The sequence below is a fragment of the Paralichthys olivaceus genome, chromosome 2 (genome assembly GCF_024713975.1).
Source record: "Paralichthys olivaceus isolate ysfri-2021 chromosome 2, ASM2471397v2, whole genome shotgun sequence".
In the NCBI taxonomy this organism is placed as follows: Eukaryota; Metazoa; Chordata; class Actinopteri; order Pleuronectiformes; family Paralichthyidae; genus Paralichthys; species Paralichthys olivaceus.
The window spans coordinates 24,903,256-25,043,809 of record NC_091094.1 but is presented as its reverse complement, the minus strand read 5'-3'; the positions used below and the strand labels follow the sequence as shown (position 1 = coordinate 25,043,809).

General features: G+C 41.4%; 11 protein-coding genes, 1 long non-coding RNA gene and 1 other non-coding gene across 17 annotated transcripts; 11 read left to right on the top strand and 2 right to left on the bottom strand.

Annotated features, from left to right (window-relative positions):
• The first annotated feature begins 3,196 nt into the window (after positions 1-3,196).
• Positions 3,197-3,268, top strand: trnae-cuc (transfer RNA glutamic acid (anticodon CUC)). Its single transcript has one exon. It is a non-coding gene; the product is annotated as a tRNA-Glu (tRNA).
• Positions 3,269-13,906: 10,638 nt separating this feature from the next.
• Positions 13,907-16,610, top strand: svbp (small vasohibin binding protein). 3 transcript variants are annotated; one of them, XM_020086373.2, is made up of 3 exons: positions 13,907-13,987; positions 14,859-14,992; positions 15,082-16,610. In XM_020086373.2, exons 2-3 carry the CDS (start codon positions 14,879-14,881, stop codon positions 15,166-15,168), a joined length of 201 nt encoding a protein of 66 aa, XP_019941932.1. In that variant the 5' UTR covers positions 13,907-13,987; positions 14,859-14,878; the 3' UTR covers positions 15,169-16,610. The 3 variants fall into 3 exon arrangements, with proteins under 3 accessions (XP_019941932.1, XP_069369282.1, XP_019941934.1); XM_069513181.1 differs by having other exon boundaries at positions 13,918-13,983; XM_020086375.2 differs by having other exon boundaries at positions 13,976-14,225.
• Positions 16,611-19,014: 2,404 nt separating this feature from the next.
• On the top strand, positions 19,015-19,771 carry LOC138405363 (uncharacterized). The gene is made up of 3 exons (XR_011239070.1): positions 19,015-19,154; positions 19,249-19,356; positions 19,475-19,771. It is a non-coding gene; the product is annotated as an uncharacterized lncRNA (long non-coding RNA).
• Positions 19,772-23,873: 4,102 nt separating this feature from the next.
• Positions 23,874-26,960, top strand: LOC138405357 (ubiquitin carboxyl-terminal hydrolase 37-like). Its single transcript, XM_069513149.1, has 10 exons — positions 23,874-24,564; positions 24,655-24,786; positions 24,914-25,034; positions 25,153-25,304; positions 25,465-25,564; positions 25,684-25,760; positions 26,097-26,220; positions 26,338-26,392; positions 26,512-26,663; positions 26,821-26,960. Exons 2-10 carry the CDS (start codon positions 24,683-24,685, stop codon positions 26,836-26,838), a joined length of 903 nt encoding a protein of 300 aa, XP_069369250.1. The 5' UTR covers positions 23,874-24,564; positions 24,655-24,682; the 3' UTR covers positions 26,839-26,960.
• A 2,924-nt stretch (positions 26,961-29,884) lies between these two features.
• Positions 29,885-35,727, top strand: LOC138406059 (uncharacterized). Its single transcript, XM_069517642.1, has 15 exons — positions 29,885-30,342; positions 30,437-30,544; positions 30,663-31,584; positions 31,666-31,814; positions 31,869-31,986; positions 32,068-33,331; positions 33,422-33,553; positions 33,681-33,801; positions 33,920-34,071; positions 34,232-34,331; positions 34,451-34,527; positions 34,864-34,987; positions 35,105-35,159; positions 35,279-35,430; positions 35,588-35,727. Exons 1-15 carry the CDS (start codon positions 30,202-30,204, stop codon positions 35,603-35,605), a joined length of 3,633 nt encoding a protein of 1,210 aa, XP_069373743.1. The 5' UTR covers positions 29,885-30,201; the 3' UTR covers positions 35,606-35,727.
• A 2,924-nt stretch (positions 35,728-38,651) lies between these two features.
• LOC138406057 (uncharacterized) lies at positions 38,652-45,114 on the top strand. The gene is made up of 13 exons (XM_069517629.1): positions 38,652-39,109; positions 39,204-39,311; positions 39,430-40,348; positions 40,430-42,095; positions 42,186-42,317; positions 42,445-42,565; positions 42,684-42,835; positions 42,996-43,095; positions 43,215-43,291; positions 43,628-43,751; positions 43,869-43,923; positions 44,043-44,194; positions 44,352-45,114. The coding sequence occupies exons 1-13, from the start codon at positions 38,969-38,971 to the stop codon at positions 44,367-44,369; spliced, it is 3,765 nt and encodes a 1,254-aa protein (XP_069373730.1). The 5' UTR covers positions 38,652-38,968; the 3' UTR covers positions 44,370-45,114.
• A 2,301-nt stretch (positions 45,115-47,415) lies between these two features.
• On the top strand, positions 47,416-54,266 carry LOC138406056 (uncharacterized). The gene is made up of 14 exons (XM_069517623.1): positions 47,416-47,873; positions 47,968-48,075; positions 48,194-49,316; positions 49,398-49,718; positions 49,800-51,870; positions 51,961-52,092; positions 52,220-52,340; positions 52,459-52,610; positions 52,771-52,870; positions 52,990-53,066; positions 53,403-53,526; positions 53,644-53,698; positions 53,818-53,969; positions 54,127-54,266. Exons 1-14 carry the CDS (start codon positions 47,733-47,735, stop codon positions 54,142-54,144), a joined length of 4,695 nt encoding a protein of 1,564 aa, XP_069373724.1. The 5' UTR covers positions 47,416-47,732; the 3' UTR covers positions 54,145-54,266.
• Positions 54,267-57,512: 3,246 nt separating this feature from the next.
• LOC138406055 (uncharacterized) lies at positions 57,513-64,137 on the top strand. Its single transcript, XM_069517619.1, has 13 exons — positions 57,513-57,646; positions 57,741-57,848; positions 57,967-59,089; positions 59,171-61,646; positions 61,737-61,868; positions 61,996-62,116; positions 62,235-62,386; positions 62,547-62,646; positions 62,766-62,842; positions 63,161-63,284; positions 63,402-63,456; positions 63,576-63,727; positions 63,885-64,137. The coding sequence occupies exons 1-13, from the start codon at positions 57,602-57,604 to the stop codon at positions 63,900-63,902; spliced, it is 4,683 nt and encodes a 1,560-aa protein (XP_069373720.1). The 5' UTR covers positions 57,513-57,601; the 3' UTR covers positions 63,903-64,137.
• A 2,736-nt stretch (positions 64,138-66,873) lies between these two features.
• On the top strand, positions 66,874-71,606 carry LOC138406054 (uncharacterized). The gene is made up of 12 exons (XM_069517614.1): positions 66,874-67,329; positions 67,424-67,531; positions 67,650-69,115; positions 69,206-69,337; positions 69,465-69,585; positions 69,704-69,855; positions 70,016-70,115; positions 70,235-70,311; positions 70,630-70,753; positions 70,871-70,925; positions 71,045-71,196; positions 71,354-71,606. Exons 1-12 carry the CDS (start codon positions 67,189-67,191, stop codon positions 71,369-71,371), a joined length of 2,646 nt encoding a protein of 881 aa, XP_069373715.1. The 5' UTR covers positions 66,874-67,188; the 3' UTR covers positions 71,372-71,606.
• A 3,033-nt stretch (positions 71,607-74,639) lies between these two features.
• Positions 74,640-79,072, top strand: LOC138405356 (uncharacterized). Its single transcript, XM_069513135.1, has 12 exons — positions 74,640-74,798; positions 74,893-75,000; positions 75,119-76,581; positions 76,672-76,803; positions 76,931-77,051; positions 77,170-77,321; positions 77,482-77,581; positions 77,701-77,777; positions 78,096-78,219; positions 78,337-78,391; positions 78,511-78,662; positions 78,820-79,072. Exons 1-12 carry the CDS (start codon positions 74,658-74,660, stop codon positions 78,835-78,837), a joined length of 2,643 nt encoding a protein of 880 aa, XP_069369236.1. The 5' UTR covers positions 74,640-74,657; the 3' UTR covers positions 78,838-79,072.
• Positions 79,073-81,808: 2,736 nt separating this feature from the next.
• LOC138405355 (uncharacterized) lies at positions 81,809-86,541 on the top strand. The gene is made up of 12 exons (XM_069513122.1): positions 81,809-82,264; positions 82,359-82,466; positions 82,585-84,050; positions 84,141-84,272; positions 84,400-84,520; positions 84,639-84,790; positions 84,951-85,050; positions 85,170-85,246; positions 85,565-85,688; positions 85,806-85,860; positions 85,980-86,131; positions 86,289-86,541. Exons 1-12 carry the CDS (start codon positions 82,124-82,126, stop codon positions 86,304-86,306), a joined length of 2,646 nt encoding a protein of 881 aa, XP_069369223.1. The 5' UTR covers positions 81,809-82,123; the 3' UTR covers positions 86,307-86,541.
• A 2,873-nt stretch (positions 86,542-89,414) lies between these two features.
• fbxo2 (F-box protein 2) lies at positions 89,415-93,998 on the bottom strand. 2 transcript variants are annotated; one of them, XM_069513144.1, is made up of 7 exons: positions 93,846-93,993; positions 93,235-93,276; positions 92,898-92,963; positions 92,502-92,628; positions 91,383-91,475; positions 91,159-91,297; positions 89,415-90,844 (listed from the first exon to the last, which is right to left on the bottom strand). In XM_069513144.1, exons 3-7 carry the CDS (start codon positions 92,932-92,934, stop codon positions 90,710-90,712), a joined length of 531 nt encoding a protein of 176 aa, XP_069369245.1. In that variant the 5' UTR covers positions 92,935-92,963; positions 93,235-93,276; positions 93,846-93,993; the 3' UTR covers positions 89,415-90,709. The 2 variants fall into 2 exon arrangements, with proteins under 2 accessions (XP_069369245.1, XP_019941967.1); XM_020086408.2 differs by lacking the exon at positions 93,235-93,276 and having other exon boundaries at positions 93,846-93,998.
• A 1,490-nt stretch (positions 93,999-95,488) lies between these two features.
• LOC109628853 (integrin alpha-5-like) lies at positions 95,489-139,917 on the bottom strand. 2 transcript variants are annotated; one of them, XM_069513112.1, is made up of 30 exons: positions 134,187-139,917; positions 127,629-127,753; positions 125,523-125,623; positions 124,328-124,451; positions 123,350-123,411; positions 123,140-123,185; positions 122,819-122,944; positions 122,050-122,094; positions 121,756-121,799; positions 121,503-121,559; positions 119,307-119,359; positions 118,082-118,290; positions 117,561-117,752; positions 117,427-117,472; positions 117,233-117,340; positions 115,454-115,509; positions 114,931-115,088; positions 112,560-112,697; positions 107,925-107,992; positions 102,870-103,020; positions 102,434-102,526; positions 102,121-102,200; positions 101,867-101,947; positions 101,650-101,755; positions 100,683-100,874; positions 100,496-100,603; positions 97,560-97,673; positions 96,871-96,972; positions 96,640-96,762; positions 95,489-96,246 (listed from the first exon to the last, which is right to left on the bottom strand). In XM_069513112.1, the coding sequence occupies exons 1-30, from the start codon at positions 134,390-134,392 to the stop codon at positions 96,163-96,165; spliced, it is 3,198 nt and encodes a 1,065-aa protein (XP_069369213.1). In that variant the 5' UTR covers positions 134,393-139,917; the 3' UTR covers positions 95,489-96,162. The 2 variants fall into 2 exon arrangements, with proteins under 2 accessions (XP_069369213.1, XP_019941833.2); XM_020086274.2 differs by having other exon boundaries at positions 100,716-100,874.
• Positions 139,918-140,554: the final 637 nt, after the last annotated feature.

Genomic DNA, 140,554 nt, shown 5'->3' with positions numbered 1-140,554 from the left:
AACATTTTAACCACAGGACTGCCGTGTGTCTGGACCCTGTTGGGAAACACTGTGTGTGTGTGTGTGTGTGAGTGTGTGTGTGTGTGTGTGTGTGTGTGTGTGTTACAGTAGTCTATGTACAGTAGTTTTAATGATTGCTGGAGGGCTCAGCCAGATCTGTATGTGTGTATTTACATGTATATCTGCATGTGCACGCGTCTGTGTATAACTTTGCCAGCCCCTAAGAATGAATGTATTGTTAATCACATTCTTGGTGTGTGTGGGGAAACCTAAACCTAACAGCGTTGTATGCTTGCTGCTCTCCGCAGCCTGTCCACAGGCCGTCCCAGACAGAAAATTGGGAGGGTTGGGGTCCAAATTACACTCGGTGAGAGAAGAGAACGCAGCGTTTGTTTCCTGCACTGTGTGTTCACTGTGTGTACAGTGGCGGGCGTGTGTGTTGTGGAGTGTGATGGCTGTGTGGCAGATGTTTTTTTCTGGGTCGGCCAGCTGTTGGCGAGAGCAAACTCGCTGTGACGGGCTCTTTAAGGGATATTATCAATTCTATCTAAACTAAACGGTGTCAGGGTTCAGAAGAATATAAAAACAAGAAAAACAAGCGATGCATGTGTCTGTGTGCTTTTACCCCAGGGGGACATGTGTGGGGTTAAATATAACAAACCCATGCAATGTGATGCTCAGTCTCAGTTACTGGCAAAGGACAATGACATTTGCATTGATAATTTTGGTGTTTAACTGAAAATTGAATCCAATGCTGTGTGGCGAAGGTGAGGATGAGAGATGCCACACTATGACAGATCCAACAAAGAGTTTTCAATTTGACTTACAGAAAGGTGAACAGGTACAGTGTCATGAAGGCAGTGGTTTCCAAAAACACAAAAGCAAAGGCGACCTCAAAAAACAAAACTTGATTAATAACACACTGGGAAAAGGCTGGAGCACAGGCAGAAACTGACAAGAAGAACTGGTACTGAACAAAGGGGGAGCACAGAGACTAAATACACAAAGTAAACTAGACATGGGTGAAACATGGGAGGCGAATGCAAACAAAGACAGGAAGTGAGGTGCTCTGAAATGCAATCATGCAATGCTCTCAGTGAAATGCATGGGCAATGGGCAATTTGTGTACTAGAGTTTGCCAATTGTCCAAATATTGATTGTTTGCTAGATTACACAAATGCTACTGGAACTTTTACCACAAAACTTCAGAGAGCCCATTAAATTCTGGTGCGGATCTTGATCATGGGGCAGATCCAGGATTTTATTTCACTTACCTAAACATTGCGTTTTTAAACATTTTCCTTGTTTTTGCGATTAATTTGGTCCTGAAGAAAAAATACATGCACATTTAGGGAAACTGACTGTGTGGCCTGGACGGAGGCGCTCTACTGATGGCACTAGCTTTTGTATTAATCGAAAAAAACACCCTGCGTCTACAGCTTAAGACTTAGGCAGATCTTTGAGACAACAGCAACACCATCAGCAGTTACTATACAACACAAATTAAAGTAAGTGCAGCCGTTTCAAATTTAACGCATACTACCACCAGGTCACTCCTGTCTTTTATTGCAGTCTAGCGTGCAGATATATGCAGCCTAAGAAGGATATTAAACGTACTGAACACATACAAAGCATCAGAGAAAAACTATACTGTAGTATAGCCTACTACGTCATAAACTGCAATCATGTCTTTAGCTTGACTACTGAATAGCAAGGAACGTTACATTTTCACAAAGACACACTGTACCTTTGCTGTTGCCACAGACGAACATAGTTATGAGTATTTGCATGTTATGACTATTTCATCCAGATAAAAGCAGCTCTAGACGTATATAAACTAGGCGATTATAATTTTTTGGGCAGACGACGATCACTTTAAGGTCTCTGCACTAGTGCACCCCCACTGTTCTGGAACCAGGCCTGACAGTACACAGTTTGGAATTTGAGAGAAGTTAAACTCTCAACTACTTCACATCTCTCCATACCTGGCTGACTGCTGTGGGTAATAAGTGTGCTTGTGCAATTGTCAGTTTATTAAAAATAGTTGTTGGACCCAAGCTCCTCAACTGCAGTGTTGGAGAGGTGTGAGCTGGGGCTGCTGGCCAATAGGGGGGGATAGGTGATAGTGCCGGAGTTTCCTGTGTCCTGAGTTTATGAGACTGCATTTAAACATCAGGAAAAATGACTCGTCAGCATTTTGTGCTCAGTACAAGACGAGACGTGACATGAACAGCAGGACTGTTAAAGTGACCGGAACGACACAGATTCATTTATTTACCCATTAAACAGGTAACCTTAGCCAGCATCACAACAATTGCCCCCATGAGAGATTTGTCCAGAGCCGCCACTGGGTGTGAGAGGAGGCAGTTGAAGAAGACGAGCAGACAAACATTGAGCTGCACATCTCTGTATCATAGATGGCTCGCAGACAGTAAAAGACCTAATCTTATTTTTGTTTACACATACAAAATGTTCACAGTGTGCTTTTGCTTTGCTGGGTTATAACTTCTGTGTTATTAGTTTAATTATCATTATTCTAATGCATTGAGAGAGCAGTGTGTGAAATGTTATTTTCGAGGAGAAGTACAGTTCCCAATTAGTATCATGCGAATGAAAATGCAATACCATAAATACCTCCACCAAGGAAGTTAGTTTTTCAAGTGTCATTTTGTTTGTTGGTTGGTTAGTTTGTTTGTAGGTGTGACCTCTGTGATCTATGAACCCTTTTAGCTTTGTTACATAAGCAAGCGTCATGAAATTCTGGAATATATTCTGCAGTTTTGAACCATTTAATGGAATTGGATCAGAACTATTAAATCAAGCTTTCCACTCACAGTGCATGGGTCTTGATGACCATGGTACTCTAATGTAAACATTGTGTTATATTCTTCTGTACTGTGCTGATCTTCATCTGCAGCAATATGTGCATTAATGGCTGTATCGTTCTTTTGTCCTAATTTTAGCAAAAAGTATAATGTTTGAGTAACACTCAGATGGAGGAGAAATGTCTGGCATTAGTTGAAACCTCAGAAAGCTCATAATAACAGAATGCTCTTCCATTCATAGTTCCAGAGGAACACCAAGAATGTTTCTGTGCACTGCCACCACCGCTAGAAGTAGTTGGTGGTAATTCAACTCCTGTTCCCTTCAGAGGCCAGACATTTCAGACCAGGTGCCTTATGAGTCAGAACAGTTGTCCCTGGTGGTCTAGTGGCTAGGATTCGGCGCTCTCACCGCCGCGGCCCGGGTTCGATTCCCGGTCAGGGAACATTATGGAACTTGTGTGTCAATTAAGATGCAGAGAAGTGATTTTCATGAAATTAAACATGCTGAAAAAGAGAGAGGCAGATAGGAATTTAATGCATCTGAAACCTGAACAAGAACAAGTGTGTAAATCACCTGCACAACATATCAACAATCTCCTCTAAAGTATACAGAGATCATTTGCTGAAATGTTTGTTGTGCGAAATGCAAACTCAAATGTTTCAAAGATGAACAGAAAGTAGAGTGAGTGAGGGACTCAACTGTAACAGAATAAAACAAAGAATGAATACATTGATTATTGAAAGTCTCTTTGGTGGTTGACTCAGCATGTTTCAAACAAATAACTGTAAACCAAAGGTACAACCTCATCCCTGCAGTATACAAACAATTAAAAATCAGTAAAGTAAATATTATGATGACAGTAAAGTTATACTTTTGTGGCATATTTGTTCCTGGTGTACCATTTCAATCCACCACGTCTTCAGCCTGGTTTGACGTGTGTATAATCGAAGGGGTGTGTGTGTCCACGCTCTGCAAATGTAAACACAGTGGTGTGTTTGGCTGATCGCTGGCGTTTAGAGATTCTACTAAGTGGCACCTGGCCACTGCCAAAACAAACAAACCTCTGTGTGTGTTTGTGTGTGCGTGCGCATGTGCATGTGAGATGCATGTGTATCTGCATGCACACATGTGGGCGAGCGTGTTGCTGCTAAGTGCCACTGTGAGACGGCCAAAACAAACAGGGTTAATGAGAAGCAGCAGCTCTTGGGACAGAGAGAGAGAGAGAGAGAGAGAGAGAGAGAGATGGAGGAGACCCAGCCAGGCCAAACACACTGACCCCGCTGTCTCTCTCACATGGACTTAAAGGACACACTGTTCCCCTCGGTCCTCCTCCTATAGCCATCACCCTCATCAGCCTCACCCCTCTCTCTCCTCCAAGCTCCTTCCTGCCCCTGACTCTCGCCCTCCCTCTGACCGCTGAGGTGTGAGGGTGAAGGGGGTGAGGGGCGGAGGGAGTGCATGTGGGGCAGGGGGGTGTACGAGGTGAGTGAATGCAATTAGAAGTACATTTGCTGTGTGGGAAACACAGGGCAGTTATGCTGCAGTCTTTCTCTGCACTGGCTCAGCAGCTGTTAGAGAAAAGAAAGAACATGAGAACATGCCTCAATGAGTCAGAAGCTGAAAAGTACTGACTTACCCACAAAGCCACACTATCTCATTTTAATACACATATGTCACATTTAAGGATTGATAAGTTACAAAGAACAAAATCAACGTCTATTATTTATCCCTGATTTATGGTGGAGACCTTGTGAAGTTGTCGGAACTCACTGGTTTCCACAGATGTTTATTAAATGAGCCAGGGAATTTATAAATGTATACATAAATTATTATTGTAAACTGTACACGAGCCATGCACTCAAGGAAAAGTTCTTGCTGTCTTCTGTATTTAACGTTGTACAGTCAGGGTTTTCTGGAGCAGGAACTGACTGACTTTTCTGGAGTGTTTTATGACGGGTGTCAGAGTGAATCTGTCAGTGTCACATTGTCAGCTTATGTTGTGAAGTGCAGTTGGAAAATGCTCCACAGAGAACATTTTTTGTGTTCTCACAGATGTGAGGTCTGTCCGTAGACAGTTTTCAGACATGACCTGTGGAGGATCTCCAGAGAGTTGGGTCTGGACTTTCTCCGCAGTGCACATGCACAACGCTTCACTGCTCAGACGTGTTCACAACAGCTACAATTAATTGGCAGGATTTAGGATTTGTACAGCGCCAAATCATATTACACATTATCTCAAGGCACTTTACATAGAAGGTCAAGACCTTAACAATTATAGAGAAACCCACAATGAGCAGCCCTTTAGCGACTGTGGAGAGAAAAAACTCCCTCAATGACTGTAAGAAACCTCTAGAACCAATGTGGGCGGCCATCTGCCTCGACCGGTTGGTGTGAGCAGAAATGTATGGGGAGGAGAGGAGAGAAAAGAGGGAAGAGAAGAGAGAGAGATAGATAGGGAGGAGAAGGGGGGAGACCAGGAACAGTTGTGCACCATCAGGTTTCAGCTCTGACTAGTTGTTATAATGAAAACAATAAGAGTGATAATTATGGATATCATGATGTTATTAATGATAAAAACTTTTTTTTTTTTTTCATTTTTGTGTTTGTTGATGTTATTGATCAACACCCCCCCCCCCCCCACTTGTTTGCAATAAATTTCTTTAAAGCAGAGGTGCAGTGTCTGGTTTTGTTGAATTGCTACCTGAAACTGAAATGAATGAAATAATACCAGCATAGGAATGCTATCCCTCTGCTGGGGGATTGAGGGCGTGGACGTGTGGACAAACAGACACACGAGTGAAATTGAAACTCAACTGAAATCAGGTAAATGAATGGGTCTTGCACACCCACAATCAGCCCACATTGTCTGCAGTCTGAAAGTGGCACCAATAGTCTAATAGGCTGTTTTTTTGTCTTGTAGTGGCACCAATGCAGCAAAACAGAAACAGTCAAAATGCACACATTATAAAATAAAAAGTCAAATATCAAATTCAGTGCAAAGGGATCTAGTTTTTAGAGGCTTTAGATTGAAAGGACTGCATTTAAATAGTCACACACTAAAACTACAAGTCACATTCATACTGTTACGGCTGCCTCGGGATAGGTATTGCTGTGTGTTTATGTTAAGTAGGCTCTGCGGTCCCCGGTGCAGGATTGGCTCCCATGGGTGGGAGCGTGTCGTGCCTTCACTCAGCAGCACCTGCTGTCATCTCTTCCCCCTCCTCCTGATTGGTGGATTCCCAGGCTGCCCTACCAATCACTGGAGAGCATCTGCCCTATATAACCTCCAACTGGATCTTCAATCAAGGCTGATTAGCAGCGCCATAGAGCATTTGTGAAATGTCAATTTTGAATAGTTCTGTTAGTGTTGGATTTGGATGCTAGAAATTGTTGGAGTGCACCACTTAGAGTGTTTTGTATTGCCTCAAAGTGAGTTTCGGGGTGCTGGTTATTTTGTGTTTTGTTAACAGATTTTAAGTGGATTAGCTTGCATCTGTTGTTTTTCAAGTAACAAAAAATGAATGTAAGAACTCTGTAAATGAATGACTTTAATTTAAACTGCCAATTCCAACCGGGTATATGTACCTCCCTTTCCCTCTATGACCTGGGTTTGTTTTCTGAGTGAAGTTCGCACATCAACAAATATCATCAACAACCTTTAAGTCATCTTTATCAGAGACATTCTTAAAAACATCACAATTAAAGTAAAAAGACAAACTGCAGTTGTTCGTATGCTTCATGTTAATCGTGAAAAGAGAGGGGGGGGAGTCAATCTTTTAAAACTTAAAAAGGCTTTATGTTACTTCTATAAATAGCACAAGTACTTTCAATATTTAGATAGCATGTAAACTTATATAGTTTTTCTTGCAATGATAATGAGGGGGACAACTCTCTGTTACTCCAAGGATGGAGGGGAAATCCACCACGAAATCCACCCCTGACTGGAGTTTTGACCTGAACTATTGTTAGGATTGGCTCACATAAGAGTTTCCCTGGATACAGGTGCACACCTGGTATTAACATGAGGTTTTTGTGATCTGATCACAAGTGGACAGCTCTAAGTGACCGCCTACTCAACTGATGTCCTCTGTGTAAGTGGAAATATGAACGTACTGGTGCTGGAGGCATCATTTAAATTGTAGTAATATGCTCTGCCATGAACTGTGTGTTGTTTTTATTTTTTCTTCTTCTCCTTGCTGTGTCCCGCCATGCATTGCATCTTTGCAATCGGAAATGATTGTGTTTTCTTGCATAAAGGTCAATCAATCTGAGATCTGATCACGAGACGCATGTGGGGCCGCATTTTAATGCCAGGTGTGAACGCACACACTCAAATGTGGCCAGGGACACATTTGTGGTCACATGCAGGTTCATGTGGTGTTGGAATAAACCGCCAGGGATGATGCACGTGAACATAATATCGTCGAAACAACTTTACCCAAAACTGCTCTGCACATCACAGTCCATTCAATATGTTTCGGGATGTTTTTCTCTCAGGAGAGAGCAGCCACATTAACATGCTCTTTCTTTGCCCCATCACCCAATGAAAGTGTGTCTTAAGCCCTTTCCTCACACCTCCTCACCACACGTCTCAGCCGATACTGCTGAGGTCCCAGTGACCACAGCTGTATGAATATGAATTTGAAGCAGAGTGGTGTTAAGAAGGCATAAAATCATTCCCGGCATCAAAATAGGAACATACTGGTAGGGTTCAAAGTGGGTTTGTGTGTGTGTGGGTGTGTGTGTATGCGCTACATTACCCACACTGACCCTTGCTTGTCAGGTCACATCCTGTCCATATCTTTTTTCTTTTTTTTTGCTAGTTGCTGTTTGCTTTGGCGGCTGTGGGTCTATTGGGGTTCAGGTGTGAAGAGAGCAACAGAGTGTGTACGCATTTTTGTGCCTGTGTGTGTGTGTGTGTGTGCGTTTATGAAGGTCTTTGTGTGTGCGTGTACAGTAAGCGTATGTTTGTGGATGCGTGTGTGTCCAGTTATTTTAGGCACAGTCACCATGGTCGTTTATTTTTAGTCCTGAAAGACTTTGTGTGTGTGTGAATATGCACATGACTATGGGGATTTGTACACATCATGCTTGCGTGTGTGTGCGTGCTGTGTATGTATGCATGTGTGTTTTTTGGCAGCGGACAAGCGAGCAGGATTAGGAGGTTGTGGTAAGTTTGTGTGTTCAGGGCCGCTGGTGTGAAAGAGCAGTCAGAGCTGAGCTTCCCCTGGAGAGAGGCAGTTTAATTTAGAAGAACAAGGCTCCTAACACACACTTGTGCCGCTGCCGTCTCCTTGGCTCGTCTCTCCACACCTCATCCATCCCCTCTCCAGCGCTCTCTGCCACTCTATAAAACTTTATCCATCTCTCCATCTTGTCTTCCCTTACTTCTTAACCTTTTCATCTCTTTTCCTCCTCACTCTTTTGCTCTGCCTGAGTCCGACTTGACACCGGATGCGTCAAGTCAAATCCTCTCATGTAGGAGTGTGTTTGCTGTGCGTGGTGCATCTTATGATCATTTTTATTTTTATTTTGAATTGATGTTTTTGTGTATCTAAATGTCAGGAAAGTTCAAAAGTCCTCAGTAAAGTGAACTCCTCACCCCTCAGAAATCACTGACGCCCCTGACATCACTATGACCCACATTTCTATGCACAATCTGATGGCTAGAACAATCAATTTTTCCAATTTGACATGACACACAATTTGTTTGATTATATCCAACCCCTGTTTAAGCAGTAAGACCAGGTTTACCACTCGACCTTGCCCTGTTCGTCTATGGTGCCTCCTCTGCTGCTGTGTACAGGTGAGCCCACAGATTTGTTTTGAGGCAGTGACATAATATAATGTCGACAAACAGACGCTTCTCAGATGCTCTGGTCTCGTGATTGCTTCCGCTCAGGATGGCTTTGCTTACTAGCATCCTCCATTTCTGTAGCAAAACAATGTAAGATCACTGGCTCTTTACTGATGGGTCAAGAGGGCGTACGACAGGTCAAGCTGACATTGAACACCCTCTGCTGGATCAGGAGACAAACTGATGTGCCTATTGGTCTGTATATTTGAAATTGGAACAGGTGATTAGGGTGAACATGACTAACAATGTGATGCATATCAGATTGTGATGGCTGTATGATGATTCATAGGTACTATGTAAATAGAGAATGGTCCAAGAAAGCAGTGGCATGTTATCCATCGCCAGAAAATACAGTAAAAAAATAAACATGCAGTGGAAATAGTGCAGAAAACCACAAAAAGATGGAGGAGAAATAGTTTTTCCTAAAGTTGAAATTGAAGCTAGTGGATTTCTGCCTTCTTTCATGTTGTATTGGTTGCTTTATAGACATGATTCGTAGTAGCAGTCACATTGTAAAAATGTTGATCCTACATTTCTGACAAAATGTTGCCACAGCCCGTCTTTGGTCACTCATGTTTCAAGTTGACTGTCCAACGATCTAGGAGCACAGTTCTGTATTGAAGACCAAAGATTTAATCATGTTTCTCTCACAACTGTTAATTCATTAGCAAGGACCACACCATCACCTCCATGAGATGCAATAAAGGGAATGAGAGGTTAAAGGATTCCTGACGACGGACGATTTCAAAATGCCAGAGGCAATATGATTTTGAGATGTAAATTCACCACTTCTAAGCAGAAGGCAGAAAATGGTGTTATCTTGTAGCCTGACTGTGCAACTGCTTCCATCTCCCTCAGACTCACTCTGGGTCAGAGTCAGCAGCTGCTTGTAACCATCACAGATATCTTCAACATAGAGGAGTTCTCACTCTGCTGCTACTTCAGGGGACATGAAATGACCTCAACTTGAAGAATCTCAGTCGACTGAGGCATCTCCAACTGATCATTTGAATCTTTGATTTTCTCAGCGGGTTTACAACCCGTGTGATTATCTCACCTGTGGATCTCAGCAGCTACTTGTTTTAGTATTGTATCACACACAACAGATAAAAATGATGCAAGTCCCTCAGTGTCTTAAAACTGTTTTTCAGGTTGTAAATTGAGTCAATATTATCTCATCTTTATTTTAATTTACAATCATGCAACTGTTTTTTTTCTCGTTTCATTTGTATGAAGCAACTGGTGTCTTTTAAGAAAACCATTGTCTTGATATGATCGATAGCCCTCCACACAAACATTCAGTTTCCTGACTCAGTTATACTTGTGTGTGGTTGTCTTTGCTCTTCATACTGGTTTTAAGTGTATGGTGGCTCTGTGCACCAAACACAGCTCAGTAACTTTAGAAACAAGATGTGATGGCTGTTGTGGGCTTGTTGGCATCTGTCCTGTCTTACCACATCCACACAGTCCCAGTGAGTTTTTGAGTGTTTAACTTGTAACATCTCTCATGAGAACGTTTTGTTTGCAACTTTAACTACAATATCGTTTAGTCTTGAATTACTGAAGGAATCTTCTGGGGATTTGAATGGATATCTGACACTAAGACTAGAAAACCTGCAGGCCTTTACAGACCTAAGCTTGATGCAAAGGTATTAGTGTGTAAATTATCTATATGACACATATTACATTACATACATATTACATTAAGTGACAATCTCTGAAATAGCCAACATGCAATGCATGAAAAAATAAATCCTTCAAACCTCTATATGAACCACACACATGAACTGTAATAAAACAAATACAGTTTCATTTAATGAAAAAAACATTGACTATAAAATCTTCATTGCAGATGAACCAGGTAAGATGAACACACTCTATGTCATGTCATTCTAACTTCAATCTGTGCCATAGATTGTTTATAAAACACTCTGCACAAAAAATCCAGGACAAACAATTAAAAGACTCACTAATGACAAGGGATAATTCTGATGGAGCATTAACACAGGCCAGGCAAACAGGCAGGTTTGCATCGGGCACTACACTTTAGTTATCTGACAATAAATTCACCATTTCTCCACCCCTCCACTGTAATGTCTCTGAACCAACTCTCACACAAGCTAACTGCTCTATCATGTATGCAGCCAGTGTTAAAGCTGCTCCTGAGCTCATCTAACATCATCTTTATAATATTAACAACATCTCAGCAGGTTCATTATGGTGCCGGGTAGTCGTGCTCCACCTTCTTCCTGTGATTTGCTGCTAACTTTGGTTCTGTCATTACTGCGGCTGTTTGTGCTTTGCTCTTCCCAGAAATCACTTGTCAATCAGACAGTGTGGTCAGTGCTGTGACGTCTTTCACCCTGGATTTTCTGTGGGTGGCACACATCTCTGACAGCTGACGACTCACTAACTGCCCAGTTAGTCAACTGTTTCATTCAAATAAACCAAAACTGCATGACACACATCACGTCCTTTCATTTTTGGTTGTTTTTTTCCTCGCAACTCTCCCAGCTCTGGAGGTTCATGACAGATTATTTAAAATATTTCATCAGCTACAACTGAGTCAGAACATCTTGTGTGTTACATTAACTGCTGACAGGAATCTGCATTAAATTCTTTAATTCCTGGAAATACAACTTTTAGAAGCAGTGCATTCAACCAAACACACAGATATGTGAGTTCAGCAACACATCGAACCTCTGCTGGAGATTTTCAGACTTTTCATGTGTGTTTTTCCTTTATGCTGCTATGTGCATATGGAGCAGCAGGTCTGGCTGTTGTCTGCAGCGTTCAGCTGAAGTTGTTCTTGGCAGGATATTATTCCAGGGGAGAGCGCTCTCCTGTAGTTGGAGGATAAATCCAGGTAAACCGTTGGTATGCCACGCGATAAATCTCTGTGGCCTAGCTGCTGCCAGAGGGCACACATGCACACATTCAGAGCTCAGGTTCACAACAACACGGGAGACTACCAGTGCTGTCAGGTACCCTGGTCCAAGAGGACGATTTCCTCACCTCGTGTGTGAGAGTGTTCAGTTATTCTGTCCCCTCGTAATGATTGTTTTTGTTTCAAAGGTGATAAATGTGTCCTGGACCACCTTTCAACCTGTGTCAGGCTCACTCCTCACCCAACTGATTTATGCATTGCAGAGTAGCCCTGAGGGGGAAGTGTGTGCAGTGTGTGTATATACATGGTGTGAGTATTCACTATCAGCTATCCACTCTAAATCAAGAGTGAAAATACAGGCAAGCTATTTGATTGTCTCAATATTATTATCATATTATTTTTTTATTTAATCAGGAGTCAGGGGCTCAGACCACAGATTTCAACAGGATTATTTGATTAGAGGCTCTGCTGCCAATCGTCTCTTCTTTTCATATGCACCTTACAATATTAGCTTCTTGTTAAAAGATGTCCTATGTGAAAAATATTTGTGCTAATCAAAATACTTTAACATGTAGCTGATGTGTAACTGGACTTTTGGACAGGGGGCGACATCTTGTGGTCAGACCTAGAGATGCAGTGTAAAAACAGGGATAACGTAATGGTGATGCTTGCAGGTAAATCTACTCCCGTCTTCTTCCACTGCATAAACTCAGCTCAGCCTCAGCTCTGACGGAGATCACTGAATTATCCTTCCTCAGAGACTTCCAAAAGACATTTTTCACACTGGTGGACAAGCAATTTTTTTTTTAAGTTTTGTCCCATGTTGAGTATTAGCTCTTGTGACCTCACAATAGATAAATGGGTGAATCAATAAGCCAGAATGGTACTAGTCCCCTTAAATTCAATAATTTAAATTACAAATTAAAAAAAAACTCATATAGTGAAAATGTAAAAAGTGGATGATCTTTTCCACAATTTGTTCGATCGGCCCCTTGCTCCAAATCTACAAACTGTCATGGGTTCTCTGCTGACCCATCCTTCCACTAAGTTTTGTAGAAAAATGGTTGATTGTTGGAGTTTAATCTTTTTTACAAACAAACAAATGGACAGGGGTAAAAATAAATAAACCTCGTTGGTGGAGGTAAACTTTACAATTTTTTTACCCGGTGGTATTGTTCATCCTAAAAATTAGAACAGTTTTGTTGCTTTTTAGTGTTTGTAAGTTGTAGAGTCTTGATATGTAATTCAAATTCATGTAGAAATCCTGTGAATTTAGGGTTACTGTTTGTCACTTTTTATTCATGGATGTGAAATCTACTGTACAGAATCATCAGGTTTATATATCGTCAAATATGACCCTAATATTAGATTTACACAATGTATGATACTTCAATCGAGTCCAACGATTTAGAAATGGATGCAATAGTAAAATAAGTGTGTGAAAGAGTCTGGTTAGTTGTAAAATGTACAAAACTGTGCAGCTAAATTGTCATAAAAGGCAGAAGACAAGAAAAGGTAAATATAAAGCAAAGAACACCTGATCACCTGGCAGTATATGCAGTGGAGATGTTGGCAATAACAATGGCAAATACAGTGGACAGAGCTAAACAAGTTAAAAAAAGGTTATAGTATGTTCAGATTCACTATCAGCATTGTTATCACTACGATCAATGTCATCCCACTGCAGAGCAGATGTTCTTTATGAAATATATGAAACACTATATATATAGTGGTACTTGTGCGGCCTGTGGTACTGTGGTCTGTATACATATATATATATATATATATATATATATCATTCACAAACTGAAGTCTGATTTATGTGGATCCAAGCTCACTGGGAAGGGTGATAAAAGGGCAGACTCACTCGCTTAGCAAGCATTAAAACATTCAGTAAGGCCAAAGCCAAAACAATATTTAGAAGTAGCATCATGACTGACTGGCAAAAACAATGGGATTGAGAGAGAAAAGGACGACATCTGTATCAAATAAAAGTGGGAGGAATGAAAACAATAGGGACAAACACGGGAGAACAAACAGTTATATCAAGGCTAAGAATAGGACACAAGACTAAACAAAACAATGCATCTAATAGGGAAGCAGCAGTCAGGACAGTGTGAACGTGGTTTGTTTAGGGGAGGAAACTGTCCGATATATAACACAGAGAGGGGGAAACTGAAGAATGTGTTGAGTATTGGAGGAGGGAAACATAAAGTATTGTGTGAGTTTTGAAAAGAAACTGCTATGGTTGTTGTTTTTCATTCATATATTTCCGCAGACCAAACACTGTAATCCACACTCCTGCATAGTAGGGGGCGGTAATGCGCCTTTGACGTTAGCTGCCACCCGCCAGTGAAGAAGAAGAAGAAGAAGAAGAAGAAGAAGAAAAAGAAGAAGAAGAAGAAGAAGAAGAGTGAGTGAGTTTTTAAAAGAAACTGCTGTTTGTTGTTGTTTTGTATTCATGTATTTCCTCAGACCAAGAAGAAGAAACGGAACCGAAACATTTGTTCAGTCGTCTCTTCTACTCGGACTTGTTTACTGGTGGCACACTGGGAACAGCTGTTGTGATTCGGCTTAGCTAGTAGCTCGCTACAGTCAACTTACTGACCATATTAAACGTGAATTTAGTTTTTGCACAGCTTTTATATTTCCCAGGTACGTGCTCCATTATCTCAACTAATATCTTAACGTTACTGGGCAGCAAGTCAAACGTGAGCTAGCATCAACATTAGCAAGTCATTTAGACAGACTTGATTTGCTGACGTTTAACTTACCAGGGTTAATGTCAGACTTTCAACAGTGAGGAAAATAGAAACAAATGTTTTTAGCTTCGTAAAGGAGCTATGTCTTTAACATAGAAAATGTCGATTACACGTGTTATTGTTGCTTATTAACATTTTGCGTCCTTGCCGTTACTCTCGGTCTGTTTCTCAGTGAGATAATGACGTTAGCTGAAATGTATGCAGCCTCACCGTCAATTAGATGAACATGACTTTGCTAAATGCGTTCACATTAAGACTGAAGACTAATGAACTGTCTCATATTCTTTACATCTCAAATGAGCATCACATCACTATTTAAAGAGGTTATAGCCATGTTCAGATATTGTTCATATGTGTCTGCACTAAGTTGTTATACTCTGATCAAGGGGGCTTTGCTGATGACTTGTATGTTGCATTTATATAGGAACTCAGTGTAATTGTTGGTGGTTTGTATTATAATTGAGAACACAGTCAGTTGATATTTTTGACATGGTCTCACAGACTATCTTCTCTTGAACCCTCTTAGGTTGATCGAGGCCTGTTGCCATGGAGCCCACCTGCCGTAAGGACAAGCCAAAGCTGAACTCTACCCCGACAAGAGGCGATAGAGGCAGACAGAAGTCTGCACAGCAAGAGCTCAAACAGAGACAGAGAGCAGAGGTGACAAACTTCATCACTACTCATTTATTTTCAAACCTGATCTGATGTCCAAAGTAAACATCTAATGTTGCCTCCGTCTTTATTTTCAGATCTATGCTTTGAACAAGGTGATGACAGAGTTGGAGCAGCAGCAGTTCGAGGCCTTCTGTAAACAGATGCAGTCACAGGGAGAATAGAGTCCTGCCTGCTCTGTCTTCCACCTGGACAAAGTCACCTGGCACAGTCCAAATACACAACATACAGCTATTACATACACACTTCAGTCAGAAATGTCTGCAGTGTTCAAGTGGGCGGTGGCACCGAATGCAGAGGCCGGACGCCATGTATTGATTCCTCAATGGAGATCACATATTTCTGTTTACAGCATATCCACTCAGGCATCAGCCCTCACCACCAAGGGCTCTCTAGACATCTTAATCAGTGTGGCACTACTTTTCATTCTGAGATATTTATATATACTGTTTTTTTGGGGGGGGGTTTTTGTGTCCATTGCATGTTAAAAACATCAACACACTCACTCTTAGTGAATCCTCCAGATAATATCCTGCTGTGTTCTCACTTGGGCTCTTGTGGACATAATCATTATTAAAGTTTTTTTCTAGGGAGCTGGCAAGAAAAACTCTGTAGAAAGTCTCATTCGGACATTTGCGTTCTCACATACAGCCCCTGTGTCCTTAATGAGAGCAGGAAGTTTCATATTTCCTACAGACACATCAACTGGCTGACATTTTCTTTCCTTAATTATCAACCTTTTTAACATTGAGGCAATGTAACTCAGGCAACTGAGTTTTTGTAAAAAATGTTCACTAGTGTCCACATTCACATTTACAAGTTATAAAGGTCATATGCTCATATGAACTTGACATGGAATCACTCAAGGTATTACAGTGTTGATACAGAAGAATGGACCAGTTAAAAGTTCATTCTTTGTAGACAGAACTAAGATCTATTTTAGTATTTTGACTGATTGGATAATGTTTCATGATCATGCTCAACATGACCACCCAACTCAAGTCCTTGTTGAGTTTGGTCCCTATGGTTATATCTGTAGATTGGGTCAGAAACCTAACATCTTTTTTGAAGTTATTACCAGAAGCGTTGGAACATTTCTGTCTGTTACCTTTGTCTCAGAGGCAGCAACCTGTAATAACATTGCCCACAGCATTACAGCTAGATTGTTCTTATCTGTTGCTCTTGCTCTTTTGACGTAAACGATGCAGTGCTAGACTTTTTAACATGGCCATGATAAGGAAAAATTTTACACTAAACTAAAAAAACTGTTAACCACAGCTAGTGTTGAAATGCTGTATTTCATAGCCACTGGTTGTCAGTATGACTAGCTGAACTAAAGCTAATTTAGTGATTCATGTAGCTTTAAACTGAACAGTGCCCTTAATATGTTGAGTAAATGGTGCTTGCATTGAACATTAACTTGTCAGTAATGTGCAATGCCAACTGGCCTATATATGTATTGTCACAAGTTTTCAATCCAACCTTTATTTATGGCTGATGTCAGTTAAGTATTTATATTATGTAACGTATGTCAGCCACTTGAGAATATGAGTTGTACAGTTTTAATGAATTGAATGAAAATAAAAATGAGTTTTTTTTAATGTTCCATGTGTTTCACATGCATGAGCATGGGGCCAACTCTGTTGTAATTCTGTTACCTTGAGCTTTGAGGGATTTGAAAAGAAAAGCCCCGGTCCTGATCATACAAACCAACCAACCTTATACATTTAATTCAAAGTTTAAAACTGCTTCAGTTATCGCTGAGAAAGACAGACGCCACCTGTTACTACACACCCACTACTGTAGTGGTCTAATCATCGTATGTCTATATCATTTCTAACGTCCACTGATTGAGTTTGCAGGTGGCAGGTTTCGGATAAACTTGTTGATCAGACAACATCTGCAGATACACTCACTGAACCCTTTATTCCTTTATTAGGAACACATACTATATATCCAGTGATCAGCAGAGAGCTGCGTCCCATGGAAAATCTGCAACAACCAATTAAAGAGCAGCCTCAGGTCCTGCGCATGCCAAAACTTTACTTACACTCACTCAGTTGGCCAGCGCCCCGCACCGTGAAGTATATGTATTTATGTATTTAGACAGAAATTAACCAAAACAATTAGATTTTGCTGTGAATTGAGTTAGTGAAATCTGTCCAAATCCAATCTCCCAGCATCATCTACCATACACCTACAGTCTGACTCCTCTGCTGGAGTGAAATTTCCTTTTATTCACTTGATTAGTTCTTTATATACAACTAGGGTTAGGGTTAAATGCTGCATTTCATAGCCACTGGTTGTAAGTATGACTAGCTGAACTAAAGCTAATTCATGTGATTCATGTAGCTTTAAACTGAACAGTTCAAAATGTCGAGTAAATGGTTCATGCATTAAACATTAACATGTCACTGATGTGCAGTGCCAACTGGCCTGTATAGGAATTTTTTTATTGGGTTTTATTTATCACAAGTTTGCAATCCACCCTTTATTTATGGCTGATGTCAGTTAAGTATTTACATATATTATGTAACACAGTATGTCAGCCACTTGAGAATAAGAGTTGTACAGTTTTAATGAATTGATTGAAAATAAAAGTGATTTTCTTTAAAATAGGTATTTTTTATTTGATAGATACATGGAACACATATGTGGAATCCAGCTCACAAACTCTTGTCACATAAAAATATCATCATATATCGCAGCTTTTTAGTCTTCATAACAACTCAAAGTTAGACTTCTCGTATCGTCCACTGTGATATTTCCCATTTGTGTCTGACAATGTGCAGCAGTACTCTGGAAGTCAGCACGAACCAAATCTGAATAAAAACTAAAACAGCACTCAGTAGAACGCAGACCTCCACCAAGACCCGTTTGTCTCCTTAATTTAATCAAGCTGCACCAAATTGCACATGCTCACTGATATCGGTTCCCTTAATGTGCCTGATTTTTCCATCAAAATCCTTGAATTGTTGCCTGGAAAATCAATGAAAATGTCCCCCCCCAAAAAACCCCTGATATGCAACATTAAAGAAAGTGATAAACCCTTCATGGATCTGCACTTGAACCATATCATATGCTTCAAGCAACTCTGATGGTAAACTGCAGCTCTGTTTACAGCAGCTCACAATATAGTATTCTTTCTCGTCAACTATTTTAATGATAACATCACCAACAAACTCTTTAAACGAACAAACAAAAACCCTTCAAACTGAAGTCAAATACCCATTACTAGGCCACTGACTCATGGGCTCTCGTACACATGGCCTCCAGGCCCAAGCTTAGATCTCTCTTGAGGAGCATCTACCCACTGGCTTTATAGTGGAAGCCCCTCCTACAAGACAAACCATAGAGACAAATATCAATGAACAAATCTCTATCAGATATGACATTGAAAAATATAAATATACCCATCAGCATTTCACCCGACCTAGCCTGTCACAGAAATATCACACTATTATATAAGATGGGCATTTAAAAGAGCATTTCTGTGATATCATTTAAAACACTCCTCTGGACTAGCTTTTATGTGGTACACTCCAGATTCCCCTCTCTATAAATGGAGTTGGAATTTCCCACTTCCTGTTTGCCAGTGGGACCAGGACCCTGCAGGAAGGTGAGGGAGGGTGGATATAACATCACAAACACATGTACCCAAAACATTAAATAACAATAAATGTTTGTGAAATTAAACTGTGTGTCGTTGAGATTATTTTGACTATTGGTTGTGGACTCTGTGAATCAGTACAGTTTAGAAAGATTAAATGGTTTGTGAGTGCTAGCTTAACATGCTTCCATGCTGCCTGATGATACAGCTATGCTAATGCTACTGATGTGCTGCCACTCATGATGTATGTTAGGGATTTGCCACCTTATATATTAAAGGACATGGGTAAAACCCCATGACAGGTGTGTTTGATATGATGTAGCATTAAAGGAAAATGCTTTGTATGATTCAAAGGAAATATTGGTGCAGTAGCCAACATTCATTTCCCCACGCTGACTAATGTTGGAGATAGAAGTGTTTGTTCACACAGAGAATATTACAGAAGTTTATACATTGATTAATCGGTTGATCTACACCTACTACTTAACAATAAGGATGGGCAATTTCCTTTCAATTTTTAGGTGGTTCCATCATAACAAGGTATGATCAGAGCTGAATATAAACAAATTAACAATGTGTTGCAGTTATTTGTGTCTCTTTCAGCTGTATCAGCTTATGTTGTTGTTTCAAACAGAAAACTAAACAGACTCCACAGAGTGAGGCTGTTGTCCAGGAGGCCTCAGGTGAAGGAAAGAAGAAGAAGAGCTCTTGGTGGCGTAGGCTGTGTTGCTTTCGTTTCAAGGTTTGTCCCAAAGAGCTGAGTGATGTTGGTTTTACCAGCTGACCAAGTTTTTACAGTAACGTGGAGTCTGTACGTGATAGCGACATTTAACTGTGTTCACTTTCTTACTTATTCCTAGAAGAAAAAGGTTAAGACTTCGACTGAGTATGAAGGAGTCAAGAATGACCTTCCCTCTATGACAGCGCATAGCAGCGAGTCCGATACGAGCGACAGCAGCAGCATCTTCTCCAACAGTAAGGAGGAGAAGGCTCTTTCTGCTGAGGCCTGTCACTCTATTCAAAGGGTGTCAATCTCAACCTCTGGTGGGTATACAGAGGGGAAGTCCAACATATACCCTTCGACTGAGGATGAAGGAGTCAAGAATAACCTTCCCTCTTTAACAGTGCGTAGCAGCGAGTCCGATACAAGCGTCAGCAGCAGCATCTACTCCAGCAGTAAGGAGGAGAAAGCTCTTTCTGCTGAGGCCTGTCACTCTACACAAAGGGTGTCAATCTCAACCTCTGGTGGGTATACAGAGGGGAAGTCAAACATATACCCTTCGACTGAGGATGAAGGAGTAAAGAATAACCTTCCCTCTATAACAGCGCATAGCAGTGAGTCCGATGCAAGCGACAGCAGCAGCATCTACTCCAGCAGTAAGGAGGAGAAAGCTCTTTCTGCTGAGGCCTGTCACTCTATTCAAAGGGTGTCAATCCCAACCTCTGCTGGGTATATAGAGGGGAAGTCCAACATATACCCTTCGACTGAGGATGAAGGAGTCAAGAATGACCTTCCCTCTATAACAGTGCCTGGCAGCAAGTCTGATACAAGCGACAGCAGCAGCATCTTCTCCAGCAGTCAGGAGGAGAAAGCTCTTTCTGCTGAGGCCTGTCACTCTATACAAAGGGTGTCAATCCCAACCTCTGCTGGGTATACAGAGGGGAAGTCCAACATATACCCTTCGACTGAGGATGAAGGAGTCAAGACTATCCTTGCCTCTATAACAGCGCATAGCAGCGAGTCCGATACAAGCGACAGCAGCGGCAGCATCTACTCCAGCAGTAAGGAGGAGAAAGCTCTTTCTGCTGAGGCCTGTCACTCTATACAAAGGGTGTCAATCTCAACCTCTGCTGGGTATATACAGGGGAAGTCAAACATATACCCTTCGACTGAGGATGAAGGAGTCAAGAATGACCTTCCCTCTATAACAGTGCCTGGCAGTGAGTCTGATTTGGGCTACAGCAGCAGCATCTACTCCAGCAGTGAGGAGGAGAAACCTCTTTCTGCTGAGGCCTGTCATTCTATACAAAGGGTGTCAATCTCAACCTCTGGTGGGTATACAGAGGGGAAGTCAAACATATACCCTTCGACTGAGGATGAAGGAGTAAAGAATAACCTTCCCTCTATAACAGCGCATAGCAGTGAGTCCGATACAAGCGACAGCAGCAGCATCTACTCCAGCAGTAAGGAGGAGAAAGCTCTTTCTGCTGAGGCCTGTCACTCTATTCAAAGGGTGTCAATCTCAACCTCTGCTGGGTATATAAAGGGGAAGTCAAACATATACCCTTCGACTGAGGATGAAGGAGTCAAGAATGACCTTCCCTCTATAACAGTGCCTGGCAGTGAGTCTGATTTGGGCTACAGCAGCAGCATCTACTCCAGCAGTGAGGAGGAGAAACCTCTTTCTGCTGAGGCCTGTCACTCTATTCAAAGGGTGTCAATCCCAACCTCTGCTGGGTATATAGAGGGGAAGTCCAACATATACCCTTCGACTGAGGATGAAGGAGTCAAGAATGACCTTCCCTCTATAACAGTGCCTGGCAGCAAGTCTGATACAAGCGACAGCAGCAGCATCTTCTCCAGCAGTCAGGAGGAGAAAGCTCTTTCTGCTGAGGCCTGTCACTCTATACAAAGGGTGTCAATCCCAACCTCTGCTGGGTATACAGAGGGGAAGTCCAACATATACCCTTCGACTGAGGATGAAGGAGTCAAGACTATCCTTGCCTCTATAACAGCGCATAGCAGCGAGTCCGATACAAGCGACAGCAGCGGCAGCATCTACTCCAGCAGTAAGGAGGAGAAACCTCTTTCTGCTGAGGCCTGTCACTCTATTCAAAGGGTGTCAATCTCAACCTCTGGTGGGTATACAGAGGGGAAGTCAAACATATACCCTTCGACTGAGGATGAAGGAGTAAAGAATAACCTTCCCTCTATAACAGCGCATAGCAGTGAGTCCGATACAAGCGACAGCAGCAGCATCTACTCCAGCAGTAAGGAGGAGAAAGCTCTTTCTGCTGAGGCCTGTCACTCTATTCAAAGGGTGTCAATCTCAACCTCTGCTGGGTATATAAAGGGGAAGTCAAACATATACCCTTCGACTGAGGATGAAGGAGTCAAGAATGACCTTCCCTCTATAACAGTGCCTGGCAGTGAGTCTGATTTGGGCTACAGCAGCAGCATCTACTCCAGCAGTGAGGAGGAGAAACCTCTTTCTGCTGAGGCCTGTCATTCTATACAAAGGGTGTCAATCTCAACCTCTGGTGGGTATACAGAGGGGAAGTCCAACATATACCCTTCGACTGAGGATGAAGGAGTAAAGAATAACCTTCCCTCTATAACAGCGCATAGCAGTGAGTCCGATACAAGTGACAGCAGCAGCATCTACTCCAGCAGTAAGGAGGAGAAACCTCTTTCTGCTGAGGCCTGTCACTCTACACAAAGGGTGTCAATCTCAACCTCTGGTGGGTATACAGAGGGGAAGTCAAACATATACCCTTCGACTGAGGATGAAGGAGTAAAGAATAACCTTCCCTCTATAACAGCGCATAGCAGTGAGTCCGATGCAAGCGACAGCAGCAGCATCTACTCCAGCAGTAAGGAGGAGAAAGCTCTTTCTGCTGAGGCCTGTCACTCTATTCAAAGGGTGTCAATCCCAACCTCTGCTGGGTATATAGAGGGGAAGTCCAACATATACCCTTCGACTGAGGATGAAGGAGTCAAGAATGACCTTCCCTCTATAACAGTGCCTGGCTGCAAGTCTGATACAAGCGACAGCAGCAGCATCTTCTCCAGCAGTCAGGAGGAGAAAGCTCTTTCTGCTGAGGCCTGTCACTCTATTCAAAGGGTGTCAATCTCAACCTCTGCTGGGTATATAAAGGGGAAGTCCAACATATACCCTTCGACTGAGGATGAAGGAGTCAAGAATGACCTTCCCTCTATAACAGTGCCTGGCAGCGAGTCTGATTTGGGCTACAGCAGCAGCATCTTCTCCAGCAGTGAGGAGGAGAAAGCTCTTTCTGCTGAGGCCTTTCATTCTATACAAAGGGTGTCAATCTCAACCTCTGGTGGGTATACAGAGGGGAAGTCCAACATATACCCTTCGACTGAGGATGAAGGAGTAAAGAATAACCTTCCCTCTATAACAGCGCATAGCAGTGAGTCCGATACAAGCGACAGCAGCAGCATCTACTCCAGCAGTAAGGAGGAGAAAGCTCTTTCTGCTGAGGCCTGTCACTCTATTCAAAGGGTGTCAATCCCAACCTCTGCTGGGTATATAGAGGGGAAGTCCAACATATACCCTTCGACTGAGGATGAAGGAGTCAAGAATGACCTTCCCTCTATAACAGTGCCTGGCAGCAAGTCTGATACAAGCGACAGCAGCAGCATCTTCTCCAGCAGTCAGGAGGAGAAAGCTCTTTCTGCTGAGGCCTGTCACTCTATACAAAGGGTGTCAATCCCAACCTCTGCTGGGTATACAGAGGGGAAGTCCAACATATACCCTTCGACTGAGGATGAAGGAGTCAAGACTATCCTTGCCTCTATAACAGCGCATAGCAGCGAGTCCGATACAAGCGACAGCAGCGGCAGCATCTACTCCAGCAGTAAGGAGGAGAAAGCTCTTTCTGCTGAGGCCTGTCACTCTATTCAAAGGGTGTCAATCTCAACCTCTGCTGGGTATATACAGGGGAAGTCAAACATATACCCTTCGACTGAGGATGAAGGAGTAAAGAATGACCTTCCCTCTATAACAGTGCCTGGCAGCGAGTCTGATTTGGGCTACAGCAGCAGCATCTACTCCAGCAGTGAGGAGGAGAAACCTCTTTCTGCTGAGGCCTGTCACTCTATTCAAAGGGTGTCAATCTCAACCTCTGGTGGGTATACAGAGGGGAAGTCAAACATATACCCTTCGACTGAGGATGAAGGAGTAAAGAATAACCTTCCCTCTATAACAGCGCATAGCAGTGAGTCCGATACAAGCGACAGCAGCAGCATCTTCTCCAGCAGTGAGGAGGAGAAAGCTCTTTCTGCTGAGGCCTGTCACTCTATTCAAAGGGTGTCAATCTCAACCTCTGGTGGGTATATAGAGGGGAAGTCCAACATATACCCTTCGACTGAGGATGAAGGATTAAAGAATAACCTTCCCTCTATAACAGCGCATAGCAGTGAGTCCGATGCAAGCGACAGCAGCAGCATCTACTCCAGCAGTAAGGAGGAGAAAGCTCTTTCTGCTGAGGCCTGTCACTCTATACAAAGGGTGTCAATCTCAACCTCTGCTGGGTATATAGAGGGGAAGTCCAACATATACCCTTCGACTGAGGATGAAGGAGTCAAGAATGACCTTCCCTCTATAACAGTGCCTGGCAGCAAGTCTGATACAAGCGACAGCAGCAGCATCTTCTCCAGCAGTAGGGAGGAGAAAGCTCTTTCTGCTGAGGCCTGTCACTCTATACAAAGGGTGTCAATCTCAACCTCTGGTGGGTATACAGAGGGGAAGTCAAACATATACCCTTCGACTGAGGATGAAGGATTCAAGAATAACCTTCCCTCTATAACAGTGCCTGGCAGCAAGTCTGATACAAGCAACAGCAGCAGCATCTACTCCAGCAGTAAGGAGGAGAACGCTCTTTCTGCTGAGGCCTGTCACTCTATACAAAGGGTGTCAATCCCAACCTCTGCTGGGCATACGGAGGGAAAGTCAAACATATACCCTTCGACTGAGGATGGAGTCAAGAGTAACCTTCCCTCTATAACAGTGCATAGCAGCGAGTCCGATACGAGCGACAGCAGCAGCATCTTCTCCAGCAGTAAGGAGAACACTCTTACTGCTGAGGCCTGTCCCTCAATACAAAAGGTGTCAATCCCAACCTCTGGTTGGTATACAGAGGGGAAGTCTACAATATACCAAGACAACAAGGAAACCCTCTGCAAAAAGGACATTTCCTGCCTCGGGTAAGCAACCGCAAAGAGACTTTAATTACACATATGGTGAAGACAATGAGATCCAGTCTGACATTCATCCTCTATCTTGCTGTGTTTAAGGTTCCCCAACCTGAGGCAGACGTGCTATATGAACTCCTCTCTGCAAGTCCTCATGAACCTCTTTGACTTTGTTCAAGATGTCCACAACCAGGAGAAGGTGTGGACTTCGTACCCCTACTCCAAACTCATGAGGTACTGCACCATACACACACACACACACACTCACATACATATGTAATTCTTTGGCTTGTCCAAAGATATAAGTTGACGTGAACTGAAACAACTGAAAATCATTTCTCTTCTTTTCTACTGTTTCCAGACAGTTCATGGAGCTCAAACTCTGCCACCGCAACAAAAACGCAAAGAAGAGAAGGGTCCTGGCGTCCTTTAAAGACACTGTCGCTGAAGAGTATTCAGAGTTTAAGGATAATTATCAAAAAGTTAGTACACATACTGTATTAGTTACAATACATAGCATAGAAACACTCTATTTTTCTCTATTTTAGATTAGCTTTTTCAATGTAAACTTTATTGAACTTTATTTTTTGCATGTCGCAGGATGCCAGTGAGTTCCTCAGCTGTGTGCTTAACATGATGAGATCTCAGTCAATCGACCTCCAGGCAATAGCAGACAGCAAGGGTATGAGTTACACCTGCCCAGTGGATGCTCACGTCGCCTTCGAAATGTTGAGCACCAGGACCTGCACAAAGTACGTAAACAGTCACAGTTTTATTCCCAGGCTGTAGAGAATCCCCATGTTTACGTCCAGTGGGGTCATAAAGTCTGAGACCATTTTTTGAATGTCCATTTGTGGTGTTCAGAATGTGTTGTCACTTTGTTTTCATTTGAATTGTCCCTTTGTTCTGCAGATGTCATATTCAGTGCATGACGAGCAGTGACCACCTCCAGCTCTCCCTGAATCTGGTCCCTGGAGGCACCGTGAGTGACTGTTTGCAGCAGTACCTTAAAGTGAGTCAAATATTTATCCCACCATATTTATTGACAGTAATATTTTGAACAAATAGGTCATTTGTCTCATCATGAGATCTTCACTAAATCCTGCTTCCCCCTCTTGTTCTCTGTTGCAGGGGGGACAGTTTGAGTGTAGTTGTGATTGTGGTGGTACGGAGTCGACAGAGTGCTCCTCGTTCTTGACTCTACCAAAGTGAGTAACATCACATCCATCAAAAATTGATTGATTAATTGGATGCAGCCGTGTTTGAGGAGGTAGAACGGTTCGTCCTCTCACCACTTCGATCGGTCGGCAGTTTGATCCCAATTTTTTTCTATTTTGCATAAAGAAGAAGGCAAGATACTGAATCACAATTCTGTGCTCTTGCTACATTCACATTGCTTCACTTTAGTTTGAAAATGCATCAATTCTGTGACGCCTGGCGTCCACACTCCTAGAGTTTTGGAGCCGCTAAAACCTGACCACAGCTGAGTCAGTTTGTGATCTAACCCTCTTCCCTCTGTCTCTTCCTCCTTCCTATGTCAACAGTGTGTTGATCATCCATCTGATGAGAGCCACCTTCACCCGTGAGTTGGGAGAGAATAGGCTTGAAAGACCTCTGGTTCTGTCGCGGGAGCTGGAGCTCGATGGTCAGTCCAGCTGCACTAAACAGGTGAAAAATCATGTTCATTGCACGAAATGGCACAGCTCATTTGTTCTCCTTTGACACAGACATGCAGAACCTGCAGTCAAATGTGTGTAGCTAACTGTAACTGTTGCTCTTTTCTAGACTCGCTACTCTCTGGTGAGCATCATCAGCCATTTCGGCTCCACGGTCAACGATGGTAAGTGTTTGCTGGTATCTGGCAACCACTCACGTTGAAAACGAGTTGAGCCTCATGATTTCAGATTTCACAACCTCTTCAGATGTACCGATAATAACAAGTGTGTACTCTCCTTTCAGGCCATTACATCTGTGAGAGCACTCACAGAGACTTATGTGACGTGACTGACTGTTGGCTAACGTACAACGACCAAAACGTCACAAAAACAACAGGAACATCTGTCTGCGAAATGCGGCAGGAAGACGCATACATGCTGTTTTATGAGAAGAAGGTGAGACAACAGCTCCGCGCATTTTGAAACAAAGTTTATTTCATGTGTTTTCTTATACACAAAGAGAAACACACACAAGCTTGTGTTTTAAGCAAATTGCCTCTAGAGTAAATAACCAACAACACAGTTTATTGGTTTGTATTTTCAATGTTTGCAGTCAGAGAAGTGGAGTTGAGCTTCAACGTGACTGAGAGACTCCACCATACTCAACAGCTCCAACAGCAGCACAGGAGAGTGCAGACTTGGAAGCATGCAGCTCCTAAAATGAGAAACAGCTCCTAAAATGAGAAACAGCACCTCTGGCTCCATTCACACCAGGGTTATTATAGTTGATGAAAACTAAGACTGTAACTCGCAATGAAAAAGTAATTGAGTTAACTGAAATAAAGACTACAATTACAAAAAAAAATGAATAAAAACTACAATGAACAATGCAAAACTAACTAAAACTAAACTGAATTGCAGATAAATTTAGCTTCATTTTTGTTGTCGTTTCGTTTTGTCCTTCGACTACTGCCTCTCCTGCAGGTGATGGTTAAAGAATGAAATGAAAGGACTTGTTAAACCATATTTGGTGTCACACATTGTTTCATCACTTTTCAGCGTCTACAAGTCAAGGCTTTCTCTTAATACCTGGAAAAACTAAGACTAAAACTAAATAAAAACTAAACTGAAACTAGTCGATTCCTCAAAATAAAAACTAAACTAAAACTACAAAATTACTTGTTGAACTAACTCAAACTAAACTGAAATAAAAAAGCAAACTGAAACACTAAATAAAAATAAAAACTAATGAAAATTTCAAAACTATAATAACTTTGATTCACACCTGTATATTTGTTGTTATATTTGCAATATATTTGTATAGTATATTTGTTTGTCACGACACAGATTGAACATGCTATGTGCTTTCTAGTTAATGTGTGTGTGTGGAGCAGAGTGAGTTGGACTTGTTTGTCAAGCTTCGAGTCAATAAGACTCAAAGTTTAAAAGTTGTAAATTGGTTACAGCGCCACCATCTGACTAATTGGTGTAATATATTATAGGAACATAACACACATCATTTCCAGTTTTTTTTACACAGGTTTGTGTTCGTCATCATTCCAAACCATCCTTTCAATTCAATACGTATATGACTTTTCCATGTGTTTCACATGCATGAGCATGGGGCCAACTCTGTTGTAATTCTGTTACCTTGAGCTTTGAGGGATTTGAAAAGAAAAGCCCCGGTCCTGATCATACAAACCAACCAACCTTATACATTTAATTCAAAGTTTAAAACTGCTTCAGTTATCGCTGAGAAAGACAGACGCCACCTGTTACTACACACCCACTACTGTAGTGGTCTAATCATCGTATGTCTATATCATTTCAAACGTCCACTGATTGAGTTTGCAGGTGGCAGGTTTCGGATAAACTTGTTGATCAGACAACATCTGCAGATACACTCACTGAACCCTTTATTCCTTTATTAGGAACACATACTATATATCCAGTGATCAGCAGAGAGCTGCGTCCCATGGAAAATCTGCAACAACCAATTAAAGAGCAGCCTCAGGTCCTGCGCATGCCAAAACTTTACTTACACTCACTCAGTTGGCCAGCGCCCCGCACCGTGAAGTATATGTATTTAGACAGAAATTAACCAAAACAATTAGATTTTGCTGTGAATTGAGTTAGTGAAATCTGTCCAAATCCAATCTCCCAGCATCATCTACCATACACCTACAGTCTGACTCCTCTGCTGGAGTGAAATTTCCTTTTATTCACTTGATTAGTTCTTTATATACAACTAGGGTTAGGGTTAAATGCTGCATTTCATAGCCACTGGTTGTAAGTATGACTAGCTGAACTAAAGCTAATTCATGTGATTCATGTAGCTTTAAACTGAACAGTTTAAAATGTCGAGTAAATGGTGCTTGCATTAAACATTAACATGTCACTGATGTGCAGTGCCAACTGGCCTGTATAGGAATTTTTTTATTGGGTTTTATTTATCACAAGTTTGCAATCCACCCTTTATTTATGGCTGATGTCAGTTAAGTATTTACATATATTATGTAACACAGTATGTCAGCCACTTGAGAATAAGAGTTGTACAGTTTTAATGAATTGATTGAAAATAAAAGTGATTTTCTTTAAAATAGGTATTTTTTATTTGATAGATACATGGAACACATATGTGGAATCCGGCTCACAAACTCTTGTCACATAAAAATATCATCATATATCGCAGCTTTTTAGTCTTCATAACAACTCAAAGTTAGACTTCTCGTATCGTCCACTGTGATATTTCCCATTTGTGTCTGACAATGTGCAGCAGTACTCTGGAAGTCAGCATGAACCAAATCTGAATAAAAACTAAAACAGCACTCAGTAGAACGCAGACCTCCACCAAGACCCGTTTGTCTCCTTAATTTAATCAAGCTGCACCAAATTGCACATGCTCACTGATATCGGTTCCCTTAATGTGCCGGATTTTTCCGTCAAAATCCTTGAATTGTTGCCTGGAAAATCAATGAAAATGTCCCCCCCCAAAAAACCCCTGATATGCAACGTTAAAGAAAGTGATAAACCCTTCATGGATCTGCACTTGAACCATATCATATGCTTCAAGCAACTCTGATGGTAAACTGCAGCTCTGTTTACAGCAGCTCACAATATAGTATTCTTTCTCGTCAACTATTTTAATGATAACATCACCAACAAACTCTTTAAACAAACAAACAAAAACCCTTCAAACTGAAGTCAAATACCCATTACTAGGCCACTGACTCATGGGCTCTCGTACACATGGCCTCCAGGCCCAAGCTTAGATCTCTCTTGAGGGGCATCTACCCACTGGCTTTATAGTGGAAGCCCCTCCTACAAGACAAACCATAGAGACAAATATCAATGAACAAATCTCTATCAGATATGACATTGAAAAATATAAATATACCCATCAGCATTTCACCCGACCTAGCCTGTCACAGAAATATCACACTATTATATAAGATGGGCATTTAAAAGAGCATTTCTGTGATATCATTTAAAACACTCCTCTGGACTAGCTTTTATGTGGTACACTCCAGATTCCCCTCTCTATAAATGGAGTTGGAATTTCCCACTTCCTGTTTGCCAGTGGGACCAGGACCCTGCAGGAAGGTGAGGGAGGGTGGATATAACATCACAAACACATGTACCCAAAACATTAAATAACAATAAATGTTTGTGAAATTAAACTGTGTGTCGTTGAGATTATTTTTGACTATTGGTTGTGGACTCTGTGAATCAGTACAGTTTAGAAAGATTAAATGGTTTGTGAGTGCTAGCTTAACATGCTTCCATGCTGCCTGATGATACAGCTATGCTAATGCTACTGATGTGCTGCCACTCATGATGTATGTTAGGGATTTGCCACCTTATATATTAAAGGACATGGGTAAAACCCCATGACAGGTGTGTTTGATATGATGTAGCATTAAAGGAAAATGCTTTGAATGATTCAAAGGAAATATTGGTGCAGTAGCCAACATTCATTTCCCCACGCTGACTAATGTTGGAGATAGAAGTGTTTGTTCACACAGAGAATATTACAGAAGTTTATACATTGATTAATCGGTTGATCTACACCTACTACTTAACAATAAGGATGGGCAATTTCCTTTCAATTTTTAGGTGGTTCCATCATAACAAGGTATGATCAGAGCTGAATATAAACAAATTAACAATGTGTTGCAGTTATTTGTGTCTCTTTCAGCTGTATCAGCTTATGTTGTTGTTTCAAACAGAAAACTAAACAGACTCCACAGAGTGAGGCTGTTGTCCAGGAGGCCTCAGGTGAAGGAAAGAAGAAGAAGAGCTCTTGGTGGCGTAGGCTGTGTTGCTTTCGTTTCAAGGTTTGTCCCAAAGAGCTGAGTGATGTTGGTTTTACCAGCTGACCAAGTTTTTACAGTAACGTGGAGTCTGTACGTGATAGCGGCATTTAACTGTGTTCACTTTCTTACTTATTCCTAGAAGAAAAAGGTTAAGACTTCGACTGAGTATGAAGGAGTCAAGAATGACCTTCCCTCTATGACAGCGCATAGCAGCGAGTCCGATACGAGCGACAGCAGAAGCATCTTCTCCAACAGTAAGGAGGAGAAGGCTCTTTCTGCTGAGGCCTGTCACTCTATTCAAAGGGTGTCAATCTCAACCTCTGGTGGGTATACAGAGGGGAAGTCCAACATATACCCTTCGACTGAGGATGAAGGAGTCAAGAATAACCTTCCCTCTTTAACAGTGCGTAGCAGCGAGTCCGATACAAGCGACAGCAGCAGCATCTACTCCAGCAGTAAGGAGGAGAAAGCTCTTTCTGCTGAGGCCTGTCACTCTACACAAAGGGTGTCAATCTCAACCTCTGGTGGGTATACAGAGGGGAAGTCAAACATATACCCTTCGACTGAGGATGAAGGAGTAAAGAATAACCTTCCCTCTATAACAGCGCATAGCAGTGAGTCCGATGCAAGCGACAGCAGCGGCAGCATCTACTCCAGCAGTAAGGAGGAGAAAGCTCTTTCTGCTGAGGCCTGTCACTCTATTCAAAGGGTGTCAATCTCAACCTCTGCTGGGTATATAAAGGGGAAGTCAAACATATACCCTTCGACTGAGGATGAAGGAGTCAAGAATGACCTTCCCTCTATAACAGTGCCTGGCAGCGAGTCTGATTTGGGCTACAGCAGCAGCATCTACTCCAGCAGTGAGGAGGAGAAACCTCTTTCTGCTGAGGCCTGTCATTCTATACAAAGGGTGTCAATCTCAACCTCTGGTGGGTATACAGAGGGGAAGTCCAACATATACCCTTCGACTGAGGATGAAGGAGTAAAGAATAACCTTCCCTCTATAACAGCGCATAGCAGTGAGTCCGATACAAGCGACAGCAGCAGCATCTACTCCAGCAGTAAGGAGGAGAAAGCTCTTTCTGCTGAGGCCTGTCACTCTATTCAAAGGGTGTCAATCCCAACCTCTGCTGGGTATATAGAGGGGAAGTCCAACATATACCCTTCGACTGAGGATGAAGGAGTCAAGAATGACCTTCCCTCTATAACAGTGCCTGGCAGCAAGTCTGATTTGGGCTACAGCAGCAGCATCTTCTCCAGCAGTCAGGAGGAGAAAGCTCTTTCTGCTGAGGCCTGTCACTCTATTCAAAGGGTGTCAATCTCAACCTCTGCTGGGTATATACAGGGGAAGTCAAACATATACCCTTCAACTGAGGATGAAGGAGTAAAGAATGACCTTCCCTCTATAACAGTGCCTGGCAGCGAGTCTGATTTGGGCTACAGCAGCAGCATCTACTCCAGCAGTGAGGAGGAGAAAGCTCTTTCTGCTGAGGCCTGTCACTCTATTCAAAGGGTGTCAATCCCAACCTCTGCTGGGTATATAGAGGGGAAGTCCAACATATACCCTTCGACTGAGGATGAAGGAGTCAAGAATGACCTTCCCTCTATAACAGTGCCTGGCAGCAAGTCTGATTTGGGCTACAGCAGCAGCATCTTCTCCAGCAGTCAGGAGGAGAAAGCTCTTTCTGCTGAGGCCTGTCACTCTATTCAAAGGGTGTCAATCTCAACCTCTGCTGGGCATATAGAGGGGAAGTCAAACATATACCCTTCGACTGAGGATGGAGTCAAGAGTAACCTTCCCTCTATAACAGTGCCTGGCAGCGAGTCTGATTTGGGCTACAGCAGCAGCATCTACTCCAGCAGTGAGGAGGAGAAAGCTCTTTCTGCTGAGGCCTGTCACTCTATACAAAGGGTGTCAATCTCAACCTCTGGTGGGTATATAGAGGGGAAGTCCAACATATACCCTTTGACTGAGGATGAAGGATTAAAGAATAACCTTCCCTCTATAACAGCGCATAGCAGTGAGTCCGATGCAAGCGACAGCAGCAGCATCTACTCCAGCAGTAAGGAGGAGAAAGCTCTTTCTGCTGAGGCCTGTCACTCTATACAAAGGGTGTCAATCTCAACCTCTGCTGGGTATATAGAGGGGAAGTCCAACATATACCCTTCGACTGAGGATGAAGGAGTCAAGAATGACCTTCCCTCTATAACAGTGCCTGGCAGCAAGTCTGATACAAGCGACAGCAGCAGCATCTTCTCCAGCAGTAGGGAGGAGAAAGCTCTTTCTGCTGAGGCCTGTCACTCTATACAAAGGGTGTCAATCTCAACCTCTGGTGGGTATACAGAGGGGAAGTCAAACATATACCCTTCGACTGAGGATGAAGGATTCAAGAATAACCTTCCCTCTATAACAGTGCCTGGCAGCAAGTCTGATACAAGCAACAGCAGCAGCATCTACTCCAGCAGTAAGGAGGAGAACGCTCTTTCTGCTGAGGCCTGTCACTCTATACAAAGGGTGTCAATCCCAACCTCTGCTGGGCATACGGAGGGAAAGTCAAACATATACCCTTCGACTGAGGATGGAGTCAAGAGTAACCTTCCCTCTATAACAGTGCATAGCAGCGAGTCCGATACGAGCGACAGCAGCAGCATCTTCTCCAGCAGTAAGGAGAACACTCTTACTGCTGAGGCCTGTCCCTCAATACAAAAGGTGTCAATCCCAACCTCTGGTTGGTATACAGAGGGGAAGTCTACAATATACCAAGACAACAAGGAAACCCTCTGCAAAAAGGACATTTCCTGCCTCGGGTAAGCAACCGCAAAGAGACTTTAATTACACATATGGTGAAGACAATGAGATCCAGTCTGACATTCATCCTCTATCTTGCTGTGTTTAAGGTTCCCCAACCTGAGGCAGACGTGCTATATGAACTCCTCTCTGCAAGTCCTCATGAACCTCTTTGACTTTGTTCAAGATGTCCACAACCAGGAGAAGGTGTGGACTTCGTACCCCTACTCCAAACTCATGAGGTACTGCACCATACACACACACACACACACTCACATACATATGTAATTCTTTGGCTTGTCCAAAGATATAAGTTGACGTGAACTGAAACAACTGAAAATCATTTCTCTTCTTTTCTACTGTTTCCAGACAGTTCATGGAGCTCAAACTCTGCCACCGCAACAAAAACGCAAAGAAGAGAAGGGTCCTGGCGTCCTTTAAAGACACTGTCGCTGAAGAGTATTCAGAGTTTAAGGATAATTATCAAAAAGTTAGTACACATACTGTATTAGTTACAATACATAGCATAGAAACACTCTATTTTTCTCTATTTTAGATTAGCTTTTTCAATGTAAACTTTATTGAACTTTATTTTTTGCATGTCGCAGGATGCCAGTGAGTTCCTCAGCTGTGTGCTTAACATGATGAGATCTCAGTCAATCGACCTCCAGGCAATAGCAGACAGCAAGGGTATGAGTTACACCTGCCCAGTGGATGCTCACGTCGCCTTCGAAATGTTGAGCACCAGGACCTGCACAAAGTACGTAAACAGTCACAGTTTTATTCCCAGGCTGTAGAGAATCCCCATGTTTACGTCCAGTGGGGTCATAAAGTCTGAGACCAATTTTTGAATGTCCATTTGTGGTGTTCAGAATGTGTTGTCACTTTGTTTTCATTTGAATTGTCCCTTTGTTCTGCAGATGTCATATTCAGTGCATGACGAGCAGTGACCACCTCCAGCTCTCCCTGAATCTGGTCCCTGGAGGCACCGTGAGTGACTGTTTGCAGCAGTACCTTAAAGTGAGTCAAATATTTATCCCACCATATTTATTGACAGTAATATTTTGAACAAATAGGTCATTTGTCTCATCATGAGATCTTCACTAAATCCTGCTTCCCCCTCTTGTTCTCTGTTGCAGGGGGGACAGTTTGAGTGTAGTTGTGATTGTGGTGGTACGGAGTCGACAGAGTGCTCCTCGTTCTTGACTCTACCCAAGTGAGTAACATCACATCCATCAAAAATTGATTGATTAATTGGATGCAGCCGTGTTTGAGGAGGTAGAACGGTTCGTCCTCTCACCACTTCGATCGGTCGGCAGTTTGATCCCAATTTTTTTCTATTTTGCATAAAGAAGAAGGCAAGATACTGAATCACAATTCTGTGCTCTTGCTACATTCACATTGCTTCACTTTAGTTTGAAAATGCATCAATTCTGTGACGCCTGGCGTCCACACTCCTAGAGTTTTGGAGCCGCTAAAACCTGACCACAGCTGAGTCAGTTTGTGATCTAACCCTCTTCCCTCTGTCTCTTCCTCCTTCCTATGTCAACAGTGTGTTGATCATCCATCTGATGAGAGCCACCTTCACCCGTGAGTTGGGAGAGAATAGGCTTGAAAGACCTCTGGTTCTGTCGCGGGAGCTGGAGCTCGATGGTCAGTCCAGCTGCACTAAACAGGTGAAAAATCATGTTCATTACACGAAATGGCACAGCTCATTTGTTCTCCTTTGACACAGACATGCAGAACCTGCAGTCAAATGTGTGTAGCTAACTGTAACTGTTGCTCTTTTCTAGACTCACTACTCTCTGGTGAGCATCATCAGCCATTTCGGCTCCACGGTCAACGATGGTAAGTGTTTGCTGGTATCTGGCAACCACTCACGTTGAAAACGAGTTGAGCCTCATGATTTCAGATTTCACAACCTCTTCAGATGTACCGATAATAACAAGTGTGTACTCTCCTTTCAGGCCATTACATCTGTGAGAGCACTCACAGAGACTTATGTGACGTGACTGACTGTTGGCTAACGTACAACGACCAAAACGTCACAAAAACAACAGGAACATCTGTCTGCGAAATGCGGCAGGAAGACGCATACATGCTGTTTTATGAGAAGAAGGTGAGACAACAGCTCCGTGCATTTTGAAACAAAGTTTATTTCATGTGTTTTCTTATACACAAAGAGAAACACACACAAGCTTGTGTTTTAAGCAAATTGCCTCTAGAGTAAATAACCAACAACACAGTTTATTGGTTTGTATTTTCAATGTTTGCAGTCAGAGAAGTGGAGTTGAGCTTCAACGTGACTGAGAGACTCCACCATACTCAACAGCTCCAACAGCAGCACAGGAGAGTGCAGACTTGGAAGCATGCAGCTCCTAAAATGAGAAACAGCTCCTAAAATGAGAAACAGCACCTCTGGCTCCATTCACACCAGGGTTATTATAGTTGATGAAAACTAAGACTGTAACTCGCAATGAAAAAGTAATTGAGTTAACTGAAATAAAGACTACAATTACAAAAAAAAATGAATAAAAACTACAATGAACAATGCAAAACTAACTAAAACTAAACTGAATTGCAGATAAATGTAGCTTCATTTTTGTTGTCGTTTCGTTTTGTCCTTCGACTACTGCCTCTCCTGCAGGTGATGGTTAAAGAATGAAATGAAAGGACTTGTTAAACCATATTTGGTGTCACACATTGTTTCATCACTTTTCAGCGTCTACAAGTCAAGGCTTTCTCTTAATACCTGGAAAAACTAAGACTAAAACTAAATAAAAACTAAACTGAAACTAGTCGATTCCTCAAAATAAAAACTAAACTAAAACTACAAAATTACTTGTTGAACTAACTCAAACTAAACTGAAATAAAAAAGCAAACTGAAACACTAAATAAAAATAAAAACTAATGAAAATTTCAAAACTATAATAACTTTGATTCACACCTGTATATTTGTTGTTATATTTGCAATATATTTGTATAGTTTATTTGTTTGTCACGACACAGATTAAACATGCTATGTGCTTTCTAGTTAATGTGTGTGTGTGGAGCAGAGTGAGTTGGACTTGTTTGTCAAGCTTCGAGTCAATAAGACTCAAAGTTTAAAAGTTGTAAATTGGTTACAGCGCCACCATCTGACTAATTGGTGTAATATATTATAGGAACATAACACACATCATTTCCAGTTTTTTTTACACAGGTTTGTGTTCGTCATCATTCCAAACCATCCTTTCAATTCAATACGTATATGACTTTTCCATGTGTTTCACATGCATGAGCATGGGGCCAACTCTGTTGTAATTCTGTTACCTTGAGCTTTGAGGGATTTGAAAAGAAAAGCCCCGGTCCTGATCATACAAACCAACCAACCTTATACATTTAATTCAAAGTTTAAAACTGCTTCAGTTATCGCTGAGAAAGACAGACGCCACCTGTTACTACACACCCACTACTGTAGTGGTCTAATCATCGTATGTCTATATCATTTCAAACGTCCACTGATTGAGTTTGCAGGTGGCAGGTTTCGGATAAACTTGTTGATCAGACAACATCTGCAGATACACTCACTGAACCCTTTATTCCTTTATTAGGAACACATACTATATATCCAGTGATCAGCAGAGAGCTGCGTCCCATGGAAAATCTGCAACAACCAATTAAAGAGCAGCCTCAGGTCCTGCGCATGCCAAAACTTTACTTACACTCACTCAGTTGGCCAGCGCCCCGCACCGTGAAGTATATGTATTTAGACAGAAATTAACCAAAACAATTAGATTTTGCTGTGAATTGAGTTAGTGAAATCTGTCCAAATCCAATCTCCCAGCATCATCTACCATACACCTACAGTCTGACTCCTCTGCTGGAGTGAAATTTCCTTTTATTCACTTGATTAGTTCTTTATATACAACTAGGGTTAGGGTTAAATGCTGCATTTCATAGCCACTGGTTGTAAGTATGACTAGCTGAACTAAAGCTAATTCATGTGATTCATGTAGCTTTAAACTGAACAGTTTAAAATGTCGAGTAAATGGTGCTTGCATTAAACATTAACATGTCACTGATGTGCAGTGCCAACTGGCCTGTATAGGAATTTTTTTATTGGGTTTTATTTATCACAAGTTTGCAATCCACCCTTTATTTATGGCTGATGTCAGTTAAGTATTTACGTATATTATGTAACACAGTATGTCAGCCACTTGAGAATAAGAGTTGTACAGTTTTAATGAATTGATTGAAAATAAAAGTGATTTTCTTTAAAATAGGTATTTTTTATTTGATAGATACATGGAACACATATGTGGAATCCGGCTCACAAACTCTTGTCACATAAAAATATCATCATATATGGCAGCTTTTTAGTCTTCATAACAACTCAAAGTTAGACTTCTCGTATCGTCCACTGTGATATTTCCCATTTGTGTCTGACAATGTGCAGCAGTACTCTGGAAGTCAGCATGAACCAAATCTGAATAAAAACTAAAACAGCACTCAGTAGAACGCAGACCTCCACCAAGACCCGTTTGTCTCCTTAATTTAATCAAGCTGCACCAAATTGCACATGCTCACTGATATCGGTTCCCTTAATGTGCCGGATTTTTCCGTCAAAATCCTTGAATTGTTGCCTGGAAAATCAATGAAAATGTCCCCCCCCAAAAAACCCCTGATATGCAACGTTAAAGAAAGTGATAAACCCTTCATGGATCTGCACTTGAACCATATCATATGCTTCAAGCAACTCTGATGGTAAACTGCAGCTCTGTTTACAGCAGCTCACAATATAGTATTCTTTCTCGTCAACTATTTTAATGATAACATCACCAACAAACTCTTTAAACAAACAAACAAAAACCCTTCAAACTGAAGTCAAATACCCATTACTAGGCCACTGACTCGTGGGCTCTCGTACACATGGCCTCCAGGCCCAAGCTTAGATCTCTCTTGAGGGGCATCTACCCACTGGCTTTATAGTGGAAGCCCCTCCTACAAGACAAACCATAGAGACAAATATCAATGAACAAATCTCTATCAGATATGACATTGAAAAATATAAATATACCCATCAGCATTTCACCCGACCTAGCCTGTCACAGAAATATCACACTATTATATAAGATGGGCATTTAAAAGAGCATTTCTGTGATATCATTTAAAACACTCCTCTGGACTAGCTTTTATGTGGTACACTCCAGATTCCCCTCTCTATAAATGGAGTTGGAATTTCCCACTTCCTGTTTGCCAGTGGGACCAGGACCCTGCAGGAAGGTGAGGGAGGGTGGATATAACATCACAAACACATGTACCCAAAACATTAAATAACAATAAATGTTTGTGAAATTAAACTGTGTGTCGTTGAGATTATTTTTGACTATTGGTTGTGGACTCTGTGAATCAGTACAGTTTAGAAAGATTAAATGGTTTGTGAGTGCTAGCTTAACATGCTTCCATGCTGCCTGATGATACAGCTATGCTAATGCTACTGATGTGCTGCCACTCATGATGTATGTTAGGGATTTGCCACCTTATATATTAAAGGACATGGGTAAAACCCCATGACAGGTGTGTTTGATATGATGTAGCATTAAAGGAAAATGCTTTGAATGATTCAAAGGAAATATTGGTGCAGTAGCCAACATTCATTTCCCCACGCTGACTAATGTTGGAGATAGAAGTGTTTGTTCACACAGAGAATATTACAGAAGTTTATACATTGATTAATCGGTTGATCTACACCTACTACTTAACAATAAGGATGGGCAATTTCCTTTCAATTTTTAGGTGGTTCCATCATAACAAGGTATGATCAGAGCTGAATATAAACAAATTAACAATGTGTTGCAGTTATTTGTGTCTCTTTCAGCTGTATCAGCTTATGTTGTTGTTTCAAACAGAAAACTAAACAGACTCCACAGAGTGAGGCTGTTGTCCAGGAGGCCTCAGGTGAAGGAAAGAAGAAGAAGAGCTCTTGGTGGCGTAGGCTGTGTTGCTTTCGTTTCAAGGTTTGTCCCAAAGAGCTGAGTGATGTTGGTTTTACCAGCTGACCAAGTTTTTACAGTAACGTGGAGTCTGTACGTGATAGCGGCATTTAACTGTGTTCACTTTCTTACTTATTCCTAGAAGAAAAAGGTTAAGACTTCGACTGAGTATGAAGGAGTCAAGAATGACCTTCCCTCTATGACAGCGCATAGCAGCGAGTCCGATACGAGCGACAGCAGAAGCATCTTCTCCAACAGTAAGGAGGAGAAGGCTCTTTCTGCTGAGGCCTGTCACTCTATTCAAAGGGTGTCAATCTCAACCTCTGGTGGGTATACAGAGGGGAAGTCCAACATATACCCTTCGACTGAGGATGAAGGAGTCAAGAATAACCTTCCCTCTTTAACAGTGCGTAGCAGCGAGTCCGATACAAGCGACAGCAGCAGCATCTACTCCAGCAGTAAGGAGGAGAAAGCTCTTTCTGCTGAGGCCTGTCACTCTACACAAAGGGTGTCAATCTCAACCTCTGGTGGGTATACAGAGGGGAAGTCAAACATATACCCTTCGACTGAGGATGAAGGAGTAAAGAATAACCTTCCCTCTATAACAGCGCATAGCAGTGAGTCCGATGCAAGCGACAGCAGCAGCATCTACTCCAGCAGTAAGGAGGAGAAAGCTCTTTCTGCTGAGGCCTGTCACTCTATTCAAAGGGTGTCAATCTCAACCTCTGCTGGGTATATAAAGGGGAAGTCAAACATATACCCTTCGACTGAGGATGAAGGAGTCAAGAATGACCTTCCCTCTATAACAGTGCCTGGCAGCGAGTCTGATTTGGGCTACAGCAGCAGCATCTACTCCAGCAGTGAGGAGGAGAAACCTCTTTCTGCTGAGGCCTGTCATTCTATACAAAGGGTGTCAATCTCAACCTCTGGTGGGTATGCAGAGGGGAAGTCCAACATATACCCTTCGACTGAGGATGAAGGAGTAAAGAATAACCTTCCCTCTATAACAGCGCATAGCAGTGAGTCCGATACAAGCGACAGCAGCAGCATCTACTCCAGCAGTAAGGAGGAGAAAGCTCTTTCTGCTGAGGCCTGTCACTCTATTCAAAGGGTGTCAATCCCAACCTCTGCTGGGTATATAGAGGGGAAGTCCAACATATACCCTTCGACTGAGGATGAAGGAGTCAAGAATGACCTTCCCTCTATAACAGTGCCTGGCAGCAAGTCTGATTTGGGCTACAGCAGCAGCATCTTCTCCAGCAGTCAGGAGGAGAAAGCTCTTTCTGCTGAGGCCTGTCACTCTATTCAAAGGGTGTCAATCTCAACCTCTGCTGGGTATATACAGGGGAAGTCAAACATATACCCTTCAACTGAGGATGAAGGAGTAAAGAATGACCTTCCCTCTATAACAGTGCCTGGCAGCGAGTCTGATTTGGGCTACAGCAGCAGCATCTACTCCAGCAGTGAGGAGGAGAAAGCTCTTTCTGCTGAGGCCTGTCACTCTATTCAAAGGGTGTCAATCCCAACCTCTGCTGGGTATATAGAGGGGAAGTCCAACATATACCCTTCGACTGAGGATGAAGGAGTAAAGAATAACCTTCCCTCTATAACAGCGCATAGCAGTGAGTCCGATACAAGCGACAGCAGCAGCATCTTCTCCAGCAGTAAGGAGGAGAAAGCTCTTTCTGCTGAGGCCTGTCACTCTATTCAAAGGGTGTCAATCTCAACCTCTGCTGGGCATATAGAGGGGAAGTCAAACATATACCCTTCGACTGAGGATGGAGTCAAGAGTAACCTTCCCTCTATAACAGTGCCTGGCAGCGAGTCTGATTTGGGCTACAGCAGCAGCATCTACTCCAGCAGTGAGGAGGAGAAAGCTCTTTCTGCTGAGGCCTGTCACTCTATACAAAGGGTGTCAATCTCAACCTCTGGTGGGTATATAGAGGGGAAGTCCAACATATACCCTTTGACTGAGGATGAAGGATTAAAGAATAACCTTCCCTCTATAACAGCGCATAGCAGTGAGTCCGATGCAAGCGACAGCAGCAGCATCTACTCCAGCAGTAAGGAGGAGAAAGCTCTTTCTGCTGAGGCCTGTCACTCTATACAAAGGGTGTCAATCTCAACCTCTGCTGGGTATATAGAGGGGAAGTCCAACATATACCCTTCGACTGAGGATGAAGGAGTCAAGAATGACCTTCCCTCTATAACAGTGCCTGGCAGCAAGTCTGATACAAGCGACAGCAGCAGCATCTTCTCCAGCAGTAGGGAGGAGAAAGCTCTTTCTGCTGAGGCCTGTCACTCTATACAAAGGGTGTCAATCTCAACCTCTGGTGGGTATGCAGAGGGGAAGTCAAACATATACCCTTCGACTGAGGATGAAGGATTCAAGAATAACCTTCCCTCTATAACAGTGCCTGGCAGCAAGTCTGATACAAGCAACAGCAGCAGCATCTACTCCAGCAGTAAGGAGGAGAACGCTCTTTCTGCTGAGGCCTGTCACTCTATACAAAGGGTGTCAATCCCAACCTCTGCTGGGCATACGGAGGGAAAGTCAAACATATACCCTTCGACTGAGGATGGAGTCAAGAGTAACCTTCCCTCTATAACAGTGCATAGCAGCGAGTCCGATACGAGCGACAGCAGCAGCATCTTCTCCAGCAGTAAGGAGAACACTCTTACTGCTGAGGCCTGTCCCTCAATACAAAAGGTGTCAATCCCAACCTCTGGTTGGTATACAGAGGGGAAGTCTACAATATACCAAGACAACAAGGAAACCCTCTGCAAAAAGGACATTTCCTGCCTCGGGTAAGCAACCGCAAAGAGACTTTAATTACACATATGGTGAAGACAATGAGATCCAGTCTGACATTCATCCTCTATCTTGCTGTGTTTAAGGTTCCCCAACCTGAGGCAGACGTGCTATATGAACTCCTCTCTGCAAGTCCTCATGAACCTCTTTGACTTTGTTCAAGATGTCCACAACCAGGAGAAGGTGTGGACTTCGTACCCCTACTCCAAACTCATGAGGTACTGCACCATACACACACACACACACACTCACATACATATGTAATTCTTTGGCTTGTCCAAAGATATAAGTTGACGTGAACTGAAACAACTGAAAATCATTTCTCTTCTTTTCTACTGTTTCCAGACAGTTCATGGAGCTCAAACTCTGCCACCGCAACAAAAACGCAAAGAAGAGAAGGGTCCTGGCGTCCTTTAAAGACACTGTCGCTGAAGAGTATTCAGAGTTTAAGGATAATTATCAAAAAGTTAGTACACATACTGTATTAGTTACAATACATAGCATAGAAACACTCTATTTTTCTCTATTTTAGATTAGCTTTTTCAATGTAAACTTTATTGAACTTTATTTTTTGCATGTCGCAGGATGCCAGTGAGTTCCTCAGCTGTGTGCTTAACATGATGAGATCTCAGTCAATCGACCTCCAGGCAATAGCAGACAGCAAGGGTATGAGTTACACCTGCCCAGTGGATGCTCACGTCGCCTTCGAAATGTTGAGCACCAGGACCTGCACAAAGTACGTAAACAGTCACAGTTTTATTCCCAGGCTGTAGAGAATCCCCATGTTTACGTCCAGTGGGGTCATAAAGTCTGAGACCATTTTTTGAATGTCCACTTGTGGTGTTCAGAATGTGTTGTCACTTTGTTTTCATTTGAATTGTCCCTTTGTTCTGCAGATGTCATATTCAGTGCATGACGAGCAGTGACCACCTCCAGCTCTCCCTGAATCTGGTCCCTGGAGGCACCGTGAGTGACTGTTTGCAGCAGTACCTTAAAGTGAGTCAAATATTTATCCCACCATATTTATTGACAGTAATATTTTGAACAAATAGGTCATTTGTCTCATCATGAGATCTTCACTAAATCCTGCTTCCCCCTCTTGTTCTCTGTTGCAGGGGGGACAGTTTGAGTGTAGTTGTGATTGTGGTGGTACGGAGTCGACAGAGTGCTCCTCGTTCTTGACTCTACCAAAGTGAGTAACATCACATCCATCAAAAATTGATTGATTAATTGGATGCAGCCGTGTTTGAGGAGGTAGAACGGTTCGTCCTCTCACCACTTCGATCGGTCGGCAGTTTGATCCCAATTTTTTTCTATTTTGCATAAAGAAGAAGGCAAGATACTGAATCACAATTCTGTGCTCTTGCTACATTCACATTGCTTCACTTTAGTTTGAAAATGCATCAATTCTGTGACGCCTGGCGTCCACACTCCTAGAGTTTTGGAGCCGCTAAAACCTGACCACAGCTGAGTCAGTTTGTGATCTAACCCTCTTCCCTCTGTCTCTTCCTCCTTCCTATGTCAACAGTGTGTTGATCATCCATCTGATGAGAGCCACCTTCACCCGTGAGTTGGGAGAGAATAGGCTTGAAAGACCTCTGGTTCTGTCGCGGGAGCTGGAGCTCGATGGTCAGTCCAGCTGCACTAAACAGGTGAAAAATCATGTTCATTGCACGAAATGGCACAGCTCATTTGTTCTCCTTTGACACAGACATGCAGAACCTGCAGTCAAATGTGTGTAGCTAACTGTAACTGTTGCTCTTTTCTAGACTCACTACTCTCTGGTGAGCATCATCAGCCATTTCGGCTCCACGGTCAACGATGGTAAGTGTTTGCTGGTATCTGGCAACCACTCACGTTGAAAACGAGTTGAGCCTCATGATTTCAGATTTCACAACCTCTTCAGATGTACCGATAATAACAAGTGTGTACTCTCCTTTCAGGCCATTACATCTGTGAGAGCACTCACAGAGACTTATGTGACGTGACTGACTGTTGGCTAACGTACAACGACCAAAACGTCACAAAAACAACAGGAACATCTGTCTGCGAAATGCGGCAGGAAGACGCATACATGCTGTTTTATGAGAAGAAGGTGAGACAACAGCTCCGTGCATTTTGAAACAAAGTTTATTTCATGTGTTTTCTTATACACAAAGAGAAACACACACAAGCTTGTGTTTTAAGCAAATTGCCTCTAGAGTAAATAACCAACAACACAGTTTATTGGTTTGTATTTTCAATGTTTGCAGTCAGAGAAGTGGAGTTGAGCTTCAACGTGACTGAGAGACTCCACCATACTCAACAGCTCCAACAGCAGCACAGGAGAGTGCAGACTTGGAAGCATGCAGCTCCTAAAATGAGAAACAGCTCCTAAAATGAGAAACAGCACCTCTGGCTCCATTCACACCAGGGTTATTATAGTTGATGAAAACTAAGACTGTAACTCGCAATGAAAAAGTAATTGAGTTAACTGAAATAAAGACTACAATTACAAAAAAAAATGAATAACAACTACAATGAACAATGCAAAACTAACTAAAACTAAACTGAATTGCAGATAAATGTAGCTTCATTTTTGTTGTCGTTTCGTTTTGTCCTTCGACTACTGCCTCTCCTGCAGGTGATGGTTAAAGAATGAAATGAAAGGACTTGTTAAACCATATTTGGTGTCACACATTGTTTCATCACTTTTCAGCGTCTACAAGTCAAGGCTTTCTCTTAATACCTGGAAAAACTAAGACTAAAACTAAATAAAAACTAAACTGAAACTAGTCGATTCCTCAAAATAAAAACTAAACTAAAACTACAAAATTACTTGTTGAACTAACTCAAACTAAACTGAAATAAAAAAGCAAACTGAAACACTAAATAAAAATAAAAACTAATGAAAATTTCAAAACTATAATAACTTTGATTCACACCTGTATATTTGTTGTTATATTTGCAATATATTTGTATAGTTTATTTGTTTGTCACGACACAGATTAAACATGCTATGTGCTTTCTAGTTAATGTGTGTGTGTGGAGCAGAGTGAGTTGGACTTGTTTGTCAAGCTTCGAGTCAATAAGACTCAAAGTTTAAAAGTTGTAAATTGGTTACAGCGCCACCATCTGACTAATTGGTGTAATATATTATAGGAACATAACACACATCATTTCCAGTTTTTTTTACACAGGTTTGTGTTCGTCATCATTCCAAACCATCCTTTCAATTCAATACGTATATGACTTTTCCATGTGTTTCACATGCATGAGCATGGGGCCAACTCTGTTGTAATTCTGTTACCTTGAGCTTTGAGGGATTTGAAAAGAAAAGCCCCGGTCCTGATCATACAAACCAACCAACCTTATACATTTAATTCAAAGTTTAAAACTGCTTCAGTTATCGCTGAGAAAGACAGACGCCACCTGTTACTACACACCCACTACTGTAGTGGTCTAATCATCGTATGTCTATATCATTTCAAACGTCCACTGATTGAGTTTGCAGGTGGCAGGTTTCGGATAAACTTGTTGATCAGACAACATCTGCAGATACACTCACTGAACCCTTTATTCCTTTATTAGGAACACATACTATATATCCAGTGATCAGCAGAGAGCTGCGTCCCATGGAAAATCTGCAACAACCAATTAAAGAGCAGCCTCAGGTCCTGCGCATGCCAAAACTTTACTTACACTCACTCAGTTGGCCAGCGCCCCGCACCGTGAAGTATATGTATTTAGACAGAAATTAACCAAAACAATTAGATTTTGCTGTGAATTGAGTTAGTGAAATCTGTCCAAATCCAATCTCCCAGCATCATCTACCATACACCTACAGTCTGACTCCTCTGCTGGAGTGAAATTTCCTTTTATTCACTTGATTAGTTCTTTATATACAACTAGGGTTAGGGTTAAATGCTGCATTTCATAGCCACTGGTTGTAAGTATGACTAGCTGAACTAAAGCTAATTCATGTGATTCATGTAGCTTTAAACTGAACAGTTTAAAATGTCGAGTAAATGGTGCTTGCATTAAACATTAACATGTCACTGATGTGCAGTGCCAACTGGCCTGTATAGGAATTTTTTTATTGGGTTTTATTTATCACAAGTTTGCAATCCACCCTTTATTTATGGCTGATGTCAGTTAAGTATTTACGTATATTATGTAACACAGTATGTCAGCCACTTGAGAATAAGAGTTGTACAGTTTTAATGAATTGATTGAAAATAAAAGTGATTTTCTTTAAAATAGGTATTTTTTATTTGATAGATACATGGAACACATATGTGGAATCCGGCTCACAAACTCTTGTCACATAAAAATATCATCATATATGGCAGCTTTTTAGTCTTCATAACAACTCAAAGTTAGACTTCTCGTATCGTCCACTGTGATATTTCCCATTTGTGTCTGACAATGTGCAGCAGTACTCTGGAAGTCAGCATGAACCAAATCTGAATAAAAACTAAAACAGCACTCAGTAGAACGCAGACCTCCACCAAGACCCGTTTGTCTCCTTAATTTAATCAAGCTGCACCAAATTGCACATGCTCACTGATATCGGTTCCCTTAATGTGCCGGATTTTTCCGTCAAAATCCTTGAATTGTTGCCTGGAAAATCAATGAAAATGTCCCCCCCCAAAAAACCCCTGATATGCAACGTTAAAGAAAGTGATAAACCCTTCATGGATCTGCACTTGAACCATATCATATGCTTCAAGCAACTCTGATGGTAAACTGCAGCTCTGTTTACAGCAGCTCACAATATAGTATTCTTTCTCGTCAACTATTTTAATGATAACATCACCAACAAACTCTTTAAACAAACAAACAAAAACCCTTCAAACTGAAGTCAAATACCCATTACTAGGCCACTGACTCGTGGGCTCTCGTACACATGGCCTCCAGGCCCAAGCTTAGATCTCTCTTGAGGGGCATCTACCCACTGGCTTTATAGTGGAAGCCCCTCCTACAAGACAAACCATAGAGACAAATATCAATGAACAAATCTCTATCAGATATGACATTGAAAAATATAAATATACCCATCAGCATTTCACCCGACCTAGCCTGTCACAGAAATATCACACTATTATATAAGATGGGCATTTAAAAGAGCATTTCTGTGATATCATTTAAAACACTCCTCTGGACTAGCTTTTATGTGGTACACTCCAGATTCCCCTCTCTATAAATGGAGTTGGAATTTCCCACTTCCTGTTTGCCAGTGGGACCAGGACCCTGCAGGAAGGTGAGGGAGGGTGGATATAACATCACAAACACATGTACCCAAAACATTAAATAACAATAAATGTTTGTGAAATTAAACTGTGTGTCGTTGAGATTATTTTTGACTATTGGTTGTGGACTCTGTGAATCAGTACAGTTTAGAAAGATTAAATGGTTTGTGAGTGCTAGCTTAACATGCTTCCATGCTGCCTGATGATACAGCTATGCTAATGCTACTGATGTGCTGCCACTCATGATGTATGTTAGGGATTTGCCACCTTATATATTAAAGGACATGGGTAAAACCCCATGACAGGTGTGTTTGATATGATGTAGCATTAAAGGAAAATGCTTTGAATGATTCAAAGGAAATATTGGTGCAGTAGCCAACATTCATTTCCCCACGCTGACTAATGTTGGAGATAGAAGTGTTTGTTCACACAGAGAATATTACAGAAGTTTATACATTGATTAATCGGTTGATCTACACCTACTACTTAACAATAAGGATGGGCAATTTCCTTTCAATTTTTAGGTGGTTCCATCATAACAAGGTATGATCAGAGCTGAATATAAACAAATTAACAATGTGTTGCAGTTATTTGTGTCTCTTTCAGCTGTATCAGCTTATGTTGTTGTTTCAAACAGAAAACTAAACAGACTCCACAGAGTGAGGCTGTTGTCCAGGAGGCCTCAGGTGAAGGAAAGAAGAAGAAGAGCTCTTGGTGGCGTAGGCTGTGTTGCTTTCGTTTCAAGGTTTGTCCCAAAGAGCTGAGTGATGTTGGTTTTACCAGCTGACCAAGTTTTTACAGTAACGTGGAGTCTGTACGTGATAGCGGCATTTAACTGTGTTCACTTTCTTACTTATTCCTAGAAGAAAAAGGTTAAGACTTCGACTGAGTATGAAGGAGTCAAGAATGACCTTCCCTCTATGACAGCGCATAGCAGCGAGTCCGATACGAGCGACAGCAGAAGCATCTTCTCCAACAGTAAGGAGGAGAAGGCTCTTTCTGCTGAGGCCTGTCACTCTATTCAAAGGGTGTCAATCTCAACCTCTGGTGGGTATACAGAGGGGAAGTCCAACATATACCCTTCGACTGAGGATGAAGGAGTCAAGAATAACCTTCCCTCTTTAACAGTGCGTAGCAGCGAGTCCGATACAAGCGACAGCAGCAGCATCTACTCCAGCAGTAAGGAGGAGAAAGCTCTTTCTGCTGAGGCCTGTCACTCTACACAAAGGGTGTCAATCTCAACCTCTGGTGGGTATACAGAGGGGAAGTCAAACATATACCCTTCGACTGAGGATGAAGGAGTAAAGAATAACCTTCCCTCTATAACAGCGCATAGCAGTGAGTCCGATGCAAGCGACAGCAGCAGCATCTACTCCAGCAGTAAGGAGGAGAAAGCTCTTTCTGCTGAGGCCTGTCACTCTATTCAAAGGGTGTCAATCCCAACCTCTGCTGGGTATATACAGGGGAAGTCCAACATATACCCTTCGACTGAGGATGAAGGAGTTAAGAATGACCTTCCCTCTATAACAGCGCATAGCAGCGAGTCCGATACAAGCGACAGCAGCGGCAGCATCTACTCCAGCAGTAAGGAGGAGAAAGCTCTTTCTGCTGAGGCCTGTCACTCTATTCAAAGGGTGTCAATCTCAACCTCTGCTGGGTATATAAAGGGGAAGTCAAACATATACCCTTCGACTGAGGATGAAGGAGTCAAGAATGACCTTCCCTCTATAACAGTGCCTGGCAGCGAGTCTGATTTGGGCTACAGCAGCAGCATCTACTCCAGCAGTGAGGAGGAGAAACCTCTTTCTGCTGAGGCCTGTCATTCTATACAAAGGGTGTCAATCTCAACCTCTGGTGGGTATGCAGAGGGGAAGTCCAACATATACCCTTCGACTGAGGATGAAGGAGTAAAGAATAACCTTCCCTCTATAACAGCGCATAGCAGTGAGTCCGATACAAGCGACAGCAGCAGCATCTACTCCAGCAGTAAGGAGGAGAAAGCTCTTTCTGCTGAGGCCTGTCACTCTATTCAAAGGGTGTCAATCCCAACCTCTGCTGGGTATATAGAGGGGAAGTCCAACATATACCCTTCGACTGAGGATGAAGGAGTCAAGAATGACCTTCCCTCTATAACAGTGCCTGGCAGCAAGTCTGATTTGGGCTACAGCAGCAGCATCTTCTCCAGCAGTCAGGAGGAGAAAGCTCTTTCTGCTGAGGCCTGTCACTCTATTCAAAGGGTGTCAATCTCAACCTCTGCTGGGTATATACAGGGGAAGTCAAACATTTACCCTTCAACTGAGGATGAAGGAGTCAAGAATGACCTTCCCTCTATAACAGTGCCTGGCAGCGAGTCTGATTTGGGCTACAGCAGCAGCATCTACTCCAGCAGTGAGGAGGAGAAAGCTCTTTCTGCTGAGGCCTGTCACTCTATTCAAAGGGTGTCAATCCCAACCTCTGCTGGGTATATAGAGGGGAAGTCCAACATATACCCTTCGACTGAGGATGAAGGAGTAAAGAATAACCTTCCCTCTATAACAGCGCATAGCAGTGAGTCCGATACAAGCGACAGCAGCAGCATCTTCTCCAGCAGTAAGGAGGAGAAAGCTCTTTCTGCTGAGGCCTGTCACTCTATTCAAAGGGTGTCAATCTCAACCTCTGCTGGGCATATAGAGGGGAAGTCAAACATATACCCTTCGACTGAGGATGGAGTCAAGAGTAACCTTCCCTCTATAACAGTGCCTGGCAGCGAGTCTGATTTGGGCTACAGCAGCAGCATCTACTCCAGCAGTGAGGAGGAGAAAGCTCTTTCTGCTGAGGCCTGTCACTCTATACAAAGGGTGTCAATCTCAACCTCTGGTGGGTATATAGAGGGGAAGTCCAACATATACCCTTTGACTGAGGATGAAGGATTAAAGAATAACCTTCCCTCTATAACAGCGCATAGCAGTGAGTCCGATGCAAGCGACAGCAGCAGCATCTACTCCAGCAGTAAGGAGGAGAAAGCTCTTTCTGCTGAGGCCTGTCACTCTATACAAAGGGTGTCAATCTCAACCTCTGCTGGGTATATAGAGGGGAAGTCCAACATATACCCTTCGACTGAGGATGAAGGAGTCAAGAATGACCTTCCCTCTATAACAGTGCCTGGCAGCAAGTCTGATACAAGCGACAGCAGCAGCATCTTCTCCAGCAGTAGGGAGGAGAAAGCTCTTTCTGCTGAGGCCTGTCACTCTATACAAAGGGTGTCAATCTCAACCTCTGGTGGGTATGCAGAGGGGAAGTCAAACATATACCCTTCGACTGAGGATGAAGGATTCAAGAATAACCTTCCCTCTATAACAGTGCCTGGCAGCAAGTCTGATACAAGCAACAGCAGCAGCATCTTCTCCAACAGTAAGGAGGAGAAGGCTCTTTCTGCTGAGGCCTGTCACTCTATTCAAAGGGTGTCAATCTCAACCTCTGGTGGGTATACAGAGGGGAAGTCCAACATATACCCTTCGACTGAGGATGAAGGAGTCAAGAATAACCTTCCCTCTTTAACAGTGCGTAGCAGCGAGTCCGATACAAGCGACAGCAGCAGCATCTACTCCAGCAGTAAGGAGGAGAAAGCTCTTTCTGCTGAGGCCTGTCACTCTATTCAAAGGGTGTCAATCCCAACCTCTGCTGGGTATATACAGGGGAAGTCCAACATATACCCTTCGACTGAGGATGAAGGAGTTAAGAATGACCTTCCCTCTATAACAGCGCATAGCAGCGAGTCCGATACAAGCGACAGCAGCGGCAGCATCTACTCCAGCAGTAAGGAGGAGAAAGCTCTTTCTGCTGAGGCCTGTCACTCTATTCAAAGGGTGTCAATCTCAACCTCTGGTGGGTATATAAAGGGGAAGTCAAACATATACCCTTCGACTGAGGATGAAGGAGTCAAGAATGACCTTCCCTCTATAACAGTGCCTGGCAGCAAGTCTGATACAAGCGACAGCAGCAGCATCTTCTCCAGCAGTAGGGAGGAGAAAGCTCTTTCTGCTGAGGCCTGTCACTCTATACAAAGGGTGTCAATCTCAACCTCTGGTGGGTATGCAGAGGGGAAGTCAAACATATACCCTTCGACTGAGGATGAAGGATTCAAGAATAACCTTCCCTCTATAACAGTGCCTGGCAGCAAGTCTGATACAAGCAACAGCAGCAGCATCTACTCCAGCAGTAAGGAGGAGAAAGCTCTTTCTGCTGAGGCCTGTCACTCTATACAAAGGGTGTCAATCCCAACCTCTGCTGGGCATACGGAGGGAAAGTCAAACATATACCCTTCGACTGAGGATGGAGTCAAGAGTAACCTTCCCTCTATAACAGTGCATAGCAGCGAGTCCGATACGAGCGACAGCAGCAGCATCTTCTCCAGCAGTAAGGAGAACACTCTTACTGCTGAGGCCTGTCCCTCAATACAAAAGGTGTCAATCCCAACCTCTGGTTGGTATACAGAGGGGAAGTCTACAATATACCAAGACAACAAGGAAACCCTCTGCAAAAAGGACATTTCCTGCCTCGGGTAAGCAACCGCAAAGAGACTTTAATTACACATATGGTGAAGACAATGAGATCCAGTCTGACATTCATCCTCTATCTTGCTGTGTTTAAGGTTCCCCAACCTGAGGCAGACGTGCTATATGAACTCCTCTCTGCAAGTCCTCATGAACCTCTTTGACTTTGTTCAAGATGTCCACAACCAGGAGAAGGTGTGGACTTCGTACCCCTACTCCAAACTCATGAGGTACTGCACCATACACACACACACACACACTCACATACATATGTAATTCTTTGGCTTGTCCAAAGATATAAGTTGACGTGAACTGAAACAACTGAAAATCATTTCTCTTCTTTTCTACTGTTTCCAGACAGTTCATGGAGCTCAAACTCTGCCACCGCAACAAAAACGCAAAGAAGAGAAGGGTCCTGGCGTCCTTTAAAGACACTGTCGCTGAAGAGTATTCAGAGTTTAAGGATAATTATCAAAAAGTTAGTACACATACTGTATTAGTTACAATACATAGCATAGAAACACTCTATTTTTCTCTATTTTAGATTAGCTTTTTCAATGTAAACTTTATTGAACTTTATTTTTTGCATGTCGCAGGATGCCAGTGAGTTCCTCAGCTGTGTGCTTAACATGATGAGATCTCAGTCAATCGACCTCCAGGCAATAGCAGACAGCAAGGGTATGAGTTACACCTGCCCAGTGGATGCTCACGTCGCCTTCGAAATGTTGAGCACCAGGACCTGCACAAAGTACGTAAACAGTCACAGTTTTATTCCCAGGCTGTAGAGAATCCCCATGTTTACGTCCAGTGGGGTCATAAAGTCTGAGACCATTTTTTGAATGTCCATTTGTGGTGTTCAGAATGTGTTGTCACTTTGTTTTCATTTGAATTGTCCCTTTGTTCTGCAGATGTCATATTCAGTGCATGATGAACAGTGACCACCTCCAGCTCTCCCTGAATCTGGTCCCTGGAGGCACCGTGAGTGACTGTTTGCAGCAGTACCTTAAAGTGAGTCAAATATTTATCCCACCATATTTATTGACAGTAATATTTTGAACAAATAGGTCATTTGTCTCATCATGAGATCTTCACTAAATCCTGCTTCCCCCTCTTGTTCTCTGTTGCAGGGGGGACAGTTTGAGTGTAGTTGTGATTGTGGTGGTACGGAGTCGACAGAGTGCTCCTCGTTCTTGACTCTACCAAAGTGAGTAACATCACATCCATCAAAAATTGATTGATTAATTGGATGCAGCCGTGTTTGAGGAGGTAGAACGGTTCGTCCTCTCACCACTTCGATCGGTCGGCAGTTTGATCCCAATTTTTTTCTATTTTGCATAAAGAAGAAGGCAAGATACTGAATCACAATTCTGTGCTCTTGCTACATTCACATTGCTTCACTTTAGTTTGAAAATGCATCAATTCTGTGACGCCTGGCGTCCACACTCCTAGAGTTTTGGAGCCGCTAAAACCTGACCACAGCTGAGTCAGTTTGTGATCTAACCCTCTTCCCTCTGTCTCTTCCTCCTTCCTATGTCAACAGTGTGTTGATCATCCATCTGATGAGAGCCACCTTCACCCGTGAGTTGGGAGAGAATAGGCTTGAAAGACCTCTGGTTCTGTCGCGGGAGCTGGAGCTCGATGGTCAGTCCAGCTGCACTAAACAGGTGAAAAATCATGTTCATTGCACGAAATGGCACAGCTCATTTGTTCTCCTTTGACACAGACATGCAGAACCTGCAGTCAAATGTGTGTAGCTAACTGTAACTGTTGCTCTTTTCTAGACTCACTACTCTCTGGTGAGCATCATCAGCCATTTCGGCTCCACGGTCAACGATGGTAAGTGTTTGCTGGTATCTGGCAACCACTCACGTTGAAAACGAGTTGAGCCTCATGATTTCAGATTTCACAACCTCTTCAGATGTACCGATAATAACAAGTGTGTACTCTCCTTTCAGGCCATTACATCTGTGAGAGCACTCACAGAGACTTATGTGACGTGACTGACTGTTGGCTAACGTACAACGACCAAAACGTCACAAAAACAACAGGAACATCTGTCTGCGAAATGCGGCAGGAAGACGCATACATGCTGTTTTATGAGAAGAAGGTGAGACAACAGCTCCGTGCATTTTGAAACAAAGTTTATTTCATGTGTTTTCTTATACACAAAGAGAAACACACACAAGCTTGTGTTTTAAGCAAATTGCCTCTAGAGTAAATAACCAACAACACAGTTTATTGGTTTGTATTTTCAATGTTTGCAGTCAGAGAAGTGGAGTTGAGCTTCAACGTGACTGAGAGACTCCACCATACTCAACAGCTCCAACAGCAGCACAGGAGAGTGCAGACTTGGAAGCATGCAGCTCCTAAAATGAGAAACAGCTCCTAAAATGAGAAACAGCACCTCTGGCTCCATTCACACCAGGGTTATTATAGTTGATGAAAACTAAGACTGTAACTCGCAATGAAAAAGTAATTGAGTTAACTGAAATAAAGACTACAATTACAAAAAAAAATGAATAAAAACTACAATGAACAATGCAAAACTAACTAAAACTAAACTGAATTGCAGATAAATGTAGCTTCATTTTTGTTGTCGTTTCGTTTTGTCCTTCGACTACTGCCTCTCCTGCAGGTGATGGTTAAAGAATGAAATGAAAGGACTTGTTAAACCATATTTGGTGTCACACATTGTTTCATCACTTTTCAGCGTCTACAAGTCAAGGCTTTCTCTTAATACCTGGAAAAACTAAGACTAAAACTAAATAAAAACTAAACTGAAACTAGTCGATTCCTCAAAATAAAAACTAAACTAAAACTACAAAATTACTTGTTGAACTAACTCAAACTAAACTGAAATAAAAAAGCAAACTGAAACACTAAATAAAAATAAAAACTAATGAAAATTTCAAAACTATAATAACTTTGATTCACACCTGTATATTTGTTGTTATATTTGCAATATATTTGTATAGTTTATTTGTTTGTCACGACACAGATTAAACATGCTATGTGCTTTCTAGTTAATGTGTGTGTGTGGAGCAGAGTGAGTTGGACTTGTTTGTCAAGCTTCGAGTCAATAAGACTCAAAGTTTAAAAGTTGTAAATTGGTTACAGCGCCACCATCTGACTAATTGGTGTAATATATTATAGGAACATAACACACATCATTTCCAGTTTTTTTTACACAGGTTTGTGTTCGTCATCATTCCAAACCATCCTTTCAATTCAATACGTATATGACTTTTCCATGTGTTTCACATGCATGAGCATGGGGCCAACTCTGTTGTAATTCTGTTACCTTGAGCTTTGAGGGATTTGAAAAGAAAAGCCCCGGTCCTGATCATACAAACCAACCAACCTTATACATTTAATTCAAAGTTTAAAACTGCTTCAGTTATCGCTGAGAAAGACAGACGCCACCTGTTACTACACACCCACTACTGTAGTGGTCTAATCATCGTATGTCTATATCATTTCAAACGTCCACTGATTGAGTTTGCAGGTGGCAGGTTTCGGATAAACTTGTTGATCAGACAACATCTGCAGATACACTCACTGAACCCTTTATTCCTTTATAAGGAACACATACTATATATCCAGTGATCAGCAGAGAGCTGCGTCCCATGGAAAATCTGCAACAACCAATTAAAGAGCAGCCTCAGGTCCTGCGCATGCCAAAACTTTACTTACACTCACTCAGTTGGCCAGCGCCCCGCACCGTGAAGTATATGTATTTAGACAGAAATTAACCAAAACAATTAGATTTTGCTGTGAATTGAGTTAGTGAAATCTGTCCAAATCCAATCTCCCAGCATCATCTACCATACACCTACAGTCTGACTCCTCTGCTGGAGTGAAATTTCCTTTTATTCACTTGATTAGTTCTTTATATACAACTAGGGTTAGGGTTAAATGCTGCATTTCATAGCCACTGGTTGTAAGTATGACTAGCTGAACTAAAGCTAATTCATGTGATTCATGTAGCTTTAAACTGAACAGTTTAAAATGTCGAGTAAATGGTGCTTGCATTAAACATTAACATGTCACTGATGTGCAGTGCCAACTGGCCTGTATAGGAATTTTTTTATTGGGTTTTATTTATCACAAGTTTGCAATCCACCCTTTATTTATGGCTGATGTCAGTTAAGTATTTACGTATATTATGTAACACAGTATGTCAGCCACTTGAGAATAAGAGTTGTACAGTTTTAATGAATTGATTGAAAATAAAAGTGATTTTCTTTAAAATAGGTATTTTTTATTTGATAGATACATGGAACACATATGTGGAATCCAGCTCACAAACTCTTGTCACATAAAAATATCATCATATATCGCAGCTTTTTAGTCTTCATAACAACTCAAAGTTAGACTTCTCGTATCGTCCACTGTGATATTTCCCATTTGTGTCTGACAATGTGCAGCAGTACTCTGGAAGTCAGCATGAACCAAATCTGAATAAAAACTAAAACAGCACTCAGTAGAACGCAGACCTCCACCAAGACCCGTTTGTCTCCTTAATTTAATCAAGCTGCACCAAATTGCACATGCTCACTGATATCGGTTCCCTTAATGTGCCGGATTTTTCCGTCAAAATCCTTGAATTGTTGCCTGGAAAATCAATGAAAATGTCCCCCCAAAAAACCCCTGATATGCAACGTTAAAGAAAGTGATAAACTCTTCATGGATCTGCACTTGAACCATATCATATGCTTCAACCAACTCTGATGGTAAACTGCAGCTATATTTACAGCAGCTCACAATATAGTATTCTTTCTCGTCAACTATTTTAATGATAACATCACCAACAAGCTCTTTAAACAAACAAACAAAAACCCTTCAAACTGAAGTCAAATACCCATTACTAGGCCACTGACTCGTGGGCTCTCGTACACATGGCCTCCAGGCCCAAGCTTAACTCTCCCTTGAGGAGCATCTACCCACTGGCTTTATAGTGGAAGCCCCTCCTACAAGACAAACCATAGAGACAAATATCAATGAACAAATCTCTATCAGATATGACATTGAAAAATATAAATATACCCATCAGCATTTCACCCGACCTAGCCTGTCACAGAAATATCACACTATTATATTAGATGGTCATTTAAAAGAGCATTTCTGTGATATCATTTAAAACACTCCTCTGGACTAGCTTTTATGTGGTACACTCCAGATTCCCCTCTCTATAAATGGAGTTGGAATTTCCCACTTCCTGTTTGCCAGTGGGACCAGGACCCTGCAGGAAGGTGAGGGAGGGTGGATATAACATCACAAACACATGTACCCAAAACATTAAATAACAATAAATGTTTGTGAAATTAAACTGTGTGTCGTTGAGATTATTTTTGACTATTGGTTGTGGACTCTGTGAATCAGTACAGTTTAGAAAGATTAAATGGTTTGTGAGTGCTAGCTTAACATGCTTCCATGCTGCCTGATGATACAGCTATGCTAATGCTACTGATGTGCTGCCACTCATGATGTATGTTAGGGATTTGCCACCTTATATATTAAAGGACATGGGTAAAACCCCATGACAGGTGTGTTTGATATGATGTAGCATTAAAGGAAAATGCTTTGTATGATTCAAAGGAAATATTGGTGCAGTAGCCAACATTCATTTCCCCACGCTGACTAATGTTGGAGATAGAAGTGTTTGTTCACACAGAGAATATTACAGAAGTTTATACATTGATTAATCGGTTGATCTACACCTACTACTTAACAATAAGGATGGGCAATTTCCTTTCAATTTTTAGGTGGTTCCATCATAACAAGGTATGATCAGAGCTGAATATAAACAAATTAACAATGTGTTGCAGTTATTTGTGTTTCTTTCAGATGTATCAGCTTATGTTGTTGTTTCAAACAGAAAACTAAACAGACTCCACAGAGTGAGGCTGTTGTCCAGGAGGCCTCAGGTGAAGGAAAGAAGAAGAAGAGCTCTTGGTGGCGTAGGCTGTGTTCCTTTCGTTTCAAGGTTTGTCCCAAAGAGCTGAGTGATGTTGGTTTTACCAGCTGACCAAGTTTTTACAGTAACGTGGAGTCTGTACGTGATAGCGGCATTTAACTGTGTTCACTTTCTTACTTATTCCTAGAAGAAAAAGGTTAAGACTTCGACTGAGGATGAAGGAGTCAAGAATGACCTTCCCTCTATGACAGCGCATAGCAGCGAGTCCGATACGAGCGACAGCAGCAGCATCTTCTCCAACAGTAAGGAGGAGAACGCTCTTTCTGCTGAGGCCTGTCACTCTACACAAAGGGTGTCAATCTCAACCTCTGCTGGGTATACAGAGGGGAAGTCAAACATATACCCTTCGACTGAGGATGAAGGAGTCAAGAGTAACCTTCCCTCTTTAACAGTGCGTAGCAGCGAGTCCGATACAAGCGACAGCAGCAGCATCTACTCCAGCAGTAAGGAGGAGAAAGCTCTTTCTGCTGAGGCCTGTCACTCTACACAAAGGGTGTCAATCTCAACCTCTGGTGGGTATACAGAGGGGAAGTCAAACATATACCCTTCGACTGAGGATGAAGGAGTAAAGAATAACCTTCCCTCTATAACAGCGCATAGCAGTGAGTCCGATGCAAGCGACAGCAGCAGCATCTACTCCAGCAGTAAGGAGGAGAAAGCTCTTTCTGCTGAGGCCTGTCACTCTATTCAAAGGGTGTCAATCCCAACCTCTGCTGGGTATATACAGGGGAAGTCCAACATATACCCTTCGACTGAGGATGAAGGAGTCAAGAATGACCTTCCCTCTATAACAGCGCATAGCAGCGAGTCCGATACAAGCGACAGCAGCGGCAGCATCTACTCCAGCAGTAAGGAGGAGAAAGCTCTTTCTGCTGAGGCCTGTCACTCTATTCAAAGGGTGTCAATCTCAACCTCTGCTGGGTATATAAAGGGGAAGTCAAACATATACCCTTCGACTGAGGATGAAGGAGTCAAGAATGACCTTCCCTCTATAACAGTGCCTGGCAGCGAGTCTGATTTGGGCTACAGCAGCAGCATCTACTCCAGCAGTGAGGAGGAGAAACCTCTTTCTGCTGAGGCCTGTCATTCTATACAAAGGGTGTCAATCTCAACCTCTGGTGGGTATACAGAGGGGAAGTCCAACATATACCCTTCGACTGAGGATGAAGGAGTAAAGAATAACCTTCCCTCTATAACAGCGCATAGCAGTGAGTCCGATACAAGCGACAGCAGCAGCATCTACTCCAGCAGTAAGGAGGAGAAAGCTCTTTCTGCTGAGGCCTGTCACTCTATTCAAAGGGTGTCAATCCCAACCTCTGCTGGGTATATAGAGGGGAAGTCCAACATATACCCTTCGACTGAGGATGAAGGAGTCAAGAATGACCTTCCCTCTATAACAGTGCCTGGCAGCAAGTCTGATTTGGGCTACAGCAGCAGCATCTTCTCCAGCAGTCAGGAGGAGAAAGCTCTTTCTGCTGAGGCCTGTCACTCTATTCAAAGGGTGTCAATCTCAACCTCTGCTGGGTATATACAGGGGAAGTCAAACATATACCCTTCAACTGAGGATGAAGGAGTAAAGAATGACCTTCCCTCTATAACAGTGCCTGGCAGCGAGTCTGATTTGGGCTACAGCAGCAGCATCTACTCCAGCAGTGAGGAGGAGAAAGCTCTTTCTGCTGAGGCCTGTCACTCTATTCAAAGGGTGTCAATCCCAACCTCTGCTGGGTATATAGAGGGGAAGTCCAACATATACCCTTCGACTGAGGATGAAGGAGTAAAGAATAACCTTCCCTCTATAACAGCGCATAGCAGTGAGTCCGATACAAGCGACAGCAGCAGCATCTTCTCCAGCAGTAAGGAGGAGAAAGCTCTTTCTGCTGAGGCCTGTCACTCTATTCAAAGGGTGTCAATCTCAACCTCTGCTGGGCATATAGAGGGGAAGTCAAACATATACCCTTCGACTGAGGATGGAGTCAAGAGTAACCTTCCCTCTATAACAGTGCCTGGCAGCGAGTCTGATTTGGGCTACAGCAGCAGCATCTACTCCAGCAGTGAGGAGGAGAAAGCTCTTTCTGCTGAGGCCTGTCACTCTATACAAAGGGTGTCAATCTCAACCTCTGGTGGGTATATAGAGGGGAAGTCCAACATATACCCTTTGACTGAGGATGAAGGATTAAAGAATAACCTTCCCTCTATAACAGCGCATAGCAGTGAGTCCGATGCAAGCGACAGCAGCAGCATCTACTCCAGCAGTAAGGAGGAGAAAGCTCTTTCTGCTGAGGCCTGTCACTCTATACAAAGGGTGTCAATCTCAACCTCTGCTGGGTATATAGAGGGGAAGTCCAACATATACCCTTCGACTGAGGATGAAGGAGTCAAGAATGACCTTCCCTCTATAACAGTGCCTGGCAGCAAGTCTGATACAAGCGACAGCAGCAGCATCTTCTCCAGCAGTAGGGAGGAGAAAGCTCTTTCTGCTGAGGCCTGTCACTCTATACAAAGGGTGTCAATCTCAACCTCTGGTGGGTATGCAGAGGGGAAGTCAAACATATACCCTTCGACTGAGGATGAAGGATTCAAGAATAACCTTCCCTCTATAACAGTGCCTGGCAGCAAGTCTGATACAAGCAACAGCAGCAGCATCTTCTCCAACAGTAAGGAGGAGAAGGCTCTTTCTGCTGAGGCCTGTCACTCTATTCAAAGGGTGTCAATCTCAACCTCTGGTGGGTATACAGAGGGGAAGTCCAACATATACCCTTCGACTGAGGATGAAGGAGTCAAGAATAACCTTCCCTCTTTAACAGTGCGTAGCAGCGAGTCCGATACAAGCGACAGCAGCAGCATCTACTCCAGCAGTAAGGAGGAGAAAGCTCTTTCTGCTGAGGCCTGTCACTCTATTCAAAGGGTGTCAATCCCAACCTCTGCTGGGTATATACAGGGGAAGTCCAACATATACCCTTCGACTGAGGATGAAGGAGTTAAGAATGACCTTCCCTCTATAACAGCGCATAGCAGTGAGTCCGATGCAAGCGACAGCAGCGGCAGCATCTACTCCAGCAGTAAGGAGGAGAAAGCTCTTTCTGCTGAGGCCTGTCACTCTATTCAAAGGGTGTCAATCTCAACCTCTGGTGGGTATATAAAGGGGAAGTCAAACATATACCCTTCGACTGAGGATGAAGGAGTCAAGAATGACCTTCCCTCTATAACAGTGCCTGGCAGCAAGTCTGATACAAGCGACAGCAGCAGCATCTTCTCCAGCAGTAGGGAGGAGAAAGCTCTTTCTGCTGAGGCCTGTCACTCTATACAAAGGGTGTCAATCTCAACCTCTGGTGGGTATGCAGAGGGGAAGTCAAACATATACCCTTCGACTGAGGATGAAGGATTCAAGAATAACCTTCCCTCTATAACAGTGCCTGGCAGCAAGTCTGATACAAGCAACAGCAGCAGCATCTACTCCAGCAGTAAGGAGGAGAACGCTCTTTCTGCTGAGGCCTGTCACTCTATACAAAGGGTGTCAATCCCAACCTCTGCTGGGCATACGGAGGGAAAGTCAAACATATACCCTTCGACTGAGGATGGAGTCAAGAGTAACCTTCCCTCTATAACAGTGCATAGCAGCGAGTCCGATACGAGCGACAGCAGCAGCATCTTCTCCAGCAGTAGGGAGGAGAAAGCTCTTTCTGCTGAGGCCTGTCCCTCAATACAAAAGGTGTCAATCCCAACCTCTGGTTGGTATACAGAGGGGAAGTCTACAATATACCAAGACAACAAGGAAACCCTCTGCAAAAAGGACATTTCCTGCCTCGGGTAAGCAACCGCAAAGAGACTTTAATTACACATATGGTGAAGACAATGAGATCCAGTCTGACATTCATCCTCTATCTTGCTGTGTTTAAGGTTCCCCAACCTGAGGCAGACGTGCTATATGAACTCCTCTCTGCAAGTCCTCATGAACCTCTTTGACTTTGTTCAAGATGTCCACAACCAGGAGAAGGTGTGGACTTCGTACCCCTACTCCAAACTCATGAGGTACTGCACCATACACACACACACACACACTCACATACATATGTAATTCTTTGGCTTGTCCAAAGATATAAGTTGACGTGAACTGAAACAACTGAAAATCATTTCTCTTCTTTTCTACTGTTTCCAGACAGTTCATGGAGCTCAAACTCTGCCACCGCAACAAAAACGCAAAGAAGAGAAGGGTCCTGGCGTCCTTTAAAGACACTGTCGCTGAAGAGTATTCAGAGTTTAAGGATAATTATCAAAAAGTTAGTACACATACTGTATTAGTTACAATACATAGCATAGAAACACTCTATTTTTCTCTATTTTAGATTAGCTTTTTCAATGTAAACTTTATTGAACTTTATTTTTTGCATGTCGCAGGATGCCAGTGAGTTCCTCAGCTGTGTGCTTAACATGATGAGATCTCAGTCAATCGACCTCCAGGCAATAGCAGACAGCAAGGGTATGAGTTACACCTGCCCAGTGGATGCTCACGTCGCCTTCGAAATGTTGAGCACCAGGACCTGCACAAAGTACGTAAACAGTCACAGTTTTATTCCCAGGCTGTAGAGAATCCCCATGTTTACGTCCAGTGGGGTCATAAAGTCTGAGACCATTTTTTGAATGTCCACTTGTGGTGTTCAGAATGTGTTGTCACTTTGTTTTCATTTGAATTGTCCCTTTGTTCTGCAGATGTCATATTCAGTGCATGACGAGCAGTGACCACCTCCAGCTCTCCCTGAATCTGGTCCCTGGAGGCACCGTGAGTGACTGTTTGCAGCAGTACCTTAAAGTGAGTCAAATATTTATCCCACCATATTTATTGACAGTAATATTTTGAACAAATAGGTCATTTGTCTCATCATGAGATCTTCACTAAATCCTGCTTCCCCCTCTTGTTCTCTGTTGCAGGGGGGACAGTTTGAGTGTAGTTGTGATTGTGGTGGTACGGAGTCGACAGAGTGCTCCTCGTTCTTGACTCTACCAAAGTGAGTAACATCACATCCATCAAAAATTGATTGATTAATTGGATGCAGCCGTGTTTGAGGAGGTAGAACGGTTCGTCCTCTCACCACTTCGATCGGTCGGCAGTTTGATCCCAATTTTTTTCTATTTTGCATAAAGAAGAAGGCAAGATACTGAATCACAATTCTGTGCTCTTGCTACATTCACATTGCTTCACTTTAGTTTGAAAATGCATCAATTCTGTGACGCCTGGCGTCCACACTCCTAAACCTGACCACAGCTGAGTCAGTTTGTGATCTAACCCTCTTCCCTCTGTCTCTTCCTCCTTCCTATGTCAACAGTGTGTTGATCATCCATCTGATGAGAGCCACCTTCACCCGTGAGTTGGGAGAGAATAGGCTTGAAAGACCTCTGGTTCTGTCGCGGGAGCTGGAGCTCGATGGTCAGTCCAGCTGCACTAAACAGGTGAAAAATCATGTTCATTGCACGAAATGGCACAGCTCATTTGTTCTCCTTTGACACAGACATGCAGAACCTGCAGTCAAATGTGTGTAGCTAACTGTAACTGTTGCTCTTTTCTAGACTCACTACTCTCTGGTGAGCATCATCAGCCATTTCGGCTCCACGGTCAACGATGGTAAGTGTTTGCTGGTATCTGGCAACCACTCACGTTGAAAACGAGTTGAGCCTCATGATTTCAGATTTCACAACCTCTTCAGATGTACCGATAATAACAAGTGTGTACTCTCCTTTCAGGCCATTACATCTGTGAGAGCACTCACAGAGACTTATGTGACGTGACTGACTGTTGGCTAACGTACAACGACCAAAACGTCACAAAAACAACAGGAACATCTGTCTGCGAAATGCGGCAGGAAGACGCATACATGCTGTTTTATGAGAAGAAGGTGAGACAACAGCTCCGTGCATTTTGAAACAAAGTTTATTTCATGTGTTTTCTTATACACAAAGAGAAACACACACAAGCTTGTGTTTTAAGCAAATTGCCTCTAGAGTAAATAACCAACAACACAGTTTATTGGTTTGTATTTTCAATGTTTGCAGTCAGAGAAGTGGAGTTGAGCTTCAACGTGACTGAGAGACTCCACCATGCTCAACAGCTCCAACAGCAGCACAGGAGAGTGCAGACTTGGAAGCATGCAGCTCCTAAAATGAGAAACAGCTCCTGAAATGAGAAACAGCTCCTCTGGCTCCATTCACACCAGGGTTATTATAGTTGATGAAAACTAAGACTGTAACTCGCAATGAAAAAGTAATTTAGTTAACTGAAATAAAGACTACAATTACAAAAAAAATGTTTCGTTTTGTCCTTCGACTACTGCCTCTCCTGCAGGTGATGGTTAAAGAATGAAATGAAAGGACTTGTTAAACCATATTTGGTGTCACACATTGTTTCATCACTTTTCAGCGTCTACAAGTCAAGGCTTTCTCTTAATAACTGGAAAAACTAAGACTAAAACTAAATAAAAACTAAACTGAAACTAGTCGATTCCTCAAAATAAAAACTAAACTAAAACTACAAAATTACTTGTTGAACTAACTCAAACTAAACTGAAATAAAAAAGCAAACTGAAACACTAAATAAAAATAAAAACTAATGAAAATTTCAAAACTATAATAACTTTGATTCACACCTGTATATTTGTTGTTATATTTGCAATATATTTGTATAGTATATTTGTTTGTCACGACACAGATTAAACATGCTATGTGCTTTCTAGTTAATGTGTGTGTGTGGAGCAGAGTGAGTTGGACTTGTTTGTCAAGCTTCGAGTCAATAAGACTCAAAGTTTAAAAGTTGTAAATTGGTTACAGCGCCACCATCTGACTAATTGGTGTAATATATTATAGGAACATAACACACATCATTTCCAGTTTTTTTTACACAGGTTTGTGTTCGTCATCATTCCAAACCATCCTTTCAATTCAATACGTATATGACTTTTCCATGTGTTTCACATGCATGAGCATGGGGCCAACTCTGTTGTAATTCTGTTACCTTGAGCTTTGAGGGATTTGAAAAGAAAAGCCCCGGTCCTGATCATACAAACCAACCAACCTTATACATTTAATTCAAAGTTTAAAACTGCTTCAGTTATCGCTGAGAAAGACAGACGCCACCCGTTACTATACACCCACTACTGTAGTGGTCTAATCATCGTATGTCTATATCATTTCTAACGTCCACTGATTGAGTTTGCAGGTGGCAGGTTTCGGATAAACTTGTTGATCAGACAACATCTGCAGATACACTCACTGAACCCTTTATTCCTTTATTAGGAACACATACTATATATCCAGTGATCAGCAGAGAGCTGCGTCCCATGGAAAATCTGCAACAACCAATTAAAGAGCAGCCTCAGGTCCTGGCATGCCAAAACTTTACTTACACTCACTCAGTTGGCCAGCGCCCTGCCCCGTGAAGTATATGTATTTATGTATTTAGACAGAAATCAACCAAAACAATTAGATTTTGCTGTGAATTGAGTTAGTGAAATCTGTCCAAATCCAATCTCCCAGCATCATCTACCATACACCTACAGTCTGACTCCTCTACTGGAGTGAAATTTCCTTTTATTCACTTGATTAGTTCTTTATATACAACTAGGGTTAGGGTTAAATGCTGCATTTCATAGCCACTGGTTGTAAGTATGACTAGCTGAACTAAAGCTAATTCATGTGATTCATGTAGCTTTAAACTGAACAGTTCAAAATGTCGAGTAAATGGTTCTTGCATTGAACATTAACATGTCACTGATGTGCAATGCCAACTGGCCTGTATAGGAATTTTTTTATTGGGTTTTATTTATCACAAGTTTGCAATCCACCCTTTATTTATGGCTGATGTCAGTTAAGTATTTACATATATTATGTAACACAGTATGTCAGCCACTTGAGAATAAGAGTTGTACAGTTTTAATGAATTGATTGAAAATAAAAGTGATTTTCTTTAAAATAGGTATTTTTTATTTGATAGATACATGGAACACATATGTGGAATCCGGCTCACAAACTCTTGTCACATAAAAATATCATCATATATGGCAGCTTTTTAGTCTTCATAACAACTCAAAGTTAGACTTCTCGTATCGTCCACTGTGATATTTCCCATTTGTGTCTGACAATGTGCAGCAGTACTCTGGAAGTCAGCATGAACCAAATCTGAATAAAAACTAAAACAGCACTCAGTAGAACGCAGACCTCCACCAAGACCCGTTTGTCTCCTTAATTTAATCAAGCTGCACCAAATTGCACATGCTCACTGATATTGGTTCCCTTAATGTGCCTGATTTTTCCGTCAAAATCCTTGAATTGTTGCCTGGAAAATCAATGAAAATGTCCCCCCAAAAAACCCCTGATATGCAACGTTAAAGAAAGTGATAAACTCTTCATGGATCTGCACTTGAACCATATCATATGCTTCAACCAACTCTGATGGTAAACTGCAGCTATATTTACAGCAGCTCACAATATAGTATTCTTTCTCGTCAACTATTTTAATGATAACATCACCAACAAGCTCTTTAAACAAACAAACAAAAACCCTTCAAACTGAAGTCAAATACCCATTACTAGGCCACTGACTCGTGGGCTCTCGTACACATGGCCTCCAGGCCCAAGCTTAACTCTCCCTTGAGGAGCATCTACCCACTGGCTTTATAGTGGAAGCCCCTCCTACAAGACAAACCATAGAGACAAATATCAATGAACAAATCTCTATCAGATATGACATTGAAAAATATAAATATACCCATCAGCATTTCACCCGACCTAGCCTGTCACAGAAATATCACACTATTATATTAGATGGGCATTTAAAAGAGCATTTCTGTGATATCATTTAAAACACTCCTCTGGACTAGCTTTTATGTGGTACACTCCAGATTCCCCTCTCTATAAATGGAGTTGGAATTTCCCACTTCCTGTTTGCCAGTGGGACCAGGACCCTGCAGGAAGGTGAGGGAGGGTGGATATAACATCACAAACACATGTACCCAAAACATTAAATAACAATAAATGTTTGTGAAATTAAACTGTGTGTCGTTGAGATTATTTTTGACTATTGGTTGTGGACTCTGTGAATCAGTACAGTTTAGAAAGATTAAATGGTTTGTGAGTGCTAGCTTAACATGCTTCCATGCTGCCTGATGATACAGCTATGCTAATGCTACTGATGTGCTGCCACTCATGATGTATGTTAGGGATTTGCCACCTTATATATTAAAGGACATGGGTAAAACCCCATGACAGGTGTGTTTGATATGATGTAGCATTAAAGGAAAATGCTTTGTATGATTCAAAGGAAATATTGGTGCAGTAGCCAACATTCATTTCCCCACGCTGACTAATGTTGGAGATAGAAGTGTTTGTTCACACAGAGAATATTACAGAAGTTTATACATTGATTAATCGGTTGATCTACACCTACTACTTAACAATAAGGATGGGCAATTTCCTTTCAATTTTTAGGTGGTTCCATCATAACAAGGTATGATCAGAGCTGAATATAAACAAATTAACAATGTGTTGCAGTTATTTGTGTCTCTTTCAGATGTATCAGCTTATGTTGTTGTTTCAAACAGAAAACTAAACAGACTCCACAGAGTGAGGCTGTTGTCCAGGAGGCCTCAGGTGAAGGAAAGAAGAAGAAGAGCTCTTGGTGGCGTAGGCTGTGTTCCTTTCGTTTCAAGGTTTGTCCCAAAGAGCTGAGTGATGTTGGTTTTACCAGCTGACCAAGTTTTTACAGTAACGTGGAGTCTGTACGTGATAGCGGCATTTAACTGTGTTCACTTTCTTACTTATTCCTAGAAGAAAAAGGTTAAGACTTCGACTGAGGATGAAGGAGTCAAGAATGACCTTCCCTCTATGACAGCGCATAGCAGCGAGTCCGATACGAGCGACAGCAGCAGCATCTTCTCCAACAGTAAGGAGGAGAACTCTCTTTCTGCTGAGGCCTGTCACTCTACACAAAGGGTGTCAATCTCAACCTCTGCTGGGTATACAGAGGGGAAGTCAAACATATACCCTTCGACTGAGGATGAAGGAGTCAAGAATAACCTTCCCTCTTTAACAGTGCCTGGCAGCGAGTCTGATTCGGGCTACAGCAGCAGCATCTACTCCAGCAGTGAGGAGGAGAAAGCTCTTTCTGCTGAGGCCTGTCACTCTATTCAAAGGGTGTCAATCCCAACCTCTGCTGGGTATATAGAGGGGAAGTCCAACATATACCCTTCGACTGAGGATGAAGGAGTCAAGAATGACCTTCCCTCTATAACAGTGCCTTGCAGCAAGTCTGATACAAGCGACAGCAGCAGCATCTTCTCCAGCAGTAAGGAGGAGAAAGCTCTTTCTGCTGAGGCCTGTCACTCTATACAAAGGGTGTCAATCTCAACCTCTGGTGGGTATACAGAGGGGAAGTCAAACATATACCCTTCGACTGAGGATGAAGGAGTCAAGACTATCCTTGCCTCTATAACAGCGCATAGCAGTGAGTCCGATGCAAGCGACAGCAGCAGCATCTACTCCAGCAGTAAGGAGGAGAAAGCTCTTTCTGCTGAGGCCTGTCACTCTATTCAAAGGGTGTCAATCCCAACCTCTGCTGGGTATATAGAGGGGAAGTCCAACATATACCCTTCGACTGAGGATGAAGGAGTCAAGAATGACCTTCACTCTATAACAGTGCCTGGCAGCAAGTCTGATACAAGCGACAGCAGCAGCATCTTCTCCAGCAGTAGGGAGGAGAAAGCTCTTTCTGCTGAGGCCTGTCACTCTATACAAAGGGTGTCAATCTCAACCTCTGGTGGGTATGCAGAGGGGAAGTCAAACATATACCCTTCGACTGAGGATGAAGGATTCAAGAATAACCTTCCCTCTATAACAGTGCCTGGCAGCGAGTCTGATTCGGGCTACAGCAGCAGCATCTTCTCCAGCAGTGAGGAGGAGAACGCTCTTTCTGCTGAGGCCTGTCACTCTATACAAAGGGTGTCAATCTCAACCTCTGCTGGGCATACGGAGGGAAAGTCAAACATATACCCTTCGACTGAGGATGAAGGAGTCAAGAGTAACCTTCCCTCTATAACAGTGCATAGCAGCGAGTCCGATACGAGCGACAGCAGCAGCATCTTCTCCAGCAGTAAGGAGAACACTCTTACTGCTGAGGCCTGTCCCTCAATACAAAAGGTGTCAATCCCAACCTCTGGTTGGTATACAGAGGGGAAGTCTACAATATACCAAGACAACAAGGAAACCCTCTGCGATAAGGACATTTCCTGCCTCGGGTAAGCAACCGCAAAGAGACTTTAATTACACATATGGTGAAGACAATGAGATCCAGTCTGACATTCATCCTCTATCTTGCTGTGTTTAAGGTTCCCCAACCTGAGGCAGACGTGCTATATGAACTCCTCTCTGCAAGTCCTCATGAACCTCTTTGACTTTGTTCAAGATGTCCACAACCAGGAGAAGGTGTGGACTTCGTACCCCTACTCCAAACTCATGAGGTACTGCACCATACACACACACACACACACTCACATACATATGTAATTCTTTGGCTTGTCCAAAGATATAAGTTGAGGTGAACTGAAACAACTGAAAATCATTTCTCTTCTTTTCTACTGTTTCCAGACAGTTCATGGAGCTCAAACTCTGCCACCGCAACAAAAACGCAAAGAAGAGAAGGGTCCTGGCGTCCTTTAAAGACACTGTCGCTGAAGAGTATTCAGAGTTTAAGGATAATTATCAAAAAGTTAGTACACATACTGTATTAGTTACAATACATAGCATAGAAACACTCTATTTTTCTCTATTTTAGATTAGCTTTTTCAATGTAAACTTTATTGAACTTTATTTTTTGCATGTCGCAGGATGCCAGTGAGTTCCTCAGCTGTGTGCTTAACATGATGAGATCTCAGTCAATCGACCTCCAGGCAATAGCAGACAGCAAGGGTATGAGTTACACCTGCCCAGTGGATGCTCACGTCGCCTTCGAAATGTTGAGCACCAGGACCTGCACAAAGTACGTAAACAGTCACAGTTTTATTCCCAGGCTGTAGAGAATCCCCATGTTTATGTCCAGTGGGGTCATAAAGTCTGAGACCATTTTTTGAATGTCCATTTGTGGTGTTCAGAATGTGTTGTCACTTTGTTTTCATTTGAATTGTCCCTTTGTTCTGCAGATGTCATATTCAGTGCATGACGAGCAGTGACCACCTCCAGCTCTCCCTGAATCTGGTCCCTGGAGGCACCGTGAGTGACTGTTTGCAGCAGTACCTTAAAGTGAGTCAAATATTTATCCCACCATATTTATTGACAGTAATATTTTGAACAAATAGGTCATTTGTCTCATCATGAGATCTTCACTAAATCCTGCTTCCCCCTCTTGTTCTCTGTTGCAGGGGGGACAGTTTGAGTGTAGTTGTGATTGTGGTGGTACGGAGTCGACAGAGTGCTCCTCGTTCTTGACTCTACCCAAGTGAGTAACATCACATCCATCAAAAATTGATTGATTAATTGGATGCAGCTGTGTTTGAGGAGGTAGAACGGTTCGTCCTCTCACCACTTCGATCGGTCGGCAGTTTGATCCCAATTTTTTTCTATTTTGCATAAAGAAGAAGGCAAGATACTGAATCACAATTCTGTGCTCTTGCTACATTCACATTGCTTCACTTTAGTTTGAAAATGCATCAATTCTGTGATGCCTGGCGTCCACACTCCTAAACCTGACCACAGCTGAGTCAGTTTGTGATCTAACCCTCTTCCCTCTGTCTCTTCCTCCTTCCTATGTCAACAGTGTGTTGATCATCCATCTGATGAGAGCCACCTTCACCCGTGAGTTGGGAGAGAATAGGCTTGAAAGACCTGTGGTTCTGTCGCGGGAGCTGGAGCTCGATGGTCAGTCCAGCTGCACTAAACAGGTGAAAAATCATGTTCATTGCACGAAATGGCACAGCTCATTTGTTCTCCTTTGACACAGACATGCAGAACCTGCAGTCAAATGTGTGTAGCTAACTGTAACTGTTGCTCTTTTCTAGACTCGCTACTCTCTGGTGAGCATCATCAGCCATTTCGGCTCCACGGTCAACGATGGTAAGTGTTTGCTGGTATCTGGCAACCACTCACGTTGAAAACGAGTTGAGCCTCATGATTTCAGATTTCACAACCTCTTCAGATGTACCGATAATAACAAGTGTGTACTCTCCTTTCAGGCCATTACATCTGTGAGAGCACTCACAGAGACTTATGTGACGTGACTGACTGTTGGCTAACGTACAACGACCAAAACGTCACAAAAACAACAGGAACATCTGTCTGCGAAATGCGGCAGGAAGACGCATACATGCTGTTTTATGAGAAGAAGGTGAGACAACAGCTCCGCGCATTTTGAAACAAAGTTTATTTCATGTGTTTTCTTATACACAAAGAGAAACACACACAAGCTTGTGTTTTAAGCAAATTGCCTCTAGAGTAAATAACCAACAACACAGTTTATTGGTTTGTATTTTCAATGTTTGCAGTCAGAGAAGTGGAGTTGAGCTTCAACGTGACTGAGAGACTCCACCATGCTCAACAGCTCCAACAGCAGCACAGGAGAGTGCAGACTTGGAAGCATGCAGCTCCTAAAATGAGAAACAGCTCCTGAAATGAGAAACAGCTCCTCTGGCTCCATTCACACCAGGGTTATTATAGTTGATGAAAACTAAGACTGTAACTCGCAATGAAAAAGTAATTTAGTTAACTGAAATAAAGACTACAATTACAAAAAAAATGTTTCGTTTTGTCCTTCGACTACTGCCTCTCCTGCAGGTGATGGTTAAAGAATGAAATGAAAGGACTTGTTAAACCATATTTGGTGTCACACATTGTTTCATCACTTTTCAGCGTCTACAAGTCAAGGCTTTCTCTTAATAACTGGAAAAACTAAGACTAAAACTAAATAAAAACTAAACTGAAACTAGTCGATTCCTCAAAATAAAAACTAAACTAAAACTACAAAATTACTTGTTGAACTAACTCAAACTAAACTGAAATAAAAAAGCAAACTGAAACACTAAATAAAAATAAAAACTAATGAAAATTTCAAAACTATAATAACTTTGATTCACACCTGTATATTTGTTGTTATATTTGCAATATATTTGTATAGTATATTTGTTTGTCACGACACAGATTAAACATGCTATGTGCTTTCTAGTTAATGTGTGTGTGTGGAGCAGAGTGAGTTGGACTTGTTTGTCAAGCTTCGAGTCAATAAGACTCAAAGTTTAAAAGTTGTAAATTGGTTACAGCGCCACCATCTGACTAATTGGTGTAATATATTATAGGAACATAACACACATCATTTCCAGTTTTTTTTACACAGGTTTGTGTTCGTCATCATTCCAAACCATCCTTTCAATTCAATACGTATATGACTTTTCCATGTGTTTCACATGCATGAGCATGGGGCCAACTCTGTTGTAATTCTGTTACCTTGAGCTTTGAGGGATTTGAAAAGAAAAGCCCCGGTCCTGATCATACAAACCAACCAACCTTATACATTTAATTCAAAGTTTAAAACTGCTTCAGTTATCGCTGAGAAAGACAGACGCCACCTGTTACTACACACCCACTACTGTAGTGGTCTAATCATCGTATGTCTATATCATTTCTAACGTCCACTGATTGAGTTTGCAGGTGGCAGGTTTCGGATAAACTTGTTGATCAGACAACATCTGCAGATACACTCACTGAACCCTTTATTCCTTTATTAGGAACACATACTATATATCCAGTGATCAGCAGAGAGCTGCGTCCCATGGAAAATCTGCAACAACCAATTAAAGAGCAGCCTCAGGTCCTGGCATGCCAAAACTTTACTTACACTCACTCAGTTGGCCAGCGCCCTGCCCCGTGAAGTATATGTATTTATGTATTTAGACAGAAATCAACCAAAACAATTAGATTTTGCTGTGAATTGAGTTAGTGAAATCTGTCCAAATCCAATCTCCCAGCATCATCTACCATACACCTACAGTCTGACTCCTCTACTGGAGTGAAATTTCCTTTTATTCACTTGATTAGTTCTTTATATACAACTAGGGTTAGGGTTAAATGCTGCATTTCATAGCCACTGGTTGTAAGTATGACTAGCTGAACTAAAGCTAATTCATGTGATTCATGTAGCTTTAAACTGAACAGTTCAAAATGTCGAGTAAATGGTTCTTGCATTGAACATTAACATGTCACTGATGTGCAATGCCAACTGGCCTGTATAGGAATTTTTTTATTGGGTTTTATTTATCACAAGTTTGCAATCCACCCTTTATTTATGGCTGATGTCAGTTAAGTATTTACATATATTATGTAACACAGTATGTCAGCCACTTGAGAATAAGAGTTGTACAGTTTTAATGAATTGATTGAAAATAAAAGTGATTTTCTTTAAAATAGGTATTTTTTATTTGATAGATACATGGAACACATATGTGGAATCCGGCTCACAAACTCTTGTCACATAAAAATATCATCATATATGGCAGCTTTTTAGTCTTCATAACAACTCAAAGTTAGACTTCTCGTATCGTCCACTGTGATATTTCCCATTTGTGTCTGACAATGTGCAGCAGTACTCTGGAAGTCAGCATGAACCAAATCTGAATAAAAACTAAAACAGCACTCAGTAGAACGCAGACCTCCACCAAGACCCGTTTGTCTCCTTAATTTAATCAAGCTGCACCAAATTGCACATGCTCACTGATATTGGTTCCCTTAATGTGCCTGATTTTTCCGTCAAAATCCTTGAATTGTTGCCTGGAAAATCAATGAAAATGTCCCCCCAAAAAACCCCTGATATGCAACGTTAAAGAAAGTGATAAACTCTTCATGGATCTGCACTTGAACCATATCATATGCTTCAACCAACTCTGATGGTAAACTGCAGCTATATTTACAGCAGCTCACAATATAGTATTCTTTCTCGTCAACTATTTTAATGATAACATCACCAACAAGCTCTTTAAACAAACAAACAAAAACCCTTCAAACTGAAGTCAAATACCCATTACTAGGCCACTGACTCGTGGGCTCTCGTACACATGGCCTCCAGGCCCAAGCTTAACTCTCCCTTGAGGAGCATCTACCCACTGGCTTTATAGTGGAAGCCCCTCCTACAAGACAAACCATAGAGACAAATATCAATGAACAAATCTCTATCAGATATGACATTGAAAAATATAAATATACCCATCAGCATTTCACCCGACCTAGCCTGTCACAGAAATATCACACTATTATATTAGATGGGCATTTAAAAGAGCATTTCTGTGATATCATTTAAAACACTCCTCTGGACTAGCTTTTATGTGGTACACTCCAGATTCCCCTCTCTATAAATGGAGTTGGAATTTCCCACTTCCTGTTTGCCAGTGGGACCAGGACCCTGCAGGAAGGTGAGGGAGGGTGGATATAACATCACAAACACATGTACCCAAAACATTAAATAACAATAAATGTTTGTGAAATTAAACTGTGTGTCGTTGAGATTATTTTTGACTATTGGTTGTGGACTCTGTGAATCAGTACAGTTTAGAAAGATTAAATGGTTTGTGAGTGCTAGCTTAACATGCTTCCATGCTGCCTGATGATACAGCTATGCTAATGCTACTGATGTGCTGCCACTCATGATGTATGTTAGGGATTTGCCACCTTATATATTAAAGGACATGGGTAAAACCCCATGACAGGTGTGTTTGATATGATGTAGCATTAAAGGAAAATGCTTTGTATGATTCAAAGGAAATATTGGTGCAGTAGCCAACATTCATTTCCCCACGCTGACTAATGTTGGAGATAGAAGTGTTTGTTCACACAGAGAATATTACAGAAGTTTATACATTGATTAATCGGTTGATCTACACCTACTACTTAACAATAAGGATGGGCAATTTCCTTTCAATTTTTAGGTGGTTCCATCATAACAAGGTATGATCAGAGCTGAATATAAACAAATTAACAATGTGTTGCAGTTATTTGTGTCTCTTTCAGATGTATCAGCTTATGTTGTTGTTTCAAACAGAAAACTAAACAGACTCCACAGAGTGAGGCTGTTGTCCAGGAGGCCTCAGGTGAAGGAAAGAAGAAGAAGAGCTCTTGGTGGCGTAGGCTATGTTCCTTTCGTTTCAAGGTTTGTCCCAAAGAGCTGAGTGATGTTGGTTTTACCAGCTGACCAAGTTTTTACAGTAACGTGGAGTCTGTACGTGATAGCGGCATTTAACTGTGTTCACTTTCTTACTTATTCCTAGAAGAAAAAGGTTAAGACTTCGACTGAGGATGAAGGAGTCAAGAATGACCTTCCCTCTATGACAGCGCATAGCAGCGAGTCCGATACGAGTGACAGCAGCAGCATCTTCTCCAACAGTAAGGAGGAGAACTCTCTTTCTGCTGAGGCCTGTCACTCTACACAAAGGGTGTCAATCTCAACCTCTGCTGGGTATACAGAGGGGAAGTCAAACATATACCCTTCGACTGAGGATGGAGTCAAGAGTAACCTTCCCTCTATAACAGTGCCTGGCAGCGAGTCTGATTCGGGCTACAGCAGCAGCATCTACTCCAGCAGTGAGGAGGAGAAAGCTCTTTCTGCTGAGGCCTGTCACTCTATTCAAAGGGTGTCAATCCCAACCTCTGCTGGGTATATAGAGGGGAAGTCCAACATATACCCTTCGACTGAGGATGAAGGAGTCAAGAATGACCTTCCCTCTATAACAGTGCCTTGCAGCAAGTCTGATACAAGCGACAGCAGCAGCATCTTCTCCAGCAGTAAGGAGGAGAAAGCTCTTTCTGCTGAGGCCTGTCACTCTATACAAAGGGTGTCAATCTCAACCTCTGGTGGGTATACAGAGGGGAAGTCAAACATATACCCTTCGACTGAGGATGAAGGAGTCAAGACTATCCTTGCCTCTATAACAGCGCATAGCAGTGAGTCCGATGCAAGCGACAGCAGCAGCATCTACTCCAGCAGTAAGGAGGAGAAAGCTCTTTCTGCTGAGGCCTGTCACTCTATTCAAAGGGTGTCAATCCCAACCTCTGCTGGGTATATAGAGGGGAAGTCCAACATATACCCTTCGACTGAGGATGAAGGAGTCAAGAATGACCTTCACTCTATAACAGTGCCTGGCAGCAAGTCTGATACAAGCAACAGCAGCAGCATCTTCTCCAGCAGTAAGGAGGAGAAAGCTCTTTCTGCTGAGGCCTGTCACTCTATACAAAGGGTGTCAATCTCAACCTCTGGTGGGTATGCAGAGGGGAAGTCAAACATATACCCTTCGACTGAGGATGAAGGATTCAAGAATAACCTTCCCTCTATAACAGTGCCTGGCAGCGAGTCTGATTCGGGCTACAGCAGCAGCATCTTCTCCAGCAGTGAAGAGGAGAACGCTCTTTCTGCTGAGGCCTGTCACTCTATACAAAGGGTGTCAATCTCAACCTCTGCTGGGCATACGGAGGGAAAGTCAAACATATACCCTTCGACTGAGGATGAAGGAGTCAAGAGTAACCTTCCCTCTATAACAGTGCATAGCAGCGAGTCCGATACGAGCGACAGCAGCAGCATCTTCTCCAGCAGTAAGGAGAACACTCTTACTGCTGAGGCCTGTCCCTCAATACAAAAGGTGTCAATCCCAACCTCTGGTTGGTATACAGAGGGGAAGTCTACAATATACCAAGACAACAAGGAAACCCTCTGCAAAAAGGACATTTCCTGCCTCGGGTAAGCAACCGCAAAGAGACTTTAATTACACATATGGTGAAGACAATGAGATCCAGTCTGACATTCATCCTCTATCTTGCTGTGTTTAAGGTTCCCCAACCTGAGGCAGACGTGCTATATGAACTCCTCTCTGCAAGTCCTCATGAACCTCTTTGACTTTGTTCAAGATGTCCACAACCAGGAGAAGGTGTGGACTTCGTACCCCTACTCCAAACTCATGAGGTACTGCACCATACACACACACACACACACTCACATACATATGTAATTCTTTGGCTTGTCCAAAGATATAAGTTGAGGTGAACTGAAACAACTGAAAATCATTTCTCTTCTTTTCTACTGTTTCCAGACAGTTCATGGAGCTCAAACTCTGCCACCGCAACAAAAACGCAAAGAAGAGAAGGGTCCTGGCGTCCTTTAAAGACACTGTCGCTGAAGAGTATTCAGAGTTTAAGGATAATTATCAAAAAGTTAGTACACATACTGTATTAGTTACAATACATAGCATAGAAACACTCTATTTTTCTCTATTTTAGATTAGCTTTTTCAATGTAAACTTTATTGAACTTTATTTTTTGCATGTCGCAGGATGCCAGTGAGTTCCTCAGCTGTGTGCTTAACATGATGAGATCTCAGTCAATCGACCTCCAGGCAATAGCAGACAGCAAGGGTATGAGTTACACCTGCCCAGTGGATGCTCACGTCGCCTTCGAAATGTTGAGCACCAGGACCTGCACAAAGTACGTAAACAGTCACAGTTTTATTCCCAGGCTGTAGAGAATCCCCATGTTTACGTCCAGTGGGGTCATAAAGTCTGAGACCATTTTTTGAATGTCCATTTGTGGTGTTCAGAATGTGTTGTCACTTTGTTTTCATTTGAATTGTCCCTTTGTTCTGCAGATGTCATATTCAGTGCATGACGAGCAGTGACCACCTCCAGCTCTCCCTGAATCTGGTCCCTGGAGGCACCGTGAGTGACTGTTTGCAGCAGTACCTTAAAGTGAGTCAAATATTTATCCCACCATATTTATTGACAGTAATATTTTGAACAAATAGGTCATTTGTCTCATCATGAGATCTTCACTAAATCCTGCTTCCCCCTCTTGTTCTCTGTTGCAGGGGGGACAGTTTGAGTGTAGTTGTGATTGTGGTGGTACGGAGTCGACAGAGTGCTCCTCGTTCTTGACTCTACCCAAGTGAGTAACATCACATCCATCAAAAATTGATTGATTAATTGGATGCAGCTGTGTTTGAGGAGGTAGAACGGTTCGTCCTCTCACCACTTCGATCGGTCGGCAGTTTGATCCCAATTTTTTTCTATTTTGCATAAAGAAGAAGGCAAGATACTGAATCACAATTCTGTGCTCTTGCTACATTCACATTGCTTCACTTTAGTTTGAAAATGCATCAATTCTGTGATGCCTGGCGTCCACACTCCTAAACCTGACCACAGCTGAGTCAGTTTGTGATCTAACCCTCTTCCCTCTGTCTCTTCCTCCTTCCTATGTCAACAGTGTGTTGATCATCCATCTGATGAGAGCCACCTTCACCCGTGAGTTGGGAGAGAATAGGCTTGAAAGACCTGTGGTTCTGTCGCGGGAGCTGGAGCTCGATGGTCAGTCCAGCTGCACTAAACAGGTGAAAAATCATGTTCATTGCACGAAATGGCACAGCTCATTTGTTCTCCTTTGACACAGACATGCAGAACCTGCAGTCAAATGTGTGTAGCTAACTGTAACTGTTGCTCTTTTCTAGACTCGCTACTCTCTGGTGAGCATCATCAGCCATTTCGGCTCCACGGTCAACGATGGTAAGTGTTTGCTGGTATCTGGCAACCACTCACGTTGAAAACGAGTTGAGCCTCATGATTTCAGATTTCACAACCTCTTCAGATGTACCGATAATAACAAGTGTGTACTCTCCTTTCAGGCCATTACATCTGTGAGAGCACTCACAGAGACTTATGTGACGTGACTGACTGTTGGCTAACGTACAACGACCAAAACGTCACAAAAACAACAGGAACATCTGTCTGCGAAATGCGGCAGGAAGACGCATACATGCTGTTTTATGAGAAGAAGGTGAGACAACAGCTCCGCGCATTTTGAAACAAAGTTTATTTCATGTGTTTTCTTATACACAAAGAGAAACACACACAAGCTTGTGTTTTAAGCAAATTGCCTCTAGAGTAAATAACCAACAACACAGTTTATTGGTTTGTATTTTCAATGTTTGCAGTCAGAGAAGTGGAGTTGAGCTTCAACGTGACTGAGAGACTCCACCATGCTCAACAGCTCCAACAGCAGCACAGGAGAGTGCAGACTTGGAAGCATGCAGCTCCTAAAATGAGAAACAGCTCCTGAAATGAGAAACAGCTCCTCTGGCTCCATTCACACCAGGGTTATTATAGTTGATGAAAACTAAGACTGTAACTCGCAATGAAAAAGTAATTTAGTTAACTGAAATAAAGACTACAATTACAAAAAAAATGTTTCGTTTTGTCCTTCGACTACTGCCTCTCCTGCAGGTGATGGTTAAAGAATGAAATGAAAGGACTTGTTAAACCATATTTGGTGTCACACATTGTTTCATCACTTTTCAGCGTCTACAAGTCAAGGCTTTCTCTTAATAACTGGAAAAACTAAGACTAAAACTAAATAAAAACTAAACTGAAACTAGTCGATTCCTCAAAATAAAAACTAAACTAAAACTACAAAATTACTTGTTGAACTAACTCAAACTAAACTGAAATAAAAAAGCAAACTGAAACACTAAATAAAAATAAAAACTAATGAAAATTTCAAAACTATAATAACTTTGATTCACACCTGTATATTTGTTGTTATATTTGCAATATATTTGTATAGTATATTTGTTTGTCACGACACAGATTAAACATGCTATGTGCTTTCTAGTTAATGTGTGTGTGTGGAGCAGAGTGAGTTGGACTTGTTTGTCAAGCTTCGAGTCAATAAGACTCAAAGTTTAAAAGTTGTAAATTGGTTACAGCGCCACCATCTGACTAATTGGTGTAATATATTATAGGAACATAACACACATCATTTCCAGTTTTTTTTACACAGGTTTGTGTTCGTCATCATTCCAAACCATCCTTTCAATTCAATACGTATATGACTTTTCCATGTGTTTCACATGCATGAGCATGGGGCCAACTCTGTTGTAATTCTGTTACCTTGAGCTTTGAGGGATTTGAAAAGAAAAGCCCCGGTCCTGATCATACAAACCAACCAACCTTATACATTTAATTCAAAGTTTAAAACTGCTTCAGTTATCGCTGAGAAAGACAGACGCCACCCGTTACTATACACCCACTACTGTAGTGGTCTAATCATCGTATGTCTATATCATTTCTAACGTCCACTGATTGAGTTTGCAGGTGGCAGGTTTCGGATAAACTTGTTGATCAGACAACATCTGCAGATACACTCACTGAACCCTTTATTCCTTTATTAGGAACACATACTATATATCCAGTGATCAGCAGAGAGCTGCGTCCCATGGAAAATCTGCAACAACCAATTAAAGAGCAGCCTCAGGTCCTGGCATGCCAAAACTTTACTTACACTCACTCAGTTGGCCAGCGCCCTGCCCCGTGAAGTATATGTATTTATGTATTTAGACAGAAATCAACCAAAACAATTAGATTTTGCTGTGAATTGAGTTAGTGAAATCTGTCCAAATCCAATCTCCCAGCATCATCTACCATACACCTACAGTCTGACTCCTCTACTGGAGTGAAATTTCCTTTTATTCACTTGATTAGTTCTTTATATACAACTAGGGTTAGGGTTAAATGCTGCATTTCATAGCCACTGGTTGTAAGTATGACTAGCTGAACTAAAGCTAATTCATGTGATTCATGTAGCTTTAAACTGAACAGTTCAAAATGTCGAGTAAATGGTTCTTGCATTGAACATTAACATGTCACTGATGTGCAATGCCAACTGGCCTGTATAGGAATTTTTTTATTGGGTTTTATTTATCACAAGTTTGCAATCCACCCTTTATTTATGGCTGATGTCAGTTAAGTATTTACATATATTATGTAACACAGTATGTCAGCCACTTGAGAATAAGAGTTGTACAGTTTTAATGAATTGATTGAAAATAAAAGTGATTTTCTTTAAAATAGGTATTTTTTATTTGATAGATACATGGAACACATATGTGGAATCCGGCTCACAAACTCTTGTCACATAAAAATATCATCATATATGGCAGCTTTTTAGTCTTCATAACAACTCAAAGTTAGACTTCTCGTATCGTCCACTGTGATATTTCCCATTTGTGTCTGACAATGTGCAGCAGTACTCTGGAAGTCAGCATGAACCAAATCTGAATAAAAACTAAAACAGCACTCAGTAGAACGCAGACCTCCACCAAGACCCGTTTGTCTCCTTAATTTAATCAAGCTGCACCAAATTGCACATGCTCACTGATATTGGTTCCCTTAATGTGCCTGATTTTTCCGTCAAAATCCTTGAATTGTTGCCTGGAAAATCAATGAAAATGTCCCCCCAAAAAACCCCTGATATGCAACGTTAAAGAAAGTGATAAACTCTTCATGGATCTGCACTTGAACCATATCATATGCTTCAACCAACTCTGATGGTAAACTGCAGCTATATTTACAGCAGCTCACAATATAGTATTCTTTCTCGTCAACTATTTTAATGATAACATCACCAACAAGCTCTTTAAACAAACAAACAAAAACCCTTCAAACTGAAGTCAAATACCCATTACTAGGCCACTGACTCGTGGGCTCTCGTACACATGGCCTCCAGGCCCAAGCTTAACTCTCCCTTGAGGAGCATCTACCCACTGGCTTTATAGTGGAAGCCCCTCCTACAAGACAAACCATAGAGACAAATATCAATGAACAAATCTCTATCAGATATGACATTGAAAAATATAAATATACCCATCAGCATTTCACCCGACCTAGCCTGTCACAGAAATATCACACTATTATATTAGATGGGCATTTAAAAGAGCATTTCTGTGATATCATTTAAAACACTCCTCTGGACTAGCTTTTATGTGGTACACTCCAGATTCCCCTCTCTATAAATGGAGTTGGAATTTCCCACTTCCTGTTTGCCAGTGGGACCAGGACCCTGCAGGAAGGTGAGGGAGGGTGGATATAACATCACAAACACATGTACCCAAAACATTAAATAACAATAAATGTTTGTGAAATTAAACTGTGTGTCGTTGAGATTATTTTTGACTATTGGTTGTGGACTCTGTGAATCAGTACAGTTTAGAAAGATTAAATGGTTTGTGAGTGCTAGCTTAACATGCTTCCATGCTGCCTGATGATACAGCTATGCTAATGCTACTGATGTGCTGCCACTCATGATGTATGTTAGGGATTTGCCACCTTATATATTAAAGGACATGGGTAAAACCCCATGACAGGTGTGTTTGATATGATGTAGCATTAAAGGAAAATGCTTTGTATGATTCAAAGGAAATATTGGTGCAGTAGCCAACATTCATTTCCCCACGCTGACTAATGTTGGAGATAGAAGTGTTTGTTCACACAGAGAATATTACAGAAGTTTATACATTGATTAATCGGTTGATCTACACCTACTACTTAACAATAAGGATGGGCAATTTCCTTTCAATTTTTAGGTGGTTCCATCATAACAAGGTATGATCAGAGCTGAATATAAACAAATTAACAATGTGTTGCAGTTATTTGTGTCTCTTTCAGATGTATCAGCTTATGTTGTTGTTTCAAACAGAAAACTAAACAGACTCCACAGAGTGAGGCTGTTGTCCAGGAGGCCTCAGGTGAAGGAAAGAAGAAGAAGAGCTCTTGGTGGCGTAGGCTGTGTTCCTTTCGTTTCAAGGTTTGTCCCAAAGAGCTGAGTGATGTTGGTTTTACCAGCTGACCAAGTTTTTACAGTAACGTGGAGTCTGTACGTGATAGCGGCATTTAACTGTGTTCACTTTCTTACTTATTCCTAGAAGAAAAAGGTTAAGACTTCGACTGAGGATGAAGGAGTCAAGAATGACCTTCCCTCTATGACAGCGCATAGCAGCGAGTCCGATACGAGCGACAGCAGCAGCATCTTCTCCAACAGTAAGGAGGAGAACTCTCTTTCTGCTGAGGCCTGTCACTCTACACAAAGGGTGTCAATCTCAACCTCTGCTGGGTATACAGAGGGGAAGTCAAACATATACCCTTCGACTGAGGATGAAGGAGTCAAGAATAACCTTCCCTCTTTAACAGTGCCTGGCAGCGAGTCTGATTCGGGCTACAGCAGCAGCATCTACTCCAGCAGTGAGGAGGAGAAAGCTCTTTCTGCTGAGGCCTGTCACTCTATTCAAAGGGTGTCAATCCCAACCTCTGCTGGGTATATAGAGGGGAAGTCCAACATATACCCTTCGACTGAGGATGAAGGAGTCAAGAATGACCTTCCCTCTATAACAGTGCCTTGCAGCAAGTCTGATACAAGCGACAGCAGCAGCATCTTCTCCAGCAGTAAGGAGGAGAAAGCTCTTTCTGCTGAGGCCTGTCACTCTATACAAAGGGTGTCAATCTCAACCTCTGGTGGGTATACAGAGGGGAAGTCAAACATATACCCTTCGACTGAGGATGAAGGAGTCAAGACTATCCTTGCCTCTATAACAGCGCATAGCAGTGAGTCCGATGCAAGCGACAGCAGCAGCATCTACTCCAGCAGTAAGGAGGAGAAAGCTCTTTCTGCTGAGGCCTGTCACTCTATTCAAAGGGTGTCAATCCCAACCTCTGCTGGGTATATAGAGGGGAAGTCCAACATATACCCTTCGACTGAGGATGAAGGAGTCAAGAATGACCTTCACTCTATAACAGTGCCTGGCAGCAAGTCTGATACAAGCGACAGCAGCAGCATCTTCTCCAGCAGTAGGGAGGAGAAAGCTCTTTCTGCTGAGGCCTGTCACTCTATACAAAGGGTGTCAATCTCAACCTCTGGTGGGTATGCAGAGGGGAAGTCAAACATATACCCTTCGACTGAGGATGAAGGATTCAAGAATAACCTTCCCTCTATAACAGTGCCTGGCAGCGAGTCTGATTCGGGCTACAGCAGCAGCATCTTCTCCAGCAGTGAGGAGGAGAACGCTCTTTCTGCTGAGGCCTGTCACTCTATACAAAGGGTGTCAATCTCAACCTCTGCTGGGCATACGGAGGGAAAGTCAAACATATACCCTTCGACTGAGGATGAAGGAGTCAAGAGTAACCTTCCCTCTATAACAGTGCATAGCAGCGAGTCCGATACGAGCGACAGCAGCAGCATCTTCTCCAGCAGTAAGGAGAACACTCTTACTGCTGAGGCCTGTCCCTCAATACAAAAGGTGTCAATCCCAACCTCTGGTTGGTATACAGAGGGGAAGTCTACAATATACCAAGACAACAAGGAAACCCTCTGCGATAAGGACATTTCCTGCCTCGGGTAAGCAACCGCAAAGAGACTTTAATTACACATATGGTGAAGACAATGAGATCCAGTCTGACATTCATCCTCTATCTTGCTGTGTTTAAGGTTCCCCAACCTGAGGCAGACGTGCTATATGAACTCCTCTCTGCAAGTCCTCATGAACCTCTTTGACTTTGTTCAAGATGTCCACAACCAGGAGAAGGTGTGGACTTCGTACCCCTACTCCAAACTCATGAGGTACTGCACCATACACACACACACACACACTCACATACATATGTAATTCTTTGGCTTGTCCAAAGATATAAGTTGAGGTGAACTGAAACAACTGAAAATCATTTCTCTTCTTTTCTACTGTTTCCAGACAGTTCATGGAGCTCAAACTCTGCCACCGCAACAAAAACGCAAAGAAGAGAAGGGTCCTGGCGTCCTTTAAAGACACTGTCGCTGAAGAGTATTCAGAGTTTAAGGATAATTATCAAAAAGTTAGTACACATACTGTATTAGTTACAATACATAGCATAGAAACACTCTATTTTTCTCTATTTTAGATTAGCTTTTTCAATGTAAACTTTATTGAACTTTATTTTTTGCATGTCGCAGGATGCCAGTGAGTTCCTCAGCTGTGTGCTTAACATGATGAGATCTCAGTCAATCGACCTCCAGGCAATAGCAGACAGCAAGGGTATGAGTTACACCTGCCCAGTGGATGCTCACGTCGCCTTCGAAATGTTGAGCACCAGGACCTGCACAAAGTACGTAAACAGTCACAGTTTTATTCCCAGGCTGTAGAGAATCCCCATGTTTATGTCCAGTGGGGTCATAAAGTCTGAGACCATTTTTTGAATGTCCATTTGTGGTGTTCAGAATGTGTTGTCACTTTGTTTTCATTTGAATTGTCCCTTTGTTCTGCAGATGTCATATTCAGTGCATGACGAGCAGTGACCACCTCCAGCTCTCCCTGAATCTGGTCCCTGGAGGCACCGTGAGTGACTGTTTGCAGCAGTACCTTAAAGTGAGTCAAATATTTATCCCACCATATTTATTGACAGTAATATTTTGAACAAATAGGTCATTTGTCTCATCATGAGATCTTCACTAAATCCTGCTTCCCCCTCTTGTTCTCTGTTGCAGGGGGGACAGTTTGAGTGTAGTTGTGATTGTGGTGGTACGGAGTCGACAGAGTGCTCCTCGTTCTTGACTCTACCCAAGTGAGTAACATCACATCCATCAAAAATTGATTGATTAATTGGATGCAGCTGTGTTTGAGGAGGTAGAACGGTTCGTCCTCTCACCACTTCGATCGGTCGGCAGTTTGATCCCAATTTTTTTCTATTTTGCATAAAGAAGAAGGCAAGATACTGAATCACAATTCTGTGCTCTTGCTACATTCACATTGCTTCACTTTAGTTTGAAAATGCATCAATTCTGTGATGCCTGGCGTCCACACTCCTAAACCTGACCACAGCTGAGTCAGTTTGTGATCTAACCCTCTTCCCTCTGTCTCTTCCTCCTTCCTATGTCAACAGTGTGTTGATCATCCATCTGATGAGAGCCACCTTCACCCGTGAGTTGGGAGAGAATAGGCTTGAAAGACCGGTGGTTCTGTCGCGGGAGCTGGAGCTCGATGGTCAGTCCAGCTGCACTAAACAGGTGAAAAATCATGTTCATTGCACGAAATGGCACAGCTCATTTGTTCTCCTTTGACACAGACATGCAGAACCTGCAGTCAAATGTGTGTAGCTAACTGTAACTGTTGCTCTTTTCTAGACTCGCTACTCTCTGGTGAGCATCATCAGCCATTTCGGCTCCACGGTCAACGATGGTAAGTGTTTGCTGGTATCTGGCAACCACTCACGTTGAAAACGAGTTGAGCCTCATGATTTCAGATTTCACAACCTCTTCAGATGTACCGATAATAACAAGTGTGTACTCTCCTTTCAGGCCATTACATCTGTGAGAGCACTCACAGAGACTTATGTGACGTGACTGACTGTTGGCTAACGTACAACGACCAAAACGTCACAAAAACAACAGGAACATCTGTCTGCGAAATGCGGCAGGAAGACGCATACATGCTGTTTTATGAGAAGAAGGTGAGACAACAGCTCCGCGCATTTTGAAACAAAGTTTATTTCATGTGTTTTCTTATACACAAAGAGAAACACACACAAGCTTGTGTTTTAAGCAAATTGCCTCTAGAGTAAATAACCAACAACACAGTTTATTGGTTTGTATTTTCAATGTTTGCAGTCAGAGAAGTGGAGTTGAGCTTCAACGTGACTGAGAGACTCCACCATGCTCAACAGCTCCAACAGCAGCACAGGAGAGTGCAGACTTGGAAGCATGCAGCTCCTAAAATGAGAAACAGCTCCTGAAATGAGAAACAGCTCCTCTGGCTCCATTCACACCAGGGTTATTATAGTTGATGAAAACTAAGACTGTAACTCGCAATGAAAAAGTAATTTAGTTAACTGAAATAAAGACTACAATTACAAAAAAAATGTTTCGTTTTGTCCTTCGACTACTGCCTCTCCTGCAGGTGATGGTTAAAGAATGAAATGAAAGGACTTGTTAAACCATATTTGGTGTCACACATTGTTTCATCACTTTTCAGCGTCTACAAGTCAAGGCTTTCTCTTAATACCTGGAAAAACTAAGACTAAAACTAAATAAAAACTAAACTGAAACTAGTCGATTCCTCAAAATAAAAACCAAACTAAAACTACAAAATTACTTGTTGAACTAACTCAAACTAAACTGAAATAAAAATAAAAACTAATGAAAATTTCAAAGCTATAATAACTTTGATTCACACCTGTATATTTGTTGTTATATTTGCAATATATTTGTATAGTATATTTGTTCGACACAGATTAAACATTCTATGTGCTTTCTAGTTAACATTTTTTTTATATTATATTTTTTTTAATAACTTTTTTTTGTTTTTTTAATGTTTTATTATTTTTAAGGTAAGTATTTATCCATGTTTATTTATTTAATGCTACATCTATTAATGTGAATAGCTGTTATGGTATTTTTACGTTTGTTACAAGGTCCCCCAATTTGCTATGTGTTTTTTATAGACTACGAATTTGGTACCAAAGACCCAAATGATTCTCTATAAACTAAATATGTTTTAGTTATATTATTATTTCTAATGATTACTATTTCATATGTTTTATATCTATTTATTATAATCCTTGGTGGTAGAATTTTTTTTCATATGTATCTCCCTTTGTGACCTGTACGAATTTTGTATTCTTCTTCTGTGACACCAACCCCAAGATGTTCTACGTAGAGTTTTAGGTTTAGGCAAGGGCCCCGATTGGTTAGGGTTAGGGCTAGGGTGGAGGTGGTTAGGTTTAGGGTTAGGGTTAAAGGCTGCATTTCATAGCCACTGGTTGTAAGTATCACTAGCTGAACTAAAGCTAATTTATGTGATTCATGTAGCTTTTCTTTTTGCAAATTCTATTTATGCAATTTTTGTAATTTTTTGTAAAAACAGACATACACAATACCAAGACAGAGGAAACCACAAAAACATAAAAAAATAAATTAAAAAAAACATACAGCCAGCCCTTACTCAACTTAGAGAAAAGAAAATGTGTAAATATACATGTCATTGAACAGATGTCACAGGGAGTCCACTCACATAGATTGATTCCAAGAGGCTTGAGCCAGAGGGGAACAGCAAAGTCTCAGTATCGATAAGTCAAAAAAACAAACAAACAGTGCAGAGCATTCAGGTCCCAGTTTGTGTCTGTCCTTCCTGATATATTCTATGAAAGGGCCCTGAAGCTAGTTTAAGTCTGAACTACTTTAAACTGAATGAGCTGAAGTCAAGCATTAATAGAGCATAACTTTATCCTGTTTTAACCCTTAGCTCATCAGAGATTACTTCACCAATGTCCTTGATCCACGCCTCTTTAAGATGGAGAGAGGGGTTTGCCTTAGAGAAGAGGTTAACAAGCCGAGAGATCAAATGCTTGGAGGTGGGAGGTTTGGTCATGATATCATAGAAGACATGTTGTATGGGGGTCACATCTAGACCAGGAAATGATTGCTTAACAAAATTCCTAATTTGTAAATAACGAAAAAATTGACTAGGATGTTGAACTTTGCCTGGAGCTAAGCAAAAGAAGCAAAAATGATTATTAATGTAGAGGTCTTTGATAGTGCTTAAACCTTTATCTGACCAGTGCTTAAAGACAGCATCCATCACACCTGGCTTAAAACAAGGGTTCTGACATATGGGGAAAAAATTTGCAAAGCAATTTAATTTTAATGTCAGGTTTTGAGAATAGAATGGCTGATAAGGAGGCACCAGTAAGTGATACAGCATTACTAAGCTCAATCTCGCACCATCTAGGGTCTGCACTCTGCTGCACACCCAGCCGTGGACTGATTCCAGAAAACCCAGTAATAATGCCTAAAGACAGGGAGGCCTAGACCACCCTCCTCCGTGGGTTTCTGCAGGTGGGCCTTTGAAATACAGGGGGGCTTGGAGGCCCAGACAAAGGGCATGGTAATTGAGTCTAACATCTTGAAGAAGGAAGAGGTGAGAAAGATAGGCACATTCTGAAATAGATAAGTAAATTTAGGAAGCACAACCATTTTAACAATGTTGACACGACCAATCAATGAAAGGGGGAGAAGTTTCTATTTATCTATCATACACTTGAGCTTGTCAATCAGGTCCGTATAATTAAAGGAGAAGTTAGTTTTTTTTCAACCTGGTCCTTATTTCCAGCATATGGTATGTAGATCTACTCACCCATAAAGGTTTGGAGTAACTTGGAGTCCTTCGGACGCTTTTAGATCCACACGTGATTGGCGTATATCCATACAACGCAAGTGATTGGGGCATCCACAATACAGCCTCTAAATAACGCATTATCTACCGCAAAACTCTTTATTTACTATGAATCGCCAGCACTAGTCCCCTGTGAGTCTCGCTAGCCTCGGAGCTAGCGTTAGCTTAACGAGTTGCTTTATTTACATCCTGGTCTTTCACTGGGGTGACGTCACTGAGGCGCGCAGCCGCAGCTCAGCTGACGATCAGTTGACGATCAGCTGTGTTTGTTTACACGGAGTTTGCTGCTGCTAGTTTTGCACAACATGGCAGAACACTCATCAGGTGCTTAACAGTACAGTATTCTTTTAAAGCAGCTGTGTCCTGGTGTTCGGGCGTATTCACCCGGTTAAAGGCTAGCTAACTTCAGCGGGCTAACGAGCAGCCTCGGAGCTAGCGTTAGCTTATCGAACCAATTTGTTGATTAAACATGAAGACAACTCGCTCTCGGTTTGCTAAGCTAATGCTATTCACTTGATTAGTTCCTTTTACTTGATAAAACAGAAAATACAGTAGACGACAAATAATTTCATCATTTTAATTCATATTTGACTGATTACAACAGTCAAGCCACCACACAAGTTATGTGGTTTAGCCACAGCATATGTCACCATGCAGAGGTAGTAGTTCAATTAAAGATAGTTCAATTAAAGATCAGGATTCATGACTATGATGTAAAGCCAAGCTGTGCCATGACAGTGTTTTGCGGTGGTTCACACTCATAAATTAGTAATTACAGTCTTCATAGCAGCTGCATGTTTCCACAGCATGAGCAGCAAAATAAGGTGGATTCAGAGAGTTTTCATGCCTTTCCCACACTTTTAAACTAATAAAATTAATGTTTACCCATCAATCTACACTCAATGATCCACAATGATATAATGAAAACATGTTTTAACAAAGATCGTTCAGCAGCAATTGCAACTTCAAATTTGGTTGAAGTGCTTTGTACAGATGGATTTAGGGCTGTTCATCCCATTCTGTCCGGGAGATCCTTTGAGGCGCCATCAGATTGGAGGGGAGGTGTGTGAGCTAAATAGTCTTCAAGTTTTTCCACAATGGTTCTATGGGGTTTGAGTCTGGACTTTATCTGGGCCTCATCTGAGACTTGTCCTGAACAACCCTTGTGTTGTCTTGTTAACATGCACTGTTGTGCTGAAAGGTGAACTTCCCTCTATTCTGACCAGTCTCTGTGTCCCTGCTGCTAAGAACCTCCTCCAAAACACGACACTACCACCAGCTTCTCCCATATTTGACAATTTCTGTGGACAGTGTGCTCCTGAAAACACTCAAACCTTTGCCACATGTTTATTGGAGGTCAACAGAGGGTTCACTGGAATTGACTCGGTTTTTGTTCTGAAATGCAGTGTGAATTGTGGGACCTTATAAACATATGTTTGTGTGCGCTCCAATTTCCAATTTATATCCAGTCAATTCAGTTTATCCTCTGTCCAATGGCTGGACACAACTCGAGGATAATTAAAGCTGCACCTGACCACAGTATTTAGTGTCCCAGCAAAGGGACTGAATATATTTGCAAATGAGACATTTTTATTTGCAGGACTGTGAATATTTCATTTCATTTATGATTGAATGATTTAAAAAAAAATTTAAATTAACAAAACAATAAAATGTGCAAAAAGTGAAGGGGTCTGAATAATCTCTGAAGCCACTGTGCAGAGGTAAAAGCTACAGTAGGTGCGTAAGGCAACCCTTCACCCTGTGCCCTGATACATCCCCCGCCTCCCTTCCCTCTTTATCTTTTGGCATTTTCTTCTCTTTAGTTCCCTTTCCCTCCCTCTCTTCTTTTTCTTGCACATTAGACATCAACAGTAACAGAGCTCCCAGTGACCCGCACTCCGAACCAGCCGTTCCAGAACTTGGTGTCTTGTCCTCCATGTTCAAAGGAGATGAAGCGCAGTCCAGGGCCATACTCAGAAAATGTATTGCCGATCTGCAGTTCAAACAGAGAGGGGATAAAAAGCCCAATGTGTCCCAATGTGTCCCAAAGTCCCCAATGTGACGTGCCCTTGATGATATGCCCACTGACCCTGTCAGTGGACCTTTATTGTGGGTATTGCATCGTGCATGTGTGTTGTGTTAATTTCTGAGGAGGTGCACAACCTACGCACCAAATGGATGCTGAACACATGAAGCAGCCATCTTATGCACACGTTTGTATAGTTAACAGCAAGTATATTCTGACCCTTTGGGTAATGTCCTCTGAAGTCATGGAGACTGTGTGTGTGTTTTTCTGTGTCTGTGTACCTGTCTCCATGAGCAGTCGTCATTGTCTGGGTCGAGAATCACCGGCTCAGGTTTGAACTCCTGCATGACCTCTTGATTCTCATCCAGCAGACACACAGTCATTTGGTAGGTGCAGCCGCAGTCTGTCCTCCCACAGTACCTGCAGGATGAGCTTCAACATTAAACAGTGACGCTCCACACTTATCCACTGTGTCCACATGCATGTCAGTCCACCTCTGTCTCACCAGTCTTCCACTGTGATGGCAGGCTGAGCGTCCAGCTGCTCGCAAGAGTAACCCTCTGCTAACAAGTCGATCACCTGTCTCTTGAGACACAGCCTGGGACACACAAACCGTAATGATTTGGTGTGGGATTGATGAAAACAGTCACTCACTCACTTTCACATTGACACACATATTTAAATAAGACATATTCAGTATATATTAAATAGATGATACTACTGAGATATGCTGTGTGTAACATGATGATTTTCATTATGGGGCTACTTGACTTTTGTATTCAAAGTTCAAATTCCAAATAGACAATTAAAAAGACAAAAACAGTAATGATAAAATAAATGGGGTCAGTTTTTGTGGTGAAGAGTCTAATACCCAATTATTCCTCCATTTGTGAAGACAATAGCTCTATCTTCAACATAACTTAAGGCACATACTCCTGGTTTTATTATTAAACTCCCTGTTCTCATGGACACAATATGTGTATCATAATTAAGTATTCCAAAGCACAAATCTGACAAATGTTGAATCTGTTGTGAAAAACACTGGTCCATTTATCCAGTTGTTTTCTTTTCGCTCAAATAATCTGATTGTTGAATGTTTATTGCTTTGATTTCTTATCTTTTTATTTCATTTCATTTAATCAAAACCATCCATACTTTTACTGATAAACATAAGTTAAGTCTGAAATGAAACTAAATCGAATCATAATAATGATGGAACCATTTCTTATTGATAGTGTCAGATCTATTCCAAGCTGTCAAAAAAGATCTCATAAGTTGTCTGTACAAGCAGCTCATTATAGCCCATAGTTATCATTGTCTAGGGTATATTAGAATCACAATCTGGTTTTACCGCCAAGCAGTTTTGCATAAGGATTTTGCTGTGGTATGTTTGTGAAAGTACAAATGTAAAGAAATATAAACGTAGGAAACATACTAATACTAAGTACCAGGGGAGGAATTGTTGTAAATAAACACTGGACTGGATGGTACAAATATGCGGCAAACTCTAACCTTAAGGAAGTATAGCCAAACGTAATCTAAACCTAACCAACATGCATTCATCTTCTGTAGCATTTAAGTTCAGTCATATAACGACAAACAATAGAGAGTGATAATCACTCACTCAAATGAGGTCGCAAAGTACTTGCTCACTCCGTCACTAGAGAAGTCGTGGCCACAGTCTCCTGGCATGTCTTCCACCGTCCACTGGTTCCCGCCGTTCTCCGTCAGCTCCCAGAATTCCAGCTGTTCTGAGAGGGATAATGAATACTCTCACACTGCCAATAGCAGTATCATGTATTTTTTACTGTGTATGCTTAAAGTCCTGTTCAATTACAAGGGGAGGTTTGGAGTTTGACCTGCAAAAGAAGGTCTAATTCCATTTTTTTTCTAAATATAAAAATTATACTTAAGGATAGTGAAAGCTCACTCATGAATTTAGAAATAGTCCACATACTCTGTTGCATAAAACAACCAGTTCCATAATTGCTGATCCTCTCTAAGTAAAAGGACACCTTACCATCCCCACTGGGATTCTTCAGCAGGTTCCTCGCCATGATTACAGCTCATACAGAGAAGGCAGGACCTGTCCGAGTGAAATCAAGGAAGAGCAAATTGGATCAGTACACGTGTTCATTCCAGTTCCCTAAGGCTGTCGAATCAGCTCACAACTCAAAACCGTCTGAAATGTTTGCAGCGTTAATAGAGTTGGAAACAAATGACTGTGGCTTTGTTCAGTGAGGCTAATGACGGACATAGTGTTCGGTCCCCCAGGGTTGAGTAGGTTAAAAATAAAACCAGGGCAGAGTCATCACCATTGATTCCAAACCCAAACACCATGCAGTCTGCTGACTCACAGCACAGCAGCTGGCTGGGGCCAAAGCCGTCCTCTGTCCTTCCTGAAAAGGAGGAATCAAAGAGGATCAACCGGCAGACATCAGCCAGCAGGAAAACAACCTGGGGTTGCACTTAGAAAACAATGATTCAAGGGGATAGTTTCATTTTACCATAATACTGGGAGTGGTATATAGTTGTGTTTTATTTGTATTTTTTATAAACACTATTGCCCCATGTAGCTGATTTATACCATATCAGAAAGAAACCTGATGACAAGTATTCTTTGTAGGTTTCTCCTGAGTCTGTGCCTATAATGTTTGAATTCTTCTAGGTCAGTCACAACACAAGCAACGATAATTACTGTAAAAAGTGGAAATATCAGTAAAGCTCTATTTTACCAGAGGCATACAAAACAGGTTTGTATGTGTTAAACACTTTGCTGCATATTCCCTCCGCATTCATGCTCATCCTGGCTCCAAACACAAACAGCTGAGTCATCTGCCCCTGCAGACTCTGCATTCCAGGCACAAGAGATTACAGTGCATGCACAGTAGCGTCCTGCTCTGCTATAAATAACATGTTCAACTCTGTCTAATCACATATGAGCCACATGAAGCAAAGTGTTACTCACAGCCAAGTGAAAGCAAGTGTAGTCGTCTGTTTCCTCTACCCCTTTCTAGGATCGTCACTTATACACCTCTCCAGAGTTGCACCCTTGTGATAAAGGCTTATATAACCAGCGGAGTGCACACACACATACAGAGAGAGGGGGGAGGAGGAGAGGCAAAAAGGCTCAGAGTTGGGAGGGAGCGTCCATCCAGATGAACTCAGCAGAACCACACATGCACACACTCAGCACAAATGTAGGTTAGAGCAAACACATCAATAGCAACAGTAGGAGAAACATCCAGGACTCTTCTGAGGAAACCATGTCGTGAACATCTCTCTCTCTCTACTGTTCCACCTGTTAAAGTGTGTTCACACTGAACATGGTCACAATTCTAACTTTGCATCATTGATAGAAATGTATCAACAAAAGTATGTTTCTGCTTCAATCCACTCCATCTTCTTTGGAGTGGCCTGAATCTCGACTGCTGACAGGAGGAAACTAGTCAGTCTCCTGTGAAAAAGGCCAGTGAAAGTAGTGGGACAGAGAATGAAAGCTAATGTATCATCTCTGATGGGGAAGCAGTCATACCATCATATTGATCAACCTAAAGGGTTCTTCTTCCTGCACAAGAATAATCTTACTCAGGCTTTTTTTTTTTTTTACCTCTTTGCTAATGTAACACAACAAATGTCCCAATAGTGGGAATAAAAAACTTGAAAAAGTCTTCTCTACTCTTATCGTGTAATTCAGTTGGGTATTTCCATTTATGATAATCTATGCTTCTACTCCTACATATAAGGGGTGATTATTACCATACCATAATACGTTTATCTGAAAGCTATGATTACATTTCAGATTAACATTTTACATAAACACACATGACCAACCTGTATTACAGTAAAGTACATGCTTAAATAGAGTAAATTGTGTTATTGAATCTTGTACCTACTTTTTGACATGTGAAGTAAATTCCCCTCTAAATGTCTCACATGGTTTAAATTACACTCAAATCACAAAATAATTGAAAAGTCAAAAACAACTTTGTGGTGAACTCTGATATTTGACATCTGTCCCGCTCACACTTTCATTCTAACTGGTGATTTGTTTACATCACATCATTTCCAGCACAGTTCAAATTGCAAAGGTTACAAATAGCAGCTAAAACAGGAGCAGTTTATTCATGTTTTCCTCACAGAAGTGGTTTATAAGCGGAGATCCCTCAAAAACATGCTCTCATCAGTTCTTCACTTGAATGTATCCCCTTCATCGTGCAGTATGACGTGTGCTCCCAGTTTGACACTGGACTGTTCTCATATTCATCTCCACTTAAATCTGACGTTTGACATCACACTGTTTCAGAGCCAGTTGTAGTCAAATATATACTTGACACAAGAGAAATGGGGAAACTTCTGATATCTCTTGAAGGCATCAGAAGATGTGCATGTACAGTGGTAGTAACACATGACACAGTGAAGTAATGAGCCATTAAACAAATTTGCTAAAGTTAAAAAATGCAAAACCTGAGATTGGAAAATGTGTTTATACGTATGTTCATTCCACTCAATGTCTTTTTAACAAACCCAGTTTGTGAGACTCTAAATCTGGATTTATAGACCTCAGTCTTTGACGGCACTGCCCACTGCCCACTGCCCATTGAATGAAGGTTTTTTGAATGGGTATACAAAATTGGGCTTTATTCCGGGCCACCACACCAACAGGTCATAACACAATGAATACATTACATTATATTACAACACACAAAATACCTCCCAATATGGGAGAGGAATGATTCAAGTAAAACGTCGCAGTTTCACCAGGATTGTCCCTCAGACATTACAGTACAACAATCAACAGGAAAAAACACTGGGCCATAAATAACAAGTGATGTATACATTGTATGAAAAGCAGGAATTTCAAAAGATATTTAACACTTGGACTGCAAACGTGGCTTCCAATACAACTTTTTCCAGTTAAAGGAATACTGTAGCGTTAGTGCCTTTGTTGGAGGTGCATTTGTTTTCCTGTATTACATCTTATTTGAAGAGGAGGATTTTCCAAAGTAACATTTTTCCACAAGGATGAGCTGCTCTGGAGGAAGTCTGTGTTGTTTTCTTTTTGTACAGAAGCTTCATCAATCTCGCTCCCAAAAGAGCAGTGCATATTCAACTGCATCGCGTTTGTAGTCTTAAATGAAGCACCAGATAGTTTGTATTCCAGTGATACAGCACCCATAATTGTCCCTCCATTAAATGGGTAGCCGTCTTATCGTTCTGTGTTTGGGAATGCGACGGTGATTCCAGTTCCCTGGAGCAGCTGCAGGGGAGGCTCCATCTTGGATCTAAGCTTCAGAGGAGGCCTGGGGTTTGAGCTGAGCCTTCTCCATGGTCGTTCCGTACGGATCTGACCTTTTAAAGAAGCCCATCTGGAGGGAAATAGAGGGAGATGCACATCAATCTGACAAATTCTAGAGGAGGAAATATCTTTAAAGGTTAATATCCCCGTCTCTTTTAAAGGTTTTACTTTCATGAAGGTTCTTCTATGGTTTGTTGTTTTGCTAAAGTTTTTCTGTGTTTGGCCCATCAGAGCACAGCTAAGTTATGAGAGAAGAAGCTGATTTCAGTGTTGGAGACTTTGTATTTTTGTCAAAATCAAAGTGCAAATGCATGGACTCATGATAAGTGAGATCAAAAGGTGTGTATATTGGTCCCTACAGTCACATCACTGTATTTACACAATACCTGGCGTGTAAGCTTTACCACATGCCAGTTATTTTCTGTTGTGATAGTGTTAGCATGGCTAGTCTTGAGTTTATTACCTTATACAGTAGATATATGAGCAGGGAAAGTAACAGCAGCCCAGCGAACACAGCCAGGATAATGATCCACACTGGAACAGAGAACATACTGTCCGGCTTGTTCCACATCACGGCCGTCACCACCTGAACAACACAGTACTGAAATGAGCCTCTGCATACCTATTTACAAGCAAACAAGTTTACAAGGTTTGTGAAATTGTAAAATCTAATAAATAGATCAGATTGTGGTACCTGTTTGGATCCCAATGGCTTGGATTTTGGAAGAATAGAATAAGGCATCTTTTCCACTTTGTAGTGAACAGAGCACTCCAGGATATACTGCTTATAAGCCCTCTGTGGACAAGTAGAGCACAGTGGGACACGTTTTAGAGAGGTGTCAGAGTTTCCAAAGAACCCCTAAATGCCCCTGATGGCTGTGCCAACAGTGTATGAAAGTGATGGAAAAAGCACAGTGCATAGACATGCTGCATGAATGTGTCTGTCCATGGTTCTCAGAATGAATCCGGGGGGCTTCCTTCCAGGAAACTGTTTAAACAAATTCAATTTTTTACATTTACTTTAGCTTCATAGAGCTGACCGAGCAGAATGGAACATGAAAAGAGCAGTAGAAGTGTCTTTGGGCAAAATTCTAAAGCCCAAATTGCCCCTGATGAATGTCCCAGCAGTATGCAAATGTATGTCCCCCCCATTTTAAAATGATGATGAGCGTAAAATATTCTGTATAGAGCATGTACAATGGAGATGGGACAAACCGTATGTAATTGCTGGTTTGCTGACATCCCAACAGAGGGCAGTATAAGAACAGATGATGTTGGTTTTCCCTTGGGTCTAGATCTTCCTTTTGAGTTAAGAGTTTCCTGTACTAACAGTGTACGTGTGACCATCAGATCAGCAGGGCAGATTGAGCTGTGTGGTCTCACCTCGATGAAGGTTTCAGCCCAGAGTCTGGAGCGTACAGTCAGGATAACACTGGCTCCTCTCTCCAGCAGCCCGGCGTCACACTGCAGCTGCCAGCACTCCACATTCGAGCAGGTCTGAGCAGGGACAGACACAAACACAGACAATGTGGGATCCTCATTAGTGATGGGACAGGTTTCATCTTCTGCAGAAATCACACTCACACACACACATTTAATAGAGTAATACCTATTCTTTTTTTTTTTTACTTAAACTTACTGACCTACGCATCTTTGGCTCTTAGTCGATAGAAATAACATTTTTGGCCTCTATGTGAGGCCAAAAAAAATTCCCAGGGTGCACTGTGGTTTTTAGAACTTCAGGTGGCTTCCTTCCAGAAAGTCAGCAGCAGACAGAAACTTGGGGCATGTGTAATGTGTGTGGTCGAGTTTTTATAACAAGGCTACGATGTAAATGAATACCCATGTCTACCAAAATATATGTCTAATGACTTAATCATTCATTTTCAAAGACATAACACTTGTTCTACTGATTCTACTGAATGTTTCCATGTACGACTTATTAACTATGAACAGTAGGATGTGTCTACATTATGTCATTGCATATTATTCAATATTATTGTATCAGAATGATATTTTGGACTTTGTTCTTCCAGACATTTTCATACTGTTAAAAATCTACTTCTGCTGTTGCTGCAAACTTTGTTTAGACATGCTGTTTTGCAGAGGCTGATAAAAGATTTGAAGTTTGGGTGGTCTGAACTAAAAAATCCAAAAGAAAGGAGGGGGGTGTAAAAGTCAGCCAGTTCACTGCCTGCATAGTATTGATTCTTTTTTAAGGGACAAATGCAGTCCAGATCTTCATTGTTAAAATACATTTTACACAGAGAGAGCGGAGACCCAAGGTGGTGTTTCAATTTCCTCTTTACATTTTTGTCAACATAGACAGAGTCAAGTTATTCTCCTTAAAATGGTGAACAAATCAGAAATGTGGATTAAATTAGTTATTTAGAACACACGATTTGTAGAGTGATTGGCGGGATGCCATTCCCAGCCCCCCAACTTGTTTCTTCTGACATGCTGTGTGTGCATATATAGCATGTGTGGCAGGTGAGCATTATACAGTAACTGCAGCTTATTAAATCAGGGGATCCTCAGTTTATTTTTAAAGGTTAAAACCACTGGCTTGCTCGCCTCGCTGTCCCTCTCTGCCTCTCTCCAACACAAACAAACTGACAGTCTGTTACGGTCAGACTAACCATCAGCAGCACCAGGAGAAATCCTACCCCCGCAGGGGCTGGTGGCCATCCATAAAGATTTGACCATCTTCAGCAGGAAAGCAGGACTGAGCATACTCGGTAGATACCGCTTTCACTTATGCACTTTCACTCAACAAGTGTACAATTCTCTGGTGAGTGTCTTCCCTCACACCCCCACCCCGACCAATCAGCTCCAAATCTTAATCATCTGGAGATACCGCCCAAATATTCCAACCACACAGACAGTAGACTTGAGAATTAAATTCAAAATCATTCTATAATACACAATAAATTGTCCCTTTCAGTTGGTTCTGGTTTAAAATGACTTTAACTTCTTACATTATTATCAAACTTACACACACACGTGTGGAAATATGTGGTTGGATTTTCCAATTTAAAGCTGTTTCATCTGAATGAACTGTCAGTGACATCACAGTCAGTGGCGAGCCGCAGCAAAGCAGCCCACTAGATCTCAAACCTAATTCGTTTCATCTCAGGAACAATTACAATGACTAGCAGGAGATGTTGACCAGAGCTCATTATATCTATTCTCATTTCCTCCTCTGAAATAAATAATCTCATTAGGATTTGTAAGTGGGCAGAGCGGCCTCCTCCCTACAGCCTTATTGGACTACTTTAGTTTAAATGTGCAACATGAAGTGTGCACGCCCACTCGCCAGAGCCACACACACACTGAAACCCAGGGGGATCGAACAGTCAACACAAGAAGCAGTGACTTTATTTAAGAGCCTCTGTTGTGGTGTGTTTGGACTAAACAGACTTGCATCACCATGATTCCCTCCACATGCTGAGTCAAGCAGAAAAACAAACACTTCCTGGGGTCTTGTACATGGGGTCGACTGTTATCATGATGAGGAACAAATGTTCTCAGAGGTTAGGAAAGAAACAGTGAATCCACCCAGAGTTGTTAGTTTCTCTCTTCACACTCGAGGCCATAGTCTGTATACAAACAAATGACATGACTGCTCCCCAAAAGCAAAAAATTGCAAAAAGTCTTGATTGCCCCCTGGTGGCTGGATGCAGTACATATCATAAACCCATCTCCATGTTATTGAATGGGACATGGGCCAAACTAAAAGTCAAAGTAATCATCAAATAAATGTATTCTCAAAGATGTTTTCTTGTTATGATGTATGTTCGAATGTTCATTTTTCTGAAGGACTTGGTTTCAGTTATTTTCTATAAAAAAGGTGAAACGTCTTGACTGACAGCTGAGACTGACTCACGATTGGTTGGGCGTGAGTTCCCGTGGGACCTTGATACTGTGGCTCCTAATGCTGCTGCCGTCGTCTTGTGGGAGGAAGTGTAGTCGTGTCATCCATTTGTATATATAGTCTATAAACTAAGCTACTAGATTCCTGCCAGTATTTCTGCTGTGCTGAACACAGCCAGGTCTGGACACACAGATTAAGTTGCATTGTGAGTAATGTAGGTGCTAGGTTATGACAAGGAAGACTGATCAGAATACTACATCTCTTCTGCATTTATTTCTATGCTTTTGAAACTGTCTTCTGTGAATCTTCAATACCAGGAGCGCAATGATAAATCATAGTTAAGTGCTTCTTTAATGTAGGCAACAGAAATCTAGTTTGTATACAGTGTGTCACTGCATATAACTTCATTCCAAAAGGATTTTCTACCTATTCCACATTGTCTCACCAGGTTTCCTTGTTCAGCCAGAGGATCACTGTACACCTCCCTCCTCCGGATGTGGTGCTCAGTGTTGGGTTTCAGTGACGTGGGACTCACTGCTGCTGGAGGCTGGAGCTGCACACATTCAGACATTGACTGATTCAACAACAGACACAATCAAATTTCAAGGGACAAGAATAGAATGAGGCCTCACCATGCCGACAATGCTGTGTGTCTGTTTCCTCACCATGAGTTTCAGTGCATTGATGGTTGTTTTGGAGGAGCAGCTGAGAGGCCCCTCGGTCACCACCTCCACAGGGTAGAGCAGCTCGTGGCCAGGAGTCCTCAGAGGACATCTCACCTCTAACGTTGACTGGCTCACCACACTGGGACCATTATTCACCAGCTGAAAGAGAGGCACAGTTTGATGCAAGATGCTGTTTCTGCTTTAACCTGATTAAGAGACACAAATGGCACCTCAACCCTCCTCTGATGGTTATGGTTATGTTAAGACAAATCTACTATTTTCTATCAACTACTTAGAGTATATACTTTTATTATGATGGTGGATTGTGACCATGGTGGCAGCTGATTGTGGATTATGATTACAACTATATTGCTTAGATATACAAGTATACTACTATTGTTGGCAATACCTCTATCATTACAATTATCTTCACCTCTGTCAGACATTTTCTTATGTATAAATACTGTAAACATTGAGACATGTCTCCATATATTAATATAATTCATGACAAAGTGTGTGTGTGTGTGTACGTATTTAAAGCCCCACACAGGAAGAAAATCAGGGTGAACAGGAGCGGATCAAATCTCTGGCAGAAATGGGTCTCTTGAAAAGATTCACAATCTTTTATGCATGAATATGCAAGTGGGAGAAAGAGAAACTATTAGATTTTCTTTTTATTAGGTGAATATCACATGAAAGGGCCAAAATAATATACATAAGAAATAAAAGAGAAATACAGATCCTCCCCCGCACTAACATATTACAAATACTCTCCTACGGTTTCTGACATCCATCCCAGTGTCTTAGAATAATCCAGTAAATTCTACACCTGCAGTTCATTTAAACTGTCATTGAAAACACATGAGAGACATGAGAGAGAAGTAAGAATTGTGCAAATCTCAGCATGTAAGGTTTGACAGAAATCACTGCTGACCTCATAGACCTGCTGAAGCTCAGGGCCGATGTCCTGCTCCTCCCTCAGAGTCTGATGAATGGTCCAGTTGGGAGGCGGAAAGATGACTTTGTCTGGCCGAGAAACACTGTGACACGCACAAACATGGAGTTTAGGAGTCGTCCAGGCAGCAATCACAGTGATTATAATGATTATATAACAGTAATGTCATGATGTAGAGTCAGCGATGAAGCCTCACCCCTGCAGAATGACATCAGCCACCGCAGCCACCTCCAGCTCGTACAGTACCACGTCACTCTCAGAGTTATTTACGTTTTTACTACAGAAAACCACAAAGAGACAAAAAGCTCAATGTTTCACTGATATTTTCATCATCTGACAAAACAGGATAGCAAACGTTAATTTAACACACGTTATTTACTAAATGCAGTCTGAAACGGGATGCAATAGCATGGAACAATTTACATAAAATAGATTGTAGCTGTGACCTACCTACGTATTTGGAGCTCAAACTGAACTGTACTGTGAGTATCCTTCAGTCTAGGCACAGTAAACCGAAGGCCGGCCCAGATCTAGGAAAAAAGGGTTTTTATTATTTAAGGCATCATGAATTTTTTTCTCACGATGAACAGATAAGTAAATAGATATTCTGGCCTCTATTACTTCCCTGCTTATAGAAACAGGCAACAGTCGTTGTGCATTCAAGTCTGATTAATGTTTTGTGTATTGTATCAGGTCAAAGTGAAAACAGTTTGAGTTTGCTTGTTTATCAATTAGGCTATATGGGAGAGCACTTGGTTCTTACACTGCCACCAGGCTTCATGGGGTTTCCCAGATCACAGACGAGATATCGGGTCTGATTTTCTGCCTCATAGCTGCACGTCAACTGACTCAAGCTCTGGAAATGACACAGAAACATCAAATATTATCATCTCTTAATTTCTGATGTTAACTTTGAGCATGCTGCGCTAAGTCAGAGACTTGTTACATGGGCTCTAATTAGAGAATAATAATAATAATCATTATATTAATATATCAATAATAATATCATTGTAAGAAATACTATATTAATATTTAACTGTATTCATTCTGTACGTAGATGCACTGTTTGAATGTGTGTATGTCTGAACAGCAAAACTGTTCAAGACTAGAAAAGTGCTTTATGAAATACAGACTACCGAAATACAGACTATTCATATACACATAGCCTTGGCGAGTACAGTGACGGCCGTCCAATTCACCATATTGTTGCGAGCTATCCCGCTGTAGTCGGCCTCTTGAGGGAGTACCACATACAGCTCAGCCTCGTATGCCCCTCCCTCTCCCTCGTTCCTGGCATTGAAGATGAGACTCAAGGAGTTTTCATCGCCCAGGTAAACCTCTGTTCTGTCACTGGAAGAAGAGAAACACAACATCATCACTGTATTTCATATAAATGTTTTCACTTTTCTTCAATACAGTATCAAATAAATGTCTTAAGTTTAATATTTTCAAATTAAATATAAAATATAGCAGTAATTTTAATATGAATTACTTTGGTCAATTGAATATAGATTATTATTATGATTTTATAAATTAATACAATCTTAAAAAAGACCACAAACAGAAATATCCTATCATGTATCAACATATAACCATCCTCACTATTGTATGACATTAGTTTTTGTTTATGTTGGGTTTGTTTTGGGCCACATGGGGGCAGTATATTTACCTGCAAACACAGTCTCCTTCAACTCCAGATGTTAATATTAAATCTGGAGCTAATGCTCTGCTATGTTCACCAGCTTGTCACTAACGTACCCTGTCTGGTGTCTGGTGCTGAGCAGAAACTACACTGAGTCTTTTCAAAACTTCTGTTGCTGAAAACCAGTGACTACTGCAACAGGAAGCAAACATTAATGAGAGCGATAAGAGTAAAAACAGCAAAGCCACAGACCACAAAAACAAAAACAATGAGCTGAAAGCCACACATATGTTCTGAGAAAAACAGTGTTCAGAAATAATTCTCTTGTGGGTTCATCTCCAAAAGCAACATTCTTCCCATTAAATACAATCTTCCATTTCATGATCCGTCTCTAATATTAAAATAATGGTCCCTACAGCGTTAAAGCTACTGAAAAGATGTTCAGCTGGGTCTCATGGAAAGTTTGTTTCAAACACAGCAAGTGTTGAGTTGACTTTTTGTGCTACACTCAGTGTCGTTTTAATCGTTTTAAAATCATGTTATCCAGGAGTATTTTTATTTGTGCAAAAATAAATTATCAAAAAGAGTAACATTAGTAACATTAAAGAGGATGAATCAAACTGACTTGAGTAATCCCCTGGCTTCATCTCTTGTAAGGATCTTTCAAACTTCCATATAGTACTATAATTAAATCAAATCTTTAATACGTCCTAACCTTTATGACCAAACACCCCCATGAAACTGATGTTGTGCTTTGAGTAAAGTGCTGATTAGCAAATGTTAACATGCTAACAAATGATTAATGCTTTTATTAAATCCTGACTGGAACATTCTGATGCTCTGATTATGTGGCTTAACCAAAACATGATTGCACAACTTCAGGATGTTCATAATGCAACTAACCCCCCCTCAATATTTGTTTCCATTCATGGGATGTGTTTCAGAATCAATTTTAAAGTACTGCAAGTCAACCTTCAAGGCACTGCATGGTAAACTGGATATAGTGATCACGGATATCATGATCGAATGGTTTATATGATCAAAAAGCTTGGGACAGAATTGTTCCTATACAAATGCTGTTTAATAATTTGGTTAAAGTGATCAATTTGGGTCTTTTCATACATGCAATGCATGGAATGTAAAAAAGAAAGTTTTTCACAGTATTTACCAGCCCTGTCAGTAATGTACTGCTCCTCTCTGTGTCTCTATCGTTTGTGCTGCCAACCAAATAAAGCGCTCCCTGCCATCTCCACCAGCTCTCCATATATTGTCTAAGTTTACAAACTCTATTGTTTTTTACCCATGTCCAACAACACTATTATTATTAATGTTTCTTTTGCCATTACTTTTAAATTATGTTGTTTTATTCATCTTCTGTGAAGATTTTATATTTTCATATTATATTGTTTAGATGTATCATTTTCTGTATTGGATTTTAAATGACATTGTACTAACTAGCTTTTTTTGGTGGTTGAAAGTTGCTATATGAATAAAATCAATATTATTGACACTCAACTAGACTAAACTAGACTAACCTGTTACACATACATGCTAAAAATAGCATGTTAGCATCGTCAGTGCGATACAGTATTTGGCTCAAAACAAAGAAAAAAAACTAAGAAACTAGCATGGCTGTAGTGTTTCTTAACAGATCTATGAAGAGGTGATATGTCAACATGACTTTTTTACTATCAGTGTCGAATGGCGCAATTATCTACGGAAACAAAATTACCAAAAACACCAGTTTTGTTTTTGTGCCATCTCTGCTCCTGAGTCCATTTTAAGTGAGTCTGTGCAGCGTTTCATCAAAATGCCCAAGAAGCAGTGATTGTGAAATGTAATGAAAAGCAGAGACGTGAAGTCTTTTCCAGACAATGCATCTCTTGTTGTCGACAGCTGTCCCCACAGGCCGTTTTCCCCTGCATATCTGTCCATGACTGACCTGGGAAATGACCCAAATCTGATCACTGTGATTTGTCTCAGGAAACCGACCCCCACCTTATTCCGCATGTTCACAGTGACGCCCCTGTATGCAAACACACGTTCAGCGTAGTGATAAATCCTCTCGACACTCTCCAGTTGCAGCCCTCCCCCAGCAGCTACACTCTGCGGTAGTAAATTCATGTTTCTATTGAGCGTCGTGAGGAGAAAGGAGTCTGGTGGAGGGTCGGAATCAGGGTTCTTCTTTCATTCCCCATTTCCTCCTCCCCTCCCCCTTTCTTCAGAGTCTGGACACAGTGACCCCTCGCTAGGTGAGACAACCACCAGATGATTTTCATTAGGCTCAGGAAAGTTTAGCGAATGCAGAGGAAGCCACGCTGATACGCCAACACTGAGCAGATGATGAGAATGGACACATGTCTGAAGCTGAAACTACAGTTTCATTTGTTGACAATATGTAGCAGTGAATCATAAAGATCGTAAAAGTGTAATGGAAGCCAGAGGATACAGCCGGAGCACCAGCGACAGACCTCAGGGCTGTGAATGTTAAACATCCCACTGTTTGCAAATTCTTGGCGAGCTAGAGAAAAACTCTGCGTCTTATATTGTGTCAGCGAGGTTAAATTCTGTTTAGTGAAAGTGCTGAATCATTTGGTCCCGAGGCAACTACAAATGCACCTCTTTGACTTTTCATGGGAAACTTTTTTCGCCCTGAGTGTATTTCTGCAGCTAAGAGAAATCACATGCATGTAATAAAAAACAGAGCGAGCTGGCTCGGAGGACAGAGCCTGAGCGAGTGTTCGCTTTGTGAATGGACCAATACGGTGCCAAATATTTGGCCCACGTCCATTCACAAGCTGGGATACATGATTAATCAACGATAAGTGAGTGTGCCAAGAGTCAGGAATCTTTCCTCTGTATGTATACTCAATCTTAGTCTTTGAGTCTTTCTCTGACGAACTGCGTTTACTCATTTGTATACTTCTCCTTTTTACATACGGTTTCTGTTTTGTATATCATTCCTAAGATGCTTTTCTTCTTTTTTCTGAAAAACACAGCTTCTCTGTCCAGTATCGCTCGTTAACTCACAAGGGAAATTAACCATAAGTTAAAGGGAAACTCAGTTAAGGTTTTTTGTAAGAAAAAACTTGTTTACATTCAGTGCTTACAAAACTACTGTGTTTGTGTGTGTGTGTGTGTGTGTGTGTGTGTGTACTTTCTATTCTTGTGAAGACATTTTGGAGGACAAAGGGCTGTTTGAGGGTTAAGACTTGGTTGCAGGGTTGGCATAAGGTTTAGGTTAGATTAGGGTGACTGAGCTTATCTTCCCTTGTTAGGCCCAGGCATGCTGACAGAGATGACAGTGTCTCCTCCCATCACGCACCGCAGCCTACCTATCATCCTCATCCTCTATGTCTACTTTCACTTTCAAACTAAAATCCAACCTTTATTTTATCATTATCTATACCGCTTATTCTTTAAAGGTTGCAGGGTACACCCTAGACAGGTTGCCAGTGTATACGTTAGCTTAATAAAAATGAAATAAAATGAAATCTGTTGTAAATTAAATTAAATAAAACAAAAATTTGATTAAAATAAATTCTGCAAACCCCTGTGGGTTTTCTTCAGGACAAGGTACAAAAAAAAACAAATATGTTGTTGCATAGACTAAGCAGGTTGTGATGTCAGAGCAGGAAAAACACTGGGTTTCATTTAGTTGTGATGTGTAAAATGTTAGGCTATGGGGCTATAGGGAATGGATTGAGTAGCTTATGTGTGTGTGTGTGTGTGTGTGTGTGTGTGTGTGTGTGTGTGTGTGTGTGTGTGTGGAGAACTCTTTAGTTCCCTATAACCCTATGGATCATTCCAGCTCATGGTTTTTGCTTTACTACAACTTCACTGTTGTGGTTCCTTCACTGCTCTCAGGCAGCTGTTTCCAACTCAGCTGCTGCTTCCTGCCCAGCACCACACAGCAGACAGACAAAGCTGGCAGAAAGCTAAGGAACATAGTGGAGCATTTTGTAACTGAAGAGCGTGTAAATATTCAAATCTTAACACATAACCTATACCATGTTTAGTTGGTATTATATTCAAATTCAGTTAATACAGCCTTTAACTGAGTAGCTTGTGATTTGGGAACATTTTTGTGTGGGGTTCCTATAAGTGTTGTTTACGTGCTTCGTTCTTGTTTTCCCTCCACAGTAATCAAAACCATGCAAAGCATCAGACGTCCAATAAGACATTTTGTTTTTTGCAGATCAGAATTGAGCATAGCTGCAGGTTTTAAAGTTGGGTTTGCTTTGCATCATTTTACCTTTGAGACAATTTCAAATGCTACAAAGCTGAATGTGCCCTTAACTTTTATATATAGTATTTTTTAAAGAGTTCTGGATCAGGTAGACAATAAGAAGAATATTTCTGTCTTTCTCTTTCTTTCTTTCTTTCTATATTCTTTTTTTTACATGTTTCTTTCTTTGTTTTCATTCATTTGTGTTCTGTGCATAAAATCACTCGTCGTGCTCATCATTGCATTGCTGTAATAGACAATGCTTTCTTGTGGAATGAACTTTGTTATAGAATGTTATAGAACCATGTTTCAAATTGTAAAGAAAATATGCAAGTCTAATGTTGTGTTTTTGGAAACAGGTATGCAAAGGTGATTTCCTCTCACCCAATTACAGCCAGCTTGAGGTCGGGCACACAGATGTTGTCCTCTCCGCAGTCCAGTTGAATCTGGGCCTAAGAGAGAGAGAGAAGAAAAGACATAAATGGGGGGGAAGAGGGAAAAGCAAGGAATGGATATTAGGGCTAAAAGAGAGAGAGAGAGAGAAGTGCCTAGGGAACAGAGTCCGAAGGTACGTAGAGAATAAAGCCTTGGAGGAAGAGGATGTTTACAGAAGCCAGTAGACTAGATTTGTGTTTTAATTAAAGGCTAAAGTGGGATATAGATTATACATATCCTCCATATATGCACAAAAACTGTAACAATATTTGTAACAACCAGACGCCAAGACGCTGTGTGAAAGCAGGATCCTTTATACTGGCAGGAGAGAAGTGATGCATGTTTTACATGTGGGAGAGAAGAAAGAAAAGAACAGAGAAACATGGCGAAGGCTAAGAAGGATGAAAGGATGATGAATTCAGTCTGAGCCTGTGTTTTGTTTTGTGGAGAAGCCTCGATTAAAAGAGTGAAAACCGTAGTTCTTATGGATGTCTTGGTGAAAGATAAATGTCATTTAAATGATACTGTCTTTTCGAGTGGATCCATTAAATCTTCTGTTTTACTCTCTCTTTTCTGTCTCCACCATTTCTCCTTTGTGTTCTCTCCTGTCATTGTTGCCGCACGGCCCCGTCTCTCCAACATATGGGAAACATTAGATCCTAAAAGAATGCTACAGAGAGTGAAGAATCAGCCTGGCAATGGTTAACAGTGTCTCCGTGGAGATTCCTCCTTCCTGGTTTTACATTCACTTTGGACTCCATCGCTCATTTCACACTGAGCAGACATGAGCTCGCATGCTCTGTGACTGGCTCACTAAGATGAAGTGATGGCTCCCAACTTATCTTTCACTTTTGTTTCCAACCACTTTTGATCACTTCTTCACTTTCATCTCTATATCTTCCCTCACATTTGATCCACGTAAGCCGTGTTTCCATCCATTAGACCGAGCTGTTGCCCTTTTGGCATGCGAGGAAAATACAAACATCATAATTATACCTGGTAGAGAAATGACTACTCCACTGCATGTTCAGACTACTCACTGCCTGTGGGACAACACCAGAGTAAGGATCAAATGTTAAGTGTGAGTAAACGTCTGGGAATGTTTTTTATCGACTTCAGCGAAATATCACAATTCAGCTAAATAACAAAACACGTCTCTGTATATTACAATACATTCTCTTAAAAAGATTGGAACGTTCAATCACTTCAGATAGAATGGAGGTGGAGCACATTCCTTCACCAAGGGGTTCCATTTTTCCAAAAAAAAATCCCCCATTTGTCGCTTTGTCCAGATCTGTGCCAAAATTATCTGGGCTCTTTCTTGGCCAATGTCCTTTTCATCCACCAAGTTGCATGGAAATCTGCTCCTTAACTTCCAAACAAACAGGGCAGAGGTAACAAACAAAATATTACAACATCTTTCTATTCACGGTTTGGACCTTAAGATATAAAACCCAGACGAGATGCAAGTGCCAAATTTGACAAATGAACAGAACAATATCAATAAAAATAACTATCATGAGAACTCAAATCGAATTGGTTTTATTGGCAGAAATGTCACAACGATTTGTTGCATGCATTCAATTGACTATGGTGTCACTTTCCATAATGGACATGCTCAACTGTGAGCATAATGGAGCAAAGCATGAGACTACATATAAACTAAATGTTATCATGATTAGGACATTTTCACACATATGACTTATTTGTCATATTTTAATGGTTAATTTGCCAAAATGTAAACAAGCAGGGTAAAATCACAGCTCAAGCTGTAGCCCTCTTGCTATGTTAAAAAACACTATACAGTGATTAGAGAATAAAAGTGTTTGCTATATAGTGCACAACATTATGAATGTAAAAAGCAGTGTGTCTGGCAACTTTATCGATGTTATTAATGATGATAAATAACGGTGATACTACTGAACCAATTGTCAGTAATAGGAAATAATGAATAATGAAACACAGCAGCTGATTAAATGACAATATTACGGGGAACATGGGAACTGAAGTTCCAAAACTTGCATAGGAATGTGCGTGTTTACTCTTAAAATACAGGTAATACAAAAAACTATAATAATAAGTATTCCTTGAATACTGCTACTACTACCACCACTAATACTCAAACATGGTATGTTACATTCCTCTTAAGGAATATAACTGTTTTTTGGATGCTGTTGTGTGTGTGTGCCGCTTTTAGTCAGCTGCTGATCCTCAGCTCCGCCTCCACAGTGGGTGGTGCCTGTGTACACCTGGAGTCCTAATCAAGCTGGAGAGTATAAAGCTGAGGAGCTTCTCGTCACTCGCTTCCTGCTCTGCTCGCTGCTGTGTGTCTGCTGTTGTCTGCTGTGTGTATACTGTTGTCTGCTGTGTGTATGCTGTGTGTATGTACCTGTTTGAGCTGTTTACCCGCTTGTACTAGTGACTTTTTCCTTAACTGCTACTGTTAGTTTGGGGATTCTTTGTAAGACTTTAGGCCAGGAAGCTGTAGGGGAGAGTAACCATTTTGTTTCAACCCAGTTTTCTCCTGTTTAAGTGCTGCCCGCGAGGTTCCGTTCACACATCACTCACAGAGTGCAGACACAGCCGTCAAAGGCAGTTTAGGGTTCAGTATCTTGCCCAAGGATACTTCGGCATGTGGAGTGGGGTGATGCAGCTTAAACCACTGGCCTTAGTGAACTACCTGCTCTGCTTTCTGAGCTGCAGCTGCTAGCACTATAGCTATACTGAACCACAATAACACACAAGATAGTGCAAAGCTTTGCTCAGCCAAGGCCTAACAGTTCCTGGATCCACGAATTATTCTCTGGCAAATTTTTGAAAACACCATGTTAAAGAAAATGAGTTTAGAAATTCTCAGCCAGCCCCCTGATCAAAACTGAATTAGTTATTTCTTGACCCATCCTGCATCACCCCAAGTTTTGTGGCAAAACCTTTCTCCTACAAATACGCAGAATGTCCCATCCATGAATATAAGAACATGCGTCTGTTGATTCCTTTCACATAGTGAGTCTTATAAAAACAAGGATTCCATAAAAACAGCCAGTTACAAGCACATGACATACACACTCACATACTCACTTAACCTTATATCACTCGCATAAACATGTGCACGTTTTTTCAAGGCTCTGGCTCTTGCTTTGGTGAGGAGACCACTGACAACATACATAAACAAACCACAACCAGATGTCTGAGAGCTGAGCCCCGCCCCAAACGGAGCTGTCAGTCCGCCCTCTGTGTTTTTGCAGAGCCATGACTCGCCAGTGCTCCATAAACCTTCCAGCTCTTAATAAAGGAAACGAAAAAAACAGAAAACCCACCAACAGTGCTGTAATCAGCTCCTGCTCTATCAGGCCTGACCCACCACCTCTAACCATGTGGGCTTCAGCATCACAGAAGGCTCTCACGTTTGATGCCAGGTTCAAAATGGCTGCCTGTAACCTCTGTCTTTGCCTTTCAAATACATTTCCTGCATGCAGAATGTAAACAGTGCAGGGGTGGGCAGAATGAAGTTAAACAAATAGAGTTCAGAAATCCAGCGTGTGTATAAGAACAACTTGTACATGATTTTACATTGTTTGGTGAAGTTAAGCGAAAATATTCCCGGTGGCTTCTCTTACGCTCCCTCTCCTCTGGTAATCATTGTGGTGACCATCTGTTTAGTTCACAAAATACGAGGCGTGTGGCCATCTAAGTGGTGCGGTCTGGCTGTTTGGTGTGGTAATGTGATATGTAGATACACGTCATAACTCTACTCAGACACACTATATCCCCGGAGAGCTCATCTTCCAAGGAGAATTGAAACAGAGCAGAGCTTCAGTGAAGTCAAGTTTGGAGACTCCATTTGGAAAATTCTCGACCTTGATATTAATGTTCAAGCAGCGTACACTGTGAATGCAAACCAATATTACTTTCAAATGTTTAAATTTGAGAATATCCTTTGTGTATAAAGTGCTCTTAACCCAGTCAACTTAAAATGTATAAGGCCTTATTTACATTATCACTTAAACTGTGAACAATTGTCTTATTTATCTGGTGTAGATATCAGAATAAAGTGAAAATGAGTTTCCCTGAGTAAATTAATTGTTCTATTTGACCTGTACTGAACTGTTTATGAAGGAAAGTGGGAGAACTGCTGCAATCAGGAATTTCTATTGAAAATTACTAAAACCATTAATCCAATTGACTAGCAACTGCTACATAGATGGAAATATGTCATAGCAAATTTTGTTTTTGATCCAACATAAGGCTTTCCAAATCCATGTTCTCCAACTAACATTTCGTATTTTAGTTTAATTTGATCACTGATATTTCTTTGAACAGAATCTTTGTACTGTCTTGGGCCTGCTTATGTTCAATACTGTGACTTGGCCTCTCAGGCTGCATAGAGGTCTCTGTTCTATGATCATATTAGAGAAGGTCATAATCTGTGTCTCAATTCATCACAGCGCTCGAGAGTACACTGTCCCATTTTGAAGGCTCCTTCAAATGCTGCTCAGAAATGTGGAGCAGTTGGATGTAACTGTGTGAAATGTGTGGTCTTTATCCGGTTTCATGAGTTCATGTGTGTCATCAGATAATTCTTACCTTCTGCTCTATGAGCTGTTCCGTCTCATAATCCAGGATCGGTCTGAGGCCGTGCTCGGCCACTGTAGATTGAGGATCCAGACTAAAGTTGAGACTGATATAAATGGGAGAGAGTTTATCCCGAAACTCCTCTTCACCCTGCAACAGAGAGGCCAACGTTTGAGTAATGTTGATGACACAAATCACACATATTGTCTCTATAGACTGATGAACCCCTGGTTTGTACTACGAAGAGTTTTTGGTTATCTAACTTCAGGATTTTCAGGATTATAGTGATGGTTCATTTTTATAGAGGTGTATCTAATCTGAATTGGACAACAGGTGAGGTGCAATTGTATAAGATGGCTAAAACACTATAATTGTAATGATTATAATTCTGTAGATGTTTTCAGTCTTTCAGTGGAGACGGTTGAGAAACCCTGTTACAAATGCTCTAGAAGAACAGTCACAGAATGAAATCAAAAGCAGATGTTATTGAAACTACTTGCTTAAATGGGGAATTCAAACTGCTTTAGCTTTCTGTGATGATGTGACATGAATTCTATTTGACCACCCACAATGACTAAAGAAACGTGAAGACAGATAAGTGTGGACTGACAGGTGAGTGCATGTTTGGCAGGTTCTACTCAGACCATCTCTCGTCCTGTCAGAGAACAGACTCCTCTGATCATTATGCTCTAACAGTGAACACCTACACGTATGACTTTACCGTGTTAGTCAGACATTCACTTTGATCAGGTCACCACTGAGTGACGAGAAGATTGGTGTTGTAGCAGTTTCACCAAATGGAACTTCAAACAGAAACTTCAAGCTCGGCCAATTAGGAAATGACTTTGCTTTAACCTCACTCTGTAGCGGATAGTTAACTGCATTCACCTGGTGCTGCAGGTGCAAAACAGCCAAGGATTAGATGACATCAATAAAAAGCAGCAGGACTCTTTCACAGCCTCGAGAAGCAGAACATTTGTTAGGCTATAAAGAGCCTGAGATGACTGGACTGTGAAACTGTGCACAATACTTGAATGTTTGTAAATGATGTGTCTTTGTTTCTTCCTCGGATGGAGGCATTAAACATCACTTTAAAGGGAACTAAAACTATTTAACCACATTTAAATTCACGAGATCGGGATATTTATTTGGATCTGCACCAAATTACACACACTCATAAAAACCAGTCCCCTAACCATTTTCATCAATATCCATAAATGATTCTGAGAGAAGTCAACAGAAATGTTGAAAAACGCCCTAACAATGTGAAAGAATGTGAAAAATGAAATCATGGATCTGCACCATCCGCCCATCTTCCTTGGGTCCTGCCCCACCCTTCTTCTTCTTTTTTTGTCAATGTGAAATGTTATATTTTGCTCAATTGAAGCTCCATTTAAATTTTGGTGGAAATCTACCTTTTCCCACAGCTGAGGGTTATGAATAGGAAGTTCAGTGGCACCACTAAAGGCCAAGTAATACACCCACACACGCCTACTAATAGTGCTGGGAAATTTCCCCTCCTCTGAGCCAGCTAGCTTCTGTTCCCTTACCACATGCTTGCATGCACTGTAAATCAATCCTGATGCCTGAGTTGCTAAAAAGTGGATAATCTCATGATTCAGGCACCATTTAAATATTCTCTCCATCATATATTGATCAAAAGTTGTTTTATGTTTTGTTGCTACTCGCCTTTTGAGGAATAAAAAGTGGGACTTTGTGTTATTGTTTATAAGATGACAGGCTTTCACCTGGAAACAACTGTACAACAACAATTAAGCCTTACAAACAGTCCAACCATAACATTAGGTTTGTCACCTTATGTGTGTCCATGACTCCCTAAGCTTCTTTATAAAATATTTACAAAGCTGATTTTGAGTCCATTTGTTGTTTGCATGCTAGCTAACCCTAACCTTCCATGCACATTTGTGCGTTTGTACCTGCACAAAAGATAAAAACAGAGCTCATACAAGTACAACGTACAATTCCCAATACAAATAAGTTAACTTCATTGTTTTTAGTCACGTTGACAGCAACAGGTTTGGTCCAAACTATAATGTTTAAAGAGCTATCAGACGAACGGCCAGACTCACATGAGGTTACTGTGACCTGGTCCCTGAAGTCTAATCAATTTTGAACCCAAGTGACAACTGATCAAAATATGAAGAAATTCCCAAAGCAGACATAGGATACCATGTTCCATAGGTTAAAAATATAATTTGTGAGGCCACCTTGACCTTTCTCCACCAAAATGTAATCAGGTCAACCATCAGTCCAACTGAACGTATCGCCTACAGCACAAGGGCATAAAGACTGTGATATGAAATACTTAGATCATTTCCAATCTGTTTGACAGTGATGTTTAAACACAGCTATTGTGACTGACCCGAAGATAGATCATGGTGTCATGGCACGAGGGTTCTCCATTAGTGAGGCTGTAAGTCTTCACCAGACTGGGCAGCTGACTGTCCAGGAACAGAGTCCTCCTTGTGGATTCCTTCTGGTTTTGTTTCATACTGTCCAACTGAACCTCCACCACAAAGCCTTGATAAAACACACAAACAGTGGGAACTACTGTTATGTAAAGTACTATTGCATGCTGTTCGTTCTCCATACAGTATAGAGAAAGACAGTGAGGGTACTGCTGCAGCCCACATGACAACAACTATGCAGACAACATAGACAATACACACTGCATGCGTTTAAAATAATCACACACACACACACTTTTCTTAACTGCCGGAGTTACCCTGTATTTACATGATTGTTCTTTTATCTTGATCTTAACTGCCAAATTGACCACAGTGAGGTCCAGCATACTTGTGGCTACACAAAGAAAGCAAGGTAATAGGAACCATCTGTGTGTGTGCGTGCGTGTGTGTGTGTGTGTGTGTGTGTTTGTGCCTCACCTAGATGAGAGGGGAGGTGCTTTCCTTTAGCCAGCAGGCAGAACGTGATGCTGACACTGGAGGTTGAACACAGACAAAAACACACAAAAAGTCTTCACATACGTCCACACAAAGCTTCAATCATAACGCACAAAGATTTTTCATGAGGTCCGATTTTGGTTACTGCTTATGGCTGAAATGATCATTTAAAGGATTTATAATCATGATCCTTTAATATTGTAGTTGAGTCTGGGATTCCAGCTCCTGATTCAGATTTCCTATTCGGTTTCCACACACATCTTCGTCACTCCATTTACACTGTCTGAACAGTCTACAATAGAATGTCCTGGGGCAACTGCGACAGTCCACAAATGTCCAAGATTTCAAGTTTTGTCTCACCAATATAAGGCTGAAACTGTTATTCTGGATTTTTGCTAAGAGTGTGGCAACATTAAACATGTCTCCCTCAATGAGAAGTCTCCCTCTCTCCTCGTTTGCGCTTCAATTTGAGCTCTCCGTCCATATACTCCTGCTCAAACAAGAAGGGAAGACCATCAATGTCAAATGCTTTCATTGTCCACATCAGAAAAAGTCATAACAGTTTGTCTCTATAAAATCCAAATTCTTCTTTCCAACTCTTACTTATGTTTCTACCTCCGACTTCGTGCAACAACTTAGAGAGGGAGGCTCACTTTCAACTCTCATGAGACTCGGTTGTTGCAGAGTGAACGAGGAGAGAGAGGCAACAAGCAGAGGAGGGACAACAAGCTGCTGCACGGTTGAGAGAGAGATTTATCGTTGAGATATGTAATGTTGCCAAGACCCAGAAGAACAATTTGAGACTTTTGTAGGTGGACTGCGACCAGTAACAATAAGATCACTTTATCTCTTTTAACTTTTAACACTGATTGGTTGTATAAAGCTGTGGCTCTTTGTGAGAAAATAGCTCTTTAGACCACACTTGCTTTAACCACAGTAACCATGGGTGTCGCCAAACCAAATAAGGAGTGCAAATCTCAAGGATTACAACTTAAAAGCACCAAATGCAACAGAAAATCAATACAGACACACATAAATATGAATGTGGTTCTGTTAATGCTCACATGAATTGAGGGTACGCCTCATGCTGTTTATGGAGACGTGCTGATGCCAAATAATATCTGAGTCATTTCAAGTTACAACCCTTTTCCAACCTTTTCAGAGCTCACTACTCCACTTTTATTTTGTCCACTTTTTCATATTTCCATACAGTGACTCCACCTTTCTCCCACTTCCTCCTTTCTGCTCCCTCCATCTCCTTTTCTGTTTCCAAGGCAGCAGAAACATCAATAAACACAAAAACAAGACGTCCTTGTATCACCCTACTGGGCAGATACTACAAATACAGGCAGTTTGACAAAGTGGTCTTAAAGGGTTCCACGTTTAAAACAAAGGTCAACTGAGCTCGTGGAAACAGCTTCATCCAGACTTAGAGCGTGGGGCGTTTTCCCTTTTATTCACTGCTTCTGAGAATACTGAGAGTGAAGTGCGAAGCAGCCTGAACAGGAAACTGGTGAGCATGAAGTCATTTGACATTCTCGTGAGGGATAGTTTAGAAAGCTGGAATTGAACTAAGATGTGTGTTACATAACATTTCCAAGACTTTTTCCATGTTCTGTTATTCTGTCAGAGCGCTCACTCTAACCTCTCTTAAACTCTTAGGGTTTCTGTTCAAGCATTAAAGACCTATCCAGTGCAGTCACAAATACTGTTGGATCAAACACTGTATAATCATCTAATTAGTATACAAGTGAACTTTACCAAGACACATCAGTGGTTTCATTGATCAGCCTACAAGTCTTCTCCTCCTGGTTGAACATGGTCGGCTGCACTGTGAGGGATGCGCTGGCGCTCACTATTGGTCGAGCCCTGATTAAAGACACAGAGCACGGAAGAATAAGAATACACATAGAGGGTCTATTTATATCTCCTAACACCGCTGAGTGGTAACGTACCTGTAAAGCACTGCTTTATCTGCCCCAAAAGCACCAACGATCAGATCTGCAACAGGGGAAAGACAGTTAGATGAAGTTCAACAAGAAGTTGGAGTGCTGATAGAGGTCTGCTGGTGGATGGCTTCCTGCAGTACCTGGGTAGCCATTTTGATCCAGGTCTCTGTTGCCACGCAAAGCAAACCCAAAACTGGCTGGGAAAGAGCTGGAAGCCCATTGGCCAGAGAGAGTCTGAGTGGGCGTGTCCATCAGTCCTCCAGCATGACCGTTATAAATGAGGACCAATCCCTGCTGGTCGTCTCCTCCATAGGGACAGCCAATGGCCATGTCTGATGGTAAGCAACAGCAACATGAAAAATGAGCGTATCGTAATTGATGTATTTTACATACACAGCAGCTTACAGTACTTGTAGCACAACATGCATATATTTCTAAATCTTGGCTGAATCATGACTCAAAAAAATGCTGACTTTTTATAATAACTTAGTTAATTGACCACTTTGATTAGAAAAAATTGCAATGCATCGCAGAGAGCTTCATATCAAGTTTTAGTATGAAAAAAAAATCGAATGGTTAAATAAATAAAATAAAATATGCAAACAAAATAATAATCATCTGCTGTCCAACATGTAATTCATGCTGCATGTTACACCAGTACCATTGAATCCATCTTGGTTGAGATCACCCAGTGGAGCCAGTGAGCTGCCAAACCGGCTGAAGGGCTGCGGGCCGAGGAGGTTGGACTGGCTTGGCTCCAGCAGCAAAGGGCCCCTCTGCAGGTACACGTACACCTTGCCCAGCTCCTCCAGACGCCCATTGGTCCCTCGGCGCATGAACATAGGAGCTCCCACCACCAGGTCATCCAGACTGGGTGAGGCAAGCAAAGTGTAGGTGGTAAACCCATCAGAACGCCATCTCCCACTCCCTTTACTGGGCAGGTGCTGCTGCACCTTTGCAGACTTTTGTTATAACAAAGAGAAAACACTTCCCTGCATAAGACAGGTATCTGTTTGTGTGTACTCCTTTAATTTCCCAATTTCCATGCATCATTCCTGCTGCGTGTCCCAGTGTGTGTACAGACTTCTGGTGAAGTGCACACTGGATGGGAAAATGACAAGTGTGTCACTTTGAAGCTAGCAAAGCGTCAGATAGAGCCCCAAGTGTCTAAATTAGTTTTCCCCTTTCGTAATCTCCCTTGAAGACACTAACTTGAGGACAGTATGATATCAAACTCCTACTGCTTACCTCATGTCCATCACAATAGAACAATGAAAGGGGAAATGTCTGTCCCTCTGACTCACTGATACTACATTAATAACAGTATTAAAAGACAGCATATAAAATTGTGGGAACTGTTGATTTTCTCTATAATTTTCTTAGGTCTCGACCTTACTGTGTAAAGAGCCTTGAGATAATGTATGTCATGATTTGGCGCTATACAAATAACAGTGAATTGAATTTAATATTCAGCACAATTACTTGAAAGCATTTTCAAATCAACCACAGCATCATTTACATGCAAAGCATATACTTTGAATCCGTTTAAAAAGGACAATCATTCTAAGGTCATTTTAAGGTGTACAGTGAAACTTTAAAAGCAAAGTTCTCAGGCTGTGATTCTTTCGGAGTTGGAGAAGTGAAACTGACGGAAGAGCTTCACACAGAGACTATTCACAGAATGATAGTGCAAAATATTTTCACAAGAGGGGACATTTTGTTGACACATTACAGAGTGAAAGGGTGAGAGAACAAGTGTTGGAAACTTCTAAAAAGTCCCAGTGTTGGCCAATGTTTCTGTGACCCATAACTTCTCTCCTCCAGTTTCTCTCTCTCACCCATTTCAGCTTCTTTTTTTGCAACCATCTGTCTCTCCATTCACTCACCCGTCGTTGTTGATGTCGGTGGCTGCCACTGCGTAGCCAAAGTAGGACCCCATCTGGAAAGTATTACAAACAAGAGCCAGTTAGCCTGTAATCACACCATGGTGGATAGATCCCTTTTTTTTTAGATCCTCTTTTTTGCCAATTTCATTTTCTTTCTGCGTGTACTTTTGACTTTTGTACCTTACACCACTACCCCCAGAAGCTTCCCTCTCCAATCTCTCAATCCCACAATCCCCTGGGGTGTCCTCTTCTCTCTTTTCATGCAGCTCAGAGTTAGAGCTTCTGTAAGTTCGAGGAGAGGTAGGGGGTCTGGGTATTGTGGACTCAAACTCCTTTAAATCTCACTCAGAGAGAATACTCATGGGGGCTTGGTGTTTTCCGGTTTAGTTTTCATACCATATTTGAAAAATTAGTCAAGTTTAGTCACTCTCAAGTCAAAGTGATGTTGTAGTTGAGCCACATAATGTGAATTTTGGAGAACCTTTTAACCTTCTAACCTTTTTAAGAATGATTGGCATTGTTTGTCTGTATCACACAAACAGCTCATTGAAGCACATAAATCAAACTGAAGCTCAGGACAAACTCCACTATGATGCCCTGTAGGATCAGAACTGTCTTCATTCACACCCAGATATGATCAGCATTTTATATAGAGATGAACCGGCCGATTGTTCATCTGTGGTGATGTGAGATCACCAGTTAAAAATTGCATTTTCTGGTCATCAACATTCTAAAATGTGATTCCAAGGTTGGTGAAAGTAGTGTATCAGCAGTTTTCTCTCAATGACTCCAGAAATTATCTATACCACTATTTGGACTGTCTCCAGTTAACAGCATGTGTTTGGACTGTGGGAGAAAGCTAGTAAAACCGACACAGACATGTGGAGAAGATGAATACTGGGCCAAGCCGGTACTCGAACGGACTGCTGCAGTACTGTGCAACCCCTGTTACAACTATGTCTCAAGAATATCAGCAAGTTTTTTTTTCAACAGTTGCCCTAACACAGTGAGCAAAATGTTGCAGGAATCATCTTTGTATTTTGAATAATGGCAATAAAAAAGACACATTTTAAAGTCTTATTCACCAAAGCAGCATGGTCTCTGCACAAAGACCCTCTGGTGTGTTTTCTCAGCTGACTTCTACAGCAGAGTCCCAGGACCCACAGAGGAAGCAGCGTTCATCCACAGAGAGCAGAGAGTTAGGGAGGCTGGAGTTTACTTCCGATCACTCTCACTATGACTTCACAGTTTACTCAGATCCCTCCACCCTGACACTGACACAGTGAACACTCAGTGATGAACTCTCACACTGAACACAAACACTCAGACACATGTTCTCCCATGTGTCTCAGTCACATGCTCTGAAGCCTTGTGAAACTAACAACAAGTTGTTCCATGTGATGTCACAAAGATATTTGGTTTCCAGAGTAACCTTCTGTCTTCAAATAGAGATTTCAATACAAGTGATGTGTACTTCTTTTGTGTCATAATTGATTTCAATGGTCAAAGTTCAGTGTTAATAAATGAGGTTTCAGAAACTTGAGTTGTCCAAGATTCACATTAATACCAAAAAACCTAATAATGATAAATTAATACAAAGGAGAAAATATCTGTATTGTGATTCTGTCGTGTCTAAGGAAGCGCAAAGAGGGCATTTCAAAAAACTGATGACGCCTCATAATTCTGTCAGGTGAACTAGCATAAAGAGCAGTGGATGTGGATTTTAATTTATGATGAAAAAGGTTTTGAGAGGCAGGTTTAGTCAGGCAGCACAAACATAATGACCAGTGACCTGTTCAATGTGTCAGTTTTGAATCATTATAGACTTGAGCATATCCTTTACTGGCACCTTTGGCACACTGTGGCTCTCATCTGTTATATTTTTAACAGTGTGACTAAAAGCCCAGAGTGTCTAATGGAACAATTCCACCTCTGCTCAGTACTCACATACTGAACAAGTGCAGTGACAACGTGAACACTGTTGTGGCGTCTGCTGCTTCTGGGTTTGATTTACAGATTTTAGAAGCCATGAGCTGTGCTTACTGTAAGCCAAACCTCTGACCCTGATATAGGCGTCCTCTCCACAGGGCAAATTCCTTCATCTTCTACACATGCCACCTTAAATGTGTGTACCCACATATGAAAACAAGGGGCCAGGCCAAAGTACAGAAAATCTCCAGCCAGATGTGCACATACCTGCTCCCCTGTCAAGTTGAGCATAGACTTCAGATTGCTTCCATTTAATATGGACACCTATTAGAGACACACAAAAGTCATTACTGATTACACATTGTAGCTCATACTGTCAAAAATGCATGATAAAATTCAGCTGTATTCCTTTTTACTGCACCTAGTTTTAGGTGGATGAGATTTTACTTTGTGTGTTTTGGTTTGACCATTTGCTGTAAAATGTAAATGCGAAATGAATGAAAATATGTTGGCTCCTTACTAAACCATACAGCATGAGTCCTTTTGGAACCCCCGTAATGAAATCTGCAACAAAGGCGTGAAGAACAGGGGTCATTCCAAAACATGAGTAATAAATAAGAACTCCGGTGTTGGGTATAGCTTGTTACCAGACGATAAAAACACCCACAGTTATTCGATTTCTTCATAATTCTTTGGGTTTCTAAATGTTCATGATTCCTGAACAATTTAATAATTCCTTTATGTTACAAACCAATTTCGTTTGCCCAGACTGAGCAGTTACATATTAGACATGATGGAGGGCCTGCAAACTCACCTTCCTCATCATCCCCGCTGAACTCGCCACCAGCCACAGAGTAACCTAGAGGGGGGATGTAGAGTAGAGACAGAATTTACTGTCCAGACTTTCTGAGGACTTTCTCCGTCACACATACACCAACAATGATATCGAGAAAGCATTTGGTGTCAATGTGCTTTATACAAAAACATGTGATATCCACAGCAGAATCTATACGTTACATCTTGCCTCCTGCCTGTTGTGCCACCCAGAGATTTCTGTTGTGCACGCAACTGAGCGGAGACTCTCCTGCAACTGTGAAAGCCAAATTTCTGATAAAGTCGGAATCTAATTCTGCGGACATTCTCAGGAGCTCATGTCTTAAAACTGCTATAGTAAGGCCAAGACCTTAGACAATTATAAAGAAACTGTTCCCACAACAATTAAGCATTGGCAACTGTGGAGAAAAAAAAGTCCTCTTTAACAGGATGAACTCCAGTGTTGGTGGTGTCATGTAGCATTTCAGGCTCATAAGACACTTAAGACTCACAGTCAGGATGTAAAATGAAAACATAAAAATAATTCTAAAACAACCATTGTGTGTCAAGTCTGTCAACACTGGAAATTGGACAGATACATCTGCTGGCACAAGTCAGAGATTACTTGAAAACAATGCCAGTTTGATGTCTATCATCTGCACCACCACAGTTGTGTTTAGTAGGGGGGTTCTGCATATAATAATATATATATTTTTATATATATTAGGGTGAGAAGTAATAGTAGTAAATGTACATGTGTACATCCTTACCCAGATAACTGTCATCATAGCTTCCCTGCACCTGTTGGGTCTGAACCTGCCCGGCAACTGACAGCAGAAAATAAGAGGGATAGTAGGCCTTAACAATCTCGTCTGTGGTGGCTGAGATCAGCTGACCTACAGGAAGGAAGGCAAACAAAGTGTTAATGGTTCGAAGGTTAAAATAAGACAAGTGACTTTTGGCTCCTGAGTTGTTCCACTGTAGCTCATTGACAGACAAAGGTGATGGATTGATTCTCTAGATTCCTCCAAGGAAAAAAATCCATTGGAAGATTTAAAAAAACACACTGCTTCACATTCCTTTGAGCTCACCTTGCCAGTAAAAGCTGCCTGGTCCTCCAAGCACAACCCTCCCATTCTGTAACACACAGCAGTAGACAGAGCTGAGGAATCTGCGTGTCACCAGTTGCATCATGAGTTTCAAACAAAGTCTGCAAGTCTGATGTTTAATCTCCAGCTGCTTACATCAGCCGAAACAGAGAAACTGTGACTTTAGCCAAACTCCAACAAATATTCTCTTACCTTAGTGAAGTCAGCACTGAATCCACCCTGACAATACCCCTGTCCAGCAGGTCCATGCCTTTCTGCAGGGAACAGCAGCAAAACATGGGGAATGCAAATAAATTGTCTTTCTCACACAAGCAACCACAAGGAAATTATTGTAATGGATGTGATACAACTGTGTGAATTTTTATTTTGTTGTTAATTAAAAAATATTGGACTGCAACATTTTTTGGCATTTTGACAGCAGTTAACGTCCCTCATGTTGCATGGATGCAGGCATGAAATTTGCCAAAAACATGCAACATGACACAAAACAGGCTAATTCCAAACAGAAGAAGGGCCCTGACCAGCCAAGACCAAACAAGGAGCTTGTACCTGAAAAGTACCTGAAAGGCTATGACATGTTTTAAGAATGAAAGGTCTGACATGAACCAGAAAAAAGTTTTCTTTGCAAATTATGCTGCAGACCTGTCCCCACCACCTCCAATAATTAAATCAAACAGTATGGAGAGTGATGACAGAAGATACTATAACAGCTACTACAACTGATATCTGCACAGAAAGGGCCCCAATTCACATGATCGAGAAAAGCCAAAAAGAGTAATGAGTAATGATATGATACAACAGAAGAAACACAAAAAACAAAACGCTGGAGTGAGAAAATATAAAAAATTGCCACAACCATGTCTGTGGTTTCCACCAGTATTATACTGTATGATCTATGATCTATGCTCTATAGTGGTATCTGGAATATTAAATGCCAGTACTCACGTAAAAACAAGAAAGACTGTGCAACAACAATCCTGAGTTAGAACCTTTTATTCTCCAATGGTTGTTTTAAGGATATGATTGCTTCAAGGCTGTCAAAATGGCCCCATTAAAACTAGGCTGGATTATCCATAGCAGTCCTTGTTAGCAATGTACCCATTGGCTTTTTCGTCATGCTGATGGGTTCTGAGATGGTATGGAGGTTAGAGCTAACTGCATTAACTATACCTGTTCTGCAGGGGGCATACTCCACAAATGTTTTAAGGCTGTCTACAGAGAGGTAGCAGGTTCCTGTAACATCCGCAAAGGGTGTGTCATGTTCAGTCCTCCAGTAATATCTGGGCGCACAAGCCTGGAAAGAAAAGAGAGGCAGCAACCGATCATGTTCTTAACGTTTTAACTTCCTACACAAATGTTTACTATACATTAGAAAGCTCTCCATTAGCATTGTAAAAGTGACATCGCTCATAATAAATGATAACCTTTAAATTCTATATCCAAGGTAAGCTTACAGTAGAAGCACCAGCTAGCAACACAAGAAAAGTCCTGTTCCTCCTATTTCCAGATCTTCTACATGAATCATCTCATACAGACTATTTGAGGCAAATTTCTAAAAAAGAAAGTAAGCTAATGAAATGCTTAACACAGACAATTCAACATTTTCTAGATGGTGACAATATTCTTAGTACCAAAACCTATCATTTCTGTGTGACTTTATTTTTGTATCGTATTTTCAAAGCACAGAGGGAGTCATTGTCTTTCTTCAACCTGGACACTATAGTGCATCAAACTACCCCAAATGCTAGGGTTTGGTTGGAACCATGTTACAGGGCAAGAACATTCAGTCAACCTAATTAGTATGCAATATGATTTGTCGTACGGCTGGTAGATTGTTAATTCTGTTTCCTGTGGAAATGCAGAACTGATCCCATGGGCTTTTAGCAACCTAACCCAGTAAGTTTGGTGCCTTTATCTAACCAAAGAACAGGTGAAAATAATAATACTATTTAACAAGGTAAAAATAGCACATCACATGAGTCAGGAGTTGTGTGTCTCCTGGGTGAATGTCTTGTGTTTGACCCATTTTACACGAAAGATAGTCAGATTTTTATGCCAACACTGAAGCAAGAAGCTGAAAAAACGAATCAAAACAGCAAGTAAAAAAACTAATAAAGACCGAAAATAAGAAACAATATGCAAGCACAAACAGAGCACCAATGACTCTCATGTTCTCTGCAGCAGATATACCTCCCAAAACTCCACAGTGAAAATTCCTGCTGATGACCAATGACCACCTGTTGTTTGAGTAATGTGCACTAAAACATGTCAACAGTAAATCTGTTTAACAAACTGTTCAGTCTTCATTTAATTCCATCTTCAGTAAATTATCTTAACAAACCAACAACCATGGAGCCATTCTTACCAGGATGCTGTTGCCATGGGTACGCACAGTAGCTCCAAACCACTGATGGGACTTGAACTCAACCTGAGTGTTCACATCATTAACATAAAAATATCGATCACCTGAAAGAACATAGAGGAAAAAAACAAGTTGTAAAAGCACTTTAATAACCGTAAACAGTACAGTCACTTTTTTATTTGCGCTCTTTTTATTCCTCTGGGACTCAGAAGAAACTTTAGTGATGTCAGGAGCAGTTACATTAACGAAGTTGAAGATCCCCCTGTCATCTGTGTTTGATTCTTGTGCTGTCCGGGCTTCATTTGAGAGCGTTCCCCACATGTTGTTGGCTTTTTACATGGATATTTTATGGCCTTGTTCCCGGGGCCTGCAGTCTTAATTCATCCTCCATGCCATGGCAGACATCAAAAAGCTCAGAGGGACTTGGACCTTGTTGTTACTGTAACCCAAACGGCTGTACCTCATTGTCAAGCTCTGTTTTAAGAAGAGGCCCTGTGTGTGTGTGTGTGTGTGTGTGTGTGTGTGTGTGTGTGTGTGTGTGTGTGTCTGTGTGTGTGTGTATGCTTGCCTGCATTTGCAATTTCAGCAGCATTTCTCCTCCATGATATTTTTTTGCTATTAACAACATGATGTTAAAAGTTCATTTAACATAAATAAGACACATACTCAGTCATATTTTAGCTTTGAATTCTATTCCTGGTCCAAAGAAATTAACTCTTGAGCCAGGTAGGTGAGCCAGGTTGCATTTAAGTCCTGTGAAAAACTGTAAAAACAATTTTCTGACTTGGAAAAAAACTGTTCACATCCAAATCCAAGTGTTATATAAGTTTGTGATGTTTGTTGCCTGTCCTAATTTCTTCTTCAGGTGGGACTTTTGTTACCTTTCAATTTCAATTTCAGTGTTTTCTGTTTTTTAGTAGCTATTTTCCTGTAGTGTCTGCATACAGGTCATACTCTTATGCATCATCCACATTCATGGTTGTTGTTATATTAAATGTATATAAGTTGTATGTTTTGTTGCACTTTGCTCAGTAAGAAATAACACTTTGTTCAGCTCTATACTTTCTATGAGGATGGATGACTTGAAACTTGACTTCCTTTTTTCTGTACTAAAACATGCTATTGTGATAAAACATGCTTGTCACATGTGTTGTATTTGTTTAAATATGTGCCTGCTGTCAGAGCAGCAGAGTGGTGACATTAAACTCTGCTGGCTGCAGCTCAGTGCCCACGTGTGGTTAACGGAGTCTGGCCTGTGGAAATGCAAGACATATTTATGTATGCGAACGTAGTGCGTATCACCTTTCAGACACAGTTTGTGTTTGTAAACATTTTGAACATGTGTATTTATGCAGGCAGGGTTTACACAGTCACGGCTCTCAGTCTGGGTTTAACCGTCACTCGATATCAGTGTGTGACCACGTACGATAACTTTCGACCCTGTGATCCTCAAACGCTGGTCCTTATCGCTTCCTGGATTTGTGATGTAGGTGATTATATTCTTGGCATTGCCGGGGGCAGCCCCAGCTCCTCTGGGGTCCTTGTCCACATAATGACTCTGCCCTAATTACAGGGCGCTAAAACATTGGGCCTGAGTCCAGCAGGAAATCAAAGCACTGTTAGAACACTGCAAACACGGCCCATGTCCCAAGATGGAGACCTCACGGAGGGCTGGAGCGGAGGAAAGCCTCAGCCACCATTACAATACAGGAGAGACATCAAAGGCTGGTCACAGTCAAAGCAGAGAGGCGTTGGGTTATGGGCTGTGCGATGGCAGGGGGCTGCACTTCTGACCTCAGGGTCAAGCACTGAGGTGCTTAACTCGAGATGCTACCTACAACTTCTCTCAGCCACTTTTATGGCTGGTTAGAGACAGCTGAAAGTTTACCACACAGTCTCGTCTAAACTGTTTAACAGTGTTGTTGGGCAAAGGGACATTTTTATATCCTGGAACAATGTGAGTTAGTAACTGCTGCTGTGATTACGATGTAGGGAAAATTGCCTCCTTTGGATTTTGAATATAGAGCTGGTTCTTTAGCAGATCACATTTTTATCGAGTGAGAGTGGATAGAGTTCAGCTATCAATTTAGATTTAACAAGACACCCTACCTTGCTTGTCAAAGTTGATAATGCTGCAGTTAGTTTGGCTCCAGGGGCACGAGTACACAGCTCCTCCTTCAGTGACGTTGGGCTGGCTGGTGTTGGCTTTTGGAGCACCGATCAAAATACTGGTACTAGCCAGGGGAAAAGACACAAATATCTTGTAGATCATAATGACGTTATTATACTACATACACATTATTTGCTGGGGCAAGGTTAAAATATATCTATGGTTAACAATGCAAGTTCAGATATTGAGCAAAGGCTCTACTACATCAGGATGAGGTCTAACTCAGGATTGCAGTGCTTTATTGTCTGTTAATGATGAGTTAAATAACCAGTTTAGCCAGAGGAGCATTATATAAAAGCCAAAAATACTGTGTACTTTCTACATGATGCTGAGTACAGAAATGTTATTCAGTATCAAAGCCATAATGTCAACTTCCTTATATGAAGCAGCCATTTATCTGTGCAATATTGAGTCTCAGTCATCTCTGCTACCACATATTTTATATCCAGCTATGTCTGTACAACATATTCTCATTTAATTCTTATTCTGCCACTGTAATTTATATTTTTTTAAAGTATTTATCTTATTTTTACTTTTATTATGTATGTCTGTCTTTATCACTTCCTCTTTAATACTTACATAACTACCTTTTATTGTGCTAATGTAGCTTCCCTGAAAAAGTCTTTCACCTTTACAACATCTTGAATCTTGAATATTGAATCAATTTGTTTTGCCACATATTAAATGAAGTCACTCGTACACATTTTTAACAGTTTTTTGGCTTTGTGTTTGGTCTCATGGACCAGCTCCTGGGTGAAATATCTGACTTCTTAACCACTAAATGTTCCACTATGTTCACCAGCTAGCCACCAAGCATGCCCGTCTGCTGTTAAGTGCTGAGCAGGTGGTGAACAGTCATTTTTTAAAGAGCTTGTTTGCTGAAAACAACAGCCTGCTGCTGGAAACAATGCTGATGTAAGTCGTGAGAGACAACCACAGCAGTAAACGTGCAGACAGTAAAACCAAAACAATGATCTGAAGGACACTAAAAACTTAGTAGAGCTGAGGGGGGTTGTAGAGTTTGAGTTTCAGTTATTTCATTCATTGTTAATGTAAAAATATTCACTTAATATTGACAAGAGCAGCTTTTGAAGTTAAGTTTCTACTTTTCTACGCTTCTTTGTTGAAACTACTACAACAGCCTCCATGAGACTTGAATTGTAGTGACATGACGGAAAGCAATTATTGTAGCTCTTTATAGCTTGATGAATGACAATCATCCTTTTTTCAAATGCTCATTTGGTGATGGTTCGAGTCTTTGTTTAGGTTACACGGTCATAGAGACATGGTATGTGGTAATTTCAGTGTTCTTACAATTAGAAGAGGCTGTTTCATGGGAAATGTAGCTCTGCAGCTGCTCTAAGTCCAAACCCATGAAAACATTTGTATCATAGCTGCCTTGTTAAGATACCTATCTGCTTATTAGACAGGGAGGTGGTTTTAAACATTTCAGTTTGAGAAGAAATATATTATTAGGAGTGAGAATGATCTGGAGATCCTTCTGCATATTTTAACTAAACTAGTGCAGTGGCTGTTTTAAACCTGCCTGTTTGGAATGGACTGTTCTTTTGTCCCCTACGTTAAGGACAGAGCTACTTCAGAATATACTTTCACTTTTCATTTGTTTATGAGCTGGGAGTTGTGTGCAGAGCTTTTTATAAACAGTCTATAGTGCAGAGTGAAGTTAGAAAACTTTGTGTTCATCCTACCTGGTTTATATGCAATGATGATTTTACAGTCAATGTTTTTCATAACATAAAACTAAATTTGCTGTATTACTGTTCATGTACGTGGCTAATGTGTAAGTTCAAATGATTTATTTAACTGCAGTACATTTTTTATACATTGCATGTCGGCTATTTCAGAAGTCTGGTACAACAATGTTCTCAACCTAGGTCCTAACTTTTCAAAATAAAAGCTCTGTTATTCAGCTCAAGTTTGAAGGTTGACAACAATAAAACAGACAGACGTTTGAGATATTAGTAGGTTGGCTGGATAAAAGTCTGGAGATGAATGACAAGAATTGTTTTTGTGAATGTAAATGCGACTATCATGAAAACATACAGTTCATGTGCATGTGTGTATAAACAGTGGTTATCAACCAGCTACAGTCTCAGGATTTCAGACAGCTCTGCTAAAAAGAGCCTGGGCCAGAGAAAATGGCATAACTATAGACACTGGTGACTGATGACATTAGCAGAGATCACACAGACTCCCTCACCATCCCCCAAAAGTCTGGATTGCAAAGGAGGAATATTTACATGGCTGGATAAGCTTTCCTTATAAACCGCTCACTCCACAGCCCCCTCAGCCGCCCAGAGCGCGGGCTTTCAGTGGCTTTCTCTTTCAAAGGTACACCACTTTGAACCGCCCACCACCCCCTGTGATCTCTGCACATGTGGAGCTGAAATGTTAACCTTGAGTCAATTAAAGGCACTCGTCATGAGAGCTAAACATCCAAAAACAGCCTCCTCGACAATGTGATTGCATCAGCGGGATGACGGATGCTTCTGTTCAGACCTGACATCAGGATTCCTTTCCTTTAACTCACAGTCAGCACGAACATCTGCACGCAGGTGGGGGGTGGCTTTTAGACACGACTGGGTCAAAGATACAACCTGTAATTTTTACCTAAGGATTTATGAGCTCCACCTAATTACACACATTTATACAGTATATATGGCAGGTTATTCTTACTCAGGTCTTACTAAGTCTTGCTCAGTTGAACTCAAATCACTTCTTATTCACTTGCTTATGTTTTAAGACTTTTAAGACAGAAAATGAAGACGGAACAATTGCTTTGGTTGAACTCGTTGAACTTAAAAGGTGTGACTCAAATAAGATGCTGATTTTAAGGGGGCACAAGCCAGAAGAGTTCAGCTAAGTAAAATTATATAATCTTGCATCACAGTCACAAGAAATGAAATATATGTCCATATACAAACCAGCGTAGCTTCTCTATCCCAGCTAATCATGTTCAGGCCACTCGAGATGTTATCTGACTTATTACAATAAACAGGATATGACGATCATGTGAGCCAGATCCCATGAATATTTGCTTTAATAGGTTAACATATAAATACACTCATTACACTCACACATGTGTGGGTGGCCCAGAATTATCAAACAAAATACAAAATTATTAGGAGTTTTCTTTCCTTTCATCTCAGCAATCATGAGCATGAGTGAATCAGAGAGTGGAAGGTACAAACAACTACAATCATTTCTGGAGTATTTACTCAAATGTGCAATGTTGGTTTAACCTACACTAAAGCTGCATTTGCTATTTGCTCTCCTGTAACGTGGAGCTCACAGGCAGGTTGGTAAACATTCATGAGGTTCACTGGCATCGATCACAGGATTTCAATAGCCATGGCCCATTTCTATAGTGGCTACTTATTCTAAACAGGGTGTGAGTTTGGTGTGTTTACAATGGGGAATTGACAAAATCATGGACAACCAAACAACAATTAGCAGCTCTATGAGGCTGCATATAAGCTAAATGGTCACAACATGCTCAAAATTGTAGAATGTGTATAAGTATGGAAGACGCCTCCTCCAAAAGCGAAGCCAAATGTTTTCTACAATTCAGTCTGGAAACAATGAAGATTTTAACAACAATCCATTCAAGTATTGTAAAGACATTTCTTTTCAAATAAAAATACAAACCTTGTGGTGGTGCTACACAAAAGGTTAGCAAATAATCTTCTGGTAACTATGAATATCAATAGAGAATTTCACAGTCATCACTCAAACCTTTGACATTTCAGGGTGGACTGTACAGTACTGTTGTTCCACAATGTAATGCACAAATAGAGAAAAATATAATGAAGTGCATTTAGTGGTAAACCTCATAAAATCCTACATAAAAAATATTTTGTTCTCTTTGTTTAAGTTATATTGGCAGCAGCATTATTCTGATGTGGCAGTATGATTGATAATGGTGCATGTATTGTATAATTGTGCAAAACAGTAAAGTATGTTTTTCTTAACCCTCACAGATGTATACTATCACAATTAGAATAGAATACATACTGTATGCATTTATTGTATAGTACAGAGGTGGGACACAGTACAAGGATTACAGCTCATGGGTTTCCAAACCCACATTCGGTCAAAGTCCTAGATAGTACATAGCACAAGTAATTATAGTAAAAATAAGCATAATGTGCCCCCCAACAAAAATCACTGAGTCCCATATTTCAGCCCAGTAAATGTGCTGAAACGTTCCAAACCTCACTCACTCATTGGTGTTTTTGCTCAGCTGTAATTATCTCAAGGTTGTTTAAAATGATCTGAATCAGCTTTGGAAAACCCCTCATCAGTGATAACATAAAAGTCTCCCAATCCAAAATGTCTCTCATTATTACCTGAATACTTGCACTGAACTAACAGGAAACATACTTCAACAAATGTTTATGTGTTCACCATAGTCTCATTCTCCTGATATGAAGGAGGCCCCAGCTTGAACATGCTCGATCGAACTGCTTATGTGCTTAGATGGTGCAAACAGAGATGGCGTGGTGAGCAACAGCAGCGACTCTTAACAAGGCGCCCTACAACCAAACAGTCCAGTAATTGTCAGAATGCATGACAACCAGCAAAAACAATCCCATCGGCAGAGAGAAAACATCTCCCTCATCCAGGAAAGCATCCTTCTCCCGGCTGCATTGTTTACCCACCACATGACAAGAACCACTGGGTTCATATGGAGATGTTCAGCAATAATTGCAAGCTGTCAAAATACATGAGTTTGGTCAGAAACACAGAGTGGTATTGTTCAGTGTCAGCAAAACTATTCGAGGCAAATTGGGCTAAAGTCTGTACAAACTGGTGTAGATGAACATCTCAGTAATTACTCTACAACATGTCATCTCACTGCCAGAGGCTTAGTTAGGCAAACTTACAGGATCTTAACCAATTTCCTCACAGGAAAATATACAAATTCATTAAACCAACATTGCTTTAACTCTGTGAGCCCTCCAGGACATTAGTGAGGGAGAGCTGAGGCCCAGAGAGCTGATAAGGTGTAACTGGGATTTATATGGCAAAACATTTATATAGCAGTGGTGCACTTATCAAACAATGTCTGCCACCAGCTGCACCGATAAGCTGGAGATTCCAGCCATCATCGACTCAGAGCTTTCAGGTGATGTCAAACATCCTCCAGAGATTCTGGGCTTGCAAGCAGCACAGCTGTGAACAGCTGGCTGTGAGGACGAGCCAGAAATGTATTTGACTGTTTCAACACAAGTATATTACACTGAGCGTGATAAGTCAGGAGGTATCTGGTCACCATTGTCTTAGAGTGACGGAAAAAAAGGAGTTCGACACCATGGAAGAGAAATACTGAGTAATAAGTTATAAATAATATATCATAAACAAATCTGAAAGCAGCTGTTTTCAGGGATACATCTAAATTGTCTCATTCTTTAACTTTACAACAGTGCTGTATTATTGCATTGATGTACATTACTGTAATATCTAAAGGATGCTGAGTCTGTCTGACTTCAATCCTATTTCTCTCATCTCTAAAGACAGGCTAAGTGTTTATGCATTGTTTTGTATGGAAACATAAAATACTGCATTATAACTGGCAATCTAAGAAAAATCACTTAACCATTAACAACCTCCTTGCTGGAGAGTGAAAAATCGAATCCCAATCCTGATATATCGACTTCACACCTCATTGGTACCCAGGCTACTCTGGATAGTGAATATGTGTGTGTTCCAGACTCGAGCCCAGAGTATAGAGTTTTCTCCGTGAGGTAAAACAGGTTCAGTACACACTGGCACTGTAATGTCTGATCTTTGACTTGATCTCACTCAGCAGTTCCTCCTCTGTAAACAACACACCAGCAGGGAATCTACCATCTACTGTCCTTTTAGTCTGTACTCACATAAACACATACAGATTAGCATATTTCTGCTGCAGGTTAACCCCCCCCCCCCCCCTCTGAATCACACACACTCATACAAACACAGAGAGAGAGAGAGGGAGACTTGCATGTCTGTTTCCAATCATACTTCAGATGGAATCCAGTGTGTGTGTGTGTGTGTGTGTGTGTGTGTATGCATGTGTGAATGAACCATAAATTCATATTATGACAAGATCATATGAATAACTCTGATGACAAGATCACTTTAAACGTAATACTGCCATCATAAAATGTTAATAGGATATCAACAGTCGTCATCCAATACACATAAACACTTAAAACTTGAATTATTTGCTAAAGTATTTCTGCAGAAGACTCTTTAGAAACACACACTCTTTATATGCAATATACAGTGTAGTGTGAGTATTATGTTATATGGATACCACAATAGAGGAAAGGAATACAGGGGACATGAGGCATAAAGAGCTTATGAGAGTGCAAAGATATTACCACTACCACAGAAGAGGTCAGTCCCTGTTCAATCCATTCAATCCCACTGTGATAGGAAGTCAGTGTTGATCTGAGGACAAGCTGTGTGGTGACAGATGGAGACTGTACCTGGACGAGTCCCCGAAAAACTCCACTGAATAGCCGAAGTAGCTGCGCGGTGGTCCGGTGAAGACGACGCGCGTGTCGGTGTCCAGGTTAAACGCTGCGCACAGCTGCGCCAGGAGAGCCGCCGCCGCCGCCGCTACGAGCAGCGCGGCGCAGGGACAACTTTTCCCCCATGCCCGGGAAGCTGAAGGTCCAGCAGCGGTGCACATCTCTTCTCTTGCGCGTCTCTTCTCTCATCGAAAAGCCGCAGCGCAAAACACATCATCCGTTTTCGGAAGAAAAGCAAATAGGCACAGCTTGCTAAGGAATCATGAATGAGAGTCCTGGATGTGTCCGCTTCAGCTCCAACAGGCTGCTGGTCCACAGTGAGTGAGAGAGGTGAGGAGAAGCAGAAGGGAGTCAGGGAGAGAAAGAAGGGGGTGTCGTTACAACTTCACTTTGGGGTGGGGCTTTCAATATTGCCAGTGATATTGTTGTAATGCTGTTGTTACTGTTAACATCTTTTCTCAGACTGATGCTGGAGACTGAAGGATAACATGGAGTATCACAAAAACCTAAAGGGATAGTTCACTGAAAAATGAAAAATCACTCATTATCTACTCACCACTATGTGTTTGAGTCCACAAAACACTTTAGGAGTCAACAGTGTTGCATCCAAATCGATACAATTGAACAAACTGTGGATCAATTCTTCAAAGTATCATTTCCACCATGTTTAATGTTTGCTGTCATCAACACATGAATGTGGCTCCAGAGGAGGACATCAGCACATTTAGGCTAAAAAGAAGATGTAAATATGGTGCCGTTTCAAGTCGAATTTGAATGTTGGGACTTACTGACACTTAGATGACACCACAGGAGCAGTATGTTCTTGTTTATTGTGTTGGATTCAGCTGCAACGCTGTTTCCCTGAAACTCCAAAAGTGTTTTGTGAACTGAAACACTTCACCCACCCCTCCATTGGCATAGTGGTGAGTAGATAATGGGTGAACTATCCCTTTAATGCATTAATTATATCACCATGTTATGTAATATCTTATAACACAATGAGGGAAAACCATTCATGCAGCTTGTTGTTGTTCTATTCTGTTTCCATTGGACCTTGTTGATGGCAGCAGGAAAAGCTGCTCAGGGGTAATTAATAGGGCTCCTTTCAAAAAACTTCCTCTCAGCACCTTGGGGACACAAATGTCACCCTCCCCTAAAATTGCTATTAAACACTATATTAGTATTATGTTTTTAACCAACAGCATTTCTTAAATACTAAATATTCATTCACTTTTTTAAACCTTTGATTTAGTTTTTGGGTAAAATCGTTTATAAAGAGAAAGTTCTATATACTAAATGAAAATGAGATTTCTTTTGGAGAGTTAACACAACCAGTCATATGTTACTGATTAGAAACAACATTGGATTTTATGCATTGTTATTTTTTGTGTAGTGTCACACTGGAACTCTCTACTACTGAACTCAGACACTCAAAGTCTCTAGCTTCTTTTAGATCTCTTCTTAAAACTTCTGTCTTTGTGAAGGCTTCTGGTAATGTTTGATACAATTTTTATTTATACAGTTTTCATTAATTTGGTTTTTTATTCCCTCTGTTAGTAACATTGTTAAAGAGTGCTATATCAATAAATTGTATTAGTAGTAGTAGTAGTATTAATGATGGCTGCCTGGTGCAATGAATAGATCAGCATTGTATTCAGCATTGTATTCTATCAACCTAAGTGTCATGAGGTTTAAATTAAAGCAGCAATCTGTAACCATTTATTGAAATAATCATTCCAGAGATGAACAAGTTCAGTCTGTTGTGTGCAGCAACAGACAGTTGCATGAGGAGGAGGAGTTGGTACTTTTAACACATTGAAAAAGACCTTCAATCTTGTGAAAGTCACATTCTGACACAAAGTTTGGAACTGAGACGAGACTTGGGACTTGAAATGGGACCAGGAGTTCCCAGGCAAGACTTCAGACTTACAACGTGTTTCATTTTATGGTCCATGTCAAATAATTGTGATTGAGCCAGCAGCAGTGCAATGATCTGTTACTTTTGATACTGTGAATAACAGACATTAACAGCATTTACACTGTAAAATATTTTAAGACAAGTTCCCCTGCTTTAGACATTGGCCTTAACTGGACTAAATATGGATATCTTATTATGACTCAATTATTCTAATGCAAATATAAGACACTTAAATTCACCAGATTTAAGAAAAGATGAGAGTTACATATACACAGCTTGAGTTGTCATTAAGATATGGTGCAGTTGCCCTGAAGTGCAAATCAAAACAAAAAAAAATCACAAAACACAACAGCAAATAAGGAAACACTCAACAACAAATCACAAAAGCATCAACTTCTAATAGCTATGATCAAGGCTCCTCACTGATTAGACAGATGCATGTCCGTCTTATTAACAAGGAACAAGAACATTCTTTGTGGTTTGTGTTTTCACATTCGCCCTCATGTTTTGTTGTTGTGTTTTGATCTTCAAGGCCACCGTAGATATGGCTCCAACCCTTTGTTTGAAGTCCCTAGACTTTCAGGCAGAGGACATCATGTTCATGTGTTCTGACGTGGTCTGAAAATGAAAACCAGACATGTGAAGTTGACTTAACTTCAATTCCTTAATGATGTTTACTGTGCAATTAAGTGTTTTAAATTTCCAGACTGGAGTAGACAGAATAAGGGATTTGTTTAACCCATAAACAGAGCATGGTGATGAATGTAATGATTCGTAGTATTAGAAATTCAGATTACTGCTGACAAATCCACTGAACTGTGGGTATCCTGATAGAAACCACCTGGGTGCAAATGAAGTGTTGTCTTGACAGCTCAAAGTAGCTCAGGTCTGCACATCTTCTCTGGATGCTTGCCATTGAACAGAGTTGTTGTTTTGCTCGAACATACTCTTGCAAGTCACGACAGAATTCAATGTGACTAAACTTGGAAAACCCACAGTCATCCATCTTCAGCTCTGTCTCTCATCACTCTGCTGGAAGTAGACCTGCTGTCATGGCAAACTGACAGGCAGACATGCATACAGTACGTGATTATTTGGAGGTCTCCTCATGCGTGTGTGTGTGTGTGTAGCCTGTAGGAAAAGAGGGTCTCAAATCTGAAGAAGTGTGAGTCACGATGTGTTACCAGCCAAAGGCAACAGAAGTTGGACAAAGAAAGTTTTCACTCTGTAAAAGCACAATCAAAGCACAGAGGAAGCATGCTGTGCCACATGGAGGCGGATAACACAACAGTTTTCTGCCCTCATAAAGAAACAAATGCCAGCTGATGGTATAATGTGCTGGATGTTACTTCATCCTGGAGTTTGTCTCATGTAGAGAAAGTTGTTTCCAGCCCTACAGCTCACTGTTAAATCTAACCAATTCAACTCTTAAATGAGTTCCAAACAAGACGCACTTTATGTTCCCTAAGTCCAGCCAATAAAAGCTTCAGGTTATAGATGGTTAAACTAAGTTATTTTGAGTCCTGCTTGTTAAACTAAGACCTGAAGCAGCTCAGGGGACAACGTTAGCATGTGTTGTTTCTTGTTCAATGGAGATCAAGCAATCCATGACCTTTATTGACCTCTGTTGGCATGAAGTACGAACTGCAACACGGCATTGCATACTACATACTTTTACGAACTTATAAAAGTATGAAGTACAGATCAGTTTTTACAGTGGTCCCCCTCACTCATGTACAACAAAGTCACATTTTTATCACATACATGGAATGGAAGTTAACTAACTACAGCAGATTCAGAAAAATCAGGAGACTAGTTATTTCAGTAATGTTATATCATGCTACAAACTATCACAGCTTTGTTATTATTTTCTGAGCCTTGACAATGTTATCATTTGTATCTATCTTTGCACAGGATGCCATGTGGTAAAACATTACAACAACAAACCACACCTTTTCTATCTTGTTCAAATGCTTATGGGAAATCTGTAAGTTGGTTTCTAAACAGCGGTTGTAAATTCAAATTAACTTGCTGCTAGAAAGCTAAACAGTCTGCATGCAAGATAAAGAAGCTGTGGTTACAATTGGTCAACAACTTGGTATCACTTAATGCTATTTGAAATTGCACTAATCAATCATTTTAAATGAACAGTGGTTTGAGTGACAAAGTGCATCTCATGGTTACAAACCCACAGAGGATGAGCACCTGACCCTGCAGACTGTTTCAGCATTTGTTCATTGTTTTAGTTTTATGGCCCAACTGTTTGGATTTGCTCTCTCTGCTCTAATCAACCCTGTTTCCAGCAGCAGCAGGGAGAGATGTTCAGTAAAGTTTTGGTTAACCGGTTAACTGTATGTTAACTGAGCACAAAGGGCAGAAATGAAGGACCAGCTAACTTGAGGAGCATTCAGCAGACACTAGTGTACTTTCTCTTTGGAGCTGGAGGAGACCAAAACAGAGTTAAGCAGAGGGTTAATATTAGATTTACACTCATCAGGTAGCCAATAACAACTCCACATGAATGCTAATATTTACCTTTGTATAAATATGCACTTGTATAAATATGCAAGTGGTTGCTGATGTGTTCCTTGCACCAAATCAAGCATCAGATTTTTATTTTATTAGGATTTGGGGTTTAAAATTGAAAATGGATCCTCACCTCAGAGGAAGCTTCATCTTATGATTTTAGGAATGGCACCTGTAACCTCACAGAGGGTCAAACAGTGGAGCGGTCCTGTGTTGGTTTTCCACTTTTACTTCAGTGTGAACATTGGCCCACAAACCAAAAGCTGTTATCACATTAGACTTGAAACCCTGGAGAAAGTCAATGGTAAATTGTCTCATACTTCAGTGTGGACTTTTAACCTTACTTTGAAAGAGAAGAAAAGGAGAGAAAGTGAACGGAGAAAGTGAACACGGGTTGACCTTTACTGATTTGGCTCAAGCCTGTGGAAAAGGAGCACTCATTCCAGTGAGTGTGCTGAAACTGCAAAAGCTCAAAGTCCTCCTGTGCTAATTGCATCTGCAGGCTAATTGAAAAAGCCTGAGGAAAGAATTATGCTGTAACACCTATTTCAGTTTTCTTTTTTTTGTTATATGTGGATGGTTGTAAAGTTTAAATGCCTTCATTTTCCACTGGTCAACTTGCCAGCCATGTGGGGGGATTTTATTTAAGCCCTTTCACAGCCAAACCTACACCCAACCCCCACATTTACCCATACACTCACACTTGCATGCACACACATTTTGTCAGAGTAAGGGTGATAAGAGACATAACACACACCTACTAGAAGTGTCTGCATGTTGTCTTGAGCACCAAAATATGGAGGAGAGAGCACTCTTCTCCACAAACACACAGACACATGCACATGCACAAACACACATACACACACATGCACCAAGCCACCTACACACACAGGAAGCTGCTGAAAGACCACAATTAAAACAGCAACCTGGCTGCAAATGTGGGAGTTTTAGGGGAAGTTTTGTTGAGTATTTGCTCAAGTCAAAGTTTAGGTATTTATAAAGCCGACATGACTCACCTCAGGAGGATCAGATATCTTGTGTTCTGACCTGACATGACTTATAGCAGAATATGTAATCTGACTAAAAGGACACAAGGCCAAAGTGCCTCTCGAGAAGATTTAAAGTTGACTTGAATTAAATCAAACACTTTAGAGGGATTCTCAAGTAAATCATCTTGAATAATTTCACTAGACTCTCACTTTGCAGCTGATCTACCAACATAGTTCTAAACACTGGTGAATGAATGGTACAGTTGGCTTTTTCCTTTGCTTCTCTAGTTAGATGGTTCTTAGGTTTTCTTATATTAACAAAAAGTGTAAAGTGAAAGATGAAATTTGTAGTGACAGACTGTGGAGTGTGCTGGAGTCTGCTCACTGGTGATCGAGGGATGAAGCCGCAGTAGCAAGGTCCCGACGATACACAACCAATTGTGTGTCATTGCAGCTGTCATTCATAACGTTTCACCGTGTTTTTATAGCAACAGATAACTAATTAAAACCAAACTTACCAGAAAAATGAACACATCAGAGTGATGACAATCCTCTTTGTGATACATTTATTTGATGTCCTTGTCCTTGTTTTATCTACTGGATGAAGTGGAATTTGTGACCAATACTACAGCCAGCCACCAGGTGACATTCAAGATGCTTTGGCTTCACTATTGAGGAGCAGACGTGTCATCCATATTTATATACAGTCAAAAAGGTAAACCCAGAGGGAATTACCTCCTGGCTTTGCAGTCCCTTTCCTTGCTAATTCTTTAGCTTATTGTTAGGGTTTTGTATTTTGCAGTTTATGGTTCAGGCTCACACCAATATTGTTTCCACAGTTTGCAACTAGCTAGAGAACATATGGTGGAACATTTAGCCAATGTGTCATA

What these genes read in the sequence shown, in the direction of transcription:
- svbp (XM_020086373.2), top strand. Translation starts at nt 14,879, where the DNA reads ATGGAGCCCACCTGCCGTAAGGACAAGCCAAAGCTGAACTCTACCCCG. An exon ending in AACAGAGACAGAGAGCAGAG is followed by an intron (nt 14,993 to 15,081) that starts GTGACAAACTTC and finishes CTTTATTTTCAG; the next exon opens with ATCTATGCTTTGAACAAGGT.
- LOC138406055 (XM_069517619.1), top strand. Translation starts at nt 57,602, where the DNA reads ATGGGCAATTTCCTTTCAATTTTTAGGTGGTTCCATCATAACAAG. An exon ending in CAGCAGCATCTACTCCAGCA is followed by an intron (nt 59,090 to 59,170) that starts GTAAGGAGGAGA and finishes CTGGGTATATAG; the next exon opens with AGGGGAAGTCCAACATATAC. An exon ending in AGCACCAGGACCTGCACAAA is followed by an intron (nt 62,387 to 62,546) that starts GTACGTAAACAG and finishes TTTGTTCTGCAG; the next exon opens with ATGTCATATTCAGTGCATGA.
- fbxo2 (XM_020086408.2), bottom strand. Translation starts at nt 92,934, where the DNA reads ATGGCGAGGAACCTGCTGAAGAATCCCAGTGGGGATG. An exon ending in TACTTTGCGACCTCATTTGA is followed by an intron (nt 91,476 to 92,501) that starts GTGAGTGATTAT and finishes TGTGTGTCCCAG; the next exon opens with GCTGTGTCTCAAGAGACAGG. An exon ending in GCCATCACAGTGGAAGACTG is followed by an intron (nt 91,298 to 91,382) that starts GTGAGACAGAGG and finishes CTCATCCTGCAG; the next exon opens with GTACTGTGGGAGGACAGACT.
- LOC138406057 (XM_069517629.1), top strand. Translation starts at nt 38,969, where the DNA reads ATGTTGGAGATAGAAGTGTTTGTTCACACAGAGAATATTACAGAAGTT. An exon ending in AGCACCAGGACCTGCACAAA is followed by an intron (nt 42,836 to 42,995) that starts GTACGTAAACAG and finishes TTTGTTCTGCAG; the next exon opens with ATGTCATATTCAGTGCATGA. An exon ending in AGTCCAGCTGCACTAAACAG is followed by an intron (nt 43,752 to 43,868) that starts GTGAAAAATCAT and finishes GCTCTTTTCTAG; the next exon opens with ACTCACTACTCTCTGGTGAG.
- LOC138406056 (XM_069517623.1), top strand. Translation starts at nt 47,733, where the DNA reads ATGTTGGAGATAGAAGTGTTTGTTCACACAGAGAATATTACAGAAGTT. An exon ending in TGTGTTGCTTTCGTTTCAAG is followed by an intron (nt 48,076 to 48,193) that starts GTTTGTCCCAAA and finishes ACTTATTCCTAG; the next exon opens with AAGAAAAAGGTTAAGACTTC. An exon ending in TCGTTCTTGACTCTACCAAA is followed by an intron (nt 53,067 to 53,402) that starts GTGAGTAACATC and finishes CTATGTCAACAG; the next exon opens with TGTGTTGATCATCCATCTGA.
- LOC138406059 (XM_069517642.1), top strand. Translation starts at nt 30,202, where the DNA reads ATGTTGGAGATAGAAGTGTTTGTTCACACAGAGAATATTACAGAAGTT. An exon ending in CAGCAGCATCTACTCCAGCA is followed by an intron (nt 31,585 to 31,665) that starts GTAAGGAGGAGA and finishes CTGGGTATATAG; the next exon opens with AGGGGAAGTCCAACATATAC. An exon ending in CAGCAGCATCTACTCCAGCA is followed by an intron (nt 31,987 to 32,067) that starts GTGAGGAGGAGA and finishes CTGGGTATATAG; the next exon opens with AGGGGAAGTCCAACATATAC.
- LOC109628853 (XM_069513112.1), bottom strand. Translation starts at nt 134,392, where the DNA reads ATGTGCACCGCTGCTGGACCTTCAGCTTCCCGGGCATGGGGGAAAAGT. An exon ending in CCCATGGCAACAGCATCCTG is followed by an intron (nt 124,452 to 125,522) that starts GTAAGAATGGCT and finishes TTTTCTTTCCAG; the next exon opens with GCTTGTGCGCCCAGATATTA. An exon ending in GAAACCACTGATGTGTCTTG is followed by an intron (nt 115,510 to 117,232) that starts GTAAAGTTCACT and finishes TTCAACCTCCAG; the next exon opens with TGTCAGCATCACGTTCTGCC.
- LOC138405355 (XM_069513122.1), top strand. Translation starts at nt 82,124, where the DNA reads ATGTTGGAGATAGAAGTGTTTGTTCACACAGAGAATATTACAGAAGTT. An exon ending in GGTGGTTCCATCATAACAAG is followed by an intron (nt 82,265 to 82,358) that starts GTATGATCAGAG and finishes TGTTTCAAACAG; the next exon opens with AAAACTAAACAGACTCCACA. An exon ending in TGTGTTCCTTTCGTTTCAAG is followed by an intron (nt 82,467 to 82,584) that starts GTTTGTCCCAAA and finishes ACTTATTCCTAG; the next exon opens with AAGAAAAAGGTTAAGACTTC.
- LOC138406054 (XM_069517614.1), top strand. Translation starts at nt 67,189, where the DNA reads ATGTTGGAGATAGAAGTGTTTGTTCACACAGAGAATATTACAGAAGTT. An exon ending in TGTGTTCCTTTCGTTTCAAG is followed by an intron (nt 67,532 to 67,649) that starts GTTTGTCCCAAA and finishes ACTTATTCCTAG; the next exon opens with AAGAAAAAGGTTAAGACTTC. An exon ending in AAGGACATTTCCTGCCTCGG is followed by an intron (nt 69,116 to 69,205) that starts GTAAGCAACCGC and finishes GCTGTGTTTAAG; the next exon opens with GTTCCCCAACCTGAGGCAGA.
- LOC138405357 (XM_069513149.1), top strand. Translation starts at nt 24,683, where the DNA reads ATGAACTCCTCTCTGCAAGTCCTCATGAACCTCTTTGACTTTGTTCAA. An exon ending in AGCACCAGGACCTGCACAAA is followed by an intron (nt 25,305 to 25,464) that starts GTACGTAAACAG and finishes TTTGTTCTGCAG; the next exon opens with ATGTCATATTCAGTGCATGA. An exon ending in AGTCCAGCTGCACTAAACAG is followed by an intron (nt 26,221 to 26,337) that starts GTGAAAAATCAT and finishes GCTCTTTTCTAG; the next exon opens with ACTCGCTACTCTCTGGTGAG.
- LOC138405356 (XM_069513135.1), top strand. Translation starts at nt 74,658, where the DNA reads ATGTTGGAGATAGAAGTGTTTGTTCACACAGAGAATATTACAGAAGTT. An exon ending in AAGGACATTTCCTGCCTCGG is followed by an intron (nt 76,582 to 76,671) that starts GTAAGCAACCGC and finishes GCTGTGTTTAAG; the next exon opens with GTTCCCCAACCTGAGGCAGA. An exon ending in TCGTTCTTGACTCTACCCAA is followed by an intron (nt 77,778 to 78,095) that starts GTGAGTAACATC and finishes CTATGTCAACAG; the next exon opens with TGTGTTGATCATCCATCTGA.